Source organism: Mirounga leonina, unplaced genomic scaffold, assembly GCF_011800145.1.
Source record: "Mirounga leonina isolate KUSES-001 unplaced genomic scaffold, KU_Mleo_1.0 Mir_507, whole genome shotgun sequence".
In the NCBI taxonomy this organism is placed as follows: domain Eukaryota; kingdom Metazoa; phylum Chordata; class Mammalia; order Carnivora; family Phocidae; genus Mirounga; species Mirounga leonina.
The window spans coordinates 214186-358364 of record NW_023270789.1 but is presented as its reverse complement, the minus strand read 5'-3'; the positions used below and the strand labels follow the sequence as shown (position 1 = coordinate 358364).

Here is a 144179-nt window from a genome sequence, read left to right as displayed (position 1 = left end):
TTACAAACTAAGAACTGATTTCAGTTTGTTAGATATATAACTGATCCTTAAGATAGAACAGTATGCAGCCTTTAATATTGTTAAAGAACATTTATATATATAGGAAAATGTTCACAGTATTTTAAGTAGTGCAGAAGCAGATGATAAAACTATACATATGCTAAAATCCCAACTGCAGTAATAGACACAGAAAAAAACTGTCTACAATGTATCAAAATATTAACTGTGGGTTTTGGTTGGAGGTGATGGAATTATTGGAGATTTTAATTTTCTTTTATGTTTTCCTGTTTGTTTTTAAATTCTGTTTCCCAGGGCATCTGGGTAGCTCAGTCATTCAGCGTATCAAGCTCCCTGCGCAGCAGCGAGTCTGCTTCTTCCTCTACCACTCCCCCTGCTTGTGTTTCCTCTCTTGCTGTCTCTCTCTCTCTCTGTTAAATAAATAAATAAATAAACTTAAATAAATAAATAAATAAATTCTGTTCCCCATTTTTTTTAAATCACTCTCTTTGACATAGCAATTTTTCTAGCTTAATGAGGAAAAATCCTAATGAGGAATTTTTTTTCTGTATGAAGATGAATATCATTTATATAGAAAAGAAATGGAACCAACTAAATATGCAATCAAACCAAGGAATGGTCAAAACATAGTAACCCTGGGTGCCTGGGTGGCTCAGTCGGTTAAGCGACTGCCTTCGGCTCAGGTCATGATCCTGGAGTCCCGGGATCGAGTCCCGCATCGGGCTCCCTGCTCGGCGGGGAGCCTGCTTCTCCCTCTGACCCTCTCCCATCTCGTGCTCTCTCTCTCTCTCATTCTCTCTCTCAAATAAATAAATAAAATCTTTAAAAAAAAAAAAAACATAGTAACCCTATTAATAAGAATATTGTTGGGGCACCTGGGTGGCATAGTCAGTTAAGCATCCAACTCTTGGTTTCAGCTCACGTCATCATCTCAGGATTGTGAGATCAAGCCCCACATCAGGCTCCACACTCAGTGCAGAGTCTGCTTAAGACTCTCCCTCTCCCTCTCCCTCTGCCCCTCTGCCCCTCTCTAAAATAAATCTTAACAAAAGTCTTAAAAAATAAGAATATTTTAAAAACAATATTATTTAACCAATAAAATTCAATTTATGAAAAGTGCTTAAAAATATGAGAAATATTTATAACCACCAAAGAAACACAGCACAGTAAAGTGTGTATATATTATGAATCAACAACATTTTAAAACTAAAGGTAGAAAAAAAAAGACCAAAAGGTGTATACCAAAATAGTGAGTGGTTTGATTGTGACTATTTTTCTCACACTTTTCTAGATTTTTCAATGTTCTTAACTACTTTTAAAATATAATTACTTTTTAAGTAAACTCCCCCTCCAAAAATATCTTGTAAAGGTGCCAGAGAAAATCAAAAAACTATAAATATAAGTAATTATGTATAAACATGAGGAATAATTATTACTATGTAAACCTACCTTAAAATAATACAATGTTTGTTTTTAGTTACAACCATTTTCCTTATATCTCTTAGGAAGTATATGTCACAGGAGTCATGAAATATTGTCACTTACTTTAAATAGTAACACAGGACCAAGGACTTGAATGATTCATAAGATACGTCTTTCCACTAATAATCCTCATAAAGATTAGAAAGTGCTTTAAATGTTGTAATAAAGTAAATGTCCTTAACATTTCCAATTAAAAAAGATCTAGCAAATAAATAAAGGCATGTTCACAGTAAAGAAAAACATAATAAAAATCATAATCAAAATATACACATCATCAAACTTCAATGAGTCTCAACACTTTCTGGACAGACAAAAAAGCATGTGAAAGCAGAGAATTAAACAACAGTTTCTTGCAGCTTACTACAATTACCATTTAGAGAAGTTAACACATTAACACTGTCTGGTTTCATATTCAGAAACTCAACAGAAGATATTAGTGAGTAAACACTATTCAATTATTCTTATTTGAATGTTAGATAATTGTGCCAGCATAACAACCTGTCCCTCTTAGGGTCTAGTTAAAATACACTATTTAATCTTCAAGGCTTAAAAACTTTCCAGAATCTCCTCACAAGACAAATGAGAGGAAAAAGAGATGAAAAAGAAACAACAACAATTTTAAAATGCACCTGCCTCTGAACAAGGTAGTCTACTTTAGAATGTAACCACAGCTTCTTGTACAGCACTTTATTCAGCAAGCAAAATTGTATTTTAAAGTGATGCTATTTGTTAAAAGACAACATATTATTAAGGAGACGATATCCGACTCCAATCAAAATATTATCATCATGTTTTCCTTCATAAAATACACACATGCTTTCTTCATATGATTAAACATATATAAGGGTGGGGGAGCTACTCTTAACCCAGAAACAGGTTCTGCAACACCCACAGATCCAACCTGTCTTTGTGAAGCGATGAGTCCATCTTGGCATGATGTTTGGCTGATGTATTCAAAGAACCAGAGTCACTGCCCAGGTGCCAATATTCTGAAAGGAACTGACTTGAAGACTAGAAACTGCCTCAGGCAGGCCTCTGGGGAAGGTGCTTCAGTCCAAGGGGAAGAAAGACCAAGGCCCCTCACTGAATGGCCAAAGTCCAAGGGCACCAGAGCTGGACCAAGATAACTGGCCCTCAGTTCAAGAGTGGCAAAGGACAGTAAAATGACCCCCAAGACTTTGTTCAATAATATCTAGTAAAACACAAACTGTGAGGAGCTGGTAGAACAGGGTTTTGCCAAGACAAGCTCAGTGGGTGAGGGAGATGTGAGCATGATTAATCAGTACCACCAGGCAGCAACTCTGGGTGTGTCCATACTGTACCTCAGTCATTGCCTGTCCATGACAAGAAGTTCCTTCAGCTACTGTCACCGAGAACTAGATCTTCCAAAGAAGATGTCTCCGCCTTAACTTGTCCTAGATCAGGCCCCGCATCCAGGACTAAGAACACAGCCCTCTCTCTTGCCACAAACCCACTGATAGACATAATAGATACCACAAGATATGCCAAATTTACATTTAGACCCCCACCAGACAAAGTGGTCTTTATCTTTTCCCCAAGTTAAGTTCTGATACTTCTAAATTACAAAAGAGAGAGGGGAGAATAGCAGACAAGCCTAGCAGGGGTACTCTGGGAGTCCCTATTCTGTAGTAGACCTGCAGCTTACTCCCCTCGACCCTACAGCTCTTAGTCACCCTGACTGCAGGAAACAGCTTTCTGAGACTGTAGATAAGTGACTTAATGGCTTGTATTTCATATTCCTAATTGTGTGCTCATCTGCCTTATCTCCACGATGATGTCAGCTCCTTGGGGGCAGGGCCCTATCTTCTGCTTGGTCAATGATTCCCACACATCTACAAAAGCAGAATACCCTATACTCCCTACCACATGATGCAACACACAAATTAAGGATAACAACACACCACAATCCTCCCTAACACACCACTGGGACAGCAGAGCTACAAAGATAATAAATCTTAGAGCCAATAGCTAGGGCTCCCACCAGTTATATGTAGAAGCTTACATATTTATTCATATAAATAAATTAATACAATAATTACCTCACTTTTCTCCCTCCAAGCTCTGGCTTTTATCATCCCTTCTTCTTGGCTTTACTCTTCTTTTTAAGGTCACAATGTATTTTCTGCCACACAACTGGTATTTGCCTCAAAAAGGAGAGGAAGACAGAAAGCACAGATCTGCAACAAACCTTGTACCACTACAAATGAACACTGCAGTTGTCCCATCCAGAGGCCATGAGCCTATCCTTTCAGATCTGAAGCCACTTTCTAGTTCCTATCGAGGACAGCAACATTAAGTGTCTTTGTTAGAGGAGCACTCCTGGGCCCCTTCTTGCAGAATGCTCTGTTCTGCTCAAGAGACCCTTGATTCCTTCTTTATTCTCCCTTCCTTATTCCGTTTGCTGCAGCAGCCCAGACAGCCCTAAGGCAGGACTGCCTGAAATGAGTGATCTTGATATCTTTTTGCACTAACACATCTGAGGGAAATCCCTGACACCAGATATGTGTTCACGGGTGAACAAAGCAGACATCCTCAAAGGCAGTGTCATCGCAAGGACTAGGACGGAATTCCTCAGTGGACACCAAAAAAACCATGGAACACCTATGTATTCTGGCATCTCAGGTAACATTCTGATGAAGGGATAAGGAGGCTTCCACCATATACAACATATACAACATTTACAACACATACACAGCAGCCCTAAGACTCTGAATAGTTGGCAGACTATTTTTTTAAGACAAAACAAATGACTAGCCTTATGGGGATACCAGAGCAACTTCACCAGCAAGCTAGGCATTTAGCAAGAAGCAAGCACTTTCAAGGGTAAAAAATGACCACAAGACCCAGGCAAAGCAACTATCTCTAGTACTATCAAAGAACAAACAAACAAACAAAAACTAAACCAAAAAATCCTTTGCTTCCCCAGATTCACTCTGCAGTGATTCCAAACTTCCCTAATATATAAATTAACTGGCTATTTCTTAAATATACAAATTCCCAAATACTATTTCAGACCCACTGAATCAGAATCTCCAGGAAAACACCCCAGACAGAATCATCTTTGTGCTCCTCACTAACTCCTTTTATGGAGGGGTAGGTATCAATTCAGTAAAGAGCACCCCTTTGGGTCCTTGTTACTCATGCAGGGCTCAGGACTCTATAAGGCAAATTCTTGAGAAAATGCCAAGGGGCACAAGTCATACGGAGACAGATTACAACTAAATATAAGAAAATCTTTCTAAAATCAGAGTTGTCCAGAGATGAACTAAGCTGGCTCCAAAGGCAGGAAGCTACTACCACAAGAGTTGGTGAAGCACAAAGAAGGTAGGCTACCTCTTGACCAGGATGCTGTAAGAGGAGCAGACCCAGCATGGAAAGGATAGAAGGACTAGATGAATTTTAAAGTTTCTGCCAACACATAAGTCAACAAAGAGGAAAATTTCAGCTACCCATTAAATAATAAAAATAGTATAAAAGTCTGTAGGTGGGGTCAGCTTTCAACTGATCTTTTCTCTTCAAAGGAGAAAGGAGCATAAAGACACACCCCTGACTCACCATCAGCCTCTCCTCCAGAATGTCTCAAAGGTGGGGAGGACAGAGCAGGAGTCACAGGTGCTGTGACAGAGCCGACCTGCTGCTTGGATGACTCTGCATGTTGGGCATAAGCCAAACAAGTTTCATGGACCAGAGAAGGGGTGTGTGTGACACGGTGCCTACCCTCAAGGAGAAAATCTTGTTGTAGAGATAGCTCAGGCACTATATGGTTCTCTCAAAGTTTTATTTATCACATCTCATCTTTAGAGTTGTTTGTGATAGTGGTTTTTAGGGAACTCTCCTGGTAGGAAAAAAACTTTACTAAATGTATATATCCTCTTAGTCTAACACTAGTTTGCAATATCCAGCTCATAATGAAAAAAACTCAAAAAACTCATCAAAACAAACATAAACTTAGTTAATTCTAATTTGGAAAAAAAACATTCCAATAATCCCCCAAATGACCAAATTACAATAGAGTGTGGCAACTCTGAACAAAATAACAGAAATTGCTGGTCTAGTAATATAGTAATACAGGAAACAGTAGAAACAGCTCAAGTGAGAGGCAGGGGGTGGCCAGGGCCTTTGAGGTTAAATTCCAAAGTCAAAGTGACCTTTATGATTTGCAGAAGTGATCAGAAAAAAAATAAAAAAGAGAGAGAACCACACACACACTGAAATTCAAAATGGCAAGTTTAAATAAAACATCTGGGGAAGGGAAAAATTTGGTTTTTCCCCAAATGTAAGGTAAGCAATGACTCTTGCAAATACTATCAAAAAACAAAAAACAAAAACGGTCTTGGATTACCACAGTAGTCTAGAATAAGAAAATAATAAAAGTAATTGTTCAGGGCGCCTGGGTGGCTCAGTTGGTTGGGCAACTGCCTTCGGCTCAGGTCATGATCCTGGAGTCCCGGGATCGAGTCCCGCATCGGGCTCCCTGCTCGGCGGGGAGTCTGCTTCTCCCTCTGACCCTCCTCCCTCTCATGCTCTCTGTCTCTCATTCTCTCTGTCTCAAATAAATAAATAAAATCTTAAAAAAAAAAAAAAGTAATTGTTCAATTGAACAAATATTTATTGAGTGTCTATTAGATGCCAAGGCACTGTGCCAGGTACAGGGTAAGGGTATTAGGAAAAAAAAAAAAAAAACGCATAAATGAAAAAACAATTCTCTTCCTCAAGAAGTATACATGAATAATAAGCACTTGAGGATGTTCTAAGTGTTTTCGGGTACATGAGCTCATTTGTACAAAAGATAGAAGTGGTGTGGAGAGTGGAGGAGGCACTGGACTGAGGACCAAACGAGAGAAATTCTAGTCTTGATTCTAATTGGCTCAGTGACTATGGACAACATACCTGAGCAAATGGAGGACCAAAATCCCTCCCACAAGATTACAATACTAATTAAATACAGACCTGGAGGAGAATGCTGGTCTTCTGGCTCCTAGTCCAGTGATCTTTCCAAAATATTATACATATGGTAGACCAATAAAAAGAGCAGAATAGAAGAAAATAAAACCTTTTGGTTTCAAGTCATTTGCAAAGAAGGGGAAGAAGAGAGGAGAAGGAGAATCAAGAAAAAGTAGGAGGAAAATGAAAGGTTCAAGTTGTGGCATCCAGATAAAGATGTGAAGAAAGAAAGCACTTAAATAATAAGTAGAAACACAATATAAGGATAATGTAAAATCTCTTATTATATTTTCATTCAAATAATGGCTTAGGATTTTTTACTCTAAAGCTACTAAGGACGAATAAAGGGAGTCCAAAATTATATATATGAATGAAGCTTAAGGAAAAAAAGACAACAGAGAAGAAAAGGATCAGGGAGAGGAATTATAATATATCATTCGAATATATGAAGCCCTTCTAAAGAGAAAATGGGAACCTATTGTGTCCAGATGAACAAGAAGAAATGGCATTATACTCAACAGCTTTTATGTTAGCAATTTTAAAAATCTGATAATCAGAGGGCTAAACACTGGAATAGCTGACTAAGGTTAGATTAATTCTGGAAATTATTAAAATTAAGAAGGAAAGATGTTCTTCAGATGTTCTTCAGATGCTAAACTACTGCATTTACACACTATACACACTTCAAGGCAGAATAATGAACTATCAGTGGGTTCCAACAGGTTACTATAAACCTTGAAAAATACAGATTCTCAGACCTACTGTATCAGAATCCCTGGGTGTTGAGTCCGATTTTTGATTATCAGCTGATTTTGATGTAGCCAGGACATGAAGCTTCATTCTATTACAGGGGACGGGGTAAGGAGAGGAAGCACTAGGAATGGCATCAGAGTGGGAACTAGATCAATGCAAATTTTGTGGGCAAAATAGAATTTCTGCGGGTGTGATATTTTTAAAATGTATTGTAAGGCTGCTCTGAAGCATCCAAGCATATCCCACTGAATTTAAACATTTTCTAAAGGTCCTGAAGTCAGCAAATACAATTCAGGTAAACCAAAAGTTACTCCTCTATACCACAGGAAGCCTGTGGAAGAGACAGTAGAGTGGGAATAGGGCAGAAGGATGCGAAGGAGATGTGGGTAAATATTTTTAAAAATCAAAACATCAGGAAAAAGGGGCACCTGGGTGGCTCCGTCGTTAAGCGTCTGCCTTCGGCTCAGGTCATGATCCCAGGGTCCTGGGATCGAGCCCCACATCGGGCTCCCTGCTCGGCAGGAAGCTTGCTTCTCCCTCTCCCACTCCCCCTGCTTGTGTTCCCTCTCTCGCTGTGTCTCTCTCTGTCAAATAAATAAATAAAATCTTTAAAAAAAAAATCAGGAAAAAGAAGAGAGAGACAAGAGATAATCACTCTCCGTCCTCCTCCCTCCATCCCTCCACCCCTGCAAAAGAATAATTATATAGAAAGAACAAGAATAAAGAAAGAGAAAAGGAAAATAGTTTTAGGATAAACTTCATCTTCATCTGAAAGAAAAAAAGAATTGTCTTTGTGATTTTTTTTTTAAAGCAAGAGAAGAATTCAGCTGAGAAATTATCTAGCAGGCTTCAAAACCAGGGAATCACTTCCCATTACAAAGCAAGAGAAAACAAGGAACAAGAGGTGGTCTTGGATAGCTGTTTAAACAATCAGACAGATGGACTGACTGCTTCTTGCCTTAGGAACTCAGTGACCTTTAAATTAACAACTGGCCACAATCCCAAATACAGGAACACTCAAAAATTTGCAAGTGTGTGTACCTTGACAAAAACACAGGAACAGATTAAGAAGATTCAAGAAGCCTTCACTGCTAGACTCTGAAAAGATTTAAGATTTATACCCAAAAATAGGTTTTTAAATCTCTTTTATTGCAGTAGTTTAGCATCTGAAGAACACCTGTCTAAAAATCAAAATAACCATATCTAGTCCTTTGAAGTAACTGACTAACACTCAACTTGTCCACCTAAAAGCTAGCTGGTAATAGCAATACCTCATCAGTACATTAGTATAAAAGAGGATATCATTCTATGTACTGAGGTCCTAGAATGAGAGAAGCCCTATGTGTCAAAGTATCCAACTTCTGACATTGAAATTGTCAGTGTTACTAACAATGTTACTAAATAGCTTACTATTTAACACTTAATTTTGCAAATCACTTTGCAATCCTATTTATTATTCCCTCCAACTCTCTAAAGGAGATTATTTCTTTAGTTTTTTTCATAGGTGAGGAGAATACCTATCATGAAGATTAAGTTATTTACTACAGCAAGTTAATGGTAGAAACCAAGGATTGTAATCCTCAGACTAGCCCGTTGTTTATAATCCTTATCATAAACCTACACTTACAGTCAAGCTTTCACTCAAAAGAAAAAGGAAAGGCAAAAATGCCATGGTGTTTCGTTAAATGCTTCTGAAACAATGATCTCTGGTTCATCATCACAGTCTCCTGGCCCACTTCTGAAATTCTTAGGGTCATAGAGGTGTATGGAATCTGAGCTTTCCAAGAAGGATCTGGTTGATGCTGAACAACTCAGCACTGTGATAAAAAGATTAAAAAAAAAAAAAAAAAAAAAAACTTGTTCTCTTGGCATGCCAACTATCTGTTAACAATGAACAAAGAGCAGATTTTTCTGAAGCTCATCATCTTCTTAACCTTTTCTTTGCAAAAAGACATAGCTCATGTACTAGTTTTTTTGGTAAAGGTAAAATCTTCCCTCAGATTAGGCTAGGAAAAGAAATCCCTATCAGTTTAACAAACATGCACAAGCAGAGTTCATAAAAAATAAAACACAGCCCTGCCCTGAAACGACTTTCTGAATACCTTTTGACTGCCATGGGTTTTAATATACGTTCTCTTAATTAATCCTATTAGCTGGGTAATTTCATTCCCATTTGATTGGTGAGTACAGCGGAGCTGGATTTGAACCCAGGATTACAGAGGGTTCCAAAACCCAAGCTCTTTTCTACTAAACAGTCTGAAGAAATTCGGAATCTAAGACTGTGGGTGGGATGGATAAGACGTGATTCGATTTCCCCTTCCTTGGTCCAACCGTGTTCGGAAAGACTGTGGCTAATATCCAACCATAAAGAGGCTTTCCAAGAAGCACTTTGAATTAACGTATCCACTTTTCCTCACCCGCCCCTGCCCCACCCCCAACCTTGCCAAAAGCGCAGCAAATGCCGCTGCCAGGTTGGAGGAGTTGGTGATCGTCACACCACATTCCTGGGGCTGGACACAGACTCCGAAACAGCGCCCGAGCTCAGCGCCTCGGAAAGAATAACAGCAGTTGAGATTTTTAAATCATGTGGCTCGGCACGCAGCCACACCAGTTTCCCTACTACTCCCGCCTGCACCTTTCAAAGACTCGAGCAAAACACACCGGATTCATCGGGGCCAGGGATTCGGAGCGTCAGGGCTCAGGCGCGCCACGAACCCTGTCCCCATCCACACCAAACCCACCCACCGGACGGTGCGCCTCCCTCGGGCAAAGCGAGTCTGGCAGTGGCGGTATGAGCCGTTGAGCGGCTCGGAGGCCCTGCCCCCGCTGCCTCCACGCCAGAATCTGGCATTCCTTCGCTCGGCCCGTCCGCGGTCCCCGGCCGGCCAGGGTTCGTCTCGGGCAGCCGGCGCTCGGCTCTCGCTCGACCCAGGAAACGCGGAACCAAGGGGCAAAACAGCCCCACTCCCGAACTCAAGCGCCCGGGAAAGCGAGTTTCTGAGGCTCGCGGCCCGGCCCCCCTTCAGCCGAGGAGGCGTGCGGGGGGCCACCCGCCGAGGGGCGTAGGAGGCGGCGGGGAGTGCGGGGGCGGGGTGGGAGGCCCTGACGGTGCCCAGACTTTGGGGAACCGAGGGGCCTCACTCGGAGCCCGGCCTTCTCGCAGAGAGGAGGACGGGGGGGGCGGGGGGGGATGATCGCCCCAGGTGGCCGGCCGGGCCGGGGCGGCAGTGCGCGGGCCCCGGCGCAGGGGACAGCACCCCTCGACCGGATACTCACCACGCGCGGGGGCCGTGCAGCACAGCCAGAGCGCCAGCAGCGTCCACAGCGGAGCGGGGCGCAGGGCGGGCATCTTCTCGGTCTCCTCCTCCGCCGCCGCCGCCTGCGCAGATCCACATGAGGAGGGGGTCCCCACAGAGGGTCCCCCACTCTCTCCTCTCCTCCTGCTTCTGCGGCTCACGGCCTCGCGCTGTGCCCCGAAGCTCAGGCGTAAATGCCCCCACTCGCCGCACCCCAAGTCTGCCGCTCCCGGGCCGCCGCCTCAGCCGCCGCCCGAAGTTTGGCTGAAACTTTCTCGGCTGTGCAGCGAAGCAGCCTCGTGTGTCCTTCCGCCTCGGCCGCCTCCTCCCACCGCAAACCCCGCCCCCCTGTCGCCGCGGCCCGGCCCCGCCGCCTTCGGCACCCAGGGGTTTCCCGCAGGAAGAAGCGCCGGCCCGAGCTGCGCGCGGAGGGATCTACTACGAGTGCCCCGACTGCCCCTCCAGCCTTCTCCAACCCGCGTCGGGTCTCGACGCGCCTGAACTCGGTCGCCGCTGGACTGCCTCGCTGGGCTGGGCCTCTGCTGAAGGCTGGGTGATAGGACCCTGAACTTCAGACGCTAGGGTTGCCGAGATCGTGAACTTGCCGGGAGAGACAGACCTCTTCCAGTGAGATAGGTATCACCCCCACACACCCACACTTAGACACACTCCGGGGCCAGCTGGAGGAATGCGGTAGAGAAGGACCAGCGCTGTCAAAGAAGGAAATGGGGGCTCAGGCACCAAAGCCCATTGAAAAGGAACATGGCCATCAGCAGGGCTGAGCTACACCATTCATTCATTCATTCATTCATTCATTCATTCCTTTAGCAGATATTTCTTTAACTGCCTTTGCGTATCAGTGTGCTCGGCACATGGGATGATACTAAAGACGCAGGATGCACAAGCTACTTTTGAGGAGAATCCTGCAGGATTCAGGGAAGGTTTTGCTAAAGATATTCATTGTAACATTGTGAAAGCCAACAACTGACATATATGACACCGCGAATCCCTGTAAAAGCCAACAATTGGAAACAACCTAAATCCCACCCATGAATAATGGATGGTATATTTATAAAATGAAATGAAATACAGCAATTAAAGAGACTACATTCATATATTCAATAGGGATAACTCAAGAATAAAATGACAGTGAAAAACTCAGGGCAAAAGGAAATATAAAGTGTATCATTTACGTATGTTTAAATTTTTCAAAACAATACTATGTATTATTTATGGATGCATACCGTACAATATATAGTAATAGAATATAACCAGAATAGTGGTTACTTCCAGGGAGGAGAGTGGGGGATATGATCAAGCATGGGTACATGTGGGCTTACTCTTTGTAAAAGAAAACAGCCGAAAACAGAACAAGCAAAAAGTTTTGTGTGGTTGTAACATTCCAAGGGACAGCCACTATAAAAGCAAAGGTACAGATAAGGGAATAAGTAGATGAGTTCTGGCACTGTTTGCAGGGACAGGAGTCAAGGAGGGAAGGGGGGGTGGGACTAGATTGGTAAGATCTTGAAGGACAAGCAGAGAAGGGGGAGAGTAGTTATCTCTCAGATCATAGAAAACCACTGAAGGCTTTTGAACCGAAGTGAGACTCGATGAAAAGGAAAGTTGCTCTGATAATCCTGTGTAAAATTGATTGTCAGGAGCAAAAGGTGAACTGGAACCCAAGGACCAGTCAGGAGTTTGTGAAATACTCCAGGCATGGGGAGATGAAGGCCTGAACTAATGAGGTAAATGTCAGAATGGAAAGGAAGAGATGGATCTGAGACAATCTTGGGCAGGGGAGGGGGCGTGCAAACCTATGTGACTAATTGGATGTGAGAGTTTACAATCCTACTGGGAAGGAAAATCCTACCCACAGAACCTCTCCCTGCCTCTTACAGGATAAAGTCCGAACTTTTAAAAGCAGTAAACACAAGGCCTTTACTTCATTGGGCCCCATCTCTCATCCTCTCCACCCCCATTGTGATCTTTACACAATAACAGTATTGAATGACTTGAGATTCCCCCAAACATATCTTCTTGTTTCAGTCTCTGTACCTTCTGTTCCCTTAGTTTGGAAGGACTCTTGTCATCCCCTTCCCTCCTCCTCTTAGTGAACTTTCTAATCATCATTAGTCCTTCAGTCCTGAGAAGGCTTTGCTGATGCTGTAAAAAAATTCCTCCCCATCACAGACAGTCTTTCCACTGTCCTGCTTCCTTATCTTATTAAAATATCTCTTTTTTACACAGGACTGTTGGTATTTCTGTCTTCTCAACTAATTAGTAGGTCCTAATGGGCAAAGACCATGGCCTTATTGATTCCCAGTGTCTACCACATAATAGATGTTGAACTAGAATATAAAACAACACTACACAAGTACAAGTCGGTATGATTATAGGCTTATGAAGTTCCAAACTGGATTTGAATAAGCATTTTACAATAAATAAGCAAGTACTATTATGGAAAGCAGTCACCTTGGGATGCTAGAAACTCTTTTCAAAAATAACATGATTAGTCAAAATAGCTTTGGAATTTCCCTTGTGCAAATATGTTCAGAGAAAGATAATAACATTACTTTTTAGTTGTTGACCCATAGAGTTACCAGTTAGAGCATTCTCTTAACTCACTAAATATAGTTCACGGTAACTTGGCTCTATACAAATTTTAAATATCACCTGCAAAGACTAGATTTGTCACTATTAAAATATATTCAGAAAAATGTGAAGGTACTCATCCCCAAAGATTGGCTCCAGAAATGACTGGGGCTATGACTAATTAAAACAGGTGTGCAGTTTCCCAAGGTGACTGTTTTAAGAAAAACAATTATTATGTTCACATATAACTTTTGCTGGATTTGTTGTAGTTTTAAACTGACTGTATACATTCCCACAAGGACAAAAGGATAAAGATTAGATGTTATGAATTAAAGTAGGAGAAGTTTATGACCAAAGAGGTGTTTTTAAAGACATGTTTTGAAGGAAGCTATGCATATAAAGTAGTCAAAACAAAACAAAATAGGAGCTGAAAATCAAGGGAAAAACTGAAGTTGGCAAGGACTGAGAGAGGTGAGCAAGTCAGTCTGACCCATCACGTAGCATTTTGGTGAATATTACCATGGGCCAAATCCTATGTGAGTAGCTGAGGAATAAAGACAGACCAGTAACCAACCATGAAAATCCAGTATGACAGGTAGAATGTTGTGGGTTCACAGCTTATGGACTATGAGTCCTGTCCCAGCCTAGGAGTGGTCAGGGAAGGCTTCCGGGAAGACCTCAACAGCTGGACTAAGAATTGAAGAACCAAAAGATTAATCAGGTAAAGAAGAGATTTCTCATGTTTAGAGGTCTAAGGCTTTTTCAGACATAGGGAACAAGTATAGAGGCAGGCAAATAATAAAGACCTGAGCCTGTCCCCTAAAGTGGCAAGATAGGAGCTTGGGCAGGAGCTGCAGGGATGCAGAAAAGATGGACATTGGCTCCTAAGGCTAGAAATTGCTTAGATGAGAGAGGAAATGTAGGTCAAGGAATCAGCAATGACTGCAGTATCTTGGAGCATCATGGGCTATTATCAGATATAGGAAATACAAGAGAAGGTAAAGGAGGTTTGGTAGAGTAGATAAAACTAGCAAGAGATCAATGTAGCTGAAAGGAGGAGAGCTACGTTCAGGTAGAGCAGCCCCACAGCTGTTGATTACTTTAGGACCCTGACTGATTAGCAGGATGGAATTGCACTGAAATATACTTTCTCCTGTTGAGCTCTCCCCAAAGCTAAGCCGAAATTCTACTGTGTGCAGTTAGGTGACTAGTTCCCTAATCCCTGTCAGGAGCCAGGGGGTCATGTGGTAGTGTCTCAAAACTTGAGTAGCAGCCAAGGACATGAAATGCCAGAATCTGCCTGAAGATGTCAGCCCCAAATGTACTCTGCAGTCAATTACTCAACTGGACTGGGGAACGGTCTTCCCCAGGACAGTGCCTCTAATCAAAGCAAATCCTACTTTATATGAAAAATTAGCAGAAAAATATCCAGGTGATCCCATAACTAATTAGCTATTGCTATTTCTTAAAGTTTCATAACTTCACTGAATCAAAGAAAAATGGGATCCCACAAGCTTTCATCTGAAATAAATGAACAAAAGAACCTCAGTCTCTGGGGCCCAATTAAAATCAAAAGACCATTAGCAGTAGAAGAACATGAATAAGGGCTAGCACTAGTTTTCATTTTAGTCAAAACTAAAAATATACAGAGATGTCTTTACTAATTAAAACTCAGGTAAAATTGTCTCCCAAAACAAATGTAGAATTAGGCACTTATTTGTCCTCAAGTCTATTCTCTCAGATCCCATAGGCTACCAAACCCCTCAAAGACAGAGATCCTATGTTGTCCATTTTGCCCCAGCTCCTCACACAGTAGTACACATAAGTGCTCATAATATATGTTTTGATAAATGCTGAATGAGGGGCATATATATCTGTATGAATTGGAGAGAGATGCATAATTGTCTAGGTCTTTTGGAGAATCCTAGGCTGAATCAGTTAAATGCTATAGATGCTGAAGAAGAGATTCTGGTGTATTACCAAGCTTAGGTTGAGCTACTCCACACATCTCACCACATAACCCAGGAACCTGGAGGTGTGTGATAATGTGTTTGTGGAAGCAAGAATTAAAAGGAAGATTTCTTTGCAAAATAATATACTTGTGCAGTGCTTTAGGCTTTTCAGAACACTTTTAAGTATATTATCTCATTTGATACACAAAGCAGTCATGGGAAACAGCCAAACCAGTCATTATTATCCCCCATTTCACAGATGAAGAAACTAAGATAGAGTTTAAGTGCCTTGCCCAAGGTCAAGTAAGTAATTAATGAGAGCTGAGACAAAACTCCTGCTGTTTCTGACTTCTTATTCTACTGTCTCTTCCTGCAACAGTAATGAAGCACATCCAAGACAATCTTTAGTGTGGGCACCTCTGGACAGAGGTCCAAGAGCTTCACCATATTGGTGAAGTCCACCATATTGGTACAAAATGAGCTGACTCATTGTAATTAGGAAGCCCAAGTAAGTGAATACATTCTTTGATTTAAACACATTTTTGGAGAGCCTACCCTCTGCAAAGCGCATCCTTGACTCTGTGGTGATAAGACGTGTATCAGACCTAGCCCCTGTTCTCTGGAGATTACAGTGCATTCAGGAAGGCCGACATACGAATAACATAGCTACAACAGAGATAAAGCATGGGTCTGTGGGAAAGTAGAGAGCATTGTGATTAAATTCTAAGGCTGCTTTCATTTCATCCTCTCCCCAGGCTACAAGATATGAATGAACTGAGATGGCCTATACAAACTGGACTGTAAACAGTGTGAACACAGGAATTGTCTCTCATTCATGTTTGTAAACCCCACAGTAGCTGGTTGTTTGTCTTGCATAGAGCATGGAGTAAGTGCACAATAAAGACCCACATTCTGAGAGGTCCACCAGGTTCAGTCAAACAGAGGACAAGTTCCAGAAGGCAGGAGCTCGTCTTAAGATTCAAACTAGTTCTGAGAATTAGGAGTCAATCAGACTTCTTTAATTGTCTCTGCTCTGACTAAAGGTATAAATAATATAAGAAATTATAATTTGGGCTTCTTGACATATTGTTGTCCTTTTAGGAATGTGACTATTTCAATTTAATTGATGTCAAGGAGAGGAAAATTTAAGATTGTCCTTGTATAATGAACTGTTCCTCATGTGCATGTACTACACAATGAATAGTATCTTAACTAGGAATCCAAAATCCTCTGCCATCTGTGAGGTAAGCAGGAAAGCTAGTACAGGAATGCTCACTTTAGCACTACCTAACTTAAAAATTTCTAAGTATTTTATGCTGCGAGGTGTTACAATTCAATTACTAAATGGATGTATACATTTTATATATAATGACACAAAAAAGGATTGGCTTGTATGCACCAGGACATCTCGCCAGTTCAAAAGCAGCATAAATCCACAACTGTGTAATTATCAAACCACAATATTACTGGATGACTTGCAGTGCTCTAGTCACTAAAATGGTTATGCAACTGTAAATATTTATGCAATGTTAAGGTGTTTTGTTCTCAGAGACTATTCAGGTGTTTCTACCCAACATTCTTATATTCTTCCCTCACAATTAGCCAAGAAATTCTTGAGCAGTGAGGTCCAGGCATACAGAAAGTTTCCACCTTAAAGTATGAAAAAAAATCTTCATACTATCTGAGGACAGATCACATCTAAGTCCCCTGAAGCAGAAGAAAAGGGAACATTTTCTTATTATGTGGAATTCAAAGTGGTTAACTAAGTATGAAGAGAAGGGCATCACAAGTTAGGAAAAGAAATCTCACTTTTAAAAGTAAGCATTAAAAAATCTTCTAAAATAATTCATCAGAGATAATTAATGGCTGGCAATAGGTATTTATAATAGAAGCATACATGGCCTTAACGATAGGGTTTGCTTCTGAAAACATTCTAATTAAAAAGGGAAAGAGTAATTTTATAGGAAAGTACAAATCAGTGGTGTGTATGTGTGCTAATGTGTGCAGAGACAGAGGTGGTAATTGCTGGGCTCAGAGCAGGTATCTGTTGCTGAAGGTAATGACCTTGTAAAATATACAAATAGGGTTTTCAACAAAGCTGAAAGTACATCATTATTATGAATGTGGGAAGAAATGTAAAATTGGAATTCAGACGGTAAGTGGTGGTTGTGCCTGATCTGGATACTAACTTGTTTTTGTTTTTAATCATTCTGATTTTTGTTAAGAATAATGTAATATGGGGGTGCCTGGGTGGCTCAGTCGTTAAGCATCTGCCTTCGGCTCAGGCCATGATCCCAGGGTCCTGGGATCGAGCCCCGCATTGGGCTCCCTGTTCCGCGGGAAGCCTGCTTCTCCCTCTCCCACTCCCCCTGCTTGTGCTACCTCTGTCGCTGTGCCTCTCTCTGTCAAATAAATAAAATCTTTATTAAAAAAAAAGAATAATGTAATATGACTGCTCTGCTCTCTTGCTCAGACCACAGGTCTAAACATTTTTCTTGCAAAACTTCGACTTTTTCCCTTTTATCCCACTTATTAAACGTCTAAGCAAAAAAAGAACAGATGCTAGCAAGACAGAGAATGGTTCCCACATTAAGATCTACATCTGAGTCCAGGAAAATACACCTCATTGCCTAGAAGGGCCCTGTGGACAGTTCACACCTCTGTTGGTTTCTTTTGCAAGATATAGTTACCTCAAAAGAGCTTCCTTACTTGAACTTTTATGGTCTGGAAGACTTGCCTGTCTACAGATGACTATCATTTGAAAGTATTTACTAAAGGCAGTGGTTGGGGGCACAGATCCTTTCTAAGGGGAGGAACGAATAGCAGGAACACAGACTGACTTACGTAAACTCCAACTGCTGCAACTAGCAGAGAGCCTTCAAGTTTCAAAAAGCAAACTCAGAACATGCAAAAAGTAGTGTAGTTCCTTACTCATCCGCTGCTTGGGGTTTTAAGGAGAAAAGGGAAGTAGGAAGAGTTGAAAAGAAGAAAAACAGAACAGAAGAGTGGGAGAGGAAGGTGAAAGCACACTCTGGAGTATTACGCACCTGTTTAGAAGAGGGGAAGTAGCACAAATACAAGCAAAAGAAGAACCAACATGGAGTTCCTCCTTGCACATTTCCCTCTTCCCTCCTGAAGGCCTGGAGTGAACCCATAGCATTGCTCTACAGGTGAGAGAGAAGCACCCTGAGGACACCTCCCTGAATTCCATCTGAAGAATTAAAAGTGCCCCCAGTGCAAATCAGTTCCCTCTATCATAAATATATACGGATAATAATAACATTCATCACGTTAATAATGATAATGGCAGGAAACACTAACGGAGCGCTGTCTGTTAGGCACTAAATTAAGCACTTTGCCTACTTTACTGTTTGTAATGCTCCAACCAGCTTATCAACAGGTATGAGATTCCCACGTCACAGGCAGAAAGTGAAGCCTGAGAAGTTGCCCAAGAGCTCACAGCTGTTAAGCAGTGGCACAGCCCAAGTCCATCTGATCACCTCCAGTGGCACACAAGTGACTTCTGCAAAGTGTGTATGCCTGCCCACAGGTCTCTGTCTCAGAGAGTCGATCCCACCCATTGTTTGGACTACTTGCCTGAGCACACGGGATAAGTTGTCCACTAATCAGTTATTGTAAGCCTGGTTTCCCAAGTTTATTGAAACAAGGGCTTGATCACACACCTCCTTTGTGCCCCCCTACAGTATGATGCCCAATCTCTTGCTTGCCAGCCTCAGGCCCTGAACAACTCAAGAATTTCATGTCCCTGCCTCTGCCACTCAGATGAGAGAAGCTCAAACAATTCTATAGGTTGGGTCCACACTACAACTTTTTATTTTGAAATACTCTCTTCGAAACATACCTAATAAAAGGCAAAGGCAGTAGGGAAATAACCAGTTCTATTTACTTCCATATTTCATTTAAATATATATATAATAAATAAAAGAAACATATATTTATATATATAAATATAATATAAAAATATATACACTTAAAAATTAAAGGAAAATGCCCTATGATACCATTGCTAATAACATTTTGGTATATCTTATTCAGGTGTTCCTTCATATGCACCTTTCAAAGAGTTGTAATCATGACATACATATAGTTTGTATCCTGCTTTCTCAGCTAATTCATATATCATAAATCTTTTCCTTACTTTTTTCCTTATCTTTCCCATAGTTGTCCTATGTAATATTGTTATTGTTTGCATTATATTCCAGCATTGACGATAGGTAGAGCTAGAATGCTTTCTGTGTTGGTATTGGGATCTGTATCCAGAGTCATCGACTGTATTGCAGAGACAGCGTCTGAAGACAGTCCACCCATACTGCTTCCATTGCCAAAGACAGTGGAGTGAACGGTGGGCCCTGCAGCAGCTAAAATGGATCAGCACCAAAGAATACCTCCCACCCCGACTGCTGCTCTCTTACCTCACTACCCCACCCCCTACCTCTAAGGCATGTGCAGGCCTTTACCACTCTCCTTGGGCCTCTTTCCCTCTTTCTGTTCCCTGTTCCCTCCCCAGCAAAAAGCCTCACTTCCCACTTCAATAAAGACATCTCCTAGCTCAAATATCCCCTCCCCTGTAAAACTGTCCCTAGCCTTCCCCGTTTCTGTACTGGCAGACCAACAAAGAGCTCCCCAACCTCTCTCCTTTAACCTCACAACTTAACTCTTATGTTCCCACCTTTCCTTCCTGCCCTTATATCTCAGAGAAAAGTCTTTCCATTAATTCCAATGCTAATCCTTCTGCATTGGCCATTGATTTCATCCCCTTCTGACTTTTCCAAGGCCATCTTTTTTTTTTTTTTAAGATTTTATTTATTATTTGACAGAGAGAGAATGAGAGAGAGCAAGCACATGAGACGGGGGAGGGTCAGAGGGAGAAGCAGACTCCCTGCCGAGCAGGGAGTCTGATGCGGAACTCGATCCCGGGACTCCAGGATCATGACCTGAGCCGAAGGCAGTCGCTTAACCGACTGAGCCACCCAGGCGCCCCTCCAAGGCCATCTTGCTATTCATTATCCACCTGCCCCCACTCTCACAGTCATTCATTTCTTCCCCTCTATAAGCTTAATTTTCTCAGCCAACAATTTTTTCCAGCCTTAATTCACACATGTGTGCACACACACAAGACTTTCTATTGTAGGCTCAAACAAATTTCTCTTTCCTTTCACTCATAAACCTCTTAAAAGAGTAGTTTCTGCCTTGCTGCTCTTACTTCCTCAACCCATTACAGCTTTCTGTTTCTACATTTATTGAGCATCTACTATGCGAAAACAATGGGGAAACAGAGATGAACAAAGCAGTCCCTGCTCCTGAGGAGCTTCTAGCTAGTGGGGAAGACAGTAAACCAAACAACACAACACAATAAAATAAATGCCATAATAGGAATATGTGCAAAAATATCCTGGAGGATATTTGGGAAGGGCTGCCTGGAGGAAATTAGAAAGACTTCCTGGGGAGGTGGCCTTTGAGTTAGGCCTTGAACAATGAGTTCAATATTGCCAGGTAGAGACTATATATGTAAACATACAGAGAGAGATTTGGAAGAGCATACAACTGACAGAGGGGACAACTTACTCAGAGAGCTGGGAGACCATGATATTGATGAGTGTTTAGGGCATCAGCTCAGTTTTGGAAGAACTGGTTCCTGATAAGGACTGCTTAAAGAAGAGATGGAGAAAGACTTGTTCAGGCCAGTAGTTCTCAAACTTTGGCATGCATCAGAATCATCCAGGGGATACTCCACTCCCAGAGTTTTGTGGTGGGGTATGGGATGAGGCTGGGCTGGGTAGTTTGCATTTCTAGCAAGTTCCCAGGTGATGCTGATGCCTTTGGTCTGGAGACAATAGTTTGAGAACCGCTGGCTTAGCAATTTAGTTTCTGCTTAAATTATTCTAGTGAAATTACTTTTAGGTGTCACCAAAGACCTTCAACTGCTGAATGCAATGAACTCCTTCTCAATCTTCATCTTCTTTGACCATTTTCGGCATTTGATGCAATTATGATTTTCTCAACTGACCTCCCAGCTTTCAGTCTCACCTTCCTTTGTACATTCACTATCCTGCAGCCCACAGGACTAACCAAAATATAAATATAATCCTATCATTCTGTACTTAAAACCCACCAGTGGCTCCCATTCCCTGTAGTTAGCACCAAACTCCATAGGCTGACACAGAAAAGTCCTGGCATTCTGGCCACATTTACCTCCTCTCCCTGCCCCAGTGTTGCACAGTCTATGTTCCAAGAACATCAGACTATAGTCCAGTCCCCAGACATGCTGTGGGCTCATGTGCTCTTCAGCACTACACATGCACTTTCCTTTGCCTGGCATGCCCTTCCTCCCTTCTCTCCTCCACCCCGCCTTCCCCTTGATCTGTGGAATCCTAGCTCAAATGTCATCTCCTCTGTGAAGCCTTCTTCAGATTTGTTATGCCTTTCCCTGAGTCCCTCTACCATTGGTTTCTACATATTATACACACCATTTAACAATTAGTTGAACATATGATTGTGATATTGGGACCTTCTTGAGTGTGTGGTCTATTTATTATTTTTGTTATGCTCATACAAGACATTCAATATAGATGTGTTGAATGAAGGTTGAGTACATAGGACACACTCAATAAATAAGCAGTAATTTAGGTAAGCACCCACTGCCTACCCAATGGAACCTAGCAATGGGGTAGGCAGGCAAAGAGGAGGAGGACATAAAGACAAACTTTGGTAATGAGCAAGAGTCAAACGTGCTACCTCACAGCCATCTGACTCTCTGACTGAGAGGTTGAACCACAGGCTTTTATTTCGCATGACTCTCTTTCTTTGATGACACACCAGTTTGTCAGCTCCATGGACTGGGCAGTTATGCAGCTGCCTTTCTTGCTTTCGGCAAAATACTCTCCAAGGGACTTAATCCAGAGCTAAGGATCAACATCTGTGGAGACTGAGCAGGAAACACTTTGGTTGCTTGGCTTGGTGAACATACCACCAGCAGGCAACTATTTAACTTTTATTCCTGTCCTACTGCTAAAGGAATGCTGGAGATTCTCTGCCTTTGGGAAGAACAGATCCTTTCCATGCTTCTCTTGCTCTTGCTCTCCCTCTCCCTTCCTCCCTATCTCTCTCTCTTTCTCCCTCTCTTTCTGCCTTACTGCTGTACATTCTGATTGCTGTGGTGACCAGAAATAAAACAGGCCTGGATTTCTATGTGAGCAGCTTGCATTCTCCTCATTCTCTAATGATACCATCATGGCGCTAGATTCATGCTAGCTGCATCTAGCAGCTAATGAGCTCAGAACCCTCAGGATTTCTGTCACCTAGCCTTTTCCCATATCTGAGTGCAGATATCCCTATGACAGTAGCCATTTTTCGGTGATTTGTATGTGCTAGGTGTTTTGCATACATGATCCCATTAGATCCTCACAACCTTCCTTCAAGGTAGATGCTTTATCTCCACTTAACAAATAAAGATGTAACATAGTGTGTCAACTACACTCAAAAAAATTTTCTCTTAAACTATGCAAATAAAGATACTAAGGCTCAAAGAAGTTAAACAATTTATCCAAGGTCGACAAGCTAATAAGTGGTAGGGGTAGGATGAATAAGTGGCAGAAGCAGATGAATCCATATTGTAATAATTCCAAAGTCTCTATGTTTTCCATTATTTATGCCATCTTGGATAAATGAAAAAACTGCAAGTTATAGAGTCTGCCAATGTCACAGCAGGGATTAAGTTCGGGGTGTCCTGATTTCCAAGGCAGCCTACAAATATCTACTACATTGAAGGAATTGTTCAAATGGTTATGTTTGATGTTCTAAGAATTTACAAAACTTAAAAAATATATTGAGGCTATGATGTGAAAATGACCCAGATCTGGAAAACCTGTCTAATTACCCACCAGTGTTCCTTGTCTCAATTCTCCCTGTAGTCAATGGTCCCTTTCAGTTGCGAGCACCTAAGCAGACCCGCTTCCCTATCCCCTAAAGTCACATTTACCTGCGGTTCAGACTTCCATTTGAAGCAGTGTTTTAAAAATCTTCCCTTCTTATTTTCTTGCTGGAGCACAAAGTATGACCAAAAGGGAGGAATAAGACCTACAGGCACAACTAGTTTGACAAAATATAAATGATTGTTTATTTATAAAACAATGCCAAATTCAATAAAACAATGATGTTTCTTTTTTTCTGTTCAACTTGACACTTAAAGAGTAGGTTTTCCTGAATATTTCCCTGTTCAACTGGTGCTCTTGGCATTGTGAATAAACAGAGCTGATGATAACATCCATCAGAGAGCTAAGCACACAAAGTGGGTGATAAAGTCAACAAGAAGCTGAAAACAAGATTTACCACGGATAAGCTGCCAAGAGTTGGCGCTAGATTCTAAGTGGACACTGCGGCTCATCCATCTTCCCCCGTCAGTTTTCCACCCCGACAGTGTCATCTCTGCTTCAGCATTCATGACAAGAGAAGGAAAGCAGGAGAGGAGAGCTTAGGAGACAAGCGCAGGAGATGAATACATAGCATAGACGATCTGACTAAGATAAAATGCAAAGACTTGGTGATAAATTCTTAATGAATGCTGTAAGAGAACAAAGAAGAGTATTTTAAAAGTCAAAACAATCAACCAAATAAAGGTCATACTCTAGGAGAGCAAGTAGACACAAATGATTGCTGGGCTTCCTTTGAGCAACATTTTGTTTTATGTCCTAGCCTACCTCAAGCCCAGCTAAGGACGTTTTAGAGTGTGTCTATTGTTCAAAGACTTGAAATTGTTTTCCTTGGATTATTCCCAATCCTGTATTTTCCTTGCCTCTCTTTTCAAAAGTAGGTTAAGGATGTTCAGATTTCCCTCAAGCATCTTAATGAGTTAGTCATGATTACAATTGCATCTTTTAAATTGCCCAACCTGTTGAAAGGCTGCCATGAAAGGAGCTTCTACAAACACAAGCTGGACTGTGTTTTTCATTTTCTTATGTTGCAAAATGTGAATGAGGAGTTACCTCCAAGTGTGTGATTAGCATAAAAGGTGCTGAAGCAGAGAGGAGGTAGGTGGGCTACTGTCTCAATGGAAAATGTTGCTGTTGTTCCTGCAAGAAACAGGTACACTGAGACTCAAATAAGGAGAAGCTTTCGGCTAACAAGTGTGAAAGGGTTTCACATAGCTCAGGGCACATAATAAGTGTTCAAAATTTGTTTGCTAGGTTGGAATCGTCCCCAAAATCTACTCAGTCAGGTAATCAACCTTGACTGTCTCTCTTTCCTCACTCTCCACACTGCTTGTTCTTCTTGTAGCTGGAATTTCAAGTTCATTATCTGACATGGTGTTTCTGAACCTTTTTTTTTTTCATGACTGCCCTCCTAAGGAGATTTTTCAGACATTTTTTAATTGCTCTGCCACATGACACTCTAATACCACAGACATATTGTTTTATCAGTTGATGTTCTGTGTTTATATCTGTACTTTATACATTAAAAAGTTAAGTTGTTTTTCATCCCCTAAAAACCATACTTACTCCTGTTGAGAATGCACGACCTGTCAGACCAGAGTAGTTTGCTTTAGGATACAACCGAAGCAGATCACAGAACTAAATGCTAGATGAAATCAATTTGGGAAGAAAACCCAGGAAGATGGCAGGCATAAGAGTGTGTCTAGATTAAGCTGAGCACGGGTCAGGACAGACAGCTGGCCATAAAGTTTAGCCAAATAGGACACTGGTTGGAAAAGGCAGTTTTGGTGGAAAACAGGAGAACATGGTTCAAGGCAGGCAGAAGCAGGAGAATATTGATTGGTCCACTGGGTCAGAGAATGCCTCATACAGAGAAATCCCAATATCCAGAAAAGTTCCATGGAAGGGAAATTCCTCTCAGTCTGTAGCCAGACTAGACATTTGCCTTTAATTCTAAAGTGTCCTTAGACTGCCAAGCTGAATGTGCCCCATTGATGAAAATCTCTGGTTATCGTAGGGGAACATGTCAAGTTGGTCCCCGTATTCCTTGAGAACCACCCACATCTCCCAGTACTTTGATCCCTCTGTATCAGATGAAAGAACCAAGCCTTTCAACCTGACCTGGAACTGTGCTATGGGGTTTATGTCCTCAGGCATTCATCAGGGTGATCGGATAAAAAGTCTGATTTTCCTTTTCCTTAAATCATCTATCTTCTGGAAAGCCTTCCTCTCCTGACCTAAAAGCAGGAGCAGATCCAGGGCCCTGACTGAGCACTCTCAAAGCTGTGCTTCCTAAAGCCCTTAGGATCTCTTAAAGGTCAAGTCCAACAACCTTTCTCATTGATTTCCCAGGTCGGCATCTTGGTGGCATTTGGTACTGTTGCTCACACTCTCCTCTTTAATTAGAGGTCAGTCATTCTGACTCTGGTCTTCATCACACTCTGCTTCCTTGAGTCTTCTGAACATGCTTTACAAGTGTCTTCTCAGTCTCCTCCTCCCTCCTTTCCTTTACTCAAGGGCATCCTTTATCTTTGGTTCGTTTCTATTGTCTTCTATGCCCATCCCCTCCATGCTCATTTGTTCACATGTTCAATTTAAGTTAATAAACATTTGAGCCCTTGTTATGTGCCTAGCACTAGTATAAACAAGATATGGTCCTTGCATACTCTTGTGGAGAACAGATGTGTGTGTGTGTGTATATATATATCTATATATCTCTCTAAGCGAAACACAATGTGAGATATGAAATACAGATATTTACAAAATATTTAAGCAGCCCAATGAGGAGGTGATTAATTCTGTCTTGAAGAGATCACAAAGAGCATCACAGAGGAAATTTTTTTTTTTAATTTGTGCCTTGAAGAATGAATAAGGATTCATAAAACAGAAAAGTTGAAAGAAGAGCATTGCAGATAGATGAGGATGGGAAAGGAATGGCATGATCAAGAGGGTTAGGAAGTCCATGCGACTTGAGGGGAATTAGGGGCAGGTCATCACAATGCCTAGCACATTCGTTTTTTAAAAAAGCACAGAGAGAGAGAGAACACAAGCAGGCAGAGCAGCATGCAGAGGGAGAAGCAGGTTCCCTGTGGAGCAGGGAGCCCAACTCAGGGCTCAATCCCAGGACCCTGGGATCATGACCTGAGCTGAAAGCAGACGCTTAACGACTGAGCCACGCAGGCGCCCCTGCACATTCTTTTTTTTTTTTTTTTAAATAATCATAGCTCATATTTACTATATGTCATGCACTGTGCTAGGTGCTGGCGATACAAAGATAAATAAGCTGCTCCCTCACGAACTCAAAGTATAGTAGAGAGATAGACATGTTCAAAAAAATTAATATATGCAATACAAGCCAATCCATGCAGTGATTGCAGCATGTATAGGACACAAAATAGACAGCGACTGGCTCTGAGTGGAAGGATTAGCAGAGGATGCTTCAGGAAAAAAAAGTGATATCTGAGCTGAGCTTTAAGAGATGAACTAGAGGTTTATGGTATGGTAGGCAGAATAATGGCTCTCCAAAGATGCCTGCATCCTAAACCTATTACTATATTACCTTACTTAGTGACAGGGACTTTGCAGATGTGATTAAATTCAGGGAAGATGAGGGGCGCCTGGGTGGCTCAGTCAGTCAAGCGTCTGCCTTTGGCTCAGGTCTTGACCCTGGGGTCCTGGGATCCAGCCCCGCATTGGGCTCCCTGCTCAGTGGGCAGTCTGCTTCTCCCTCTCCTTCTGCCCCTCCCCTCTGCTTGTACTCTCTCTTTCATGCTCTCTCTCAAATAAATAAATAAAATATTTTTAAAATTTTCAGGGAAGATGGAAAGATTACAGGTTATCCAGGTAAAATCGAAGTAATTATAAGCGTCTTTATATAAAAGAGAAACAGGAGTGTCTGAGGCAGAGGAGATGTGACAACGGGAGCAGGGGTTGGACTGCCATGACCATCAGCCAAAAAATATGGGAAACCTTGAGAAGCTAGAGAAAGCAGATTCTTTCCTAGAACCCCCAGAAGGTATACAGCTCTGCCAACACCTTGGTTTTAGCCTCAGAATACTCATTTCAGACTTCTGATGTCCAAAAGAGTAAAATAATAAGTTTGTGTCATTTTTGTGTTTTTTTGTTTTTTTGTTTTTTTTTTAAGATTTTATTTATTTAAGAGAGAGAGAGCATGAGAAGGGGGAGGGTCAGAGGGAGAAGCAGACTCCCTGCCGAGCAGGGAGCCCGATGCGGGACTCGATCCCGGGTCTCCAGGATCATGACCTGAGCCGAAGACAGTCGCTCAACCGACTGAGCCACCCAGGCGCCCAGTTTGTGTCATTTTTAAGCCACTAAATTTGTGGTAATTTGTTACAACAGTAAAAGGAAACTGTCACAGATGGGGCAGCAGGCAGGGTGTAGGGGCGGAGAGCATCCCAGGCAAAAGGAATGGCAGAAGCAAACACACAGAGGCACCAACTAGCATGGCACACCCTTGGGGCAGGAGTTACAAGTAGTTTAGTGTTGCTCAGGTTCAAGGAGCAGAAGAAAAGGCTGCAGCTTGACACACGTGCCAGACGATATAGGGCCTTGTAAGGTGCTACTCTACCATGGAGCTGAAGCGTTGCTTGTGCTTAGAAGGTAAATCAGGAGACATTCGAGGGTATTAAACCAAAACGTAAAAACACCAGATTTTCCATTTTGAAAGAAAGGGTGAATGGGGAAGAGCCTGGGGCAGGGTGACTATTTAGAAAGCTATTGCAAACATCTTTGGAAAAGTGCCACAATTTGGACTAAAGCAGTGTGAATAAGAGAAGTCAGAATAAAGAGATATTTAAGACTCAGAGAGTGACAGAATACTGGGGACAAAGACCAAGGGAAGAGTCAAAGATAACCCTAGATTTTTGAATTGGGCCTAGGGGATAGCCAGGCTGCCTACTGAGATGGGAAAAACTGGAGTATCCTCTCAATATTTCTTAGATTCATGTTTTCTTTATTCCTGTGTCCAGTAGGCTGATTAGTCCCATCAACCTATATTTAGACTGTCTTTAAATCCTCCTAGTCACATTTCCAATGCTAGTCTTTCTTTTCATCAATTTATTCTGTACACTGTAGTAAGAACAACTAATTCAATACTCAACAGACACTTATTTAGTGCCCATGATGTGCCAGGGACTGTTACAGACCTTGGGGATATTATAATGAACAAAGCAATTTAAAAATAAACTAGCCTACATTCAATCTAGAAGGTCTTTAGAAGGTAACTTTGGACTTTTCTAGCACTAATTCACGTCTTCTACAATGACTTCTAATTTCCTCTGACTTTATATCTAAATTTTTTGGTGTGTGCTCAAGAAGTCAACTGGCTTGTCCCAAGCTAAGTATAAGAAGTCTTACAAATGGGTCGTGACCTAAAGCAGTGCTTCTCATCCTATCTGTGGGTTGTGGGGAGGTGGGGGGGGTTGTTTTGTTTTGGGGGGTGTTTCTTAAACATTTCCCAACTATTGTGGTCTGATACCTGGTCTTCCTGCACATGACTAGTGCACAGGTCATGCATGCCCCATGTGATTCCCTGTGTGAATTCCACCCAAACTCATCTAAACCCTGCTTGGTGACATGAGTCCACTGATGATGCGCTTGTATGTCACAGCATTCTTTCTTTGCTCTGAAAATGTCTAAGCACTTCCTTTTGATTTCTGTACTCTCAATTTCAACACTACCTGCAGACAACCCTTCAAGTCCCCACACATACTAAATCCCTTAGTAAAACAGTTTTGAGGAATTTGGAACAAATTATATGGTGACTGCATTATTTGCTAGCCCACTGAAACCTATATTGGCCATGCTAGCTTACAGTTTTCCTATAAATAGACCCTAGAGTATGTGGAGGTAGGTGAATGAAGAGCTCTGGGACTACTGTTTGGCACATACTTATTTCCTCTTCTTTTTCATGTTTTCTTTTTATTTCTTTCATCAGCTACCTCCTTAATCTACCCCCAACTCATACATATGAAGAAGAAAATGTGAAAGCTCTTCAATTCTTTATCAAGTTCTTGGTGAAGATGGCTCAACCACCTCAATTCCACTAACCCAAAATAGATGAAGCTATTTAGCATAAATCCTATGTTAAGTCAACTTCAGGCTTATGAACTGGATGAGACTAGGAAATAGAAGGAGCCTTTTGTCTCTGATTCACTGGCCCAATTTTGATGCGGCTTATGCTGGACTTCCTCTAGCCACCAACGAGTATGTGTACAGCCTTATATTACAGCTCTTCAAGGACTCTTTTTCAATCCTCAGTATCCTCATCCTTTCTTTGGTTTTGACACCATTAATTCTTTATTCCTTTTGAATAAACTCTCTTTGCCTACGGCTTCCATGACTCCACATTGGATTTGTTCCTACTTCTTGGTCTATTCCAGCTTAGTCCTTAAAATCTCCTTCTCCCTCTCCTCCTTTCCTAAGGACCTCATCCTAGACCTTCCTCCCTCTCATGATCTCCAGATGATCTCATCCTCTCCTTTGGACTCAGTTATCAACTAGATATACTCATGACTTCCTGAGTATAAGACTCATAATTCCAACTGCTTTCTCAACATCTTCATGCAAGTATCTCACATATGTCATGAACTCAACTTAATGTTATTTTCCAAAAACGTCTTCTCCCTGCATTCCATATCAGAACACTGCCATCCATTTAAACATTCAAGATAAGTGCTTGAAAGCATCCTTGACTCTCCCCTTTCCCTCATTCTTCATCTTCAACCAGTCACCACTCACTCTTCCAACACTGCTGTGCTTGCCCAATCATTCTCTTTGTCTCCACCTTGACTGCCTTGCTTCAGGCCCTCTCACTTCTCACCAGGACCATTCTCAGTTCTCCAAACCCCCAGATTAACAATGTCGTACCTGGACTCAAAGATGCCAGTCCCACCCTTTCTAGAGCAACCTCTACTCAGCTGCTGCATTGCCCTTTCTCTTGACAAGCAAATCCAATCATTCATACTCTGGAATATTGACGTTCAGGGATCTTCCTTCTCTAGCTCCTTGTAATACAATAAAAATTCCTTTGTTTAAATGGATTACCAGGACTTTCACACACAGGCCTTGACTGACTTTGTAGACTATTATAGTTTTTTTTTTTAAAGATTTTATTTATTTATTTGACAGAGAGAGACCAGCGAGAGAGGGAACACAGGGGGAGGGTGGGGGAGAGGGAGAAGCAGGCTCCCCGCAGAGCAGGGAGCCCGATGTGGGGCTCGATTCCAGGACCCTGGGATCATGACCTGAGCCGAAGGCAGACGCTTAACGACTGAGCCACCCAGGCGCCCCTAGACTATTATAGTTTAACAGTGAACAAATCACCATGTATCAGATGTGCCACCTTTTCCACCATTTCTCAGGTCTCTGTACCTTTGTGCGTTCTATTCTTGCCACCATGTATGAACCAACCCCTGCCCTCTGCCTTGATGGGGTACTGGATCATCTAAGACTTGGCACCTGTGCTTTCTCTCCTGGGACAACTCCTCCAAGCACGGGCTGCTGCACCTTCCATTGCATCGCCATAGTACGTTGCAAGGCCCTCTATGGCCGGTTCCTTCAGTGGAGTTTTTATGAGCCAGATGCTGGGCTATGTTATAAAGGCACAAAGAAAATGGTCAGACCATCAAAGAGCTTGCCTTCAACTAGTAGAGAAAGACGTAAGCGTAAATAGCAAATACATTATTTATTTTTAAGAAGTCAATGTTACAAATAGTGCAGGTGCTATAGGAGAAGTATAGGCAGCACACAGTGGACAATAACCAAAGACAGGATTGGCAATTCTAATTGTGAGATTAGAGATTGGAGGAGAGTAGCCTAAGGAAATATGCTATAGAGGAGACAACCCGGCCAACCGTCTCAGGTCCCCTCCCTTTTTGGGAGCTTTGTACTATCGCTCAATAAACTTTGCTTTGCTGCCCACGATAATAATAATAATTAGTAATAAATAAAGGAGACAACCCTCCTAGAGGATGATGAGCAAAGGCCTGGCAGGACAAAACAGCACGTGCTGTTTAGGGAAAAGCAATTGGTCCTCTATGGCTGATCTTGGGCATCAGCATAGATTCACTTAGACAGGAGACTGGAGAACAAGGAAGAGGATTTTCCTTATAGGCAAAGAGGAGCAACTGCAGGGACAGACAAAAGGTTCCAATTCGTATTTTTAGAAAGATCAGTCCAGCAACAGAGTGCAATATTGTATAGAGCGCAACATAATGCTTTTCTTTTCCTATTAGATTTGAGCTCCTTGATGTCAAGTACTAAGTCTCTTTCATTTTTATCTTCCCAGTGCCAAACGCACTCACTCGCCAAGCAATGCAAGAGAAGCCACATGGTGTTGGTGGTGCAGCGCGGGTCTGAGAGTCAAGGGACCTGAGCTCTGGGTCAGGCTCAATGAGACATCAGCAAGTCACTGTGTGCTTCAGTTTCCTCATCCATAAAATGGTGGCTTACTCAAGATCATCTTTCAGTTCTCTTTTGCTCTAATATTCTGTAATGCTATAAGGGAGGTTCCTTTTTTTTAAGTTTGCAGTCAATATTTGGCAATACAAATAACAAATCTGTCTCCAGTTTATAAAGGTGAGTGTCGAGAACTTAGCGCACCATGAAGCACAAGTTGAGCCAAAGGTTATATAAACCACTCTCTGAACAGTGGGCAATGATTCCGGTTAAATTGTTCACACGGTAAAAGTGTAGGTTCTTCCTGTTGTAGAGGGACAAAATTGTGTCCTCAAATGTATATTCCTTTTTTAAGGAAAAGAATCAGGACTTAAATTATTATTACTGTAAGCCTTTAAGTGATAAGATAAACATATTTTGAAAACATTAAAAGCTTGAGGGTAACCCAGTGGTTTTATCTACCTTAAATTAGTTAGTTCTTTATTTATCAGCCCAGCAGAATACACAGAGCTCTATCAGACTCTCCATGTCCCTTTCATAATTTTTGTATCTCTTTGACTTAGTAGAATATGCTCTGCCTTTTCTGATTCATCAGTGTAATACTGATTTCCATAATTTAAAATTCAGGATCCTAGCAACAGAGTCAATTTCTATTGATGAAAAAACAACAACAACAAAGCACAAAGGCTTCTTTTAGTCTTCATATTCTTTGATCTTTATCTTGATGAGACTATAGCCTTCAACTCTCTTATAAAATATTTTTTCTTTGCTGATATAATTTTACTATCATTTACCCAGAAGGTTTTTTTTTTTTTTTTAATTAAAAAACAAATTTCCTTGGGTGCCTGGATGGCTCAGATGGTTAAGTGTCTGCCTTCGGCTCAGGTCATGATCCCAGGGTCTGGGATCGAGTCCTGCACTGGGCTCCCTGCTCAGCGGGGAGCCTGCCTCTCTCTCTCTCTCTCTCTCTCTCTCTCTGTCTCTTATGAATAAATAAATAAAATCTTTAAAAAATCCCAAAAAAACAAAAAAAACAAATTTCCTTAATGTATTCCCCTACCTTGAACTTTGGAATTCTCCACCTTTGATATTGGAATATAATTATTTAAATTTAATTTATTAGAGATTTTGTTTTTTAATTTTAAAGTTTAATGTCTTACTAGCTTATTCCTAAGAAATAATGTACTATCTAGTATTAGGCTCAAATACATAAATTATCCAATTTCCTAATACACTATCTATTCATAAACAGAAAAAAAAAACTCTCACTTTGACCATATTCTCATAATAAGCAGTGTCCCTGAGTTTCTTTCTACTGTAAAACATAGCTGATAAATCTATGCCTGGGCATTATTTTATAGAGCGGCTTGTAAACCAGCCGCAGTAATGTGAAGCCACAGATGCTTCAGCTGAGGTGCACCTCCTTTATAACAAGCCTTTAGAAGAGGAAAAGAGGCGTGTTTATGAGTTTGGTGGACACAAAGTGGTGGCACCACCCTTCCCTTCTTCTCTCACAGACACTCTCATGCTCAGGTGGGCGGGTGAAGCCTGTGATGCCAGTAACCCCGGGGGCTTTGACTTAGCTAAGCATGGACTCTGTTTTCAGTTGCTTGGCTTGTTCTTAGAGAATAAGCTAACAAGGTGGATTGGGGTCTCAGGATCTCATCTAAACAAACAAGATGTGTAGTGTAGCAATTCCACCTCTTGACTCAGCCTTCTGAAGCGCTCCTTTCTGCCCCCCCTCAGCCCACCCGTCCCTAACTGGTCCATCTCTCTGAAGCTGTCATTTAAAAAGGGGCTTATTCCATCAGGGAAATTCAAATCAAAACCACATTGAGATACCACCTTACACCAGTTAGAATGGCAAAAATTAACAAGTCAGGAAACGACAGATGTTGGCGAGGATGCGGAGAGAGGGGAACCCTCCTACACTGTTGGTGGGAATGCAAGCTGGTGCAGCCACTCTGGAAAACAGTATAGAGGTTCCTCAAAAAGTTAAAAGTAGAACTACCCTATGACCCAGCAATTGCACTCCTGGGTATTTACCCCAAAGACACAGATGTAGTGAAAAGAAGGGCCACATGCACCCCAATGTTCATAGCAGCAATGTCCGTAATTGCCAAATGTGAAAAGAGCCAAGATGCCCGGCAACAGATGAATGGATAAAGAAGATGTGGTCCATATATACAATGGAATATTACTCAGCCATCAGAAAGGATGAATACCCACCATTTGCATCGACATGGTTGGAACTAGAGGGGATTATGCTAAGTGAAATAAGTCAATCAGACAAATACAATTATCATATGGTTTCATTCATATGTGGAACATAAGGAATAGCATGGGGGACATTATGGGAAGGAAGGGAAAACTGAAGGGGGGGAAATCAGAGGGTGAGACAAAACATGAGAGACTCTGGGAAACAATCTGAGGGCTTCAGAGGAGAGGGGGGTGGGGGGGATAGGGTTAGCCCAGTGATGGGTATTAAGGAGGGCACATGTAATGAGCACTGGCTGTTACATGCAAATAATGAATCATGGATCACTACATCAAAAACTAATGATGTGCTATATGGACTAACATAACATAATAAAAATAAATAGATAAATAAATAAATATAAATTAAAAGGGGCTTATTCTCATTGGCTCATTTACCCCTAAACCCATTAAGAGCATCTAATTTTCATTTGTTGAGCTGCATATGAAATATATTTGGGGACATAAAATTAATAATCTTTAAGAATCAAAAATCTTCTGGCCAGGTCACTGTGACCCAACAGAAAGTTCTAAAATTCATAGCAAATTTCGAACCAAAATATACTACCTAAAATTTAAACAGAGTATAATTTATGTCATGAAGAAAGTCAAAATAACATTCTTTAGGAAAATTCCCAATATACAGGCTGAACTTGCTGTCCCTTTCCTTACCTCCAGGGCGAGATGAATAAAAAAAAAAAAAAATGTTTAGTACCCTATGCAAGAAATAATAATGAGAAGAAGAAACGTCTCTGGAAATGAGTTTCTCCTCCTGATCATAGACCCAGAAGCTGGAGAAAAGAGCATGATAAGAGTTACTGCAATGATAAAATAGCATAAATTATTAAATAATGCCTGAATGCTTTCCCATCCACTTCTTTTTCCCAGTTTTTCCTAAGGGTATCAAATGTGTAAAGGCTAGTGTTACATCAAACTTGGAAGACATGAGAGGGAATTATGTACTGATGAGAAAAATGGCAGATAAGGAAAATGAAAGAGGGGCGCCTGCGTGGCTCAGTCAGTTAAGCAGCTGCCTTCGGCTCAGGTCATGATCTCAGGGTCCTGGGATTGAGGCTCAGGTCATGATCCCAGGGTCCTGGGATTGAGCCCCGCATCGGGCTCCCTGCTCAGTGGGGAGCCTGCTTCTCCCTCTCCCTCTGCAGCTCCCCCTGCTTGTGCTCTCTCCCTCCCTCTCTCTCCCTCTCTCTTTCTCTGTCAAATAAATAAATTAAATCTTTTTTAAACATCTTTAAAAAAAAAAAGAAAAAAGGAAGAAAAATGAAAGATACCATTTGTCATATAAGAAGATTTTAGTGCACAGAAATAAATTTTATCTTTTTTTCATTGGTGTATAGGTTGCCTTCTCATCTGGCAACTGATACGTGTTGAGAACAAGGTAGTGCAAGGCTGGCCCAGCTTATGTGAAAATGGTCCTGCACCATTTGTCCTCACAAAAGTAACTCTACACTTATATTGTTTCTGAAAAGGTTACTACCCAAGTGACCATGTCTTGTGGGAAAGAGGGCAGAAAAAGATTTTTCCAACTAAGCTTGTCATTTTTAGAAACAAAGTTAACAACTTTCAGTGAATAATAGGTAATCGTCCACAACAAGGGTACCAAACCTTTAACCATCTAAGAGTTGTTTTAACAAACCAGTCACTTGGAGATGCGTAGCAGTGGGATGACTAACTCTGCAGAGCCAACGTAGCCTGGTGGCTACAAGAAGAGCCTCCAGAGTCAGACTGTCCGGGCACGAATTCTGTGCAGGAACTAGCTGTGAGTCTCGGACACGCTACTTACGCTCTGCCTCGATTCCTCATCTGTAAAATGGAAATAACAATGACATCTACCTCTTAGAGTTTTAAGAGGTATATATTGAATGGGTTAGGACGTGTAAAATGATTAGAAAAGTGCCTGGCATAAAGTAAGCAAATAATAAACGTTAAGATTGAATTACACTGATGGGTTCTGCTTTAAAATTCTTTATAGCAATGACTGACCTACATTTTGAATGGGAGATAGGATTGAGGCTGAATTAATACAGACCACAGATCTAGAAACTTTTAAAAGCGACTCCTAAGATCTTCTGTCTCCTGGAATCCTCATTGTTGACATCAAAGCAGAGACTGATATCTTTTCAGCTAGAACCCACACCTATAATCATAGAGCCAAAATTAAAACCAGTTTAAAAGTGAACTTTCATTTGGGCCCCTCCTCTTGTTTATTCTCCTACTCTTGTCCCCTTTTTCTACTGGTGTTAACATTTTCTTCAATTAATATAATTTGAGTTCCACTTATAGTAAAGATGCTGGCCTAGGTGCTACATGGAAGTCAACTATACACTCTGAATACCGAGTAGTATTCAGTCTCTCTAACTCTGAATACATCAGAGTTAGAGAGAGTATTACAGAAATCTTCTAATTGTGCCCAACATTGTTACTAGGGAAAACACATTCCACAAAGGCAAAAAATTTGAGTATTCAGCTCCATTCTATTAAATAAGTAAAGGGCCTAGGATTGTTGATGACACCACTTCTGTTTCTTCATTTCTGTTCCAGTAACTGAAAGGAATACTCTTACCTGGGAAAACAGGGCTGATGTGGTAGGCCTACTTGCAGGCTGAGTGAAATGGGGCCTGCACCCCAACTTGGGAAGTTTATTGCCAGCTTGCCCTTAGGAGTTAAGTGGTTACCAAGTGTTGTGTCTTAAAGGGTTATGGGTGAGATCATCTCTCCAGACATCTGCACACTGACCTCTACTCTTGCAGTGATTTAAAATCCTTACATTATACTGTGGCTTCCCGGCTGTGATTCATAGTTTAGCCTTATAATACAGGAGAGATGGATCATGCCCTCTCCCGCCCTTTGCTGCTTCTACTGATGATTTGAAATGCCCTTGTTTTAGGTGATTGTCAAGGCCAGCAATTTAGGCACACTGTTGCTTTTAGGACTGGAAATCAAAAGCCCTCTCCTGCACCCAATGCCATAACTGTATATCTAGAAATTACTTATAAGAAAACATAAAGTAGTTGATTTGCTTATCAAATATAAGTAAACAGCACCAAGACAAGCATAGAAAATGAACACAAAGTCCTAGTACAATATAAGTATCATATCGGCCAGGCCATGCTGTCCCCAATCTGACCCCTCTGCCCAAGCAGATGTCTGCCTCTTGCAGATGCAGCCCTGCCCAATCCTTGTGCCAGTGAGAACCAGATGTTATTCCAGTTCTTTCTCCAAAAGAGAGGGGAGAAATCAGGAAATAGTTTATTGATACCTCAATTCCCAGCACCTAGTCCATTGCCTGGCACAGTGCCCTGCACATAAAGAACACTCAGTAAATACTGCTTGAATGAACAAATAGGCTGCCACCCCCATAACCAGTATCTAGTGACTTGGGATGGACCTATCCTCCTGAGGCTTCTTGTATTCATTAATCTTCAGGTTCCTTACCCGCCTCTCACCATGTGTGACTGACCATCCTGGCTGGCCCTTCTGATCCAGTCATCTGACCCTGGTTCCCCTCCCAAAGTCCCTGGGAGGATCACAGCATAGCTTGCAACACCAGCTGATGGGCCAGGGGTGAGAGGGATGGTGGAGGTGGCCAGACCTTCTTTACCTGTGTCCTACAACTCCTTCTCCCTAAACCAAAGCCTGTTTCTAGGGTCTCTTATATTGCCCAGGAACCTCCTGATTAACAACCCTGAGTCCTAACATTGAATATCTCCTCTCCCCAAGGCTTTGCACTGCTTCCTGACTCATTCCTTGGACAAAATGGCCACAGTCTTCTCCGTGTCATGACTCAACTTTGACCCTTTTTCCATAAGTCATCTTACTCTCATCTGTTTTGCAGTTAAAATCCAAATAGGAAATCCGCATTAAGATAATTTTGTGGTGGTGCCTGGGTGGCTCAGATGATTAGGCGTCTGCCTTCAGCTCCGGTTGTGATGCCGGGGTCCTGGGATTGAGTCCCGCATCGGTCTCAGCAGGGAGCCTGCTTCTCCCTCTCCCTCTGCCTCTCCCCCTGATCATGCTCTCTCTCTCTCTGTATCTCTCGGTCTCAAGTGAATAAATAAAATCTTAAAAAAAAAAAAAAGATAATTTTGTCATGGATTTGCTCAAAACTGCAAGGACTTGACTTTACCTGGTCTGTTTCTTTCTTGTTTTTCAACTAGACAATCTTCTCTTTCTGAAAGAAATTGAAGTTACTTCCCTCTTCAAAGAATTTTCCCGTCCTCATCTGATTTTTATGGGCTCCTTCCAGTAGGGTATTAAATACTCTCTCCCATGCTTCTTACCAATCTGCACAGTTTCTTTCCTTTCCATCCTTTGTTTTCCAATCCTTTTTCTACCATATCGATTAAGGCTTTCGTTAACTCTTGCTTCAGCTATAGGAGGACCTCCTGTATGGTCTTCTTACTTGTTATCCCAGTTAATAATAGGCCCTTGCCCTCATTATCTATGGGGTCTGGGCAAGTTGCTTTTGCTCTAATTTGTTCTTCATCTGTAAAATAGGCTTATTATAGTATACACATTACAAGGTTACTATAAATGTAAGCAAATATCCCAAGTTCTCCCAGGCTATAAATCCAGATGCTAATTAAAAATCTTAAAATAGTTCTCATCCTCCCCCAAATATTTTTGGGAAACCCACATAATGGACCAGCTCAATGCATATTTTATTAAATATTCTGTGCCAGTCACTGATCTAGGCTCTGGGGGACACAGTAATAAACACATGGATACTACTTTCATGGAGTTTACATCCTAAAGTAGGAAAGGGGACAATTTCTTTTAAAAGGAGAAGAGGGAGGGGCGCCTGGGTGGCTCAGTTGGTTAAGCACCAACTCTTGATTTCAGCTCAGAGCATGATTTCAGGGTCCTGAGATTGAGGCGCTCATAGGGTTCTGTGCTTAGCGCAGAGTCTGCTTGAGATTCTCGCTCTCCTCTGCCCCTCCCCCATGCTCACTCTCTCAAAAAAAAGGAGAAGAAGACGGAAGAAGAAGAAAAAGAAGAAGAAGAAGAAGAAGAAGAAGAGGAAGAGGAAGAGGAAGAGGAAGAGGAAGAAGAAGAAGAAGAAGAAGAAGAAGAAGAAGAAGAAGAAGAAGAAGAAGAAGAAGAAGAAGAAGAAGAAGAAAAAGGAGGAGGAGGAGGAGAAGAAGAAATAAGAAAAATTATGGTATGTGAAATGGTGATGAGTGCTATGGAGAGAAGATCGGGGTGGGTGGTTCTAGGGGGTGGGACAGCAGGAGTAGGGGGTGTTCAGTTTTATACAGAGTGGTCTCATTGAGAAGGTGTTGTTTGTGCAAAGACATTGAGTGAGTCATTAGTGTGCAGATGTTACCTGTGTTCTCGAATCATTTATTGTCACAGCTAGCTTAGCCAGACGCCATGATGCTGGCTCTGGCAGCCACGGTGAGCTAGAAGCCCACAGCAGTGCCTCATTCAGAGCCCTGCATTGTTCCCCTAGTCAATGATGCTTTGAAAAACAGGAAGTAAGAGAGTCCATTTTTTTCAGCATAATTAACGTTCAACGTAAAGTGTTCCTGAGCTAACAGAGGTCAGGTACTGTTACCTTACTGACAAAAACTTTTCTGCCACCACGATTGGCCCCATGATGCTAGTTTTGTGGGAAACTTAGGGCTGGATAGCCCCTGTGATGCCTGTCAACATCTTCTTTCAAAGTGAGAAAGGAAAAGCTCTCTTCCTGGAGATGCTACACCCAGTTACCCACAGGGTGATAGGCCCTGGGGCATTACGGAGCTTCACTAAATAACTCTTTCTATTACACAGAGGCCCTTCTTTGTTTTATTCTGGGAAGACACATACAGGGAAGCTGAATTAGGCCCTACCCCATGACAGCCAGACTGGCCATGACCTTCCAGGACTAAGCCCAGCCTTATCATTGCAGACTCCTGCCTCAACAGGCCGTGCTCTCCCTGGGGGCCCCACTATACCTGCCAGTAATCTGCCTACCTCTGGAACTCCCCCTGGACATGTCCATGCATGACTAAAACTCTACTGAAGGATTTGAGTTTTTCCCTCAGCAAACTTCTCAGCCCTCTCATAAATCAATGGATACCAATCATTGCTTGAGGGGAAAGGATATTGTCTTACTTGGCATCACAGACATATTTGTCTTAATTCTGGCCCAGCTGGGACTTTGTATTACACAGTAAATAGAAACACTATTCCCAAAGTGACTAACAGAATTCCTCAATTTAGTAGGTGCTCAAAAATGAATAACTATCATAATTGTGTAGGTAGTTAAATTATGGGGGATTATAAATTTATTCTTTATAATTTTAATTTTTCATTTTACAAAATCATGTATTATATAATCAGAAGCAAATTCTTAAAATAATAATAATAAAAAAAACCCTCTTGACACCTGTTCTCTTCCCCTCCTTATCATCTAAACTTCTCAGAAGAGTAGTCATATACTCACTATTTCCACTTCCTCAACTTGCTGTGTCTGATTTCTGCCCCAACCATTCCTCTAAAATCGCTCTCACTGAAGCCACCAACTATTTCTTAATGTCATTCCCTCAGGAATATGTGGGTGGGCTGGGAAGGGAAGGCACCCTCAGGTAAATGACAACTTCGAGTACAGTGGGCTTGGGTAGAAGGAAGGGGGCAAGGGAAGAAGAAGCGAGGCAATTCACATCCAAGCTAAAAGCATGATCCAGAACCAAAGTTGAATCTAAACACTCACCATATCCAAGAGTCAAGCAGTCTAGTTGGAAGCCAACTCACCTAAGTAGAAGAAAGAGTCCAGAAACAAGCCAACTCCAAACAGGTAATAAGCTGACAAACCAAGGTAGTTCCAGAAGGAAGAGTGCAAGGAGGTAGCAGGACAAGAACTCCAAACTCAGCAAGTCACCAGCTGCATTTAGCTGGGCTTTCCTGGGAGTGTCTGATGAAAAGTCCTAACTTACAAAGTCACTTTTCAGAGATGAGAGATGGGCTCCCAGGAGCACTCCTATACTGGATATGTCAACAAAGTGCCTGCCACACCCAACTTCCTCTTCAAGATGAAACTGCCCCACCCACAGCCCCCTGCTCTGAGAAGCAGAGCTAGGTTGTTCTTTACCCAGGGATGGCTCCTGATTGGACCAGGGATTGGCCCCTGACATTAGGGCTGCCCCTCCAAAAATCAGGGCTCACATGGAAAAGATGAACTGGGTGTATTAGATTCTCTTCTTCTAGGATTTGAATTGGGAAACATGGAAATAATGAGGGCAGTTAGCCATGGAAACTGAAGTTGAAAGGATGTCATACAATGGAGTAAGGGCAATGGAGGGTCATACAAACCAAATCTATGAGGAAGGAGAACAGTATGATAAGAAAGCAGAATTTATGAATAAGCAGCAATTATGCAGTAGAAAAAAATACATGAACAGTAAACAGAATTTGTTCGTTGGAATAGAAAAGAAGAAAGCAAACCTGCAGAGTAGCTCAGAAATGGTGCACAAATGTTATAAAAATCCTGTCATCTGGCTCACCTAAAAGCCACTTTTCTGCCACCTAGATTTACTAAGGCTCCTGTGTTCTTCATCAGGCAACCCCAACTTCCTGGATTCCCTTGCTAAAGCTTGTTGGGCACCTACTATTAGCTAGGCATGGTTCTAGGTGTTTGGGATCCAACAGCGAACAAAACAGGAAAGTAGTTATAACAAACACCTTATTACTTCAGATAGGGTCTCTGTTTCCAAGGACCAAATTAAAACAATTCCTCATGCCCTCACTTCTTCCCATGGTCCAGCTGGTGAGCTCAGTCATGGTATCATAATGAGTCTACTCCCTCTTGGGAATACAATTCATCTTTATCCCCCCTTGTCATTGGGGTAGTGGCTGGAGAATTAGGAGAGAAAAGAATTGAAGAAGCTGGGAGACTGGGCATGGGGGAAGTCAGCTGATGCTGACATATGACAATGACAGCAGAGCGGCTGAATGCCCAGGCTTTCAGTTAACTGGGATTGGAAATTTGGCTCTACCACTTACCCATTTGGTAAGGCCAATGGTCTCAGCTATAGATTGGAGGTAAAACATTATCCTCCTTATTGCATTATTGTGAGGATTAAGTCAGAAAATATATGCAAAGCATTTAGCACAGTACGTGGCCCAGAGTGAGTGCTCAGTAACTGATAGTGTTGTTGCTGGCGTTCTTACTATTAGCAGTCCTCTAGCTTTCACATTCGGTAGATAGGATGAATATGCTAGGGGAAAACTAGCATATTTGCCTATAGCATGTCCTATAGGCAAACCTTCTCTTGAAGTCTGCTGCCGGCCAGAACTTCGTATGCTCATTGAGGTTCCTTCAAGTCGGTACACCCCTTCCCGGGTTCTCACTAGTGTGAGGGAAAAAGGGCACAAGAAAAGGATAAGGATGAAAACTATTGTTGCACAGAAATGCAGTTCTGGAAGGAGGGAAACGGGAAATTCTGAAAGCAAAGTCTGCAGCAGTGACAACAACAGCTGCTCTTTGGGAAGCCCAGCTTCTCTCCAGGTGTCATCATGGTAGCGTACCAGAACACACATCGGACAGGGCCACAGGTTGTGTTTTAGTAGCAGAACGGATAAATGGCCAAGCTAATACTGTATTCAGGCCTTCCCGTGGGATGTGCACCACCTTAGTCTTACAGAGGCCTCCCTAGTATCTTACACCTCTGTGAGTTGCTCCCAAGAGGCCCTGGATGTGGATTAGGACCATATGTGGATGTCTGAAAGACAGTTTGGACTGGCTGACTGAAATACTCAAGCCAGAATCTTCCAAGGTTGAGTCCCTCTGCTGCTCCCTTGTACCCAGGCTTACAACACAGACCATCTGCTCTGTGGTTCTGTTGCTGTATGTGTTGCTTGAGGGAGCCCCCAAGGCTCCTAAGATAAGGCAAGCCACCCTGCATAGCATGAGCTGAGCTTCTAGGTTTGTACTGGCTGTTCCAGGATACTGTGGACTGAGTTCTATGTGGACTATCATGCATTAGGCCCTCGAGGCCTTGAAGACATCTTAACAGCAAGCCATTCTCCTTCCCAAATGAGGGTAACAGAGGACAGGCTACGGTTCCTCCTCAGCAGGATGGCCCCCTCCACCGTGTTGGCAGCACTGGTCCCAACAGGGTAAGGTTGAACTCGAGTTGGCTGGCTAGAGTTGCCACACGGGTTAGGAGGACAGACTCTGGATCTATATTGCCCACATTCAAACCTTGGCTTCTACTTCTGAGCCACATTTTTATCTGTGTGACCTTAGAGGAATTACTCTCTCTCTGTCTCAGTTTCCTCAACTCTAAAACAGCAAAAAATAACAGCACATGCCTCTGTAGGGTTATTATTTAATTTGTTTATTTGTGCATTAAATTTGTGCATTGTATTTGTTAATACAAGTAAAGTCCTTAGACGAATATCTGGCACATAGTAAGTGCCTGCTGGTGCTGTAATGCAGCAGAGGTAAAGGGTGTCTTGAGTTGTCCAAAAAATAGTGTCAAGCTCAGCACATCAGGCCAACTTCCTTCTCTCTCTTTAGGAGGTCATTACTAGGTCAGTTGCACAGAAAAGAACAAAATGCTATCAAGAATGTTTTGGAATGTCTAGATGTCCTCAAGTAACCAGGGGATTTCTTACTCCAGAATCACAGACACCTGGCTACATCAAACTGGAATAGTCTGGAGACTGTTTTGGAGGTGCTGATGCTTTAGGTAACGCAGTATTGCTGGACTACAGGATTATATGAGGCACGGTTGGGCAGGGTTTGTGTGGAGGTGTTTGAGGATATATTAGGACTTGTCCAGGAAGTGCAAAAACCTCCCCCAGAAAGTCATGCAGGATACTGATCATTTGGTGCTGCCATAGGTCAAGGAGCATCATGATCTCTCCAAACTGTCTGGACGCTTCTAGAAAGCCATCTTCCAAATGTAGCTGATAAAAGTCAAACAAGGTTATAGGCACTCAGAATGTCTAATTTCATGGACCCTAGAGCTGGCCCAGGAGCATGAGGGGACCAGACAGTTTCAGGACCCCAGTAGTCCTAGCAGAGACCTATTTCCTGTTTTTCTTTTTTCACAAAGTGCCCCAGTGCCCTCTTGAGAGAAGTGGAGGTCCATTGGATCCCAAGCCTATGAATTCCTATTGCATCTCAGGTTATGGATGTTGTGGTGCCCATGGGGTTGCCAGGTAAAATACAGGACACCTAGTTAAATTTGAATTTCCAATAAACAATGAATCATTTCTTAGTATAAGTATGCCCCAAATGTTGTGTGGTTATACTTATACTAAAAATGTATTTGTTGTTTATCTGAAATTCAAATTTAACTGGGTATCCCGTATTTTTGTTTAATAAATCTGATAACACTTGCTGGGGGGGTGTGGTCACAGATGGGTGATGGACATGTGCAACCTCCAACTGACCACAAAGAGCAAAGATGCTAGAGGATTCTGGTGCCCTCACCTCAGAGCAGTTCATTCAGTTCAAGTCTCTGAGAATGAGGCAGTTTTGGAAACTTACCCACTCTAATGTTGTAGTTGGCTTACTCCATGAACATCGAGGGCAAGAGCCACTCTATGGACACCACTGGGACTTTCTCACAGCCACAGTTGGACAGCATCCTGCTTTCCAAGCAGAAATGAGAAATCTCATTTAATAAGTGTCCTCTTGTGGCCACATATAAATCTTATATCTCCATAAACAGCTGGGGCTGGATTAAAAACATGGCAGCTGGGAGACTCACCTGAAGACAGAAAGTCTGCTCTGAGAGGCAACCCTGTCAGGTCCCCTCCCTCTTTGGGAGCTTTGAACTATCACTCAATAAACTTTGCTTTGCTGCCCACCAAAAAAAAAAAAAAAAAAAAATCTGCTCTGACAACAGGCATTGCAAGTTTTGGCAAAGTCTGACCAGCAACCTATGATCTCAAAGCCGGCAGCCCCATTGTCAGTAATCTGCCACATCTACAGAGCAGATACATGGACACCATCTGAGACCACAAGTCCTCCTTTCCTCTCTGGAAGCCGCATTTCAGAAAATTAGTAGGAGACACAGACTTATGAATTGAGGGACAGTGTTCAACCTCACTCCGTCAAGATGGGAGTAGATAGTAACCAAGATTAGGGAAGTGGTGTAAGGTTGGGTTTTCTAAGCTGAGAGAATAGTCCAGAACCTCAGACAAGTACACAAAAGTACAGAGTGTAAAATTCAGGTCACCAAGACCCAGAAACAAAGAACTACCCAAACAGGTCAAAAAGTCAAGGCAGTCTCTGGCGGCTGAGTTCAAAAAGAGTGAGCCAGCAACAGGTTGGTGTTTCCAAAGTCAGCATGTGACTAGCCAACAGTGGTTCATTTTTCATTCCTGGCATTCCAAGTGGGGAATACAGCTGGTAACAGATACTTCCGTGAGGTTAGACATATTGTCAGGGACTAGGCCTAATTGTCAACATCAGTGGACCTTTCCCAGTCCAGCTCTTCAAGTATTCAGCTGTCCCTGGCTGTTAGAAACTCTGTTTGGTGTCACTCTACACATTTGGTTTCTGAGGCCTTGTAATCTTCTGATCTCCTCCTACCTGCTCCTTCTCTGCCTTCTTCAAGGGCTCCTCTTCTTTCTGATCCTTAAATATTCATATTCCTCAGGGTCCTGGCCTTGACCCACTGCCCTTCTCTTCCTTTTCTTTCATAGTGCCTGGATGTTCTCCTTTGCCATCATTGTTCCAGCTAAGCATAACTGGTTGAAATGTAGGTTGTGAAGACAAAGCACCTGGGTCCTTTTTTCCTAGCTGTGAGACTTGAGTGAAGTTTTTGGGGTTTTTTAAGCTTCTTTAGATTTAATATCCTTACCTACGTAATGAGGATAAATAACACCAAATAGCTTGTAGGACTGTTATGAGAATTAAATAAGAAAACGTATGTAAGTTGCTTTGCACGGTGCCTGACGTAGTGTAGTAAGTGCTCAATAAACATAATCATAATAGCTATTATTTATTAATATGTATATACTGCTCAATCTTAGATCTTTGTTGGTAGCTCAGTACTCTCTCAGGAACCATTTCCATATATTCATCTGTCTACTATAGATTTCTCCATGGTTGTTCCAAAGACACCTCATGTTCATTGGGTCAAAACCAAAACTGGGCTTTTCTCCTTCTAAACCTTCTCTCCAGGGGCACCTGTGTGGCTCAGTTGGTTAAGCATCTGCCTTCGGCTCAGGTCATGATCCCAGGATCCTGGGATCAAGCCCCGCATCGGGCTCCCTGCTCAGTGGGGAGCCTGCTTCTCCCTCTCCCTCTGCTGCTCCCCTTGCTTGTGCTCTCTTGCTCTCTATCAAATAAATACATAAAATCTTTAAAAAAATAAACCAGGTGATGGGTAATAAGGAGGGCACGTGTTGTGATGAGCACTGGGTGTTATAAGCAACTAATGAATCGTTGAACACTACATCAAAAACTAATGATGTATTATATGATCTCACTGATATGAGGAATTCTTAATCTCAAGAAACAAACAGGGTTGCTGGAGTGGTGGGGGGTGGGAGGGATGGGGTGGCTGGGTGATGGACATTGGGAGGGTATGTGCTATGGTGAGTGCTATGAATTGTGTAAAACTGTTGAATCACAGACCTGTACCTCTGAAACAAATAATACATTATATGTTAAAAAAAAAAAAAAGAAGAAGAAGATAGCAGGAAGGGGAAAATGAAGGGGGGGAAATTGGAGGGGGAGACGAACCATGAGAGACTATGGACTCTGAGAAACAAACTGAGGGTTGTAGAAGGGACGGGCATGGGGGGATGGGTTAGTCTGGTGATGGGTATTAAAGAGGGCACATACTGAATGGAGCATTGGGTGTTATACGCAAACAATGAATCATGGAACACTACATTAAAAACTAATGATGTAATGTACGGTGATTAACATAATAAAATTAAATTAAAAAAACTTTAAAAACTAATGATGAACTATATGTTGGCTAACTGAACATAATAATAAAATTTAAAAAATAAATTAACCTTCTCTATTCTCAATTGTTGGCACTATTACTCATCAGTCACCCAAGCTGGAATCCTAGAAGTCATTTTTGACTACTATCTTTCCTTAAGATTTACCATCTACCTCTGATCCTCATCAAATCAGTCATTATAATCTGGTATTTTACCTCAACTCTTTTGCTGTATATTCTTCCCCCACTTATTGAATAAAAACGTCTTGAAAAGGTAGTGATTCAAGGCCAAGACCTTGAAGACCTCTGAAGAAGTTCATAACTTTGGTGGCAAAGACAGACTCCTGTGGTAGATGATATTATTGTTGAGAATATTCGCTGCCCCTGCCTATGAAGCCTATGGGAGGAAAATACATTTCTGCCCCTTTGACATCTGGCTTGGCAGCTGACTTGCGCTGGCCAGTAGAATGTAAAAATATATGACATATGCCGGTTCTGAGTAGTTGTAAGCAATTGTGAGTGGAAGCTGTAAAAGTCATCATATGGTTCCACCATTACTTTTTCCCCCTGCTGTGACACCACCATGTCCCAAATAGGGCCTGCTCCTTTAGCCTAAATCATGAATGAAAAAGATGAAACAGGGCAGCAGTCAATTTATGATGTATAGGCAATATGAACAAGAAATAAATCTTTTTTGTTGTTAGGATATTGGGATCATTTGTTACTGCATCATAACCTAGCGTAAACTAACTGAAATAACCCCTTCCAGGATTATTCATTGAATCTTTGAAGCTAATGTACGAAGATATGGAAAGGAGCGAGTCATAATGATGTGAGGCACAGTGTTCTCCAGCAAAGTAAGAGAGCTAGATGTGCTGCCAAGCATCACAGATACTTCATACATGCATAAGGTACCGAGAATCTTCTTTTGGTCAAAGTTCTGATTGGTAAAGTAAATTGTTACCATTTTGAAGATGTCAGTAGCTAAAGGAGTTTCCAAAAAAGCTTTCCAAAAGTTCCAAAGTTTAAAAAAAAATCTTACATAATGGGGGCGGGGGGGGGGCAAGACAAGAGCTGACTGAACCAAGAGATAGCAAGAATTAATAGAGTTGCATGCCGAAAGGAAATGGTATTGTTGTGAGCTTATTTATGACCTACTTCAACATATTGGAAGAAATGTCAGCATTTGGGGGTTGGTGACATCGCTTGACAGAAAAAAAACTTCAATTTTCTAACTCTACCACAAGGCCCAAACCAGCCTATTTCTAGGGCACATCTGCTTTGCTTGGCAACAACAACAGTAACGATAACAAGCGGTAATAACAAATGACTGCATATTCTGGACTCTGTTAATGTATTAATAGATGTTAAACAGAGCATTATTTTGCTATTCTATGTGACAAATGCGTGTATTAACAGGGTCCTTCAAGACTACTGTAGTCGATAATAAAGCAGTTTCTAAAGCTCAGCATATTGACATTTTGGAACAGACCATTCTTTGTTGTAGGGACCGTCCTGTGCATTGTAGGATGTTCAGCCGCATCCCTCGCCTTACCCATGAGATGCCAGCAGCAGTCCCACAGTTATGACAACCAAAAATGTCTCCCAACATCGCCAAAACGTCCCTGAGGTGTCTTTCTGCCATAAAGGGAGACTCTAGTGGTGGGACTAGACTGAAGACTGGTGGGACTTTAGTGGCAGACTAAACTGAAGATATTTTTAAGTGGACAGGCCTTTTGATTTACCTAATTCGTTCAGGTAGTTAGCACTACGCTCTGCTTACAAATCAAGCCAATCCTGCCCTAATTCCTAGTAACAGCTATTGATTGTGTACCTACCGTAGATGGTAAATACAATTGGCATGGTCAGTATAACATGGAGATTAAGCACTTTGCTCTGGCTCGGGACAGCCTGGGTTGGAATCCTGGCTCCGCTATTTGTTTGCTGTGTGACCCAGAGTAGGTTTCTTTACTTCTCTGCCATTGAGTCCTTATCTATAAAATGAAATAACATACCATATATGAAATAACATAGGGTCGTTTGAGAATTCAGTAAGCCAATGCACACAAGGTGTTTAGAACTGAGCCTAGGGTATAGAAAACAGTTGGTGTTTACTGTTATTCTCAGCTCTGCAACTTAAGACGACTTCATCACCATTTTATGCGTGTGCAAGCGAGGATTCAGGGAAATCAAGTTCAAAATCACACAGCTCCTAAGGCACGTGGCTGGCAAGGAAGAGGAATCAAGGTTCAGAGCTCCCAAGACCAAAGCGTTTCTCACTGCACCCCAGCCTGAGCGGAAGACGGATTAAAGCCAGGTGAAACCTGGGAGGAAGAGCTCTCTTCCAGGGATGAAAACTGGAACTTGTCCGCCTGGCTGCTCGTGTTTGCGTGGAGCAACAGGAAGACGGCTGAACAGGAGGTGGCAAAACGGCCTTTACCACTGACTAGCTGTGAGAACTTGGGCAAGTCTGTCGAACATCCTGAGGCTGTTTACTCATCTGCAAAATGGACACAAAAACACCTGCTCCGCGTTCTTCACGGGTGGTGGTCAGAGCGACGTGAGAAAACAGACGCAGCCGCAGAGCCCCGTGAAGCTAGGCAGCGCTCGACGAACGGCAGGGGGGCGACGAGCAAACAGCTCGGGGCGGTGTGGAGGCACGTCCGAGCCCTCTTCGCTCCTCGGTCGTGTCCGGCGGGCGGGGCCTGGGTGCTCCCCCGCAGCAGCCGGCCCCGCAGGCCCCGGGCGGGCGGCGCGCGGGGCTCTCCTCCCGCCCGGCTCCGGGGCGGGCGGCCGGGCGCGGTGACCCCAACACAGAGGCGGCAGCTGCTGCCTATCTGCAGTCCGTCAGCGACCCAGACAGATGAGGTGTCCGCAGCGACCTTCCTGCCTCCCTGAGTGTGGGAACTCGGGGCTTCCCAGGGCTGCGGGTGGGAACGTAAACAACACGGCCCTTGCTGAAGCTGGGCCCCGCGCGCTCCCTCCCGCGCTGCCCTCGCCCCGAGGAGGCGCGGGAGCTCGTCCGAACGCGGCGGCTGAGAGCGCGCAGGACCCCGGGCGGCCGGGCGGGCTCTACCTGCCGGCGGATTCGGACGCCCCCAGGGCGGGACACTTCCTGCCGAAAGTCCCGCCGCCGCCGCGTTTCGCTGTCGACACGACGGAAATGTATCCACCGGTGCGAGCGCTCCTTCCCTCCCTGTTGCCCGCGGCAGGTCTATCACTGCCCTCCCTGGCCTGCTCCCCGGGGAGGCGTCGGTGAAGAGCGGGCATTCCTGAGCTCTCTCTAGAGGCAGGATCGGAGGCGGTTTGGGAGAAGCGGCCCCGTGTCAGCCCCCTGTCCCCGGTCGCGGGAAGGCTCGGCCTAGCAATGGGCTCTACGGCACGAACACCTGCGTGGGTTACTCTTCACAGTGATCTGCGGCCTCACGCCTTTCTTGTGTGTTGGAGTCTGTCTTCTTTTTGTTTTTTTTTTTTAATTTTTTTATTCTTATGTTAATCCCCTTACATTACAACATTAGTTTTAGATGAAGTGTTCCATGATTCATTGTTTGTGCACAACACCCAGTGCTCCATGCAGAATGTGCCCTCCTCAATACCCACCACCAGGCTAACCCATCCTCCCACCCCCCTCCCCTCCAGAACCCTGTTTGTTTTTCAGAGTCCATCGTCTCTCATGGTTCGTCTACCCCTCCGATTTCCCCCGCTTCATTCTTCCCCTCCCGCTACCTTCTTCTTCTTCTTCTTCTTCTTTTTTTTCTTAACATATATTGCATTATTTGTTTCAGAGGTACAGATCTGAGGTTCAACAGTCTTGCACAATTCACAGCGCTTACCAGAGCACATACACTCCCCAGTGTGGAGTCTGTCTTCTTAATTCCCTCCAGTTGGCTGCTCTGCATTTCCTGGCTCCACCCAAGAACACCCCTCAGCGTGATTCTGTGGCAAGGATGGAGAAGCATTTTAAGCTCATGTTCATGTCTTCCCACTTTTTTCTTAGTCGTCTTCTGCATCTTAATGCTGGCCAGCATCTGGTCTGCATTTAACAAACGGGCTGGACACCGTAAAGATGCTGAGGATACATCAGAAGATAAAGCTGATGACTTCTCGTTGCTTACATTCTAGATATTAGACAAGTATTCCTAAAAGTCGGGGGTGTTGGGGGGCTGTGGGGGCCTGTATCAGTAGGTACAAACCCAGACGAGGCTCAAGAAAGCCTCCTTGAGGGCGCCTGGGTGGCTCAGTTGGTTAAGTGACTGCCTTCGGCTCAGGTCATGATCCTGGAGTCCCGGGATCGAGTCCCGCATCGGGCTCCCTGCTCGGCAGGGAGTCTGCTTCTCCCTCTGACCCTCCCCCCTCTCATGTGCTCTCTCTCATTCTCTCTCTCACAAATAAATAAATAAAATCTTAAAAAAAAAAGAAAGCCTCCTTGAAAAGATGTTTGGGTTGAGCTTGGACACGTGAGCATTGTTCAGGTGAAGGGTTGAGAAGAGGGGAAGGAGAACCATGCATGTGAGGGCCCTGAGACAAGACAGCATTTGTGGAAGCAAAAATGAATTGTACAGCTGCTTGTGGTCTGTGACTTGGGCCTCCCCCTCCCCCTTAAGCAGTGTTTTGTCCCTAAACACTTCTGCCTACTCACCAACCATAAAACCTGTCATGTAAGCTCTTTGAGGCTCTGCTTTCTTCCTTGCATGATTGCAATCTCAACCGATAATTTCCTAAAATGGCCTTAGAGCTTGGAGATTTCGATTTTTAACTGAATTCTACCATTTAACTCTACCTACTTAACCTGAGCAACCGACTTAGCTTTCCTGAGCTGTGGTTCCTCATCAGTAATATGGGCCAGTAATACTTAACCGGGTCTGTAGGGATGCTAATAGTAACATTTAATAATGTTTACTCTGTGCCAGCCCCCGGTGCTAAGTGCTTTTTGCAGCCGGTTGCATTTAACCCTCACAAACATCATGAGGTAGGTAATATTTTTATCCCAAAGGATTCTTGGGAAGTCTGAGTGTGATCCAGATTGTGAATGTGCTCTGTAACCATGAAGGGTTAATGCAAAAATGAAATAGTATCACCGCGGTGTTCAATAAGTGCATATGTAATAAATAAATAAATTCATTTGTACCTGTCTCCTGAGCAAACCAAACAAAAAGCAGTGGCCAGAATGAAGCCTTGTCATCATGAAATTGCTAAGTGCGTGTAATGCCAAACCTCTGAAGGGAGAATTCCATAGAAGTGACCCTGAGCCTCCCAAGTTTACAGTCTGATGACCACCACTGCCTGGAGCACAATACACAGCTATCTGAGTGAAAGCTCACAATCAGTTTGTGTAAGAGACACTGACATCGTGTCAAACTTACCGCCCACCAAGAGTAAGGGTCTTCCAGGGGCCTGAATGTGCCGGGAGAAATTCATAAGCTTATTGCAGAATCCAGGGTTGGCACTGAAGCCAATGGGTCTGAGTCCCTGGAGATTCTCCTTAGTACATGTGTCTCCACTTTCTATCACTTTATCCCGGCATTTTCTCACTCCAAACCTCAACTCTGGGAAATTATTTATTCCTGGTGTATGCACTGACATCGTAATGAGGGATTCTTAAACTGTCCGTTTCTGAAACCCACGATAACACGATAACATGTGGATAACACCCTAACATGACTCTGTACGTGTGCGCGCCTGTGTGTGTGTTTATGTGTGTGGGTCTTTGTGTACATGCTTGTGAGAGTGTAAGGGTGGCTTCCGACACTTACACTCCCCCACTTGGCAAGAAGGGGTGCTGGCTTCCTCCTCAGTGCAGCCAGTGTGGAAGGAGACCTGACACCAAAACAAATGAGGTGAAAGAGGATAAGTGTGGTTTGATGCTCTCAGATCAGATGAGAAGCAATGAATAAGAAAGTCAATGAGCTGAAAATGACTTGAATACAGGCACCGCCCCCGGGATTATGTCCCCTGTAATGATTGTAATAAACATTTGTTTCAACTGCATGAAAGTGCCATGAGCTTTTAGTATCCATTTCCCCTCCCCCATATGGGCAGTCTGTCTTGGAGGTTAAAAGGACGTTCTGGGTTCAATATCCAACTCTATCGGATTCTGCCTCTCACTAGCTGAATGATAACTGGGCAAATCGCAATACCTCTACGGCTCTCTTTGTTCACCTCTGATGTGGAGAGAGTACTAGCTACCTCGCGGCATTCTTGTAAGGACAAAGGAAAATGAAATGTGGTCATTGTTCTGCTTTCAGTACTTGATGGCATTTTACAGGTGACAGTGCGGATGCCCAGAGAAGTTAGCTTCCTCCTCTGGGTCCCCCTAGCTAGTTAGTGGTAGTGCCAGGGGACCCGGGCATCCCATCCCTGGCCCAAGGCTCTTTCTGTTCAAGCACGTGGAGCGCCAATCCCGCACTGACATAATTTGCAGGTTACAAATGATTTTTCATGCATAACTACTTTAATTTGCACTTCTTGCCAAATCCACACATTAGCAAGCTCAGAACTCTGAAGAAAAGGTTTACATAGGACCTTCTGAAAACTAGTCCAGATCTAAGGTGGCCTGAAGGAGACGCAAAGCATTATGTGGGTGAGGGAAAAAAAGACACTCTCTCACACACACCCTTCCTTCGTGGACATGTGGATTATTTACTTTGTGGATTAATGTAACACAATCTTTAACCCCACGTTGGTTATGCTCTGCCACTTCCCTTCACCATGTGGGGTGTGTGCTCAAGCAATGTAAACTCAGCGAAGTAAATCTGCTTTTTACACCTCTCACCCCGCCTTCTTTGTAAAAATTTCATCCCCCTCCAGCTTTAGAAAACCAGAGATAAATGTGTTTTCAATTATCTTTGCTCAACTCCCACTATGAAAACAATCGAAAGACAGCTACTCGAGAAGTCAGGAAACCAGGGGCTTTCGTCCAGGTATGGCACTTGTTAATCGTGGGCCCTCAGGCAACTTAGGTCAGTGCTTCAGCCTTTGGTTTTTAATCTGTAAAATGAAAAGAAGAAAGGAGCATTTACAGAGTGTCCACTCTGTGCCAAGGGCCTTCGATTATTCGATTATGTCACTTTGTTTAGTCCTTTAAAAAAAAAAAAACTCTACTCAATAGGAATTTTTATCTGTGTTATGAAAATGAGAAAATAAAGTGACAGGGAAGCTAAAAGCTATATAAATTGCCGTAGGCTCAGGTGGCAAAGAGAAACCTGAGCTGAAATTTGAACACCTAGGACCATCTGATTCCAAACTTTACACTTGTAATCCAATACAGTCTATCATGCTCCTTTTTATTCTAATATTATACTCTTCTGTAAGCACAGTTAATCAATAGTTGGCTGAGTTCGTTACAGTGAGTCATTTCTTGGGGTCTCATTCTGAGGAGTCAGAGGCCCTGAGGAGATTCACTACATCCCTTATTTGGTCACCATTACATTAGCTAGCCCTCCTAACATTCTAAGAAGTAGTTTTATTGCCATCAGGAGAAATCTGATACTTGCCTTCATCTTACACGCCTGTTCCAATAAGAAAAACATTTCCTTGGAGGCCCTCCACTTATCCTTCCTTGGAAACTTAATGTTTACATAATTGACTTTACCTTCAATTACTGAAGACTGTTCATCAACAAAGCAAAGATATTTCACTTTGCATATTTGAAAGATTCTAACCCATATAGAGTCAGGAAGTAGTATGAGAGGTACTTGCTTGCTGAGAAGAGAGATGATGACAATATTGGAGAGAAAGGAGCAGAGGGCATGGGGTACCCAGCTACTCGTTATTGTAGTGGAGATTGGTCCTTCTCCCTCCTGTTCCCCTGAGGTGCCCCTGGAGTCTGACTCAAATAAGAATCTAACATGCCTCAACTGTAAGTTCACTGTATAATGGCTGGGAGAGGGATTACGGTGGCGTGCACCCCAATCTATGGTAGGAGAGACAGGAACATGAAGTTTTACCTATTCCTTTTGTAGTCAGACACGTATATCATTGAGCCTCTGGTCCGTTTACATTGTAGTCATGCTCTCAAAGATGAGAGTGATGTTTGTTTTATTTATTGTTGCATCCTAAGACTAGCCCGGTGCCTAGGGCATAGTCAGTGCTCGATAAATATGTGTTAAATTAATGAACGCGGGGCACCTGGGTGGCTCAGTCCGTTAAGCGTCTGCCTTCGGCTCAGGTCATGATCCCAGGGTCCTGGGATCGAACCCCGCATCAGGCTCCCTGCTCCGTGGGGAACCTGCTTCTCCCTCCCCCACCCCCTTGCTTCTGTTCCCTCTCTTGCTGTGTCTCTCTCAGTCAAATAAATAAATAAAAATCTTTAAATAAATAAATAAATAAATAAATAAATAAATAAATAAATAAATGAACGGGACAAGGCAGGCCAATATGGAAGATAATTAGGGGAACCCAGGCCATCACTGGATTAAATGTTAGTTAGCAAAGCCACCCAAATCATGTGATATCAGCTCCTTGAGAGCAGTAACTGTGTTTTACTCATCTTTGTGTTCCCTAGGATTTAGGCTTATGGAGAAGGGGCTCAAACATTTCTCTGGAATCGAATCAGCTTTAGGGACCTTTATGATCATGTAGTAAAAACATCCTAGAGAACGATATTGTGGAGGGATGAAAAAGAGGCTGATTTGAAGTTGCGAGTGAAAAGAACAATAACAGGGATCACATAATCAAACTTGGTAGTGATGGGAGGCAAGGAGACTCATGGGAAGGAATGACACTAGAGCTGGTGACAAAGTTGTCCAGGGAGGGGCCGTGGTGGCTGGGTCCATGCGGGCCAAAGTAGAGTCCATTCGCTTTGGCACTTTAGCAAAAGTGACTCCCCCACACAACACTCGGCTCGGCAGTGCCCCATCAGCTTCCAATGGCTCAAAATATCAGAACCCTCGCTAATCAGGTTATGTGTTCTTTTTCCCATATGCAGCCACTTCCCGACTACATGAGCACTAGGAGGAATTCCAGTGTCTGCCTCTTGGACCCAGTACCATGTCCCTCCTCCTCTCCAGGGACAACTTCTCACCAAAGGGATGGGGCGGGGGGGGGGGGGGGGGGGGTTTCACTATGCCCATGACTCCTGAAGACGGCCATGCTCAGTGATTCCAAGGTGATTCCCTGTTCTACACTATGACTGCCATGGCTGACAACTTCATCTGCTTTTTAATCCAGCATGCTTTTTAATCTTTAGTGGGGCCCCTCCCCTGTTAAGAGAGCATCTGGTTATGTAAGAAGCCCAAGAGGGGGAGAACAGAGGACTTAGTGATGCTTCATAGGTTTCTGGCTGGGGGGTCAACTTAGAGATTGACTCAAAGTTGGCAGGAATAGGAATAAATTAACGGCGTTTGTGGGGGGTGAGTAAGGCTGGTTTAAAGCCCAGTGGGAGCAGTGAACTACGTAGATGAACAAGAGACACAGGAAAAATTCTTGAATGGAGCAACAACGTGGGAAACATTTGGATGAGAAAACTGAGACAAAATGAAGGAATGCAGAGAGCTTTTAGGTCCATACTGAAGGTTTGCGGCCATAATAAGAGCAAACATGAACCACCAGACCTAAAGAGCTATGGGTGAGGGAAAAAATGTATATCCTGTCACACCCCCTCCAATTATTCAGTCTGTGAATTGATGTGACACAATCTTTAATCCCGTGTTGTTGTTTTTTTTACACGTATCCTTCCCACAAAATATTTGTATCTACACACTCTAAGTGTGTGTATATGGTGTGGTATTTATGCACTCCTATGTAATTTACCATCAGTCTTCAAGATCGTGCCTCATTCTTACCTCTAGTTTTTAGCATGGTTTCCATTCGCTATTCCTGAGAGGAAATGAGCCACTCCTTCCAGTTTGCAGACGGTGAAAGTGGTTTGGAGGAAGTCCTTGGCTTGAGCAAGGTCACAGGTCAAGTTAGCGGCATTTGCCTTAAATCAGGATCAATGCCCTCTGTCTCTGCAGCCTGATCCTGAGAGGGTCTGCCCGTCCTGGGACCTGGGCCACATTCCAAATTGGGCAATCCGGCGCATGCAGCCTGTCTGAAATTCCCCTTGTGGTTTTGCTCACATCTGGTGTTTTTCACTTCTCTTTCCAAACACGTGCTTTGATCCTGTTGCTGCTGCAGCAGGAAGATGTCCATGGTTCCAAGGAGCATAGTTAATCTAGTGAGAGGTGAAAGATACTCCTCTCAACAGGACTTCTAAAAATAAACAGTATCAGAGCCTCACTATGTCATGCTTGAAGCGCTTCCCGGAAACCCCCACGTTTTGTAAAGTCTACAGTCTCCCTACAGCTCCCAAACCTCTAATGTGCCTGGACTCCTAGCCCCTCCCCCAGGCCTCCTCAAAGGCCCAACAGGTTTGAAATCTCATGCTGTTCTTCCTTCCGGTCATTCTCGGCGTAGACAAGGGTGACGTGGCTAAATGTCTTCCATGAGCGTTCTGTGGCCATATTTCTCCATCAGTTAACAACACATGTTGGGCTAAGAGCTATGTATATTTACTTCCAGGAAATCTTATCTACAACTAGATTACTTGTTTTATTTATTGTATCAAACTTTGTTACTCATTCTGCCTCTTACCTTATTTTAGTAAGTCTCTTTCTCAATTATAAAAGTATTTTTCCATTTCATGAAAATGTTTAGGGAAATAAAGAATATGAAAAAAAATCCAAAATCCTGGTACTTGTAATATAACCATTATTAATTTATTAATTATTTGGGGTTTTTTTTTTTCTTCCATGCTATTTTTTTTGTGTTTTGGGTATTTTCTGTTTATTTGTTTTTACATAGCCAGAATCATAATTTACATGCAATTCTTGTGTTCTCTTCTTTTCACTATCTAATATTATATTAAATGTTGCTACATAACTAGCAAGTATAAAATGAAAGGAAACATGTAGATTTTGGCAAGGGGAGAGAGCCAAAAGCCATCCGTGACCTCCCATAAAGGAATGATTGTGAATATTGTTTGTGGGGACAGAATTCTTCCCCAAGTTGCTGAGGTTTAAAGTGGGAATAGAGAACGCATAGCCAACCACAAAGAAGCAAAACAGCCCAGAATTTTTGGAGATGAAGGATTAATTTGAAGTCACAATGGCCAGATTCAAGATTCAAGACAACCCTTCTGCTGAGATAAGTCAGAGGCAAGGCTAAATGTTTTGGGAACACCTGCCTGGACAGTCTCCAGAAAAGAACACCTCATCACAGATATGGCCAGAAAGAGGGATGTTTGGGGAACACCGCTCCTTGGGGAAGAACATTTTCCCATGGGCTGTGGAAAGTTATAGTAAGTAAGTTACATTACCCTCTCCATTCCTGGAGGGTTTTCAGAGGAGAAATGAAGAGGCAGGGCATTCTTTATTCCTACTGGAGGGAATTCTTTGGCTTCCTGGCTGTGTTTTCTACTTTCTCATGGTTCCTCTTTCCTTTTCAGTTGCCCCATCAGACCCTCCCCACCCCAAACTAAGAAATGTTACCCCAAACAGATTAAGCTGTCCTCATTTAACCAATCTTTCCCCAATCAACCTTCCAACCTCTCTTGCTTTCCTTCGCTGACCCTCCCAAACCCAAGGTGTCCAGCCAGCTCTCCTGTGCCAATTCACTCTCCACATCCACCCCTGCCACATACAGAGACCGGTGCCAAGCCGCGTCCACGTGCCCTGCTTAGCAGCCATGGTGAAGCCTTCTCGTAAGAACGGAGCCCTCCCCTAATGAGAGGTAGGAGAACACAGCTATTATGCCCGGCTTTACTTCTTTGGAGCTGCTCTCCCTCCTCTAGGGACACCAACTGACCAGCAGCCAGGCACGTCGGGCACCTTATGCCTCACGACAATGCTGGGTGACTGGTATGGCTATTCTCTCTCTCTCTCTTTTTAAGAATTTATTTATTTACTTGACAGAGAGAGAGATAGCGAGAGCAGGAACACAAGCAGGGGGAGCGGGAGAGGGAGAAGCAGGCTTCCCGCTGAGCAGGGAGCCCGATGCAGGGCTCGATCCCAGGATCCCAGGATCACGACCCGAGCCGAAGGCAGATGCTTAACGACTGAGCCACCCAGGCGCCCCTGGTATGGCTATTCTCAAACTACAGATAAGGAAACAAGCCCAAAGATGTCTCTATGTAATAATATATAATATTGTAGGGATGTAAGGGAACTGAGGAAAAACCCAAAGGTGCAGAGAAAGGCACAAAGCAAAATTACCCATCACCCACTCTTCCCATAGAGCCACTGTTCACTTCTTTATATACTTCCTTTCACTGTGTGTGTGTGCACGCACGTGAGAGAGAGAGAGAATAATCCATGACATATATAGGGTTTGTTTTGTTTTACAAAATTGGGATGAAACTCCTTTTATTAGTTTGCTAGGGCTGCCACAACACAATAATGTACCACAAACTGAGGGCTTAAACAACAGAAATCGATTCTCTCCAGTTCTGGCGGCTGGAAGTCTGAGATCAAGGTGTCTGCTGGATTGGTTCTCCCGAGGGCTGTGAGGGAGAATGTGTTCCAGGCCCCTCCCCTAGCTTCGGGTGGTTTTTCTGGCCATCGTTGCTATTCCTTGGCTTCTGCGGCATCGGGGCCATCTCTGCCTTCACCTCCACCTGCTCTTCTGTCTGCATGCATGCCTGGCTCTCCACATGACAGTATTTCTATAAGGATAACAGTTGCATTGGATTAGGGACCCACCCAACTCCACCATGACCTCATCTTCACTTGAATAATTACATTTACAGTGACCTGATTTCTAAATAAGGTTGCATTCTGGGGTCTGGGGGTTAGGACTCCAACATATCAGTTGAGGTGGGTTGAACACAGCTCAACCCATAACAACTATTCACACAATATTTCAACTCTATTTATTTCCACTTACTGTTCTACTGTGATCATTTTCTGAGACAGGTACATTTTTGTCAGAGAAATGGACTGAAAGTTGCCCAGGGCATATGTGGGCAGGGTGGAAGGCCTGAGTGGGGCATCACCCTGGGGAGCAACCCAAAGCCATGGCGGGGAAGGCAGGAAATGGAAAGAACATATAGAAAGGGCAGGAGAGGGCGCCTGGGTGGCTCAGATGGTTAAGCGTCTGCCTTCGGCTCAGGTCATGATCTCAGGGTCCTGGGATCGAGTCCCGCATCGGGCTCCCTGCTCCTTGGGAGCCTGCTTCTCCCTCTGCCTCTCTCTCTCTCTGTCTCTCATGAATAAATAAAAAAAAGAAAGGGCAGGAGAGTTACGAGAGCATTGATTGTCATCATGGTTTGCCTACCTCACGGGTTTTCTGAGTACTTCCCAGAAACAGGTGCTAGAAAAGGAGAACGGCCAAGGACCTCCCAGCCCCTCCAGGGCCAGCTCCCCGCCCGTACCCTCATCCTGCCTGGGAAAGCTGCAGAGACGCAGACAAGAGGGAAGGGGTGTGCGGGAAGTCTGGGAAGGTGAGTGTAGACGATCTGTCAGCTAGGAAGCACTACACTATGGTCCTCAGGAAGTCCCACACAGACTCAGAGAAATGTATTTTCAAATTCCAGCTCTGACTCCCCTTGTTTCTGTAAGATCTCGGGCATTATTACTCGGTCTCTCTAAGTTGCAGTTTCCTTGGCCCAAGATGGACCCGGTTAGAGTACCTACTCACAGGGTTGCCGTGAGAGTAAAAGCGAGGTGGTACGTGGGAAGGGCTTGCTGTGGTGCGGGCAGGACGAAAGCACTTCACTCCCGCTCGCCACGGACACCCCCCATCTGCTGTCCCCAGGGCTGCGTTGACACTAAGGACACAGTGGGAAACAGAGCTGACGTGGCTCCCGTCCTCACGCGGCTTCCATCCTGGATTGAAAGGTAGATATTTAAGGAAAGAAACACACCCCTGAAGCCTCTCATTAGAAACTAAATAAATGATTTAGTTTAGAAGAAAAAAAAATTATTTCTGAGAGAGAAGACTGGGGAAATGGATTTAGTTTGGTGGGGATGGGAAGGGAGGCGCTGCATTCTGAGGAAACGACAGTGGGTTGAGACCTGAAAGTCAGGTTGGAAACAGCTGGATGGAGGGCAGGGGTGTGGGGCGGGGAAGAGGGCCCCAGGTAGAGGGATAGGCCTGAAGGCCACAAGAGCTGGGTGCCTTAGAGGAACCCAATGGATCCTGAGTGTCATGGGAGTGGAGGGAGCAAGCCGGACAGGCCACAGGTGAGGCTGGGGACCTGGGCAGATGCCAGAGCTTATAGGGAGTCAGTCAGGGGATCTCTGGGGATTCCTGTCCTGCTGAGGGGGTCCCAGGAGAGAGGCCGGGGTAGGAGGGGTAGAAGCACCAGGAAAGAAGAGTGACAGGGCCAAGATGGGGAGGGGGAATTCAGAGAGAAGGATGAGGTCTAAACAGGACCCAAGGATTTGACAGCGAGAAGTCCTCTGGGGCCTCTGTGCCGGTCAGAGGGAAAGCTAGCTAGCACGGGGTCAAGAAGCAGCGTGTGGGGAGGAAGTAAAGGAAGAGGAGGAAGTTAGCATGTATTCTTTCCAGAAGCATTATGATGAAGGAGAAGAGAAAATGGGGGTGATAGCTAAAAGGAGAATGGCTTTGTTTATTTTTCTTTTAGATGGGGGCATTTTTGAGCATTTTTCTCGGCCTAGGAGAGGGATCCAGTGGACAGACCTCCAACATAGGAAGAGAAAGGAGGACTAAGTCAGTTTTCAGGAGGCCTCATTCCCGTGGCTGTCTTGCCTGCGATCAGAAAGTGGTAGACTCTGGTGTCTTGATAGGGCCACAGACCTAAAACAGTGCAATTTTCAATTAGAGATAGGATTAGCCAAAAACTCTGTACAAAGCATTTCCATGGTTTTTTTTTTTCTAAATTAAAACTATATATTAAAATAGTCATATTTTTAAAATCTAGATTTTAAGGCAATAGGCATTTGAAGTAAAATATCAAGAAATTCATATCCAGACACAATTAAGAATTTATTCCAATAACACTTTAGTGCAATTCATGGTCCCCTTAATGTAATCCTGGTTTTGGTTTTTAATTTGACAGAATCCTTTCTTTGCATTTACCTTGGATCGCTTCCTTGGGTCAGAACCCTCCTAGGGCAGCCCCAGATTTTAGGTCAGTTTGGCACCAACAGCTCTTTTCAATATTTTAAGTCTTAATTTCCCAGTTGCTCAGAATTTCTCTTCCTGCCTAAACGGGAGATGGAAAGAGAATGGCCCTGCTGGATTGACGGACCCAAGGAACAAAAGAGTTTCACTCTACCTTCCCAGGTTCTTATCAGCTAGGAAGGATCCGCATTCTCTGTCTCACCTCCTCCCTTTCTCAGGCAGCAGAAGAAAAAAGACAAATTACTGATTTTAATTTATATCGAAAATAAACATGCACATAGTTGAAAGAATCAAATAGTTCCATATTAATAACTGGCAGTTCCCCACTCCACCCTTTCACCACATCCTGGGGATTCCCTTCATCTCTTATGTCAAATATTCTGGTTCCTAAATTCTGTCTCTTCCTCTTTCTTGATTCACTCCATTGTTTTGGTGGAGTGCATCCTCCAGTTGTTTCCTAAGAAAGAAAGCAGGGAAGATAGAACACGCCATGAGTGTCCCGCCCATATTCTCCTGGCCCCTGCCCCATCCGCGCAGTCTAAATTACCAGTACAGGGACGCCTGGGTGGCTCAATCCATTGAGCACCTTTCTTCGGCTCAGGTCATGATCCCAGGGCCCTGGGATCGAGCCCTGCATCTGGGCTCTCTGCTCAGCAGGGACCCTGCTTCTCCCTCTCCCTCTGCCTGCCGCTCCCCCACTTGTACTCTCTCTGTCAAATAAATAAACAAACAAACAAAATCTTTTTTAAAAATTACCAGTACAAATGTCTCTTTGCCTGAGGGCTTCTTCTGGATACCAAAGGTTTGCTCATGAAGAGTTGGGGGTAATTAACCCCCTCCTCCTAGGGAGCAGCTCTTAACCAATGAGCAATGAGAGTTAGCAGAATAAATAGCTCAGCTCGCTCAGCCCTGAGTGGGGATAACTTTGAGCCGTGATTTCCACACTGGTCTCGCAGAGTCTCCCCAAGGAATCAAGTTCCAGTTATTCATAGTATCTTGCTGGATACAGTAGCTTCCTGGTTTCACTTCCCCACATGCTATAGGTGGATCATCTCCCAAATAAACTGCTTTTGCCCTTATATCTTCTATTTTCCATGTCTTATTTTTTGCTGTACTTTCTAGTTTCCACCTCTTCTGGTGAGTTTTTTTTTTTTTTTTCTGGGATCATATTTAAATTTCTGAGATCTTTTTTTGTTCTCTAACTGTTCCTTTTTAAAAATAGCATTTAATCCATTCATCTGTCAATGGACATCTGGGCTCTTTCCATATTTTGGCTATTGTGGACGTTGCTGCTATAAACATTGGGGTGCATGTGCCCCTTCGAATCACTATTCTTGTATCCTTTGGATAAAGAAGATGTGATATATATAAGATGTGAGATACACACACACACACACACACACACACGATGGAATATTACTCAGCCATCAAAAAGAAGAAAATCTTGCCATTTCCAATGACGTAGATGGAAATAGAGGGTATCACGCTAAGTGAAATAGGTCAGTCAGAGAAAGACAAATACCATATGTTTACTCATATGTGGTATTTAAGAAACAAAACAGAGGAAAAGAGGGAAGGGAAGGAAAAATAAAATGATAAAAACAGAGAGGGAAACAAACCATAAGAAACTCTTTTTTTTTAAGATTTTATTTATTTATTTGAGAGAGAGAGAGAGCACATGAGAGGGGGGAGGGTCTGAGGGAGAAGCAGACTCCCTGCCGAGCAGGGAGCCCGATGCGGGACTCGATCCTGGGACTCCAGGATCATGACCTGAGCCGAAGGCAGTCACTTAACCAACTGAGCCACCCAGGCGACCAAACCATAAGAAACTCTTAACTCTAGGAAACAAACTGAGGGTTGCTGGAGGGGAGGTGCGTGGGGAGATGTGGTAACCGGGTGATGGACATTAAGGAGGGCACTTGATGGAATGAGCCCTGGGTGTTATATGCAACTGATGAATCACTAAGTTCTAGCCCTGAAACTAATAATATACTATATGTTAACTAACTTGAATTTAAATTAAAAATTTTTCAAAATAAAAAAATAAAATTTAAGCAAATAAAATTAAATTCAAAATGGCATATAAAAATACATATAAATATAAAAAATATTTTAAAAAATAGACTATCCTGTCTTATCTCTCTGAGGATATGGATAATTTTTTGCTTTCTTTTTCTGTCAGAGATGCTGCCACTTCCAAATGATCTTTAGGGAATTTCTCTCCAGGGTGTCGTGTTCTCAGAAAATCTCCAGGCTGGATGTTAGGGTTACAATCTATGTAAAGGAAGAAGGCAGGGGGTCTGTAAGTAATTTCCTTTTTTCTTCAGTATATTATCCTTCTCACAACTGTGCCTGGTCCTTGCTCTGTCTTACTGTCCCAAAGAATGGAAAAAGCTCCATTTTTTGGCCACTGTGGGGAAGGGGCAGTCCACTTGACAGATGCAAGTGGAAAGGGGGGGGCGGGGCTGGAGACCTCTTTGCTTTTTTTTTTTATTTTATTTTATTTATTCATTTGAGACACAGAGATACAGAGAGAGAGCATGAGCAGGGGAGAGGCAGAGGGAGAGGGAGAAGCAGGCTCCCCGCTGAGCCAGGAGCCCGATGTGGGGCTCGATCCCAGGACCCTGGGATCATGACCTGAGCTGAAGGCAGATGCTTAACCATCTGAGCCACCCAGGCGCCCCTCTCTTTGCTTCTTGAATTGACTTTCAACTCATCTTACTCCTCTTAGCCACAGCTTTATTCACAAAATATCAAAGTACCTGGTGCCACAAACTGCTGAGCACGTGGAGGATTCTGAAGTGTAAAGCAAGTGACATTAGCTTTCTCATCTGCTAGCTTAGAATTCACCTTACTTGGGTCTCTTGGTTCAGTTACCACACATTCATCTACATTCCATCTTTTAAAATTAGCCTGCTGCTATCCTTTTCATATTCTCTTTGTCCTTGTAGGTTTAGACTTAAAAAAAAAAATTATTTAAATTCTTGTTTGCTTACTTATGCATAAAGAAATTCTGGAAAGGGGCGCCTGGGTGGCTCAGTTGGTTAGGCGTCTGCCTTCTGCTCAGGTCATGATTCCAGGTTCTGGGATCGAGCACCACATCGGGCTCCCTGCTCAACGGGAAGCCTGCTTCTCCTTCTCCCTCTGCCGTTCCCCCTGCTTGTGTTGTCTCTGTCAAATAAGTAAATAAAATCTAAAAAAAAAAAAGAAAAGAAAAGAAATTCTGGAGACTGGGGCACCTGGGTGGCTCAGTCGGTTAAGCGTCTGCCTTCAGCTCAGCTCACGATCCCAGGGTCACAGGACAAGTCCTGGGTGTTAACATCGAGCCCCGCGTTGGGCTCCTTGCTCAGCAGTGGGAAGCCTGCTTCTCCCTCTCCCACTCCCCCTGCTTGTGCTCTCTCTCGCTCTCTCTCTTGTTCTCTGTCAAATAAATAAAATCTTTATTTTTTTTTTAGATTTCATTTATTTATTTGACAGAGAGTAAGAGAGACACAGCGAGAGAGAGAACACAAGCAGGAGGAGTGGAAGAGGGAGAAGCAGGCTTCCCGAGGAGCAGGGACCCTGATGTGAGACTTGAGCCCAGGACCCCGAGATCATGACCTGAGCCGAAGGCAGACGCTTAACGACTAAGCCACCCAGGCATCCCATAAATAAAATCTTTGAAGAGAAATTCTGGAGACACACACATAACAAATTAGTAACTAAGCTTACAATGGACAGGAATACAGTGGGACCCAGGCCAATGGGAGACATGGATGAGGGAAACTTTTTTGCTCTGTGCCTTTTTACCCTTTTTTGGTTTTAGAACCATGTGAATATATTACTTCATCAAACCTTAACTTTGGGTTAAGTTCTAGGAGGGAATGGAGCACAATATGTGTCTAATCTGTTCTCTTTAACCAGAAGTCTCAAATGTTGTTTTTCTAAATTAGCATCTTCAGGGTTGAGACCATGCAAAGCTTCCCACCAAAGGCCATTCTAAGCAAATTCAGAAGCTATACACAAAAATATGGACAAATTTGACTCTGTGAAATTTAAAGATTTCTGCAAGGCCCAAAACAAAATCAAATGAAATAATGTCAGAAGACCAAAAACAAATCAGGAAAAAAATCTTTTCAACAAATATGAAAAAGGTACAGTTTTCTTAAAATATGGAGTTCTTACAAAAGAATTAAAAACAGATCAAAATCCAATTGAGAACAATAGACAAAGTAAATATATAGAATACACAGGTATTGACAAATAGCTTTTAAGTATATGAAAAAGGCTCCACCCCACTCATGGTTTAATGAATTAACATTAAAACGAGAAACCAGGGGGCGCCTGGGTGGCTCAGTCGGTTAAGCATCTGCCTTCCACTCAGGTCATGATCCTAGGGTCCTGGGATCCAGTCCCACATGGGGCTCCCTGCTCAGCAGAGATCCTGCTTCTCCCTCCCCCTCTGCTGCTCCCCCTGCTGTGCTCTCTCACGTTCTCTCTGTTAAATAAAATCTTAAAACGAGAAACCATTTTTCACCTACCAGAATGGTAACATTATAAAAATCTCATTATACACATTGATGAAGTGAGGATATGGAAAACAGGGAGACTAAGACATTTTTAGTAGGATTAGAAGTTGGTGCAGCCTCTTCGTAGTACAGTTGGGTACAATATGTCCAAAGTTTAAAAGTTATACCCTCTGGGCCAGCAACTTCACTATCAGAAATTTGTCCTATGAATATGCTTGCACTGGTCATTAAGACATATCGAAGGCATATTTACAGGGATATTCATTACAGTCTTATTCGTAGTCGTAAAAACCATAAGCAATCCAAATGTTCACAATAGAAGACTGGCTACATAGATTATAGAATCTTCATTCAGTGGAATACTAAGCAGCCATTCAAAAGAATGAGGCACCTTTATATTTATGGAAACGTCTCCAACATACATTGAGTTTAAAAGCAGAATAAGGAACTATGTGCATAGAATGACCCCACTGGTCTGCGTGATGGTTTTTAGAAAGTATTTTTTTTTAAGATTTTATTTATTTATTTGAGAGAGAGAGAGAGACAGCATGAGCAGGGAGGAGAGGGAGAAGCAGGCTCCCTGACGAGCAGGGAGCCCGTCACAGGACTCAATCCCAGGACCCTGGGATCATGACCTGAGCTGAAGGCAGATGCTTAACTGACTGAGCCACCCAGGTGCCCCATAAAGTATTTTTTCTTAGAGACATGGATAGGTTTACATACACAGGGAATATTATCTGGAGGAATATGTAAGAAACTAGCAACTGTGGCTACCTCTCGAGAAGGAAAGTGGTACAGTAAGAGGCTGAGAAAGGGAAGGAGATGTTGTTTCTGTCTTAAATGTTTTCAACTTTCAAACTTTTTCAACCAAGTGCATGTTTTAGAAAGATAATGGATGCATTGGTCAGGGGTTTGGGTTGCAAGCAACAGAAACAAACTGATTAATTTAAGCAGAAGATGAATTTATGAAGGGATATTGGGTGGTTCACAGGCGCTGCAGGAGGGCTGGAGACCCAGGTGCAGAGGCGAGCCAGAAACGACTTCTGGAGTTAATGCTGCAGAACAATGGCATGAAGACACTGCATGGGTGATGCTGCTGGGACAGGGGACACCCCGAGTCCGGATGCCCATCCCTGCTGCTAGAACCTCCAGCACTGAAAACTACCAACTTCATCTATATTCAGGGCCGCTTCAAAGCATGAAGAGACCTCCAAAATCATCTAGTCCAACCTCATTTGTAAGTCAAGAATGATTTCCCTGGGGCGGGGGGGGGGGGGGGCGGCGGCGGGGAAGCAGGTGGTTAGAGGCTTCACCCAAGATCACCAAGCCAGGAGAGTAATAGAGCTGGTACTTCTCTCTCATTGCATCGTGTTGCTTTCTGCAACTTTAAGAGGAAGAGGGAGGACAGTGCTCATTTTGTAAACACTCAGATGTTCAGATCATACTTGATTTCTCAGCCAGAAGTGCTGATGCTCCATGCCGGACTTGCTGCGTGAGTTCTGCCGTGAGGTTTTACTCTTGCCTGCTGCATGCCTTTCTATCCTCCTTTAACATTTTTTTAAATTTTTTTTTAAAGATTTTATTTATTTATTTGAGAGAGAGAGAATGAGAGACAGAGAGCATGAGAGGGAGGAGGGTCAGAGGGAGAAGCAGACTCCCTGCCGAGCAGGGAGCCCGATGTGGGACTCGATCCAGGGACTCCAGGACCATGACCTGAGCCGAAGGCAGTCGCTTAACCAACTGAGCCACCCAGGCGCCCAACATTTTTTTTAAATTTTAATTCCAGTGTAGTTAACGGTGTTATACTAGTTTTAGGCGTACAATATAGTGATTCAACAGTTCAATATATTAGTGGAGGGGCAGAGGGAGATGGAGAGAGAGACAATCAAAGCAGGCTCCATGCCCAGCACAGAGCCCAACGCGGAGCTGGATCTCACAACCCTGAAATCATGACCTGAGCTGAAAAGAGTCAGAGACATAACCAACTGAGCCACCCAGTCCCCCAAGAGACTGTTTTATGGTTGCTCTCTTTTTTTTTTCCTTTGTTCATTTGTTTTGTTTCTTAAATTCCTCATATGAGTGAAATCATATGGTATTTGTCTTTCTCTGACTGACTTATTTCACTTAGCATTATACTCTCTAGCTTCATCCATGTTGTTGCAAATGGCAAGATTGCATTCTTTTTATGGCTCAGTAATATTCCATTAACTCTTTTTGGGGACTATCAGTCTTGCACTTCCCAATCTTCTCATGGCAATTTGTACTCTTTACTTCTCAAACATGGCTTTATTACTTGCTCATGTCTTGGCAAAGTATCAAACAAGACATAGTATTAGATGGATGACAAAAGGAGCAGAAGAAACAAAGACAAGTTCATATAGATGCCAAATTCATTTATTTGGGGAATGGTCATTCAATGCTAAATAATGAGGATGAGGGCGAGATACAAATCAGATCAGAACTAGGTATATTTCTTGCCCTCTAGAAGCTTACTTTCTAGAACAGTTGCTCTAAACCCTTTTCATCATGCCACTCAATCAAAAAAAAAAAAAAATCAAACACACATTCCCCACAACCGCACATTATAAATTATATAAGCTCTACTGTACTGATTTTTAAATATAGGTAAACCTTAATTTTCTTAGTATCTTAAAGAATAATAAAAACAAATGTTCACAGGGGGCGCCTGGGTGGCTCAGTTGGTTAAGCAACTGCCTTCGGCTCAGGTCATGATCCTGGAGTCCTGGGATCGAGTCCCGCATCGGGCTCCCTGCTCAGCGAGGAGCCTGCTTCTCCCTCTGACCCTCCCCTCTCTCATGTACTCTCTCTCATTCTCGCTCTTTCAAATAAATAAATAAATCTTAAAAAAACAAAAAAACAAAACAAAAAAAACCAAATGTTCACGTATTTTCTTCCCACACCTCGGTATATCATCTTTGGCACCCCCTTGGGCATGGTTCCAACGGATATCCATCCGATACCCCTGTTGGAACCATGGGGTATCCATCTGATACCCCAAAATACTATACCACGAAAGAGTGTGAAGAAGGCTGTCATATCAGAGTGAGCAGAGTATTCTTAGAGCATCGTGGAAGCACTGCAAAAAGAAAGGAAAGCTGAGAATATTCAAGGGCTTCTGACCTAGCTCCTGAGCCCAGTTTGGGCCAGGGATTAATCCGGGCTTCAGTTCCTTGGCTAGTATTTGTGCAAAGATTGCTTGATAATAAGGCTGCACATGAGAGCCTCCATCACCTCTGAAGCATCCATTTCCCAGCATCTCAGGCATGTGAGGGCTTAATGAAAACATGTCATCCCATGATGGAGGGACAGACATGTCTGACACTTGGCCCAGAACTACCTTCGACCGTCTACACTATCAATAGTGGAGCGGCAAGTGCCCTGGATGCGGAGCCAGGACACTGAGCTGGATCCTGGCTCTCTTACTAACTAATGGTATGACTACAGTCCCTCAGCTTCTCTGAGCCTCAATTTTCTCCTCTGTAAAATGGAATAATAAATGCCCTCTAGGATAGGATCACCTGGGTGGCTCAGTTGGTTAAGCGTCTGCTTTCGGCTCAGGTCACGGTCCCGGGTCCGGGGATCGAGCCCCACATCGGGCTCCCTGCTCGGCGGGGAGCCTGCTTCTCCCTCTGCCACTCCCCTCTGCTCGTGCTAGATCTCTCTTGCTCTCTCTCAAATAAATAAAATCTTTTAAAAAATGTCTTCTAGGATATTAACAATTTCTAACATGTGTTGGGTTTTTCATTGTGCATTACATGTATAATCTCATGAAATCCTCATGACAACATGATGAAGCAGATGCTATGATCATTCCCATTTTGCAGGCATGGAAACTAAGCCCATACCCTACGCCCTCCGCTCACTGCTGATCTCACAGGTAACGCGAACTCGGGTACACACAAGGTACTGTTACACATCGTGCAAGACGTAGTCCTTGTCCTCAAGTCTAAATTCAAAATATGCTTTTCAACATAGCCCTGAAATTCAACAAAGTAGGATTTGGTTGGAAAGAAAAGGAGGAGAAATAAAACGTTAAAGTTAGCCTCGCTATTTTGGGTGCATGAATCTGGAGAGAGCCCCAGGTGAAGAATAAGGAGACCAGCTCTGCCCCGCACTTACACTCAGAATCTGGACACATCATTTGAGCTGAGGTTCCCTGTCTCTTAGGGATCCTAATAAATGAGCTCCACAGGGTCTTCTTGTTGACTCTTCCCAAAACCCGCTGCAGCCTGGACTCTCCCTGCTGTCCGGGGCAAGCGGCGGAGCAGGGCAGCAGCCCCGGGAGGCACCGCCCAGGTCGGCTGGGGGCTCCTCGGTCAAGGCCGCGTGGGGGCCCCAGCGATGGTGGATGGGGACTCGGGCCAGAGCTCTGGCGGGCCGGGCGGCAATTACAAGGAAACATTGCAGAGACATTTCTGTTGTGGTTGTTCCCTCTGTTGACTTTGGGCAGTTCTGTCATTTTTAAACTGACCCTTCCCAGATGAGATCGTCCGTTTTCAGCTGGGTAAAGCCAGAGCCTTGCAGCTGATGGGGTATTTGAATCCGCTGTGGCTCGGTTGTTGGAGGAAGGCCAGGGCAGCTGACCCCCCCCCCCACCCCCCAGCTTCAGGGAAGTGAGGCCAGGGCTGCAAACCCAAACATCCTCCTCTCCTCCGCTTCAGGGGGCCAACCCGAAGAAAAGCAAACCGCTCGCCTTCCAGAGCAGGGAGCCGCCAGCCATGCCCCCTCCCTGGGCTCACAGCCACGCAGGGACAAGGTTACAGTTACAAGTTGAGAACTGCTGACATCTCCGTTTTGGTTGTTGCTTAAAAAAAAAGAAAGAAAGAAAGAAAAACCCAAAAAAACAAAAAAACAAAACCACCCGAGCACTCCTTCATGGCTTAAAGATTCACATAGTTGACTCAAACCCAAAGGTGTGTATTGGCTCTGCTTTGCTTTTCTTGTTTTGTTTGTTTGTTTGTTTTGTTTTTTTTAAGTTTGAACAGTATAAATGCAGCCGTTTAGAAGTCGGAGAGAAGGAAATCTCATCTGCTTAGAACTTTTCCTAAACTTTCCATTTTCTTTTGGCCTCTGAAAGCCGAAGAATGGAGTCTTTTATGCTTAAGATTAGAAACATCTGGCCATCACATTGGAGCAAGCCTGGGCTGAAGTAGGGCAGAGCCAGGTGGAACGGGCTGCCTAGTTGAACTATGGAATTTTCAGCATCGAGAGCATTAAAAGTTACTAAATTCAACCGCTTCGTCTTATAGATAAGGAATCAGGCCCAGAGAGGTTAGGACTTGCCTAATGTCACATATCTTGTAAGTGTCAGAGGTGAAGCCAGAATTCGGGAGATAAATGGAGGAAACACTCCCACCTACCACTCTTGACATTTACCCATGCATAGGGAAGAAATGAAAACAAAGAAAATGCTTATAAAATATTCTTTTTTTAACATTTTTATTTATTTGTCAGAGAGAGAGAGAGCACAAGCAGGGGGAGCAGCAGAGACAGAGCGAGAAGCAGGCTTCCCGCTGAGCAAGGAGCCCCATGCAGGACTGGATCCCAGGACCCTGGGATCATGACCTGAGCTGAAGGCAGACACTTAACTGACTGGGCCACCCAGGCGTCCCATGTTTATAAATATTCTTAAGCACTCTATTTAACTATTTCCACTTGTGCACACTTCCACTCAGGTCTCATTCACTGGATATATATGCTTCCTCAGGAGAAGAGAGGGTTCCCAGAGCACCTACTATGTGGCAGGTGTTCGCTACATTTTTGTTGTTGAATTTTCACAATACTACGAGGGAGGCATCATTATACCTGTTTCACAGAGGATGAAAGATTAAGCACACTTGACCAAAGTCACACGACTCAGAAGTGGTGCAGTCACGATTCGAATCTAGATTTCTCCAACTGCAGCCTCCAGACGCCGTGCTCATGGCGCACGTCACAGTTTATACCTTTATACTTTCTCACTTTCGAAATCACAACCTCATTTTCATAAGTATTACCTTTGTGGACATATTCATTCATGCAACAAGTATTTATTAAACAGCTTCTCCACGCCAGGCACAATCCAGATGTCAAGGCTACAGCCACGATCAACATATATGGGTCCCCGCTCTCGGAGAGCACAGCTTCTACAGGGGGACGCAGACTTAACCCAAATCAATAATTCAGGTTCTGGTGACAGGTGCAAAGGCGGCAGGGTGGGGCTGGGGGAGACTCAAACAAGGCGGGGGAATAGGAAACGCTGGGAGCTGGGGGTTGGGAGAGAGAGCAGTTTTAAATGGGATGGTCAGAGAAGGCAAGTATCCATTTGAGCAGATCTGAAGGTGCTGAGGGAACAAGCCAAATGGGTATCTGGGAGACGAGTGAAGGGCGAGTTCAAAGTCACTGAGGCAGGAGAAGGCCTGGTGCGTTCAAAAACAGTTAGGAAGCCTTAGGGCCAGAGTGGAATATGCATGAGGTCAAGTAGTATCAGATGAAGTCAGAGAGTAATGGGGGCCAAGTGAGCCAGGGCCTGGGACCAACAAAAACATCAGCTTTGCTCCTGAATCAGAAGGCAGCCGTGGAAGCTTTTGAGTAGAGGATCGACACGTTTCCCTTTCCAAAAGGGTCCCTCTGACTACGGCGTTGAGAGTAGACCAGGGGGTGGGGAGCAAGGCGAAAGCAGAAAGACAGGCTGAGCGGCCGTTGCAGTAACTCAGGTGAGAGACGATGTGACGATGGGACGATGTGACTGGGCCCCAGGGGAAGTAGAGGACGCAGTGAGGAGGGAGGCGACTCAGGGTGTATGTTGACGGCGGGGCCAGTGTGATAACCTACTGTCTGACGTGCCATGGTGTCGTACAGCATTTATTGTGGAGATCTAGGTTGTCCCAACAGGCACTATTACAGATAATCTTATTAACATTGCCACTCACACTTTTTGCATGTTTTCTTTCCTTAGGATGAACGACCGGAGTTGGTTCACTGAGTCAAAGAAGGGGGTCATCCTTGTTCCTCTTGCTCCGTATCATCTCTTCCTTAGTAGATTTCACCAGCAGGACCTGAAAGATCCTTCATTTTAAAAGCTCCAGAATTCCGGGGCCCCTGGGTGGCTCAGTCGGTCAAGTGTCCTGGGATTGAGCCCCACATCGGGCTCCCTGCTCACTGGGAAGCCTGCTTCTCCCTCTCCCACTCCCCTTGCTTGTGTTCCCTCTCTCACTGTCTCCCTCTCTCTCTCTCTCTCTGTGTGTGTCAAATAAATAAATAAAAAATCTTTAAAAGCTCTGGAATTCCTCTCCTATCCCCAGCATCTCTCACCCTCTCTCCCACTAGGGTTTTCTTCTTTTTCTCCCTCTCCTTTTGGGGAACTTATAAAGGGGAAGGGTAACAAAGACAAAGTTTAGTGCTGGCCACAGACAGAGGTAAGAAAAGACCACGAGGGATTTCTTCATTTTTTTTCTTCATTTTTTTTCCTCAGGGTCTTACAGCCCTGAGAAAGGGCCAGCGGCTTCCCTTAGTTAGATGAGAATCTTCTTCTGTAAGAATCAACAAACTAACAATACTGCTGACTTAGAGACCCCCCTTTTTTTTTCTTCTGGGGAGATCAATGGACTTAACAATTTCAATTATCTTTCACAAAGTCCCCTGGTGCTAGATCAACTGCCTCCCCCCCTGCCCAACAAACATTCCTCTCACCAGGGTGGGAAGTTCACAAACTCTGTGACTCCTTTATTCCCCTCCCCCCATCCGTTTGGTTCCCCTGTCAAAGGATCCCCTTGCTTTCTACCACTCCGAAGCGTCCTTGGTCCGTCCTCCTTACCCAATTTCATTCTAAGTATGGAAGAAATTGTTTTCATTATTTATTAAGGGCAGAGGCATTCTTACGGATTTTAGGACCAGTTTGTCAATTTCTGCTGAACCTAAATTTCATACGGAAATGCAAGAAACTCAGAATAGCCAGACAATCTTGGAAATGGACACAGATGGTAGACTCATGCTGAAAGACTACAGTAATCAAGACAGTGCTGTACTGACATAAGGGTAAACATTGGGATCGATGGAAAGATTTAAGAATCCACAAGTAAACCCTAACAATTACAGTCAGTTGATTTTTGACAAAGAGGCCGAGAAAATTCAATAGGAAAAGAACAGCCTTTTCAACAAATGGTGCTGGGACAACTGAATATCCACATGCAAACAAACTAATCTGGACCTCTAACAAATATCATACACAAAAATTAACTCAAAATGGATCATAGACCTCAATGTAGAGGCTAAAACTATAAGACTTTTATTTTTTTTTTAAGATTATTTATTTGAGAGAGAGAGCACACGCATGAGCAGGGGTGAGGGGTAGAGGCAGAGGGAGAAGCAGACTCCCTGCTGAGCAAGGAGCCCTGCACGGGACTCGATCCCAGGACCCTGGGATTATGACCTGAGCCAAAGGCAGACACTTAAACTGACTGAACCAGCCAGGCACCCCAAAACTATAAGATTTTTAAAAGAAATCTTCAGAGTAAGTCTTTGTGACCTTGGATTGGGCAATGATTTCTTAGATAAAACACCGATAGGAAAGATTAACGTGTTGAACTTCATCAAAATTACAAGTTATTGTGTTCAGAGGACACCATGAGGAAAGCTGAAAGGACAGCCCAGAGAATGAGAGAAAATATTTGCAAATCATAAATCTGATAAGGGACTTGTATCTAGAATATTTAAAACTCTTACAATTCAATAATAAAAAGACAACCTGATTTAAAAATGGGCAGTTACAAGAGACATTTTTCCAAAGAAAATATACAAATGGCTAATAAGCACACAAAAAGTCATTAGGGAAATACAATTTCACCCACTAGAATGGTTAAATAAAAAAAGGCAGACAATAACAATTTTTGGTGAGGATGTGGAGAAATTGAAATCCTCATACACTGCTGATGGGAAAGTAAAATGGTGTAGCCACTTTGGAAAATGGTTTGGCAGTCCCTCTAAATGCTAAAAATAGAGTTACCATATGACCTAGCAATTCCAATCCTCGATATCTACCGAAGAGAAATGAAACCATATGTCCACCCAAAAACTTGTACGTGAATGTTCATAGCAGCTTTATGCGCATAATGAAAAAAAAAGGAAGCAACCCAAATGTACACCAGCCAGTGAATGGATAAACAAGATGTGATATAGCCATACGGTGGAATACTCTCCGGTAATAAAAAGCAATGAAGTACAGAAACATGCTACAGTATGGTGGAACCTCAAAAACATTTTGCTAGGTGAAAGCAGCCAGTCACAAAAGACCACCTGTTGTGTGATCTCACCTATATAAAATGTTTAGTGCAGGCAAATCCATAGAAACAGAAAGTAGATTAGCGGTCGCCTAGAATTAGGGAGAGCGAAGGGGGGAGGGGTGGGGGAGCGGAAATGGTGAGTGAGGTTACAGGTACTAACCAGTACAGGTTTCTTTTTGGGAGAATGAAAAGGTTCTAACATTAATCAAGGTGATGGATGCACAACACGACATACTAAAACCCATTGAACGGTATACTTTAAAGGTGTGAGCTTTACAGTATATACATTTTATCTCAGTACAGCTATTTCTAGAAAGTGGCTGCTTGCTCTTGGAAAATGACACCACACTGTTCTGTTCAGTGCCCTCAAAAAAATGAGTTCGTGTAATGCATGAAGGAACATGCTGTGGGATTGGCCTACAGGGTTGCTAGTAATAAAAGCTGGAGCCAGAGAGGGGCCAGGGGAAGAGGAGGACAGAATAAGGGATGGGGGAGGGATGGTAAGGAATAGGCAAGAGATACAGCCAGAAATGAAGACATAAATCGTCTGAAGGTTGGAAAGCCAGGTGGGAAAGGGAGAGGAAATGTGAGGAAATGTGGGAGTGGAATTTGCAGGGTATCTTTACACGATCGGCATGGATGTAGGATGGTTCAAAGCGAAAACTGCAAAGCGAATAATTAAGAGAATAAAGACTTCACTGATTCGCTGTGTGTATCATGCTGTGTAGAGCTCCCGTGCACCATGGGAATCCAGCTTACTCATCTGTACAGATAAAGTGCGGACCCTTCTTAACAAAGCTGTGGGTTAACATGAGGTAACTTTTAGGAAACTGCTTCTTTGTCTAAGCAGAAATCCACGTTGAGAATCCTATTTGTACATCTCTTGCATCTCAAGAAGGGCATTTTTAATTTCTAAAAATGTTTTCCCTAAGAAATCGGAGGGGTAGACGAACCATGAGAGACGATGGACTCTGGAAAACAAACTGAGGGTTCTAGAGGGGAGGGGGGTGGGAGGATGGGTTAGCCTGGTGATGGGTATTAAAGAGGGCACGTTCTGCATGGAGCACTGGGTGTTATGCACAAACAATGAATCATGGAACACTACATCTAAAACTAATGATGTAATGTATAGGGATTAACATAAGAATAAAAAAAAAATGTTTTCCCTAAAGTAAAGCTTTTTCGACAGAATCCGGGGCAAGGTAGAGAATACAATGGCAACTCGTTGTATCTAGTAAGACACACATGGGTAGCAGACACACACCATCTCCCCAAAGTTCAAAGCATGGCGAGATCCGGGTCACACCACGATTAGCCTGTCCCTGGTAGGTCTTGGCCCTGCCTAGTCAAGAGCCCATGTCCTCCTCACAGCCCGTCATATGGGGTAGAAGAGCCTGAGACAGAGCAGCTGTGACCAGGGCTTACTCATCTGTACAGATGCTAGATGATGACACTTATAATTAGCATGTGTAAAGGGCTTTGCGGTGTAAATGCCACCACCGTGCATTTGATTTTCATTTAATTTTAAACTTCATAGAAACCTCTCCTTTTTTTCCCCCCAGAGGAGAGAATCAAAACTTAGGAATGAAGTGAGATCTCCCCTTAAGTATGTAAACATACCCAAACCTCTCCTGGTCTAAAAAAATGAAATCCATTCTTTACTTCATGTGCCCTCCAGCCAACTTCTGTCTCTTCTTCCTAAGTAAGCGTTTTCAAAAGCAGCTCGCTCTCACCGTCTCCCCCTTCTTTGCACTCATTTTGTTCATTTTCCCTGTTTCAGCAATGTAATGTAGCAGGGCAGGTCACCAGCTGACAGATGGCACCTGGGGAGTCAGCCCGCTCTTTACAGCTTGGATCATGCCTGGTTATCAAACACGACTCGAGGGTTTAACAAGAGGAATGTCCTTGACCACTCAAGACAGCGGGCACACTCTGGGCAGGCAGCCTGGCTTGGGAAGCTTGTAGCATCCCTCTGAGCTTCGAGGACCTTCCCATTCTCTGGCTACTTCCCCCTCCTTCCTCTCTGAAAGGGAGGAAGAAAGGAAAGGAGGGAAGGAGGGAGGGAGGCAAGGGTAGTTTCAAAACAAAACCATCTGACTACAAACTCCATTCCTTTTTTACTTTATTAGGATCCATTCTGACTCACTGCTGTTGGGGCTGCTAAAACAGAGGCCACATTTTTGCCACGTGTAGATCTGGCCTTGTAAGAGAAGAGCTGTTTCCCTCACCTCCTATCAAAGTACCTATCATTCCTCCACTGGAACTTCATTAATGATCTAGATCTTGGAAGATTTTCTGGGATGAAAGAGAACCCAAAAGTGGAGCATCTTTGGAGAGGTGAGCCGGCAGGAGGGAAAGGGGTTGGCCCGAAGGCGTGCTTCACCTGCTCCCCAGCGCTCCCGGGACTCAGTCCTGGTCACTTACAGGAGAGGAAAATGCGGTGAAAGGCAGCCACAAGTGAGTTCACGGCCTTGGTACACAGTGAGTTCTCTCTCCCCTCCCAGCTGCACTAACCGTATTTCCTGTCTGCTACGTGAAGTGTGAGTCTGGCCCTTTATGAAGACACAGTGCCCACTTTCAGCCAAGCAAAGCGGCCTTTCCTCCGGACCCAGATGGCTGCGCCTCTTCTCGGTGCCCTGCTTCTCCAGCTGCAAAAGTGGGGCCCGGGTCCCACCTCCCCAGATCCAGAGGTAATGAGCCCCTGCGAGACTCTAGACCCCACGCAGTTCCCCACCTTACCAGCGTTTCAAATCTAAACACAGCTACTACCCATTTCCCCACACTTCCCACCCCTTTCCCCATAATTCAGGCCGCTGAAGAATTAGTATCTCCTTTGACAACAAAGGGGACAAGTGTGAAAAGGCAGGGGAGGCCAGGGGCAAAATCAGAAAGTAGGTGGAACGCATCTTTGGTGTGCCATCTCGTTCCTTTCTCCTGCTCCCACTACTGAAGTCAGGAAAGAATCTGAAAATGCTCATGTGTACATTAATGTGAATTTGAAGTTCTTGAATTGTATCGCGTAGGGACTTGATCTTTGCTTATAAAATAAAAAAAGTTTCAGCCACCACGAGAAACAGCTTGTCAGGCAGGTAGCCAAAGGACTTTTAGGGAACACGGGTCCCTTCATCTGGGGATCATGCCACTCAGAGAGCTGCTTACAACCACGCACAGAGCTGGACCAGGGGGAGTGTCTGAGACCGATGGTCCCCAGTCATTCATTTCCGGGAATTTCCCCCAGCCTCTGAGTCTCTGGTGGCTTTGCTGTCATCACCCACCTTCTTAGGCCAGACCTGGGGACACTCGTGGGTGACCCAGGAAGGCTGGCTCAGGGGAAGTGGAAGACAGCCTGTGCTGATGATTTATTAAACTCTGTGGCTTCTTACTCCTCCACAAGGCTCCTCATCAGAGGGTGCGGCTTGGGTCACACTGGGCACTCAGCAGCTTTGTGGTGGGTATCGGTTTGTGCTTCCTCCCCTTTGCTTTCGATTCAGTGCTTTCCTGTTGCAGTCTGAGCAGTTCTATTTAACCACAGCTTCACGGCAACTATATCACTGCGTGCAAACTGGGTCCATCGAGGGGCGAGCACAGGGCAACCCAAGGCGAAAGAAGGGCTGAGAGGTGAGAAAGGAGAGTGGTAGAAGCCAGCGGGAAATGAAGAAAAAAATTCCAAAGATAGAATGTCATGATGAATAACAATCCAGAAAACATTCCAGTAATTTAAAAAATATGTTCCAGCTCATATTTGGCTATGGCAAAAGTCAATCCTGATCTAGATTAATTAGCTCAAATATATTTTCATTTGAACATACCCTCGGAGGTATTTTTCAAAGAACTAAGAAATCTATAGGTGAGAGAAGGTGCACTGGGTTCTAATTCAAGAATTAATTAAAAATTAAGTGTCCAAATTCAGTTCTGACTCAGGAATAACATAAATGACAATTTGGGGGTAGAATTTAGATTAGACATGTTTGAGGTCCAGGCAGAGGAACAAGCATTCGTGAAGGCCTAGAAGCAAGAGAAGGCCGGGTGTGTGTTTGCACCACGGGAATCCAGCATGAGTGGAGTGCAGGCTGATGACAGGTAGGCAGGTTGCTGATGGTGGGGAGCTTATGAGCCATGCTAAGACATTTGGACTCTGGCCTAAGGATAGTGGGAAGCAACTAAATTACTTTAAATGGAGGAGGTGAATTTACCAGAAGTGCATTTATTAAAAAAAAAAACAAAAAACTTTCTGGTAGCTGGAGGAAAATGATCCAAGGGGAGAAAAACTAGAGGTGGGAAACTAGCAAAGACTTGCAAAAGTCCAGAGGTGATTGCTTAGGCCAGGTAAGGATGAGAATAAGTGGGTAGATTCAAAGAAGTAGATTTTACTAGACTTGGTTATTGATTGAATGGAGAGAGTGAGCAAAAGAGAAATCAAAGATGAATCTCAGGGTTTCTGACTAGAGCAACTGGGTGGATGTTGTGGCATATATTAGGAAAAGGAACACCAGAAGAGGAATAGCCTGAGGAAATGAGTTGATTAATACGGCTTCAGGAACATCCAATCAGAGAGGTTCTAGAAGGTAGCTGTTATATTAGTCTGGAGTTCAGGGGAGGTGGGGATTTGGGAGTCACTGGCATATAAATCTCATAAAGCCATGGAAGAGAGATTTCTCAGAGAATGTGTACAGGGAAGACAGGCTGACATAGGACAGGGTCCTGAGGAAAACCAACACCTAAGGAGTTGGTAGAGAAAGAAGAGCTTGCAAAGGATGCCTAAGATCCACAAGGAAGTAGGAAAAAAAAATAATAGTGTGTGGAAACCACAGGAAGACAGTGAGTCTATCAAGGAGATTAAGGGTGTCAGTTTCTGCTCAGTGTCAGGTAAGATAAAGACTGATATATCCACCAGATTTAGTAATGGGGGGCATTCCTGTCCTTAATGAAAGCCCCTTCCATACAGTGGAAGTCAATGCCAGATTAGTCTGTGTTGAAGAGAGGGAGGAGGGAAGAATTAGAAACAGCAAGGTGTGCAGACTATTCTCTCTCCCTCAAATGCCCTTCCACACTTTACCTACTTGGTAAAATCTTCCTCAGTCCAGGGCATTTATAAGCAAGCAAACAAAAATCCAAGGAATATTTTCTTTTCCAGAGGCAAATTCATCCAGAGCGGGAAGTCAGGAAGTGGGTGACTTACTCCATGCTCACCAGACAAGAACTTTCAACCAATAAAGAAGGTCTGTACACTCCCTGGTGCCAGTGTGGGGTTGTTGGCCTGCATTAAGCCAAGAATGCGGTGCAATTCTTAAGAACAGGAAGAGGTTTAGCTGGGATGGGACGAGGACTCTGACTCGAGGGTGGTGGTAGAGGGAATGGAGTGGGAAACAGAGCAGCTTTTTTTTTTTTTTTTTTTTTTTTTTCAAAAAAGCAGAGCTAGAAATGAGCTGACAAAAGCAGAAGGGATTGAAAAACTATACCTGAAAGCCTTTCTACTCCATCTCTAATTCTAGTAAAGCACACAGAAAAAGGATCAGATTCAGAATTGGCCCTCGCACTACCTATTAGGGGAGAGAAAATACCCACCTCAGGACACTCTTGCCACAAGGGGCCTCCGCCTGCACTTTTCTCTTCAAGCAAAGAACAGCTGTTCTAATCACAGATGAGAAAATTTATCGGTAAGATGGGGATAGTGGCGATCAACATACATGAAAACATGTGAAAGCCCCGTACATGCTATTTAAGAACAGTTCATGGGCGCCTAGGTGGCTCAGTCCATTAAGCATCTGACTCTTGATTTTGGCTCCAGTCATGATCTCAGGGTCCTGGGATGGAGCCCCACGTCGGGCTCTGTGCTGAGCATGGAGCCTGCTTGTGATTCTTTCTCTCCCTCTCCTCTGTCCCTCCCCTCGCTCACATTCTCTCTCTAAAAATTTTTTTAAAAAGAACAGTTCAAATGTTAGCTGCTGATGTTCTTACAAACAATAAAAGCACAAGGATATTTTTAAACAAATTTGAAAAATAAAAGAATGAGAAATATTAGATACAGATGACGTTTGCTCCTAATGACACAGATGCACGTTATGACAGACATATTTAGACACTGTTGGGAGTCATTCTTTGGACTCAGCCAGGCATCTTAAATGGAAAAAATCAGGCCTGAACAACTTTCTTCTTGTTTAAAAAAAATTATTTAAGAACTGGTGCTATTATGTGAGATCTAAAAATCTGGGGTTAAATGGAAAAACACCGCTAAAGGTTTTTGGTTGTACACGTCAAATCATTAAACTGAGATTAAAGAAATAGCCCAAATTATTTTCCTCAGAGGACAGAGAAAAGGCAAAAAATTATTTAAAATGAGTCAATTTTTGTTATGGCATTTATTTATAGCAATGAGATTTGACTTGTCTGTCACGTAAAGACCATCTTTTTTTGTGTGTGTGTGTGTGTGTGTTTTTAAAGATTTTATTTATTTATTTGACAGAGAGAGACACAGTGAGAGAGGGAACACAAGCAGGGGGAGCGGGAGAGGGAGAAGCAGGCTTCCCGCTGAGCAGGGAGCCTGATGTGGGGCTCGATTCCAGGACCCTGGGATCATGACCTGAGCCGAAGGCAGACGCTTAATGACTGAGCCACCCAGGCACCCCTAGACCATCGTTTTTTAAAGGCTCTTCTCTTTACAGTATAGTTGTTTTCCTCTCAAGGAAATTCTAGGGTACACTTGGAGGAAGTCTTCAGATTGGAGTTTTGCTGCCCTCTTCTGGGAACATGAAATCATGACCCGAGAAATGGACCCTGATAAGGGTTCCTAAATACTGCAACACAACCAGACCAGGCAGGAAACTGCCCCGTCAGTACTAAAATTATTACACAACAAGGTCGTTAGTTTCCAGAGGAACACCAGTGCTTCCCTTGAACAGTTAGAATAGTAATGATAATAGTGATACAGTGCAGTACTTATAGGTCATTTCATGGTTCATAAAATCTTCATGACAATTACTGCGTTTTTGCCTCCTTTTATCCTCAAATACAGATGACGTTTGCTCCTAATGACACAGATGCACGTTATGACAGACAGTCCACGTGAAGTAGGTGAAGCAGGTATCATTCCCATTTTCCAACCATGGCAAACTGAGGCACAGGGTGCCTAAGTAACCTGAAGTCTCACAGCTACAGACTGGCAAGCTGGGTTTAGAAACCAAGTCTCGGGGCTCTCTGTTCAGTATTTTCTAACCTTCTCCCCCCTCCACTGCTGTATGTGATGGCAGCAGTTTGTCTCTGTTGCAGTTTCATATAAATCTCTATCCTTCTTCAGTAATGTCCGTTTTACACTACATTGTTTACCTAACTGATGAAAATAAATATACTGTTCTGTATATAATTCTACACTGTTACTGTAGCCACAACAACAAACGTATCTACATAAACCCCACAAGCAAGCCGATAGGCTATAGCAGAACGTCTTAAACTTTTGCTCAAAAGTCCTTAGCATTTTTTTTTTTTTTAAGAATCTTTAGCAAGCAGACTTTTTTTAAAAATTTTTTTATAGGGGCACCTGGGTGGCTCAGCTGGTTAAGTGACTGCCTTCAGCTCAGGTCATGATCCAGAGTCCTGGGATCGAGCCCCACATCAGGCTTCCTGCTCGGCAGGGAATCTGCTTCTCCTTCTCACCCTACCCCCTCTTGTGCTCTCTCTCTCTGTCTCAAATAAAATAAAATCTTCAAAAAATAAATACATAAATAATTATTTTTATAATGGTAGGTCCCAACTCTGCTATAGGGGAAAACTGAGTTTTGAGAAAGATGAAAGAAAATGTAAAGATGAAAAAAAAAGATGAAAACAATCAAGAAAAACCAGCTTCAGAGTCAAAGTACTTTTATTCTAAAGTTCTAAGTGTGCAAATAACATGCTTTCCATATTAATGTAAATGGCCAAACAAAAGGCATACAAATAAATATGCTCTTCAGTCCTTACTTTTATAGGTCTTACTATCTGCCTCTGCATGCCCAGCCCAACAAACCTCACTGCTTACCCACACTACTTGCAAGGGAATCACTAGGAGAAGTTCGCAAACTGCCATCAGTTGGTCACAACTAAGCCTTAAACCAGTTTCTCTTTTTAAGGTTATTTTTAAGATTTTATTTATTTATTTATTTATTTATTTATTTATTTATTTATTTATTTATTTAGAGAGCACACGCAAGTGGGGGGAGGGGCAGAGGGAGAGAATCGCAGGCTTCGCACTGAGCGCAGAGGCCCACACGGGGCTCAGTCTCACGACCAAGATCATAACCTGAGCTGAAATCAAGAGTTGGACACTTAACTGACCGAGTGACCCAGGCGCCCCAAACCAGTTTCTTAACTCTAGCGTGGTAAAATACGTCTTACTTTATATGGCATGGTGGTCAAGGTATTTATCTTGGAGTCACTTTTTCAGATGACAATTTGGCAAGGGGTTAAGTGACATGAAAAAGCTCGCTTAATAATATCCACACAACATACAAGCATGATGCCTGTGGCCAACTGAAAACATTTCCAGACTGAGATCTGCCAGTCTATTTGACTTTTGTACTTTCTCTTCAAGTCAAATTTGTCTCCACATCTTCATTTCTTCTCCCTCTTCACCTTACCTTCCAATTGTTTCTGCCCTAAAGAATCAATTTCATTTGCCGAATTACCTCTCCTCCTTTTCTCCAATGTGTTCACCATATATTGCTAGAATCTTCCTGTTGTTCCTTTCTTTTTCATTTGCCTTTTCCCCTTCCCATCCCTTATTTGGGGGGGGGGGCAGGGCAGACGGAGAGGGAGAGAATCTCAAGCGGGCTCCACACCTATCGCCGAGTAAGATGCGGGGCTCGTTGCGGGGCTTGATATCACAACACTGAGATCATGACCTAACTGACTGAGCCACCCAGGAGCTCCTCTTTCCATCCCTTATTAAGCCGACACTACTTTATCCTACTTTGGCTTTCTCCTTTCATTCAAAATATGTGTATATCCGTGACTTAACAGAGCAGCCCATTTCCAGGAAACTTGTGCATAAATTTTTTAGGTCAGTTAGTCATTCTGCAAATATTTGCCTAGTACCTCCATGTCTGCCGTTGCATCAAGTGCCAAGGATTTAAATACACATGAACAACAACTGGTATCTCCCTCAGGGACCTCACGAAGTATACAGCGGAGACAAGAGCACACTGTATTTTAAGTTTGTAGGTTCTACACTAGAAATATGAACAAGTTGCTCTGAGAGGATGAATCCATAGCTTCTCCCAGGTTGGTGGGAGGGAGGATGTGAAAATGTTAGGAAGGATCTACAAAGGAGACTACAGAGCTGGGTCTTTGAAAGATGAGCAGAACTTTAGTAGACTGAAAGTGAAAAGGATAGGTAAGGTACACACACACACACACACACACACAAAGTCTGGGGAGAAGGCATGAATGAGCCGGGGCAAAGATAAAGTGCTTGACTGTTTAGAGAAGGCTAGATAAATTCACTGGGACTGAAACAAGAGGTGATGGGGAATGGCAAGAGAGTCTGGAATGATACAGTGGGGCCAGACTATGAAAGTAAACTGGTGGTATTACCAAAGGAAATGGGGGTACGATGAGTTCTTTAAGAAAATTTCTGGTATTAACATGGTAGTACTGAGTTAAAGAGGGACGTGTATTAAGTAGTAAGGAGTCCACTGCAAGAGCCCAATTAAAGCTAATGAGAGTTTGAATCTAAGGCCAAAAGGAAAGAAAGTCATAGATGAGAAATATTTCGGCGGTTATGAGAACTAGATTTTGGTTAACAGTGGAGAGGTGAAAGGAGAAAACAGAAGAGACAAATGCGATTCATGACTTGTAGGGGTGGCAGGTGAGGTCTAAAAATTAGAACTACAGTAGGAAGCAGAGGTCAGGTTTTACTTTGAGAGTAATGGAAGTAATGTTTTAGATGCACTGAAGAATTTATGGGCTATTCAAATGCACTGAAGAATTTATGGGCTATTCAAATACAGATACCCAATAAGCAGCAAAAAAGTTGGGGCCTGGACCTCAAGTTTGAGGACAGACAGGTATTTTTGGAGTTACCAGTAATACAATGATAGTTGAAGCCCTAAATACAGGAGACAAACTAGAGGAGCTTGTTCTTGAATTCTTGAAATGTTTGAGGTTTTTTATAAAGGGGTATCTCAAAGCAGAGGCATAGCTGTATTAACTGGTAAGACAATACTGTGTATTATAAAATCACTAAAAGGTAAAATAAACTAAGATCTAAAAACAGAGTGAATATAAGTTGATTCTGAAGTTCTCGATTACAGAAGTAAAGTCGTAGCCTTACATTAACTCCTGAGCAAAAACAGCACCTAGGGAAATGAACTAAAATGGAAAAGGATAAAGAAGTGAGGGGAAACAATGGGGAGGCAGAGAAAAAGGCAAAAGGACATAGAAAAAAAGGAAAAAAAAAATAAAATCTAATCTAAAATATGGATTCAGGTTCAGCACTTGAAATAAACTTAACTAGAACTGAGTGATTAAATTCAGATAAATGTATTTAGTAGTTTGAGTAGTTGCTCTGTAAAAATTTAAATCTAACTACACAGCTAAACATTTTCCATTTTATTACTCTCCTTAAAAAATTTACTTCTCTGTCATTTCTCCCTTTGTACCTTTTTAATATTTTTGGCTCTTGAGTTCTTGTTTGCTCTTTTTCATCCTTGTTTTTTATTCATCTTAGTTTATTTGGTCCTTTACGTTTTCACTTGATCTCAATGTTAATTCAACATTTTTCTACATCTGATTCACTTAAAGTTAAGCAAAATGATTTTCAAAAAACAAACCCCTTCTCTTACCACATTCCTTCCCAAAGTAAATTAGGTGTCCTTTCTTAATGTGCCCCCAATAACATTAGACAGTATTTATCACATTCTATTTTAGATGCCTGGTTGGCTGCGGATACTTTTCATCTGCTCGGATCCTCCCACTACCTCCAATGAAGAACGGAAGTGGGAGCCACATCACAACAGTCTTGTTCTCTCATTTTTCTACCGTCGTAACATTAAACCACTTTCTCATTCCTTTCTTCATCATTCTGCCCCCGTTCTCATTTTTTAATTAACCCAATGAGTTTGGTAGAAATGTACCCAGAAAACTATGTGCACATAAGATAACTAGATAATAAAACTTCACACTGAAGGGAACATTCTAGAAGTATTTATTTCATTGCTGGCCACTTGGTTGCTGCATGCAACTCTCAACAACGAGCTGCCACTCTCCACTCCTATAGAAGAACCAAATGTTATGGTACCACTAAGGTTTTCAGACTTTCAGGCTTTTATTACCAATATCATTACTCTAGGGACAAGCCTTTTAGGGACTTAAAAGCACTTATTCTCTATAAAAAGTAACTTCATATTTCATGCACATACTCCAATTGGCAGACTTAGGTCCAAAATGGAAAGAAAAAAAATTTATTCTAGTTCTGTAATTTATCAGGAACAAAATAAGCCACTTCTCCTTGCTTTGTTATTAGGAAATAGGATTTTTTTTCTCTATCAGGAATCAGGACAGTACCTTTGATGATCCCTTAGTTATAAAATTGTTTACTAGTTAAAGTTCTCTCCAAAGATGTTAAGAAGTAAGAAGCTGGCTCATTTTCCTATAGGACTTAAAGAAATATTTGCAGTATGTGTAAATTCTAGTTTATATTGTAGTTCCTTGTGATAATATTTAAGAGGTCTAGTCTCCCCATTTAAAAAATTCTACCTCAGAAGGTAAAAGGAAATCCCCATCATCCCTGAGCAAAAAAGGGAAAAATCACAGGTACTTTTATTTGTTAATAGAAGCCACTTAAATGAGTTATCTAAATCTAGAACATTCTCAGAGAATTTACATAAACTGAAGTAGGTACAAGGTGTTCTCAGAGACTTATTCAGATAAATGTATTTAGTAGTTTGAGTAGTTGCTCTGTAAAAATTTAAATCTAACTACACAGCTAAACATTTTCCATTTTGAAATTCAAGAATATCCTGAGAGGATGCTTATGGACATGAAACTACTGGGTGCAGAGAAGTTTTACAATTTCAGCAGGAGGAAAAGAGAGTGGGCAAAACTACAGTGGAGAAAGTAAGAAGGGGCAGGACAAAGCTGTAGTGATGGGCTGGGCCTTTCTTCCCATTAAGTCAGGGGACTCTGGCTATCTGTATGCTATACTTACTCTTCTATTAATACAAACTGGATGCTGAAAGATAAAATTAAGAATGTCCCAAACTAAATTTAAGTCTTTTAAGGAGAAAATGACAGAAAACACTTTAGCTTCTTAATCAAGGAGTGCTATAATATAATTTCAAGGCATCTTAATATAATTCATTTAACCCTAAAGCAGTTGTGCAATAAGCAAAATATCATAAAATGAAAACAACAAAGGTCAACTTCCTACAGGGGCCAACAGACAACATCTTTACAGCACAGCAATTAACCTTCACATAGTGGAGTCTTGTTTACAAGGCCATCAAAAACTGAAAAGCACAAATGTCACCAACAAAAGGAATGTTGACTAGAGTGAAAAAACTTCCCAACGGGCTGCCTTCTCTGAAGCAATTTCAGACTGTTGCTAGCACAGGTTGGCTAAGCCAGATCTCACTGATGGCTCCATTAGAGAAAGGAAATGCCCCACTCAGTGCTGTTTTAAAAATGTAAAAACACTGGGAGGGAAAAAAACAAAATAAAACAATCTACTGTTCCCTAACGTATACAGCTCAGCACCCAGAGAAAGCCTCTGCCCCCAAAAGAGACTTTCTACAAAGGCGTAAGCTTCATCAAATGAGGTGTAACATTTCATTTTCAGGATATGTCTTTCCTTGCAAGGTCTTTAGAAGCAGAAGTTCCACTTGGAACTCTAATACACATCTCTGTGAGCTCAGTTTCCTGAAAACATACACCTGCCGAGCTCTAGGTTCACCCTTGCCAGTGACTGGATTCACTACTTCACAGCCACCAGAATCGCACATACACTATTAACATGATGAAAAACACAGCAACCGCTGCAAGTTTGGCGTAAGTGGAACGCATGTTCAAGTACTTCGCGTCCTGGCGGTATTTCTTGGACAGACTGGACAGATTGTTAGCCTTTGAATCCAATGCTGTCAAAGAGGAAAAAAGGAAAACAGTAATTAGTCCCTGAAGTATTCTGTCTAATGTATTAAGCATAAAAATAACGCAAATGAGTGGGACCATACCAAACAACCATGAAGCTTAAATTATCATTTTTATTTTAAGGGTTAGGGTGCATACACTGATTAACCCATGATCCTGATGCACTATAAAATCTACACTGCATTTTAAAGTTACCAGACTAAATTATGTTCAAATTCTTGAGGCTGTACCGTGAGGTGGTTAAGAGTGCTGGCTCTGGTCTCAGAGTCTTTGTAAATTTTAATCTCAGCTGCACCAGCCATGTGACATTGGTCAATTCACTTAGTCTCTCTACTAAGACCCAGTTTCATCATCTATAAAATGAGGATAATAACACTAACTGTATCACAGGATTACAGGTACATGAGAATGCCTGTAAAGTGAACACAATCCTTGCATATGATAAGCCTCTGAGAAATGCTAGGTGATAATAATCGTCATCATCTTTTAATGGTCTAAATCATATTCTCTCATATCTTGAAAAATGATTATCCATGCAAGATAAGACTCAGGTAACCGGAAAATTCAATGAGTCAGAAACTGAGTATTGAGCTATATCTTAATGGTGACTGCTACCGAATTCCCAAGATTCTCCACATGGTAAAAACCATTATGATGCTACCAGAAATTATATTTCAACAGACACAGGAAAGTTGTCTTGTAACTAAAATATAATCACAGGTGCTGGAAAACCACCAATACCTACTAAATTAACCTTTTTAGAATCTTTTGCAAAGTTTTGTTTTTCTTTTTTTTTTAAAGATTTTTATTTATTTGAGAGAGAGCACATGAGAGGGGGGAGGGTCAGAGGGAGAAGCAGACTCCCCGCTGAGCAGGGAGCCCGATGCGGGACTCGATCCAGGGACTCCAGGATCATGACCTGAGCCGAAGGAAGTCGCTTAACCAACTGAGCCACCCAGGCGCCCCAAGCAAAGTTTTGTTTTTCTAAAAGGACATTTGTAATGTCGCTGCCTTCTATAACTGTTAACTGAGCACTTAGAGAAGCAACCAGAGAGACACAAGCTAGACCGGACTAAAATACATGACATAATTTAATAATAAAAACAAATTCTCAGTGTGACATAAATGAATTTTGATCACTTTACTTCTTTAAATTTTTGAAAAACACTGTTTTGCAATATGAATTTGTTCTTCCTTAGGGAATACTTTTGGAATATTTGGAGTTGCTTAATAGAGACTGAGTTGATTGAGAAATGTGGTATTACTTAACGACAAAAGAATGACAGCCGCTTCTAAATTACCAATTTGTCCTGTAAGAAAAACACTTAGTCACATAAGAAAAGTTAGGAGATGAGAAATAACCATGACAATGCTGTGATGAATCTTTCCAGCCAGTCTACTAAAATGGACACTCCACTGGATAGAACTTTTTAACCAATGTCTATTGCTATATCCCCAGTGCCCAGAACAGAGTCTGGTAATAGTCAGTGATAAAAAAAAAAAAAATTGCTAAATGAAATCTAAATCTGCTGAGACTAACTGGGCAGCAGAACAAATATTAGGTCATACGAAATAAGCAATAGTTAAGAGAATTCCTTTACACAGGAACATTTGGAAACACATGATATCGTAAAGACAAAGCCACTACTAGAAGTCACTGAGCAAATATTTATGTTATAAGCACCATGCAAAGTGCCAAAAGATACAATGATGATCACAACATACACAACCCCTCTATTTGGGGAACTTATAGTCTTGTAGGGTGACACCTCTGAATGAAACAACAAAACCCATGGCTTAAAAGAAACAGCTATTTTAGGCAGTAAAAACGGGCGCAATTTCATATTGCTGAAAGAACCCACTGGGAACTACTCTTAGGTCTTAAATGCAAGGCAGACTAGCTCTAAAACTAAAAATTAGAGAGGGGTTCCTGGGTGGTACAGGTGGTTAGGGGTCCAACTCTTGGTTCGACTCAGGTCGTGAGATCAAGCCCCACGTTGGGCTCCATGCTCAGTGGGGGGGTCTGCTTAAGACTCTCGTTCCCCAGGCGCCTGGGTGGCTCAGTCGTTAAGCATCTGCCTTCAGCTCAGGTCATGATCCCAGGGTCCTGGGATCAAGCCCCACATCGGGCCCCCTGCTCCGCAGGAAGCCTGCTTCTCCCTCGACCACTCCCCCTGCTTGTGTTCCCTCTCTTGCTGTGTCTCTCTCTGTCAAATAAATAAAATCTTTAAAAAAAAAAAAAAGTCTCTCCCTCTCCCTCTACCCCTCCTCCCTGCTCACTCTCTCTCTCTCTAAAATAAATAAATCTTAAAAAAAAAAAATTAGAGGGGGAGGCTGGGTGGCTCAGTCGTTAAGCGTCTGCCTTCGGCTCAGGTCATGATCCCAGGGTCCTGGGATTGAGTCCTGCATCAGGCTCCCTGCTCAGCAGGAAGCCTGCTTCTCCCTCTCCCACACCCACTGCTTGTGTTCCCTCTCTTGCTGTGTCTCTCTCTGTCAAATAAATAAATAAAATATTAAAAAAAAAAAAATTAGAGGGGCACCTGGGTGGCACAGCTGTTTGGGTGACCAACTCTTGGTCTCAGCTAAGGTCGTGATCTCAGGGTCCTGGGATCAAGCCCCGCAGCAGGCTCTGCACTCAGCACAGAGTCCACTGGAGACTCCCTTTCCCTCTCTCCCTCTGCCCCTCCCCATCACGTGCCCTCTCTCTCCCTCTTTCAAATAAACAAATAAATCTTTAAAAAAACTAGAAAGAGAAAGAAGGCATAAAAGATGGCTTCTTATTATGAAGAAGCTTAAAGAAGAAGAAAACATTTTTTGAGGTAGGCTGATCTTTTCACTATCCTTCAGATATGCTCTGTTCAGATACGCTTTTTCTTCCTCCCTCTTAAAATACCACTCTTCACTTCTTCCTGATCTATCAAAATTCAAGAAATCTTCCCTGTTCACTTCACATTATCTATTTCCTGCTACATTTTACAGCTCTTATTGTTTATATATCCATTTAAAACTATCACACACTGAAGATGGACAAGGACCTGCAGAGACCAATGAATTCTGCCAGGCACTAGCAGTGTGACTAAAAGCAAGCTACCTAACTTTTCTGAGTCTGCTTCTTTATCTGTAAAACTTGTTTGATACCACCCAATTCACAAGGGATTACTCTAAAGCATAAATAAGATATATATAAAGTCCCCCTGGGGTGCTGGGGTGGCTCAGTGGGTTAAGCATCTGACTCTTGATTTTGGCTCAGGTTATGATCTCAGGGTCGTGTGATGGAGCCTCACGTCAGGCTCTGTGCTCAGCGTGGAGTCTGCTTGAGATTCTCTCTCTCCCTCTCCAGCTGCCCCTCCCCCACGCTCTCTTTCTCTCTCAAATAAATAAATAAAATCTTAAAAAAAATAAAGTCCCATGGGATGCCTAGGTGGCTCAGTCAGTTAAGCGTCTGCCTCCAGCTCTGGTCATGACCCCAGGTCCTGGGATGGAGTCCCGCACTGGGCTCCCTGCTCAGCAGGGAACCTGCTTCTCCCTCTGCCTGTTCTCCCTGCCGCTCCCCCCCGCTTGTGCTCTCTCTCTGTCTCTGACAAATAAATAAACTCTTTTAAGAAAATAAAAAAAAAAAGTCCCCCTACCATATTGCCTAACACAAAGTGTTCAATTGATGTCTGTTCCCTTATACTATCTATAAAGTACTCTGTGACAATGACCTTGTTTCTTATCTTCCCAATTAGATGAAGTTATTATGATTAGAAAAGTACAGGTGACTCTTAAACAACATGGGTTTGAACTGTGCTCATTCTGCTTATACACAGATTTTTTTTTTACAGAATACCGTAGATTTATTTTTTCTTCCTTATGATTTTAAAAACATTTTCTTTTCTCTTACTTTACTGTAAGAATACAGTATATAATATGTGTAACATACAAAATAGCATGTTAATTGATTGTTTACATTCCAATCAACAGTTGGCTATTAGTAGTTAAGTTTTTGGGAAGTCAAAAGTTACATGTGGAGCCCCTGACCCCCACGCTGTTCAAAGGTCAACTGTCTTCTTTTCCAATCAGCACAGCACTAGAAGAGAATCCTTTAACACTTTTGATAAACTGACCAGATATACATTTTAGATTTAAGAAAAATTCCTGTTCTGGTCTATTTTATCCCAGGTAGAAACAGTAAGGCTGTTATGATGAAAATTTATAGACTCACTCATCCAAAATTTGATGTTTAAAGAGTGTGAAGCTATTTGCTGGAACAACTGATGACTACTAACATAAAGGTTACAATCTGCAGTTCATAATGAAGGAAAACCCATTTACTCATGAATAATGTCACAAGGTTGAGTTCATGAAATACTCATTAAGGCATCTATCTGTAATCATTACTGTGAGAGAAATAAAGCAAGTATATGAAATAAATATGAAATACATAAATACTACATTTAAAGAGTACGTTAAACACTTAGGTAATATTTAAACATTAGGTAAATATATATACTTTAAGGCAAATTAGGTAAGTATACATACACACACATGCACACACACCCATTATGTGCTTAAAAAACCATTACATAGCTAAGTGTCTTAACAGTTTAAAAGACAAAACAGATTAATGTGATGTGGGCTATTAGAATCAGGGAAGGCTTCTTGGGAGAGGTAGTTCTTATCTGGATCTTAAAGAACAGGTCCGAGATGGTGAGGAAGCTGACCTGGCTGAGGCAGAACGTTTGTGAACTAGAGAGCATGAAAGAAGTTTGCAATTTCCTTATCTTCCATTACAGAGAACACAATGCCTTACACATTACAAACATGCAGTAAGAATGAAAAGTTGAGACCAGACTAGATCTTATCTTGTAGTCACAGATTTTTAAAGTTTTTCAGCAGAGGAATGCCTTGATAAAAATGGCATTTTATGACATTTGATCTGGCAGCAATAAAGTCTCCCAAAGTGGCTAGTCAGGAAACCACTACAATAAATCTTTGACAGTTTCCTCTCATTCTTCTTTTCATTTCCCTTATGTGTTTCTGTAAATATTTACTTAACATTGTAAATATCTTGGAAGCAGTAATTGCTTCTGATATGGAATGAGACCTTCACACCGTTCCAACTCAACAAAAACTAATCATGCTAGGAAGAAAAACATATTGGAAGTTTTGTAATGTAATCTATCTCTAAGAGGTGAATTCTTAACAGTGCTAGACAGAATCTGACAGCAAAAAAAAAAAGTATCCCAAAATAAGCTATCCTTGCCTATATAGGACTCTTAATTCTTTACATACCTGAGAGTGCTTCTCCCCGTTGTAACACTTCTTCGATATTGGCCACCATGATCCTCTGCACATCTTGCAATTCAGTGTTGATGGAGCCTAGGTTTCTCCGAGCACGGCTGTCAATGTAGAGCTTCTTGGTTTTCTGAATGTAGGTGTCTAGAATAATGAAGAAAAATGACCATGAACAACTTTGTCCATCAAAGTACTGTAGGGAATAGGAAGTTCTGAGTTTAGTCCTGGATCGGCAATTGTCCATGGCTAAGCAAGCTCTTGAGTGAGCATCAAAATTTGAGTTTTGATTTCTTCATTTGTAAAATGTAGATAGATGACCATTCAAGAGAAATGTCCTCTGCATACCTTCAAATGAGAAGTCTCTGCTCTCAGGGTCCTTAGAGAAATTAAGACCCACTGTAATAAGCCTTTCCTGAAAGCAGAGATTTTCAAAACATGTTCCGAGGATCCTTAGGGTTTCACTACTTAATTCTTTACACTCCCTGAAAAGAATCCTGGCAACAATCTAGCATCACTACAAGTTAACACGGCAAGAGTTATTCTAGCATCAAAAGGGGTAAAAACATTGTCTTAAAATATTTTAACATACATTCCTAATTTCACTCTGTTCTTAAACTTCAGGTAAAGCAAAATCCCACTATAAAACTGCAGTCTTATTCATGGTTAGCCCATGTCTGTATTTCTCAAAACTGTAAAAAGAATGACTTATTATTAAAAATTATATTTTCAACTTTTGGCAAAAATCTTAAGTTATATGTGGTGGATACCTCTCATTTGCCTTTTTAGACCTCCTCTCTACCTTTCTGCACCACGCTTTTTGCCTCAGGAAGCTGACCCGCATGGACTACATCGTGAGCTCCTTGCCCTGGAGCTTCCAGTTAGGTTCAGCCAATGAGGGAACCCCAAGAGTAAGGCATGAAAGCAGATAGTGATGTTAGGGTATTTATTCCCAACCTCTCCCTGAGAAGTCACCCTGGCCTGGCAGTATCCCTCCAACTAGAAGTTACTGCTCCTCTCAAGTTGGCTTTCTCTATAAATTTTCTCCTTTGCAGTTCCAGAAAGTGCTCCTTTCTCTTATCCCTTCAGGCCTAGGGATGAAAATAATTACTGTGTTACTGATCTCAGGTTACTGTACTTTGTGGTTCACCTATAACCCATTCATCTTTGTATATAATCCTTTAAGCTAATCTGAGTGTACCAAATATTTCCTGTGTGATCTTGATACAGTATTCTTTTTTTCTTGGGTTTACTGGACCTTTATTATCTTCAAAAACAAAATTTGAAAACCAGACATTATAAAAATTAGCACTTAGAGAGTTTGTAGTTATGAAACACTGGAGTGTTTTGCTAAATTTTCTTTATTTTTAAGAGTAAGATGACCATTTAGCAAACTGGAAACACTTCAGAAATTCGGAAACAGTAAAACCAATTTCTTTTTTAACTAAAAATATCAGTAATGTAATCTTTTTTTTTTTTTTCTTAAAAGATTTCTATCTATTTGTTTAACACAGAGAGAGAGAGCACAAGTAGGCAGAGCAGCAGAGAGAGGGAGAAGCAGGCTCTCCGCCAAGCAGGGAGACTGGAGCCTGATGCGGGGCTCGATCCCAGGACCCTGGGACCACAACCTGAGCCGAAGGCAGCCGCTTAACGACTGAGCCACCCGGGCGCCCCATCAGTAATGTAATCTAATCATACTTATTCTCACTTCCTCTAATTAGGGTACTCAAGACATTTCCTTTGATTTACTGCCATCAGATACTTTACTGGTGATGAAGCTTTCTGTAATTACTATACATGGACACCCATACTATTTCTGCATGTAATAAATGTTATCTCTCCCCAATATCATACCTCTTCCAGTATTTTTTTTTTTAACTAGAGGATCTGAAAGAAACAAAATACCTTCTTTCTGATTTCCAAATTCTGATCTACAGAAAATGAACCTTACTGGGTTCAAACCAAATCACAAAAAGGGCAAAAGGCAACAAGTTCTAAGAAAAAGATCAAAAGACCAGGGAAATTACTTATGAGAAGTCTCATTCACTCAGAAGGACAAAAAGAGATGGAATGGAGGGCGCCTGGGTGGCTCAGTTGGTTAAGCGACTGCCTTCGGCTCAGGTCATGATCCTGGAGTCCCTGGATCGAGTCCTGCGTCGGGCTCCCTGCTCCCCTGCTCGGCAGGGAGTCTGCTTCTCCCTCTGACCCTCCCCCCTCTCATGTGCTCGCTCTCTCTCATATAAATAAATAAAATCTTAAAAAAAAAAAAAAAGAGATGGAATGGAAAAGACAGAATTCAAAACTTCAGTAAGTAAACATCAAATAAAAATGTGTCAAAATTATTATCAATGTAACAAACAGCTTCTCCATATTGTTTGCTCTCTTGATATAGAGATGAAGAGCAAAAACTTACCAAACTCAATAAAGGAATAGGGCCTAGACACAGTGGGCACCTTCTTCCCATGCTGTTCATCAAACTCTGAGTGCAAATCTTCTAGGTAGGCAAAAGCCAGTTTCTTAGGGAAGGCAGCTTCACACAAAACCAAGTAACAAACTCCCTGCTCAATAATGTAGCTGGAGAGACAAAAAAACAACAACAAAAAAACAAGAAAAAGTTGTCTGTAGAATAACAATACACCCAACAACCTGAAACAGACTCTCAGTGCCTTACAAACTTTTGAAAATATTCTAGCCTAAGTCCTTTGAGGCTAGCTAAATCAGAAAATCAATTTCAAACCATAAATCCTTAGAATCAGAAAGCAAACACCATCCCATTATTAGAATTATATTCCAAAAGGAATATTTAAACATGTTTATTATAATTGTTTGTTTATTATATAATTCAGCTAAAATATCTTAATACCGAGGACTTTTTCTTGAAAACTCAGAGTTGTGACTCCATCCACCTTTTGATTATGTATGGAAACGAGTATACACATATTTAAATTCCTTCCAGTTACAAGAAGCACAGTGGAATGGAAATTTTTGTGGATACTTAGAAGTTGGAAGTTAATGCCACAATGTTTACTGGATACAGATAATGACCTTAGGACAAATAATATCCCCTAATTCCCAGGATAGAACTCTGTATCAACTATCCAGTATCAGAAACTATCCAATAACAGAACTAACTTCCTCTTAGCTCCCTGGCACTCTGGAAGGAGCTATATGACTACCTGTCTGAGATGTCTTGGAAAGAGGTTAGGTTACTCAGTGATTTCTTTTTAGCCACAGTACTCTTTATTTCAGCAATAATTATATTCAGAAGACCAATATGTACATCAAACAAATTCAGAAGGCCATTAGTTTAAGTAGGAGTATAAGGGCACAAAGTATTATATATACCCCTTACTATGTGGCTCCTAATGCATCCTAGGACTTCACAGAGGAGCTTACAATATACCATATGATCTCTCAGGCCCCTTAAAATGATGATAATAATGATGATGATGATGATACTGTTGTCCTATCTCTTGCTTGGGCATCTGAATCAACTGCTTTCCTTGCCTTCAATCTAGACCATCTTCTAAACTACCAGTTTTATTCCTAAAGAGTAAATATGATCATATTACCCTGCTTAAAAACTCTCAGGGTTCCCGAATACTTATAAAATAAAATCATACTCTTTGATATAATACTTATGGCTCCAAAACAGGTGTAGGCTGTATTCCATCATGCTATTCTCCAAACAGGTTCTTTTACAGCCTCCCGGATTTCTGCTTATATATATATATATATATTTCTAATTGTAATACTCTTTTATGTACCTGGAGAAACCTTGTTCATTTTCCTATGCTCGATTCTACTATAATTTTTTCCATGAAATTTCTCTGTATTCTTCCTCTCTATCCCCTTTCCTCAAACTTACTCCCTACAAATGGGAATTTATTACTTCCTTTTCTCTAGTCCCAAAGCATTTCATTTATAACCAAATTACAGCATTTCTTGCCCTAAGGTATCATAGTTTAGTTGTCTGCATATATGTTTCTCTCTGCTAATAAAATAAGCTCATAAAAGCTATGGACATTGGGTGCCTGGGTGGCTCAGTTGGTTAAGTGACTGCCTTCGGCTCAGGTCATGATCCTGGAGTCCCTGGATCCAGTTCCGCATCAGGCTCCCTGCTCGGCAGGGAGTCTGCTTCTCCCTCTGACCCTCCCCCCTCTCATGTGCTCTCTCTCATTCTCTCTCTCTCAAATAAATAAAATCTTTAAAAAAAAAAAAAAGCTATGGACATCAAAGGCAGAACTTAACATATGGTCTGGCAAAGAATAATCTTTAATAAATAGCTCTTAGATGGAAATAATGGATGAGAAGAGATTATAAAGTTCTTAAAGGAACCATACAGAAGAAAAAAATTTCTTTGCAATTCCATTAGAACTTGCCTAGGTTTTTTGTTCCTAATCCATGGTAGAGATAAAGATACTATATATAATTAGGTGCTGATATTTATTTTTTTATGTTGAAAATTGGATTTATAGAAGATATTTCATATACTACACAAATTAATACCTATAAAACTTAATATCCAGGCAAACCTTTGGGGTCCCCTCCTTCTTTGGGAGCTTCATACTCTATCATTCAATGAACTTTACTATCACTCAGTAAACCTTGCTTTGCTGCCCACCAAAAAATAAATAAATAAATAAAATTTAAAAATTAAAAAAAAATTAAAAAAAATAAAACTTAATATCCACTACTTTCTTAACCAATAAACCAGGGTTTTGTTTTGATTTTGGTTTTGTATAATTGTTTGTTTCTGATGGGTGGAGATCTTTTTTTCCCCCTTTCAAGTTAAACACAGCAAGTCCCTCCCAGGTCTATATTATCTTAGCCTTTGAGTTCCTAAAATAGCAAGGATTATTTAGCTAATCCTATTTTATTTTCCTTTGATCTTTTTGTCCTCTTTTTTTTTAATCCTTCCTATTTTTATCACCCTCAAACTTGACATGTATTAAACATTTAATAACCAATTATTTGTAGAAAATTTGAAATCCAATAAAGTCCTTTTGATCCCTCTCTCGGCTATATGCATTGTCTATAACCACTGATTGAGATGCTCTTAAATTACCCTCACAAAACTATGACCATTTTCCCTATTTTATAGAGGTAACGGAGGCCTAGAGAAGTATGTGAGTTGTTCAAGGTTGTGTTGTTGTTAGTAAGTGTTTGAGCAAGAGTACTAATCTACATATATCTGGCTCTAAGAAGCTCCTAAAGCAAAAATTTATCTATTATTGCATGATAGGTACAGCATTTATTAGACACGGGATAACAAGTTAATTTATTGTATGCAAATTGAATAAACAAACCAAGATTTCTGTTTTACAGAACTGGAGCCAGGAAGTTGCTTCCATGAAAAGACTATATTTTTAAAATTTTCTTTACTTTTTAAAAAACTGTTACCATTCTTATCAGGTGTTACTTATATCTACTGTATCTCATACTTAAATGACCACAAAAAAATAGGATTATACTCACTGGAAAGTCATGGCACCAGCTTCCAAAGTACATCTAGTAGGGGACTGTTCATTCAACTTGCGAAAGAGTTGCTTAGCCTGACTCTGGTACTGTTGAAGATCCCGGCCAGACTGAAAGAAGACACCTTCATTTAAGAATTTTCTACACACAAAAAACGCCTTAACAATTAATGAGCAGCATCATACTATGAGGACACTATGTAAATATGGTCTTTCATTAAAGATTAGTAAGATTCATTTTAACAAAAGAAAAATGGTCTACTGGGGTGCCTGGGTGGCTCAGTCGTTAAGTGTCTGCCTTTGGCTCAGGTCATGATCCCAGGGTCCTGGGATCGAGCCCTGCATCGGGCTCCCTGCTCGGCCAGGAGCCTGCTTCTCCCTCTCCCACTCCGCCTGCTTGTGTTCCCTCTCTAGCTGTCTGTCTCTCTCTCTCTGTCAAATAAATAAAATAAAATCTTTAAAAAAAAAAGAAAAGAAAAGAAAAATGGTCTACTTTTAGAGCAAAAAGGAAGACCAAACCCCTAGTTGTTCAAGAAAATCACATTATTTGCTAAGAAGCAAATCGTATTTCTTAACTGCCTTTAAGGCACTCTTAACTTTTAATCTGGTGTTCTTTCCACCATTAGGTCAGTGGTCTCCTCCTAACTCATTTCACTTGCACACTTACTGGCACATAACTGCACAACATGTTCTATACTCAGGGGAAAACCCTGGGAACAAAAGACTGATGAATCTCATTTTTATCCTGGAATATCAAGCAAAATCTTCCACAAAGTGTTACAATATTGAACATTTAAGCAAAACTAAATGTATGCACCCATAACTGCAAATTACCAGGAACACTATAATGCAAATGGGTAAAAATGAGCAAGAGTAGGACCAAGATTAAAAAGTCAAATATTCTTTACTGAATAAATCTATTTGGTTTCTGAGTTTGGATAGCAAGGGACATATGCATACAAAATGAAAATAACAATATTCAGATGATAGAATTACAGGCAATATTTTCTTGAACAATTTCTAAATAGTTTAATGATTAAAAAAAAAAAGGAAAAGAGCCTACTGAGGAAAATAGCAGTGTCATCTCAAAAGGAGAACATCAATCACCAATTAGATCCAAATGGGAAAGAACGGAATGGAAAGCAAATATACATTATTTATGCATCCACATACAGCATACGGGGGGGGGGGGAGGTGGGCAGCGGCACTTTTGCCATTTGATAGAAAGGAATTATTTTATTTTGGATTATTTATTATTTTTTTAAAGATTTTAATCTATTTATTTGACAGAGAGAGAGAGAGCGAGAGTGGGAACACAAGCAGGGGGAGTGGGAGAGGAAGAAGCAGGCTTCCTGCTGAGCAGGGAGCCCGATGTGGGGCTCAATCCCAGGACCCTGGGATCATGACCTGAGCCGAAGGCAGACGTTTAACAACTGAGCCACCCAGGCGCCCATGAATTATTTATTTTGAATTCAACAAAAGAACACAGCATCTCCTTGATAGATGTTTAATAACTAAATGTTTACCTTAAAAACTCATTTATTTGAGGTTCTCCTTCAAGAGATCTGTGGACTGGATCTGAGGTCTAACTTTTAGAAAATACAAAGTGAAACCTAAAAATTCTAGATAGTGAACCACTCAGCTAAGAGTAAAAACAAGGAGCAATGATAAAATTATGAAAGTGGCAGATAAATGTACAAGTACTGGATTCTAAGCTATATTTAAAATGATGAACTAGGGACACCTAGGTGGCTCAGTCGGTTAAGCGTCTGCCTTCAGCTCAGGTCATGATCTCAGGGTCCTGGGATCGAGCTCCACATCCAGCTCCCTGCTCAGTCGGGAGTCTGCCTCTCCCCCCCCACTCATGCTCTGCCCCCTCCTGTGCTCTCTCATACATGCTCCCTCTCTCAAATAAATAAATAAAATCTAAAATAAAATAAAATAAAATGATGAACTGGAAATTTCAGTATGAATAAGAAGGTAAATAAGCATGAAGTGAACCAGGAGAGTTAGAGAGACACCACTAGAAGTATCAATTTGTAGATTTATCTTGTTTAGTACTGCCCCTATGGCAATGATTTGTTATAATATTCTTCACTTGAGAAACAGTTCTATATTAACATATATTTGTATATATGTATGTGTATGTTTATATATTAACAATACTTTACAATAATTAACATTATAATATATATTAGCATTATTATATTAACCTGTACTGCATATATTTTTTTTTCTCATGACTGGTCAGCTAGTAAAGGAGAGTGAATACTATCACATGCTTTGAACTAGTGCACAATATCCTACATTCCTAAATTTAAACAGTACTTGCCAATTTGTTTGCTTCATCAATGCCATTATATATGTGGCATTTGGAAGAGATCTGACCCCACAACATTAGACACAAAGGGATGCAAATAAAGCTGGAAATATTACTAACGTGCCAAGAAATAATACCAACATTGATCAATGATTTTTCAACCTTGGCTTTACACTAAAATCACCTGCGTGCTGTACAAAAACTAATCAAGCCCTATCTCCTCCTACCCCAAACCAATTAAATCAGTATCTCAGAGGTGGAACTCAGAAATTGGTATTTTAAAAATAACTACAACCGGGGGCACCTGGGTGGCTCAGCCAGTTAAGTGTCTGCCTTTGGTTCAGGTCATGATCCCGGAGTCCTGGGATCAAGCCCAACGTCGGGCTCCCTGCTCAGTGGGGAGCCTGCTTCTCCCTCTCCCACTCTCCCTGCTTGTACACTCTCTCTCTGTCAAATAAATAATAATAATAAAAAATAACCACAAACACAGATGTTAAGTAAAACTGTTTTTGACAGCTAAAGGCAGGTGAGCACCTTAAAGGAACTAGTTGAAGAAATAAATAGCAAAAAAAAATTGTCAAATAAAGACTGGTAAAATCCTTTGACTTTATAAGAAGCACTGTAAACATTACTGCAACTTAAGAGGAAGAGACTAATAACTGTATCGACTACAAGAAACTATGTCCAAAAGCATGCTACAGTTTCAGGGATTTATAACGAACAAAGCAGTGACTGTCAATGCACCACACGGAGATGGCACAGAGATTATGGCACGCCAACCAACATTTCACAGTACTGGTTCCATTAGCATCACCATCGCTGAGAACGCAATGCTGGCACAATCTTTCTGATAGTCATTTTTGTAATATGTACTGGAAATTATAAAAATCTTACATTATTGTTGTATCCAGCAATTCTGTATCTTTGAAAATATACATACACAGCATATGTTAAAAAAATAACTACAGGGGCGACTGGGTGGCTCAGTCGGTCAAGCGTCTGCCTTTGGCTCAGGTCATGATCCCAGGGTCCTGGAATCGAGCCCCGCATCGGGCTCCCTGCTCAGCGGGAAGCCTGCTTCTCCCTCTCCCACTCCCCCTGCTTGTGTTCCCTCTCTTGTGTGTCTCTCTCTGTCAAATAAATTTAAATAAATAAACTCTTTAAAAACAATAAAATAAAATAACTACAAATGCATATAAAAATAAAAAACAAATGTTCAGTAATAGGATAGAAAATTGGTTAAATAACATATGGTATATTTATATACTGGAATACTACACAGCCATTAAAATGTTGTATAATATTTAACGATATGAGAACAAACTCACTACACACTAAGTGAAAAAAATAGGTAAACAGTCTTATAGTATTACCCATTATTTAATTTTATACACACACACACACACACACAAAGATTAAGGTTATACATTAAAATGGATATAATTTAAGTAGGGATTTTGGTAATAATCACCATTAACATTTTGGTTCTTTTGTTTATACATATTTACTGAATTTTTTACAATAAGCACAGACTAGTTTTGTAATGGGGAAATTATTCATTTACCCATTCCTGTTTATTGCATATTTGTACCCACAAATATGTACGGTTCTAATGTGAACTTTCAGAAAGGCAAAATGAAACCAGAAAAGATTTTTCAGAAATAGGCAAATTAATAAAATTAAATGAAAGCACTCACTTTCTGCCAACCACTGTTCTAAACACTTTACATAATTTAAATAATCTTTACAACTACCCTATGAGGTGATTAGAACTATTATGCCCATTTTCTGCATGAGAAGTAAAACGTGCCCAAGGACTAGGGGCCAATAAGGAGAGGGGCAAGAATTTGAACCCAAGCAATCTAGCATGCTATACCACCTCTACAATTAAAATTGCTTTGGTGATAGCAGATCCACCTTCTGGGTGACCTTACTATTTGATATTAAATCTAATTCACAGGAAACGATCAAGAAACTGTGTGGCAGCTCTGATCTAGATCTCACAAAACAATATATTCACTGCTGTACAGACAGAACCTCAGTGTGCTTTTAAGATTAAAGTCACAAAGGGCCCACAGTCACTAGACTACCTAAAACAGATTAGATGTCCTCATTCTGTTTTCCACTTCATCCAGAACAAACTTGATGAACCTTGTATACAGTATAATGGAAAGATGTGTTAGCAATCCAATAATGAATTGGATGTGAATGTCCAGACAAATCCTGAAACTAATTTGAGGTCATCCAATATCATATTTAGGATTTGGTTCCATATATATTATGAAAGGTACAGGGTAGATATTTACCGCACAACTATAATATTTTTATTGCTATCACCTAGGACTGCTGAACAATTAATTATATCAAATGCCACCTTTTGTCTTTACAAGAATGTTTAGCTAAGCTCATATCATTTTTAAATTCCTGTTGAACTCAGCTGGTCAAAGGCCAGAAGCACCAAGAACCAACCATTTTCTTCTAAAAACAATTACAGTAAGATGACTAATGAACCCTCAATCATCAGGAGAGTGTGGCAGTTTAAATGTACAAGAGACCATCCGCTTTTTTGATGCTCAGTGCTGAATACTTCGTTAGATCAAACACCTTCTTCAAGTCCACAGAGCTGGTGGCCAAATGGAAGAGTACACCCTTCATTTTGAGGTAGAACAGAAAGGTAGATGAAGAAATTGCTAACATCCAAAAAGAAGAAACATACCAGAAAGGTACAAGAAAGGAAATAGAATATCAGAATCTAGGTTTGAAAAGTTCATCTCTCTACCACCACTTCTAGTTGAGCACAGAGGAAACAGTGCATGAGATACTCTGCCTACATCATTTTTTAAATTTTAATCTGTACTGTATTATCTGAATAATTGTTCATCTCCAGTAATAAAGCAGTTTGCACAGGTTTAGCACCTAGTAACCACCTAACGTATGAGATCTATGATCAGTGTAAATAATTGAAAAAGTACATTGAATTATTTGGACTGAACAATTAAGGTACTTAACTATAAAACCTATTTGGTTGAAATATCCATTTCTTAATTTAAGATTTTATTTATTCATTCATGAGAGACAGAGAGAGAGTGGGGCAGAGGGAGAAGCAGGCTCCCCACGGAGCAGGGAGCCCGATGCGGGACTCGATCCCAGGACCCTGAAATCATGACCTGAGCCGAAGGCAGACGCTTAACCATCTGAGCCACCCAGGCGCCCTCAAAGTCCAAATTCCTAAAGGAAATAACTATGGTTCCAATTTTAGTATATGTGCTGCCGAAGTGAGCACCCTAAAGGAAATAACTATGGAATTGCCATCACAAAAATATTTTTGTGGAAAATTTTTTTCCTTGTCAATTAAACAAAGTAACCCATCTTGGTAGACCAACACCTAATTCGGAATCAAATTAAGAAACACACAATAGGGGTGCCTGGATGGCTCAGTCATTTGAGCGACGGACTCCTGATTTTGGCTGGGGTGGTGATCTCGGGGTTGTGGGATGGAGTCCCGAGCCCCATGCGGAGTTGGCTTGGGATTCTCTCCTTCTGCCCCTCCCCCCACTTGCGAGTGCACCCACACGCAGTCTCTAATAAATAAAATCTTTAAAAAGATAAAATAAATAAAAGAGGACGCCTGGGTGGCTCAGTCGGTTGAGCGTCTGCCTTCGGCTCAGGTCATGATCCCAGGGTTCTGGGATCGCGTCCCACACTGGGCTCCCTGCTCAGTGGGGAGCCTGCTTCTCCCTCTGCCTGCCGCTCCCCCTGCTTGTGCACTCTTTCTCTCTCTGACAAATAAATAAATAAAATCTTTTTTAAAAATTTCAAATTTAAAAAATTAAAAAAAAAAGAAATACCCAATAATATCTCAATTATTTTTTCAGTAAGGTATCAAGACAGAGAGTAAGAACTACTAATATTAAATAGACTTTCAAATTCACTTTGTATTCTTTACCCACATTGAAATCCAATGCAATAAACCGACCAGACTTCTCCCTGGGGAAAACCATTTCCCAAACTACATATATATCCTTCAAGGAGAATTTTCCCACACTATCTCCCTTGTCAAGTCATGTTCTTGCATTTATTTTAATAATTTCACTCCTTCTGTAGAGTGGTCCTAGAAAATTCTTAAACTGGGAGAAAAGTATTTCACAATTGAAAATTAAGGGCACACTATATTTTTCACAGTTTATATCAATGATTAGACTTTGTTTTGTGCAATGAATAGAAAATATTTCACTGAGCATGACCTGCAACTTCATGATCTGTATCACTATTCTCCTAAGTGTGAAAATAAACATATTTCCAAGTCAAACCTAAAAAGGCATATAACCAAATAGAAGCTTTCCTTATTACTAGATAATACTGTCAGCTTAGATGTCATTTCTTCTGGGAAGGACTTTTCCTGGTCTCCCAAAACTAACTTAGATACCTTTTCTGTAAGGTAAAAGAGTAAAGTAAAGGGCCTTTTATCTTTATCTTTCCGTAAATAAAGCAGCCACAGAGCCTTCTTCTTCCATAGTAGTTGTCCTATATTATAACTGCTCGTTAGTTTTCTGGCTTTCCCACTAAACTGTAGGCTCCATGAAAGTAGGGACTGTGTCCTCTAACCTCCTGTATTATCACCATGCTTGACACAATTGATGAGTTTAATAAGGGTTTTTTTTTTTTTCAAGAATATATGAATGAAAAGCCTAAGAGATATGTGCAAAAGAATTTTTTCTAGAGCTCATCTTTTTTTTAGGCCTTGAGTTTTGTTGTTGTTGTTGTTTTTAACTACTTAGGGTGTATGAGAAAGTAAAAGAAAATTGTTCACTTTAAATAAGTTACATAATTTTCATTCTCAGCCTCCCTTCTTCAGAGACCGCCCAACCTTGCTCCAGAAACCTGTCTCACACCAGAAATTTCCCTTGTGATTCTAAGGCACAAAGCAGCTTCTCTTCAAGATATTTGGGGCTGTTGTTTTTTCATCAATTCAATACACTTTTGAGCACCTATGCTAGCATAAAACTGCTGCTGTAAAAGCTATAAGAAACACAAAGATGACTAAGATCTGCCTACTGCCTCCTAGGAAATTCAGATTATTGAAAGACAAAAAAACATAGTAAAATAAAAGTACAAGGCATTACAGGAATATAACACAGGAGTTATAATTTCAACAGTAGAAATTTAGTAAGGTTTATTGGAGGAGGTGGGAACTGGGCATAACCTTGAAAGAAAGTACTGTAGTGAACTTCAAACAGGTGTCTATATGTGGCAGTATTATCTCACCCACTTTCAAAAGATGTCATCAAGATAGGTCAAGGATCAAGTGCCACAGTAGAAGAGGCTGAAGAACTTGGGAGCTGATTTTTCCCAGGACCTGTTAGTCAGCCTTAACAGCAGCAGAAAATTAGAAATCCCGAATTTTAACAAAGTCTCTAAGAGTGACACAACACTGGGTGATCACAATCGGCCGAACCTACCCCTACGCCGGAGCGTCTTCCCGTAGAGAAACAGGTAAGGCAAAAATATACCTCCTCCGTCAGGATCTCTTTTCACAAGTCATCCCTCCACTGCCAACGGATGAAAAAGCAATTCAGAGGGGTCGAGAGTGCATGGGAGGTCGCAAGGGCCCCCTGGGTTCTACGAAGAAATCCGGTACTGACAGCAGAGCTCAGACAGGGACTTGGGGTCGCGGGGATCTAGGAGCTCACCTGTTCGTCCTCCTGCATCGAGGCGGCCAGCGGGAGCCCGTCCGCCACACGGGCGATCATCGTAAGCAACACCATCTTCACAGGCTACAGGGACCCAACACTGGCCGGGATGGCCGAAGACGTCCTCCTGACTTCCTCTGCCGCGACAACAGTCACACCTCTTAGTTCCCCAAGAGCCAGCTGCTCGCGTCTGCGCTTCCCGCTGAGGTGGCCGGAAACTAGCTTTGGAGCCTTCCACTACCGGTCCTCAGAATTAGCTTCCCACCGAGAACCACAACTACCAGAACAATAGTTCCGCGGTCTCTCCTTCCACCTTCGGAAACTGCCAAGGTCCCGCCCACTTTTCTGGATTGGGAGCTTCGAATAAACCTTCAGCCTTGAGGGGTGTGGCATTCAAACTGAAAACAGGATTTTCTAGTTCCCAATACTGTAAATGTGAGGAGAGGGCTGGGAGGGGTGGTGGGAATTAATGGATACATAGATGGAAAGTATGTGAAAAAACTGAAAATCAAGCTATATGTTTTCATATTTTTCTATTTTATGTATTATATATTTTATACATAATACTTTATATATTCGTATATTTCTAGGCAGGGATTTTTGTCTGCTTAAGATTTTTTGGTTTGGTTGGTTTTTGCTTGTTTGTTTATGCTGTATCCCCAGATCCTTGAACAGTTTCCAGTAAAAAACAAGTATCTATTGTGTGTGTGAAAAAATGACCAAGTACAGACCTCAGAAATCACCAAATCAGGTACCCTTCCAAAAGCTGGGATCTCTGCTACATCCCTTTTCATAGGTAGCAGGGTAGCTTTGTTAGAACTTCCAGTAACTGGGCATTCACTCCCTATTGGAAAGACCTCGACATAATCCTACTTGAGGAAGTGTTACCATCTCTCTTTACTTTGATGTCCCTATTTCTAAAATGGGGATATTATCCACCTCTCAGGATTTTTGTGAATATTAGGTGAGAAAATGTAGGTGAACATGTTTTGTAAACCAAAAAAAAAAAAAGTTATACAAGTGTTGTATTTATTATTACTTATATTAGTAACTACTCTTTATTAAGCATTTATGATTGGCATTTGCATTAATAGAAATAGAAAGTGCTTTATGGATACTAGTTATTTAACCAAACAACCCAGTAAGGTTGCTTAATATTAGGTTCCCCTTTGCAGTTGGAGAAAAAGCCTCAAAGAGTAATTTTTCCAAGGTGCCAGAGCTAATAAAGTTGGGAACAAGATTTGAGCTGAGGTTGAACTCCAAAGCCTCTGCTTTTAATTGTGATGCAACTCTATCTTAATATTTATCTGTAGGTTAAAGAGCTCATGCTTTCATTACCTTTTCTACAGCTCCACAAGTATTAGGAGAAAACTAGTATTATTTCTTGAGAGGCTTTTGGGAGGTATATCCAATAAGACCTATTGATTGACTTCACACAAAAGATGAAGGACTGGGATATAGATAAGACAAAGAAATCAATGTTACTATAAACAGAGACAGTGAGAAAGTGAAATGCAAGGCAATCCTTGTGTATATGGGAGCCTAAACTGATAAAATCATAGTATCTTACATTTAGAATAGCCCATATATATAACTTAATCTAACTTCCCTTCCACTCAACAAGGACATGCCTTCTGCCATAATCTCAAAAGAAAGTAATTCAGCCTCTGCTGGAATAATTCCAGTAATGAGGAATTCATAAATCAAATATTTTAACAAAGGGTACGTTGTGGAGGAGAGAAGTAGAAAGTGAAGAATATAGCAGGCATGCAGAGGGAAGCAGATTTGGAGCAAGAGTCCCAGCTTCTTTCTTGTTCCCGGCTTTAGGCTTTTCCCAAGGCCCATAACCATTCCTGCTCATGGAGTCTATAAGTCACCATTGTTTCTTTATACTAAATTCCCCGTCCTTTTTTATTGCTTAGTTTCTATTACTTATAACAAAAAAAACAAAAACAAAAACAAAAAAATAATTAACTAATAGAGGAACACAGAATCATCCCGGGGCAACCTGTTCTTGAAACAACATTCATACTCACACCTTTTACTTTTTTCTTCTTAGACACACTAAAATTATAATTCCAGAGAGAGGACAGTGGTCTTCTTAGCTCACTGATGAGCTATCAGAAGGCCAGAGTTTGTCTCTGTATGAAACTGCCCAACACTTAGACCTCAGGAACTCTGGAATATGAGTGACTTTTGCTTCTAACTTGATCAGCATCATGTTATTTACACACAGGCATTACCTTTGAGCTCCTGCCCTTTGGTCCTTTGAGCAATACAGGACTGTATAATAATGGTGAACACTGTGATCAGTACATGGAAGGTAGTCAACTCTTTCACAACGAATGCAAAAGGGGTATCAAGAAACATTGGTTTACAACTTTAAAATTTATAAAGCTTATTCTTTGCCTGAAACCTGATGACACTGTGAAATGGTAAAAGTACAAGAATCTTGGAGCCTGTAAACATTGTACTAAAAGGAAAAAAGTAAACAGAAGCCTTGAATATCATGAGTTGCTAGCAAATTCTTAAAACTTATTGAAGAAACCAAGTAATGCAATATCTAAACTTAAATCAAGCTGCAGATACAGGATGAGATTTTCCCCTAAAGGGTCAGAAGGTTGCAGAGATTTTACAAACGACATCAGAGGAAGCAATAGCTAGGGGCTTGAATCCATTTATTCTTAAACAATTATTGAGTGCCTAATTAGATGCCAGATACAAGTTAGGTAAAGAAGATGAGTAAAAAAAAAAAAACCAGTCTTAGCAACCTTTGCCCCGCGTCTACCCACAGACTATGGTGCTTAGAAGAGGTCTGCCAGTAAATACCAGCTCCTGTTTGAATTGAATGATTGCATAAATTAAAAAGCATTTCTCAGGAGGTGAGGCTCTTGGCAGACAAAAGAATAGAAAGCCACTATATCTGGCCTGATATCCAGTCATATGCACTAGTACAGCCGAACTGGTGATTTTAAAAATTGAAATCCTGGGCGCCTAGGTGGCTCAGTCGTTAACCGTTAAGTCTGCCTTCCGCTCAGGTCATGATCCCAGGGTCCTGGGATCGAGCCGGGCGTCGCGCTCCCTGCTCCGCGGGAAGCCTGCTTCTCCCTCTCCCACTCCCCCTGCTTGTGTTCCTGCTCTCTCTGTGTCTGTCTCTGTCAAATAAATAAATAAAATCTTTAAAAAATAATAAAAATAAAAAATAAAAATAAAAATTGAAATGCCTTCCTACATATTAGTAAACAGCTGCTGCCCTGGGCTCCCGCCCTCATCTCCTACTCCGTAGCACCAGAGCTCTTATAGAGCTCCCTCGGCAGGTCATCCAGATTCGTTCCTGATTGGTCAGTTTCCATGCCAGTCAGTTCGAAAGCTCCGCCTCCCAGGTGGCCATTGGCTACCTCCAGGGAATCCAGAACGGTCCCGCCTTCCACCCTGGCCCGCACCCTGGTGCCCGCCCTTTGGATACGGCTCCCGGTGAGATCTCTGGCCGGCCCGGAAAGCGTTCCTGCCTGCGTCTGTGCGGGTGGTTATTTTGAGTTATCATCCCTGACTAAACCTTACAGTGCGAGCTTTGTGGAGGCAGGAATTTGTCTTTTTATCCTTGAATTCGTTCACAGACCTTATCTGTGTCATTCACGCAGACGGTCCAGACGTTGAAAGTACAGATCTGGGGGGAGGAAGGTGGAGAAAAGAACAAAGTGTGCAGGGACGCCTGGGTGGCTCAGTCGGTTAAGCGGCTGCCTTGGGCCCAGGTCATGATCCCAGGGTCCTGGGATCGAGTCCCATATCCGGCTCCTTGCTCAGTAGGGAACCTGCTTCTCCCTCTCTCTCCCTCTGCTTGTGCTCTGTCAAATAAATAAAATCTTTAAAAAAAAAAAAGAACAAAGTGTGCATTGTAAGTAACGTGAAGGCTTCTATTTAAATAAGATTACTTTAGATAGCCTGCTTCAAATATGAAAGCCCCTGCCTTCTAGAAGCTACCTCATGAAATGACTTCTTTCTTCACGTCTCTGTGGTTTCCCTACTTTGTCAGGAAAGCCATCTGTGGTTTCCCTACTTTGTCAGGAAAGCCAGGCCGACAGCAGGCCAAGGTGGTCCATCCCTTGGAGTTTGAGATTGGTGGGGTTGGGATGGGGGAGAGGGGGTGAGAGGGGAGGAGCGAGCGGAATGAGGATAGGGTAGTTTTGATAGCATCTAAAATATGTTATGCAATTTAAAAAAAAATTTAACAGATTTCTTCCTTCCCCTACCAGCCTCTAAATCAAATCCTTTCAGGTCAGAAAAAGTAGTCATGTGTTATTCCCCAGAGTCTAGTATCCCATACCTGGAACCTAGCAAATGCTCGATTAATATTTATTGAATAAATGACCAAATGAATGGCATGCTCATAGATTGGGACAACACTGCATTGGTTATATATAGCACAATTCAGGGTTGGTACTCTTAAAATGAAGACATATCTGTCAACCATTCCCTTCATTTATCCAGTTAGTTATTTAAAAATATTTATTGTTGGGGCACCCGGGTGGCTCAGTTGGTTAAGTGTCTGCCTTCGGCTCAGATCATGATCCCAGGGTCCTGGGATTGAGTCCCCTATTGGGCCCCTGCTCAGTGAGGAGCCTGCTTCTCCCTCTCCCTCTGCCCCTCTGCCTGCTTATACTCTTTTCTCTCTAATAAATAAATAAAATCATTTAAAAAATATTTATTGTTCAATCACTATGGGCTAGGAATAGCAGGTGCTGGTTTATACAAAAGCAAACAAAAGAAACATGAAGTTTGTTGGTAGAGGTTACATTCCACCTGGCTCAGTCTCTCTCCCATTACCCCCAACCCAGCTCTACCCCAATTTCTTCTCACCCCAGTCTAGAATGATAAAAGCCTTCGGTGGTGATTTTTTTTTTTTTAACCCTGAGTGTCCACCTAGATTGTCCCTCAGAACTGCAGCCCTACTCCCCTTCTGTGGAGTCCAAGTGGATTGAGTTTTCTTAGCAGCCATTACAAGTTCCTGATTTTAGCTGCTGTTGTCTCAACCACTGCCACTGTTGCTTGGCTTCCCCCTCATATTCCTCCGGCTCCTTCTTTTCTGGACCCATCTTTTCTACTCACACTGGTGTTCCAGAAATTAGTGAATAACTTTCTCACTGAGTGATTTTTCTTTACAATCATAAGGGTCAGATATTTCAGTTATTACTTGTCTTTGTTATCCTTCCTTGTTTAAAAAAAAAAAAAGAAAGAAATTATTAGCCTGACTCATTCAGCCCTACCTCGTTTCAGTGCCTCATTTCAGTGCCTGAAAACTGAATCCACTGTGACATTCAATGTAATGAAAGGGGGCACAACTTGCTGTTAATCCTTTCTTGTGATGAATTCCCTGTCTTCCAAAGACACAATTTTTGTTAATCAGTCCCTTCTGATTGTCCTTTCCCTGCTCCTTTCCCTGCTCCACCCTCTCATTCCATTACTATCTGATGTGGGACCTTTTCCTCCCCACTTTGTTTGGGAGTATGATCCTCTGGTTCTGGAAATCTGACAGTCAAACCCAAATTTCAATGTGCCTACCTCAGAGCCCTTAGGTGAATGAGAACCAAATCCCAGAAGCATTGTCCCTTTTTTATTCACTATTTATGCAGCACTATTATGGCAGCTTTGAACTGGGGCTTCAGGAGATCACAACAACAATCCTTTCTTCCTCTTCTAAACTGAGATCAAACTAGGAAGTAGAGAAATGATACTACTACTTTTATTACTGGTCAAACTAAATGGGGAACACGGATTTAGATCTTTAATGACCCAAAGGTCTTGCTAACATTCTATCCCAGAATTAGGCAGACTTACCCAACGAACTAGGAAACAGCAGACCTTCCCCCACGGAAGCAGCAGGCACATGGCAGAGAACAAACCAGGGTGTACCTGCACTGAGACCAGAATTTTCTCAAAAATACTCACCTATCTTTGGATACGGCCCTACACCAAGAGGGACCAAGGCCCTACGATGATCTTAGCACCTTTGTTTCCTTCCAGTTACGTGGCCGTGATGATCTCATAGACTTCTAGCTGTTAGCTTTCTACCAGCCTTTAGCTGGGGAGAGGTTGTATCACAATATGCTTTTGTGGAGGATGTGACTTTTGTAAATTATGTATGATACACTGCCTTTCTTATTAGTCTCCTCATTGTGACTGTGTTGTACTTCCGTTTATGGCAAAGTATTGCTACAAAAGTAAAATTTTTAGATTTTTATATTACTCTGGGAATAGGATGTGTATTTATGTTGGCATCCATCATTTTTGTTGCCACAGATGGCAAAACCTCAGCTTAAATTACTGAATGTGTTTGGGTTTTGAACAAGTTTTACATTACTACTTGCTTTTCTTCAATATGCTCTATGAAAAAAGATAGAAAATGCTGCTGAGAAAATCTGAAAATACCAATAATATAAAAAGCCCTAATTGAACCTCTAAAATGCTTTAAGACTCTGGTAAACAGACATTATGTATTAGGTGCTATCAGATGCTTTTATAACATTTGTATAACTTTATTTTTTTTAAGATTTTATTTATTTGTCAGAGAAAGAGAGAGAGAGAGAGCATAAGCAGGGGGAGCAGCAGGCAGAGGGAGAAGCAGGCTCCCCGCTGAGCAACAAGCCCGCACAGACTGACCCCAGGACCCTGGGATCATGACCTGAGCCAAAGGCAGACAGCAGATGCTTAACAACTGAGCCACCCAGGTGTCCCTAAAATTTGTATAATTTTTTTAAATATTTTATTTATCTATTTATTTGACAAAGAGAGAGAGCATGCACAAGCAGGGGGAGCAGCAGGCAGAGGGAGAGGGAGAAGCAGCCTCCCTGCTGAGCAAGGAGCCCGATGCGGGGCTCGGTCCCAGGACCCTGGGATCATGACCTGAGCTGAAGGCAGACGCTTAATGACTGAGCCACCCAGGTGCCCCAAATTTGTATAATTTGAAACCACTTTTTGGAAGAGTAAGGAAAAAGGTCAAGAAGATAGTTTATATCCAAGGGATCAAACCATTCTGAACACCTACGAACTCAACAGGAGATCGAAGAAAAGAATAGCAACAACTCTGTGAACAGAAAAGCGACCACTTTCTGGAAGGTAGGACATGCGGAGAAGTGAATCCGAGGCGATATTCGGGAGGATAGACGGCGGGGGAGGGGGCCTCCGTCCGCCGCTTCTGGAAAGTGATAGAGCGGCAGAGCACAAAATCGGGACTTTTAGAAGTCGGCTCCGCCGAGGGACGTCACTCTGGTGGCTAAGTGGGGGGTGGAACCCTCGCGGGACAGTGTGGTCTCAGGACTCTCGGGGTCACAGAAAGCCTGGGGGTGCATGAGTGCGGCAGAGCTCCCAGGTAACGGAGCAGGGAAGCCGGCTGCAGAGACGGAGCCAAGGCGCGGGCTCTCAGCTCGGGGTGGCCATAGACCGTGATCGCGGCACAGTCGGGCCCCTGCTCCTCCAGCAGGGACCCAACAAGCGGCAGATCCGGGGAGACTCCCTTTCCTCCCCCGGGAGGAGCAGCGCGGGAGTGCACCGCAGGGATCTGCTGGGTTTGGAGACTCCACCCGGGGTCGGGTGCCAGAGGTAGAAACGCGCGGTCATAGGCCGGGTGAGCACGGAGTGCGGCCAGAGACCGGGGAGACGGGAGTGACTGGCGGCTTTTCTCTGGGGGCTCACTGAGGAGCGGGGCCCCGAGTTCTCGGCTCCTCTGGGGCGGAGATTGGGAGGCCGCCATTTTCACTCTCCGCCTCCAAAGCTGTACGGAAAGCTTGCAGGGAACAAAAGCTCCCGAGAGCAAACCCGAGCAGATGACTTAGCCCGGACCGGGCAAGGGTGGGGCAATTCTGCCTCCAGCAAAGACATTTGGGAACCACGGCAACAGGCCCCTCCCCCAGAAGATCAGCGAGAACAGCCAGCCAAGACCAAGTTTACCTATCAATGAGAACGGCAGAACTCCAGTGCTAGGGGAATACTGCACATAGATTTCATGGCTTTTTCCCCATGACTCTTTAGTCTTTCAAAGTTAATTTTTTTTAAACAGTCTTTTTTTTTTTTTTTTAATTTTTCTTTTTCCCTTTTTCAACCAACATCCTATCAACCACTTTTTAAAAAAATATTTTTATTTTTCATTTTTAGAGTCATATTCTATTCCTTCATAGTAGTTATCCTTATTTTTGGCATATATATATAAGTTGTTCTCTCTTTAAAATTCTGAGATACAGTTTCTTCTAACAGATCAAAATATACCCTAAATCTCTAGTGTATGGCTTTGTTCTAGTCTCCTGCCTGATCACATTCTCTCCCTTTTTTTTTTAAATCCTCTATTTTCTTTTTTCAAGCAACTTCTTATCAATTCCTTTTATAAAATCTTTTATAATTTTCATCTTTACAGTCATATTTCATCCCTTCATCGTATTAACCCTTATTTTTGTACATATATAAGTTTTTCTTTCTTTAAAATTTTGGGAGGCAGTTTCTTCTAACAGACCAAAATACGCCCAAAATCTAGTGTGTGGCACTGATCTCTGCACCAGCCTGATCATATTTGATCATATTCTGGTTTTTTTGTTTTGTTTTGTTTTTGTTTGTTTTTATCTTTATCTTTTTCTCTTTTTCCCCCTTTTTCTTTTTTCTTTCTTTCCCTTTCTTTTCCCCCCATTTCAGGTCACTTCTGATTGTTTAGTGTATATTTTCTGGGGACATTGTTACGCTGTTAGCATTTTGTTCTCTCATTCATCTATTCTCCTCTGGACAAAATGACAAGACGGAAAAAATCACCTCAACAAAAAGAACAAGAGGCAGTACCAACTGCCAGGGACCTAATCAATACAGACATTAGTAAGATTTCAGAACTAGAGTTCAGAATGATGATTTTAAAGATACTAGCTGGGCTTGAAAAAATCATGGAAGTTATTAGAGAAACACTTTCTGGAGAAATAAAATAACTAAAATCTAACCAAGTCAAAATCAAAAAGGCTATTAATGAGGTGCAATCCAAAATGGAGGCTCTAACTGCTAGGATAAATGAGGCAGATGAGAGAATCAGTGATATAGAAGACCAAATGATGGAAAATAGAGAAGCTGAGAAAAAGAGAGATAAACAACTACTGGATCACGAGGGCAGAATTCGAGAGATAAGTGACACCGAAGACGACACATACATTAGATGGAACAACATTAGAATAATTGGGATCCCAGAAGAAGAAGAAAGAGAGAGAGGGGCAGAAGGTATATTGGAGCAAATTACAGCAGAGAACTTCCCTAATTTGGGGAAGGAAATAGGCATCAAAATCCAGGAGGCACAGAGAACCCCCTCAAAATCAGTAAAAATAGGTCAACACCCTGACATCTAATAGTAAAACTTAAAAGTCTCAGAGACAAAGAGAAAATCCTGAAAGCAGCTCAGGAGAAGAGATCTGTAACCTACAATGGTAGAAACATTAGATTGGCAACAGACCTATCCACACAGACCTGGCAGGCCAGAAAGGACTGGCATGATATATCCAGAGCACTAAATGAGAAAAATATGTAGCCAAGAATACTATATCCAGCTAGGCTGTCATTGAAAATTGAAGGAGAGATAAAAAGCTTCCAGGACAAACAAAAACTAAAGGAATTTGCAAACACAAAACCAGCCCTACAAGAAATCTTGAAAGGGGTCCTCTAAGCAAAGAGAGAGCCTAAAAGCAACATAGACCAGAAAGGAACAGAGACAATATACAGTAACAGTCACCTTACAGGCAATACAATGGCACTAAATTCGTATCTTTCAATAGTTACCCTGAATGTAAATGGGCTCAATGCCCCAATCAAAGGACACAGGCTATCAGATTGGATTAAAAAACAAGACCCATCGATATGCTGTCTGCAAGAGACTCATTTTAGACCCAAAGACACCCCCAGATTGAAAGTGAAGGGGTGGAAAACAATTTACCATGCTAATGGACACCAAAAGAAAGCTGGGGTGGCAATCCTTATATCAGACAAATTAGATTTTAAACCAAAGACTATAATAAGACATGAGGAAGGACACTATATCCTACTTAAAGGGTCTATCCAACAAGAAGATCTAACAATTGTAAATATCTATGCCCCTAACATGGGGGCAGCCAATTATATAAGGCAATTAATAACAAAAGCAAAGAAACACATTGACAACAATACAATAATAGTGGGGGACTTTAACACCCCCCTCACTGAGATGGACAGATCATCTAAGCAAAAGATCAACAAGGAAATAAAGACTTTAAATGACACACTGGACCAAATGGACTTCACAGACCTATTAAGAACATTCCATCCCAAAGCAACAGAATACACATTCTTCTCTAGTGCCCATGGAACATTCTCCAGAATAGATCACATCCTAGGTCACAAATCAGGTCTCAACCGGTACCAAAAGATTGGGATCATTCCCTGCATATTTTCGGACCACAGTGCTTTGAAACTAGAACTCAATCACAAGAGGAAAGTCGGAAAGAACTCAAATACATGGAGGCTAAAGAACATCCTACTAAAGAATGAATGCGTCAACCAGGAAATTAAAGAAGAATTTACAAAATTCATGGAAACAAATGAAAATGAAAACATAATTGTTCAAAATCGTTGGGATACAGCAAAGGCAATTCTAAGAGGAAAGTATATAGCAATACAAGCCTTTCTCAAGAAATAAGAAAGGTCTCAAATACACAACCTAACCCTGCATCTAAAGGAGCTAGAGAAAGAACAGCAAATAAAGCCTAAACCCAGAAGGAGAAGAGAAATAATAAAGATCAGAGCAGAAATCAGAGCAAAATAAGTCAAACAGAGAAAGACATGTATCATATGATCTCACTGATATGAGGAATTCTTAATCTCAGGAAACAAACTGAGGGTTGCTGGAGTGGGGGGTGGGGTGGGAGGGATGGGGTGACTGGGTGATAGACACTGGGGAGGGTATGTGCTCTGGTAAGCACTGTGAATTGTGCAAGACTGTTGAATCTCAGATCTGTAGCTCTGAAACAAATAATGCAATATATGTTAAGAAAAAAAAAAAAGAAGATAGCAGAATGAAGGGGGGGAAATCAGAGGGCAAGATGAACCATGAGAGATGATGGACTCTGAAAAACAAACTGAGGGTTCTAGAGGGGAGGGGGGTGGGAGGATGCGTTAGCCTGATGATGGGTATTAAAGAGGGCACGTTCTGCATGGAGCACTTGGTGTTATGCACAAACAATGAATCATGGAACACTACATCTAAAAGTAATGATGTAATGTATGGTGATCAACATAACAATAAAAAAATTAAAAAAAAAAAGATCAGAGCAGAAATCAATGAAATAGAAACCAAAAGAACAGTAGAACAGATCAACGAAACTAGGAGCTGGTTCTTTGAAAGAATTAACAAGATTGATAAACCCCTGGCCAGACTTATCAAAAAGAAAAGAGAAATGACCCAAATCAACAAAATCATGAATGAAAGAGGAGAGATCACAACCAACACCAAAGAAATACAATTATAAGAACATATTATGAGCAACTATATGCCAGCAAATTAGACAATCTGGAAGAAATGGATGCATTCCTAGAGATGTATCAACTACCAAAACTGAACCAGGAAGAAATAGAAAACCTGAACAGACCTATAACCACTAAGGAAATTGAAGCAGTCATCAAAAATCTCCCAACAAACAAAAGCCCAGGGCCAGATGGCTTCCCAGGGGAATTCTATCAAACATTTCAAGAAGAATTAATACCTATTCTTCTGAAACTGTTCCAAAAAATAGAAATGGAAGGAAAACTCCCAAACTCATTTTATGAGGCCACCATTACCTTGATCCCCAAACCAGACAAAGACCCCATCCAAAAGGAGAATTACAGACCAATATCCTTGATGAACATGGATGCAAAAATTCTCACCAAAATACTAGCCAGTAGGATCCAACAGTACATTAAAAGGATTATTCACCACAACCAAGTGGGATTTATCCCTGGGCTGCGAGGTTGGTTCAACATCCGCAAATCAATCAATGTGATACAATACATTGATAAAAGAAAGAACAAGAACCATATGATCCTCTCAATAGATGCAGAAAAAGCATTTGACAAAGTACAGCATCCTTCCTTGATCAAAACTCTTCAGAGTATAGGGATAGAGGGTACATACTTTAATATCATAAAAGCCATCTATGAAAAACCTACAGCGAATATCATTCTCAATGGGGAAAAACTGAGAGCTTTCCCCCTAAGGTCAGGAATGCGGCAGGGATGTCCACTATCACCACTGCTATTCAACATAGCATTCGAAGTCCTAGCCACAGCAATCAGACAACAAAAAGAAATAAAAGCCATCCAAATCGGCAAAGAAGAAGTCAAACTCTCACTCTTTGCAGATGATATGATACTTTATGTGGAAAACCCAAAAGACTCCTCCCCAAAACTGCTAGAACTCATACAGGAATTCAGTAAAGTGGCAGGATATAAAATCAATGCACAGAAATCAGTGGCATTCCTCTACACCAACAACAAGACAGAAGAAAGAGAAATTAAGGAGTCGATCCCATTTACAATCGCACCCCAAACCATAAGATACCTAGGAATAAATCTAACCAAAGAGGCAAAGGATTTGTACTCAGAAAACTATAAAATACTCATGAAAGAAATTGAGGAAGACACAAAGAAATGGAAAAATGTTCCATGCTCATGGATTGGAAGAACAAATATTGTGAAGATGTCAATGCTACCTAGAGCAATCTACACATTCAATGCAATCCCCATCAAAATACCACCCACTTTTTTCAAAGAAATGGAACAAATAATCCTAAAATTTGTATGGAACCAGAAAAGACCCTGCATAGCCAGAGGAATGTTGAAAAAGAAAAGCAAAGCTGGCAGCATCACAATTCCGGACTTCCAGCTCTATTACAAAGCTGTCATCAAGACAGTATGGTACTGGCACAGAAACAGACACACAGATCAATGGAACAGAATAGAGAGCCCAGAAATGGACCCTCAACTCTATGGTCAACTAATCTTCGAACAAGCAGGAAAGAATGTCCAATGGGAAAAAGACAGTCTCTTCAACAAATGGTGTTGGGAAAATTGGGTACCCACATGCAGAAGAATGAAACTGGACCATTTCCTTACACCACACACAAAAATGGACTCAAAATGTTTGAAAGACCTAAATGTGAGACAGGAGTCCATCAAAATCCTAAAAAAGAACACAGGCAGTACCCTCTTCGACCTCAGCCGCAGCAACTTCTTCCTAGAAACATCACCAAAGGCAAGAGAAGCAAGGGCAAAAATGAACTATTGGGACCTCATCAAGATAAAAAGCTTTTGCACAGCAAAAGAAGCAGTTCACAAAACCAAAAGACAACGGACAGAATGGGAGAAGATATTTGCAAATGACATATCAGATAAAGGGCTAGTATCCAAAATCTATAAAGAACTTCTTAAACTCAACACCCAAAGAACAAATGATCCAATCAAGAAATGGGCAGAAGACATGAACAGACATTTTTCCAAAGAAGACATCCAAATGGCCAACAGACACATGAAAAGTGCTCAACATCACTTAGCATCAGGGAAATCCAAATCAAAACCTCAATGAGATATCACCTCACACCAGTCAGAATGGCTAAAATTAACAAGTCAGGAAATGATAGATGTTGGCAGGGATGCAGAGAAAGGGGAACCCTCCTACACTGTTGGTGGGAATGCAAGCTGGTGTAACCACTCTGGAAAACAGTATGGAGGTTCCTCAAAAAGTTGAAAATAGAGCTACCATACAATCCTGCAATTGCACTACTGGGTATTTACCCCAAAGATACAAATGTAGGGATCTGAAGGGGTACGTGCAACCCGATGTTGATTGCAGCAATGTCCACAATAGCAATGTGGAAAGAGCCAAGATGTGCATCGACAGATGAATGGATAAAGAAGATGTGGTATATATATACAATGGAATTTTATGCAGCCATCAAAAGGAATGAAATCTTGCCATTTGCAATGACGTGGATGGAACTGGAGGGTGTTATGCTGAGTGAAATAAGTCAATCAGAGAAAGACATGTATCATATGACCTCACTGATATGAGGAATTCTTAATCTCAGGAAACAAACTGAGAGTTGCTGGAGTGGTGGGGGGTGGGAGGGATGGGGTGGCTGAGTGATAGACATTGGGGAGGGTATGTGCTATGGTGAGCGCTGTGAAGTGTGCAAGACTGTTGAATCACAGATCTGTACCTCTGAAACAAAGAATACGTTATATGTTAAAAAAAAAAAAAGATAGCAGGAGGGGAAGAATGAAGGGGGAAATCGGAGGGGGAGATGAACCGTGAGAGACGATGGACTCTGAAAAACTGAGGGTTCTAGAGGGGAGGGAGGTGTGAGGATGGGTTAGCCTGGTGATGGGTATTAAAGAGGGCATGTTCTGCATGGAGCACTGGGTGTTATATGCAGACAATGAATCATGGAACACTACATCAAAAACTAATGATGTGGGCGCCTGGGTGGCTCAGTTGGTTAAGCGAATGCCTTCGGCTCAGGTCATGATCCTGGAGTCCCTGGATCGAGTCCCGCATCGGGCTCCCTACTTGGCAGGGAGTCTGCTTCTCCCTCTGACCCTCCCCCCTCTCATGTGCTCTCTCTCATTCTCTCTCAAATAAATAAATAAAATCTTTAAAAAAAAAACTAATGATGTGATGTATGGTGATTAACATAACATAATAATAATAATTTAAAAAAGAAGATAGTTTATATCCAGGTTAGACTGGATACAAATACCATTTACCACACATTGCAACAGAGGCTTTTTATGGTTTTTTTTTTTTTTAAGATTTTATTTATTTGACAGAGAGAGACACAGTGAGAGAGGGAGCACAAGCAGGGGGGAGCGGGAGAGGGAGAAGCAGGTTCCTGGCTGAACAGGGAGCCCGATGAGGGGCTCAATCCCAGGACCCTGGGATCATGACCTGAGCCGAAGGCAGACGCTTAACCGACTGAGCCACCCAGGCACCCCAAGAGGCATTTTATGTTCTGTTTGTTTTTTTTAAGTTGATCTTTGTAACTGTTGTAGCTTTGTAATTGAAATTTGTCTCAAATGGAATTTTATGGAGGTTTGGGGGTTTTGCGGGGAGGATGCTGGTGTGGAGATGAATTTTTATTTAACATATTACAAATGAATAAGGGGATATTACTACTAATCCATAGAAATAAAAAGGATTATGAGGAAATACAATTAATAATTGTATACCAACAAATTAGATAAACTGGATGAAATGGACAAATTCTGGGGCAGCTGGGTGGCTCAGTCGTTAAGTGTCTGCTTTTGGCTCAGGCAGTGATCCCAGGGTCCTGGGGTGAAGCCCCAGATCTGGCTCCCTGTTCAGCGGGAAGCCTGCTTCTCCATCTCTCCCACTCTCCCTGCTTGTGTTTCCTCTCTTGCTGTCTCTCTATCTGTCAAATAAATAAATAAAAATCTTAAAAAAAAAAAAAAAAAACAGAAATGGACAAATTCTGAGAAAGACACAAGCTACCTGAATTGATTCAAGAAGAAATAGAAAACCTGACTAGACCTATAACAAGTAAAGAGAATGAATTAATAATAATGGTAATGATGATGATAATGATAATGATAATACCTCCCACAAGGAAAAGTCCAGGTCTGGAGAGCTTAATTTGTGAATTCCAGAAAATGTTTAAAGAACACTAATGCTGGGATGCCTGGGTGTCTGTCAGCAGGGAGCCTGATCTCTCTCTGCCTGCCACTCTCCCTGCTTGTGAGCTCTCTCTTTCTCTGACAAATAAATAAATAAAATCTTAAAAAACAAAACAAAACACTAATGCTTTGCAAACTCTTCCAAAAAATATAGAAGAGAACTGCTCCCAACTCATTCTATGAGACCAATATTACTCTGCCACCAAAACAAAGCAAGGACTTCACAAGAAATGAAAACGACAGGGTGCCTGGGTGGCTCAGTTGGTTAAGCGACTGCCTTTGGCTCAGGTCATGATCCTGGAGTCCCAGGATCGAGTCCCGCATCGGGCTCCCTGCTCAGCAGGGAGTCTGCTTCTCCCTCTGACCCTCCCCCCTCTTGTGCTCTCTCTCTTTCATTCTATCTCTCAAATAAATAAATAAAATCTTTAAAAAAAAAATGAAAATGACAGACCAATATACCTTATAGTAGTGAACTTTTCCCAGCAACACATTAAAAGGATTATACATCATGACCAAGTGGAATTTATCCGAAGAATGCAAGATTGATTCACTCTATGAAAATCAATAAATGTAATATACCATATTAATAGAATAAAAGACAAAACTCGCATGATTATCTCAATGAATGCAGAAAAAGCATTCAAGAATATCTAACATTTTTTCCTGTTAAAAACAGTCAGGCAACTAGGAATAGAAGAGATCTTCCTTGGCGCTAGCCAAGCTACTCATGCTGTTTGACAAAGTCCAAGTATGGGGGAACGATCCTGAAAACAGGAGACTCCACAGCTGGCTCCTGCTATTCTCTTTCATTTTGTTTATGGCAATCTTTATAATTGTGGGAATATTTCTGGGGTTTCATGATAAAGTGACTACTCAGCTTAGTTACGTCTATCTAAGCAATCATAATGAAACTACTTCCACGAGGCCTCCTAGGCGCCTCAGAAGCGGCAAGATTCTAAGAAAGGAACAGCTCAGGCTGTTCCACAGTTCACTATATTTCCTGGGCTATAGAACAAAATAGCAAGATGGTCATGCTCTGTCTAGCACCTTTCTCTTTGCGTATTGTTTTTTAGTTTTAGCGAAAGTCAATAAGCGGAAATCAATAAAGATCATGTTAATCATTACAAAGGAAAAATAAAAGAAGGCTATGTCTGTAATAAAAAAAAATGATCTAAGATTATCTCAATCAATTGTGAAAAAACATAATCACATGTTACGAAAGTATGGAAAAACAAAAAAATCCTAACATATAAATAAAGTTCCTCCAAGGCTGTCAGGAGGAGATGCTTGCAACCTGATCCTGTGTCTGTGTCTCCTCATTCGCCGACGCCGCCCTTTCCTACGAGAGACCCACCTCGGCTGGAGCTGGACTCCGGCACTTCCTCAACCTGATAAATGACATCTATGAAAAACTCACAACTAATATTGTACTTAAAAGTGAAACATTGAAAGCTCTTCCTCTAAGATTGGAAACAGTACAAAGATGTCCACTCTCACCACTTCTACTCAACCTTATATGTGAAGTTGAAGTCAGGGCAATCAGGCAAGAAAAAGAAATACAGGCACTGAAATTGGAAAGAAAGAAGTAACACTAAATCTATTTGCTGATGACTTGATCTTGTATATAGAAAATTCTAGGGGCGCCTGGGTGGCGCAGTTGGTTAAGTGGCCTACTCTTGGTTTTGGCTCAGGTTGTGATCTCAGGGTGCTAGGACTGAACCCCATGTCAGGCTCCACATTGAGCATGGAGTCTGCTTAAGACTCTCTCTCTCCCTCTCCCTCTGCTCCTCCCCTGCTCATGCTCTCTCTCTCTAAAACAAATAAATCTTTTGAAAAAAAAATTCTAAAGAATCCACAAAAAATAGAATAAGTGAATTTATCAAAGTTATAGGATACAAGATCAATATGTAAAAATCAATTGTATTTCTATGCACTAAAAATGAACAATCCAAAATAAAATTAGGAACGCAATTCCATTTACAACAGCAGAAAAATAAATGAAATATTTAGGTAATTCTAACAAAAGGAGTATAAGATTTATAGACTGAGAACTATAAAACACTGTTGAAAGAAATTAAAGAAAACCTAAATAAGTGGAAAGACATCCCATGTTCATGGATTGAAAGATTTAATGTGGTTAAAAGAACAATAATTCCAGGGAGTGCCTGGGTGGCTCAGTCGTTAAGTGTCTGCCTTCAGCTCAGGTCATGATCCCAGGGTCCTGGAATTGAGTCCCACATTGGGCTCCCTGCTCAGCGGGAAGCCTGCTTCTCCCTCTCTCATCCCCCCTGCTTGTGTTCCCTCTCTCTGTCAAAATAAATAAATAAAATCTTAAAAAAAAATAACAATAATTCCCAAATAACTGTTAAAATAACAATAATTTCATGTTCATTACAATCCATATCACAATCCCAGCTGGGTTTTGTTTGTTTGTTTGTTTTTTAGAGAGGGGGAGAGAGAGGGGCTAAGGGCAGAGGGAGAGGGAGAGAATCTTAAGCAGGCTCCATGCCCAGTGCAGAGTCCAACATTAGATAATTGCAAAATATAATGAAAATAAGATACCATCATAAACCTATTAGAATGGCCATCTACAAGCTAGAAATCCAGAATAGCTGGTACTATAGCTCCAGTCAGTCTGAAGGCCTAAGAACTACTATTTCCTATTCCATTTACCAAACTAAATTATTAACCTGTTGTTATCTAACATAGTACACTAAAAATCATGTCGTGAAATAAAATGTCAAGAGAAACACACTAAAATTATACAATAGCAGAAGATACTTCAAATTTGGATATTAACCTTTTTTCATTACCAAGTTTCCCAGAGAAAAATTAAGAGATTAAATCCCCTCCCATTTATAAATTAAACCCCATAGAAAATCCAGACTCCTTACCACTCACAGAAATTATAATGCAAAAAGGTTATTCTGAAATTATTTATTCTACTCAGTCTCAGCCAGCAGAATTCTTTTTTAATTTTTTTAAGCTTATTTATGTATTTAAGTAATCTCTACACCCAATATGGGGCTTGAACTCATGACCCCGAGTTCAAGAGTTCCATGCTCTTCTGACTGAGTCAGCCAGGTACCCCCAGAATTCTCTTTTTAAATTTTTATTTATTTTAATTTGTTTTATTATTTCTTTATTTAATTACAGTATACTTAACATACAGTGTTATATTAGTTTCAGCTGTACAATATTGTGATTCAACAATTGTACACATTACTCAGTGCTCATCATGATAAGGGTACTCTTAGTCCCTTTCACCTATTTCATATCCCCCACCCACCTCCCCTCTGGCAGCCATCAGTCTATTCTCCATATTTAAGGCTGTTTTATATTGAAGTCTGACATTTTTCTATGTCTCTTTTATTTCTGTTTGTTTTGTTTCTTTTTCTTTTTTTAAGATTTTTTAAAGATTTATTTATTTGAGAGAGAGTGAGCTCACGAGTGGGGGGAGGGGCAGAGGGAGAGACTCTCAAGCAGACTCCCTGCTGAGCATGAGCCCGATATGGGGCTCTATCCCATGACCCATGAGATCATGACCTGAGCCAAAACCAATAGTCAGATACTCAACCAACTGAGCCACCCAGGTGCCCTGTGTTTGTTTTTTCTTAAATTCCATATATGAGTGAAATTATATGGTATTTGTCTTTCTCTAACTGACTTATATCACTTAACATTATATGCTCTAGATCCATCCATGTTGTTGTAAATGGCAAGATTTCATTCTTTTTTATGGTTGAGTAATGTTCCATGGTATGTGTGTATATGTGTGTGTGTGTATATCTATATACCACATCTTCTTTACCCATTCATTTATTGATGGACACTTGGGTTGCTTCCATATTTTGTCAGCCAGCAGAATTCTTAATCAGGTGCCTGGGTAGAATCAGGATTCTTTCATCGGCTATAGCATCAGCTGTTTTTACTAGATATTTTCTGTAGTGTCATTAGGCTGGATTGATTCAATCAAAATTTCTGATGTCTCTCACTTTCAAACAACACAAAATGTAATAGGACACTTAAAATTAACAAAGCAAAAAAAAATTTTTAAGTCAATTCCAAGGCCGTAGAGCTACCCAAACAAAATTATATCAGAACCCAGTTTAGGGATGCCTGGGTGGCTCAGTCGTTTAAGCAGCTGCCTTCATCCTGGGTCATGATCCCAGGGTCCTGGGACCAAGTCCCACATCGGGCTCCTTGCTCAGCAGGGAGCCTGCTTCTCCCTCTCTCCCTCTGCTTGTGCTCTCTCTGTCAAATAAATAAAATCTTAAAAAAAAAAAAAAGAACCCAGCTTAATTCTTGGGATAACTCAGAACCACATAGCTGTTTCCAAACATCATAGCAGAAATTCAATGTTGGGTAGAGAAAGAAAACCTTTTCAGTTTAAGCCTCTCTGGCTTACCAATCATTTTATGCCAGTTATCTGAACCTGTGACTTGTAAACGTAGTTTCAATTGTTTACGGTACTGTGTTTAATATGTGGCAGGTGGAGGTGGAAATCCCCTTTAGAAATCATTTCCTCTTTTGGTGTAGGACACTTGAGATCTTCCTGCCTTGTTACACAAAATTTAGAAATTTACAGGTTGGCAGTCTCAGTTTAGTTACTAACTACAGTTTAATGAGCTTATTGATTTTCCACCAACAAATCAATCTATTCATTTTCATTTCCCCCTTTCCACTCCTTTTTCTGACATCCAAGGGCTGATTTGAGTATAAACTCTGTTTAGTGACATAATTTCCATCCTTTCTTGTGTGTATTTCTTTTCAGCCCCTGCACAATGACTCCTGCCACTGTATAAAAGCTATGGAGTTGATTAGGTCTATGAGAACTGCCTCCTGGTCAAGATTTTCCCCTTTGTTTCAATGGCAGAATTACCTTCATCAAATTTCTAAATTGCAACTGCTTCTATTATTTCTGAGATATATTGGTGATTTATTCTACTTGCTGTTTGCTAACCTTCTGGAACCTGACAAGGCAATGTCTTTTATCAGTTTTAGAAAATTCTTGGTCTTTATCTCCTCAAGTATTGCTTCTAGCCCATTCTCTGTCTCGTCTCTCTGAAGGACTACAATTACACATATAATATACATTCTGACTGTATTCCAATGTAATTACAGTGGAGCTGTAAAGCTCCACTGTAATGCTCTGCTCTTCCCTCCCCCTTTTTCTGTCCTTCATTTTGGAATTTTTTATTGACCTATCTTCCACTTCATGGATGCCGATTTCTGCTGCATTCAAACTACTGTTGAACACACCAATGGATCTTACTTACAGTTATTGTATTTTTATTTTTTTAAGATTTTATTTATTGATTTGACAGAGAGAGACACAGCGAGAGGGGGAACACAAGTAGGGGGAGTGGGAGAGGGAGAAGCAGGCTTCCCGCGGAGCAGGGAGCCCGATGCGGGGCTCGATCCCAGGACCCTGGGATCATGACCCGAGCTGAAGGCAGACGCCCAACCGACTGAGCCACCCAGGCGCCCCTAGTTGAAGGCAGACGCCCAACCGACTGAGCCACCCAGGCGCCCCTAGTTATTGTATTTTTATATTTAGAATGTCCATCTAGGGGCGCCTGGGTGGCTCAGTCGGTTGGGCGTCTGCCTTCGGCTCTGGTCATGATCCCAGGGTCCTGGGATCGAGTGCTGCATCGGGCTCCCTGCTCAGGGGGGAGTCTGCTTCTCCCTCTCCCTCTCCCCTCTGCTTGTGCTCCCATGTGCTCTCTCTCTCTCTCAAATAAATAAATAAATAAAATCTTTAAAAAAACAACTTTTCTCCTCATGTTTAGTCATTTGGATTTGGATTTAGCATGCCTCTTAATTTTATGTAAGATTTTTGACATTGTGGAGCAAAAAACTGTAGAGGTTGTGGATGATGTTATCTACCTCCATAGAGTTAAGTTTTGTTCTGGTAGGCATAAAGAATACCAATGGATCACTTTGATTCTGTAAAGACTTGGCTTTAAGCTTTGTTAGATCGATTCTTATTTCAGTACTGTATTGCCCTTACTCTAAGAGTGCAACATTTTTGAGTCTCAACTGAAAGCCCTGGATGTCTCTTTACCTTGGAGAGGTTTGAAGTCCAAGTTGTATTAGTGTTACAGGATTTTTTTGTCTGTGTTGGTGCCCACAGTTCTTGGTCATGCTGCTTCAAAGAATGAAGTAGTAGACTGGACAGAGTGGTGGGCAGGAAAGGAAGGTTTATTGAGGGATAGCAAAATGATAGTACAAAGCTCCCAACAACATGAGGCTTGCCACTGGAGTTTCTAAATATCGGGGTTTTTTGGGCTTGTTGGTGGGCCATTTTATTTATTTATTTTTTTATTATGTTATGTTAATCACCATACATTACAATATCATTGGTTTTTGATGTAGAGTTCCATGATTCATTGTTTGCGTATAACACCCAGTGCTCCATGCAGAACATGCCCTCTTTAATACCCATCACCAGGCTAACCCATCCTCCCAACCCTCTCCCCTCTAGAACCCTCAGTTTGTTTCTCAGAGTCCATAGTCTCTCATGGTTCATCTCCCCCTCCGATTTCCCCCCCTTCATTCTTCCCCTCCTGCTATCTTCTTCTTCTTCTTTTTAACATATGATGTATTATTTATTTCAGAGGTACAGATCCATGATTCAACAGTCTTGCACAATTCACAGCGCTCACCATAGCACATACCCTCCCCAATGTCTATCACTCAGCCACCCCAACCCTCCCACCCCCTACCACTCCAGCAACTCTGTTTGTTTCCTGAGATTAAGAATTCCTCATATCAGTGAGGTCATATGATACATGTCTTTCTCTGATTGACTTATTTCACTCAGCATAACACCTTCCAGTTCCATCCACGTCATTGCAAATGGCAAGATTTCATTCCTTTTGATGGCTGCATAATATTCCATTATATATAGCTACCACATCTTTCTTTATCCATTCATCTATGGATGGACATCTTGGCTCTTTCCAGTTTGGCTATTGTGGACATTGCTGCTATAAACATCTGGTGGGCCGTTTTAATATGACTAACCCTCCATGCGCCTACCATCCAATCAGGTTTTTGTCTTCTATCTATCACATGGGAAAGGGTGGAGGGCTCCTTCCAGGGTGGTGTAAAATCCTTTTAAGGGGGAGTTCCTCTTAGGGCGGGGGCCCCTTGTCCCTGCCTGTCTACCTTCCAACTATCCTTCGTCATTAGGTGCTGAAATCTCTACTTGGCTCATTAGCCTCTAAACTGCTGTTTTCTGGTGTGTGTATGTGTCTAATCTTGCTTTGTGCATGTTGGGCTTTACAACTGGACACTACCCTGAGGAGAATTTGCACTAGATTTTTTTAAAAGATTTTATTTATTTGTCAGAGACAGAGAGCGAGCACAAGCAGGGGGAGAGGCAGACAGAGGGAGCCCAATGCGGGGCTTGATTCCAGGACCCTGGGATCATGATCTGAGCCACAGGCAGACGCTTAACCAACTGAGCCACTCGGGTGTCCTTGCACTAGATTATTGAACTACATCTTTGCCATTCTTCTTTCTCTGGGAGTGCTCCCTCAAGTCCCAGCCACTTTAGCAGCTCTGAACTTTGACCTTTGACTCTTCAGCCCAGTAATACTGCCAGCTTTTACTTGGACTTTATATTTTAGGACTTGATTGGAAAATTCCCTCAGGAGAAAAATTTTAGGGTGAATATGGAGCCCACTTCATGTTCTTCTCCTCTTTCAGGATCATAGATTCAAGCCCTGACTGCTTTGGTTACTCTTTCATTTCTTCAAAGAGTTGTTTTGATGTTTTTCTATATTTATAAACATTTATATATTCTATTCTATCCTACCCCCCACCCAGAGGGGAAGTTAGTCTGATGCATGCTCTTTCATCCTAAATGGAACTGGAAGTTTCAGCACTTCTTACCTCTTGAGTTTGCAGTACTTTCACTGACCTATTTATTTGCCTGAACCAATGAAGATGGCATATTCTCTTTAAATTAAGGAACCTCGGGCGCCTGGGTGGCTCAGTCAGTTAAGCGTCTGCCTTCGGCTCAGGTCATGATCCCAGCATCCTGGGATCAAGTCCCGTGTCAGGCTCCCTGCTTATCAGGGAGCCTGCTTCTCCCTCTCCCACTCCCCCTGCTTGTGCTCTCTCTCTCTCTCTGTCAAATAAATAAATAAAATCTTAAAAAAATAAATTAAGGAACCTCAAAAAATTAATTAAGGAACCTCATTCCTTTTATTTTGTATATTAGATCAAATCTTCTGTCTGTAGGCAAAGCCAAAGTCAGACTGCTAAGACACCAGCTTCAGCTAAGTAATAGGATAAGAAGCCTGACTGCAGAGAATGACATGGTAAAGAATGCATGGAGGGGGTTGGGCGTCTGCCTTCCACTCAGGTCATGATCCTACAGTACTGGGATCGAGCCCCGCATCGGGCTCCTTGCTCATCGGGGAGCCAGATTCTCCCTCTACCTCAGCCTGCCTCTCCCCCTACTTGTGCTCTTTCTCTTTGTCAAATAAATAAAATCTTTAAAAAAAAAAAAAAAGAATGAATGGAGGGGCACCTGGGTGGCTTGGTCAGTTAAGCATCTGCCTTAGGCTCAGATCCTGATCCCAGGGTCTTGGAATGGAGCCCTGCCTCGCCTTGGGCTGCCAGCTCAGTGGGAAGCCTGCTTCTCCCTCTCTCTCTCTGCCCCGCCCCGTGCTTGTGCTCTCTCGCACTCTCTCTCTCTCTCTCTCAAATAAATAAATAAAATCTAAAAAAAAATGAATGGAAGTCAGGAAGTATAGCTATCAAATGCATACAGTGTGTTTAAGCAAGTTGGTTAATGAAGGGAAGCCAGAGATATGGTAGTTAGAGGTGGGAGGACCTTATTTTCGAGATGACGAGACTTGAGCATGTTTATAAGAGTGGGGGTGGACCATGGGGTGCCGGGGTGGCTCAGTCGGTTAAGTGCCTGCCTTAGGCTCAGGTCATAATCCCAGGGTCCTGGGATTGAGCCCACATCTGGCTCCCTCCTCAGTGGAGAGCCTGCTTCTCCCTCTCCCTCCTGCCCCTCCCCACTGCTCATGCTCTCTCTCTCTCACTCTTGCTCTTTCTCTAATAAATAAATAAAATCTTAAAAAAAGAGGGGGTGGACCTAAAGGAGAAGGTAAAGCCAAAGATACAAAGACAACGAAAGATAATTAAGAGATAATTAAGAATTCTAGAAGAGATGGGAGTGGTAAGGTAAATTGCCCAGGTAAAATATATTGGGGAGCAAACAGAGGTAAAGATACAGATTAAAGTTTGAAAGAGAGAATGAGATACCTGATAGTGTCATTTTCTGGAGACATTTGGAATCATGATAAGAGGCAGCACTTAAGATAAACAGTAAAGAAGTAGAATTAAAGACTGGATGAGGTGAAAGAGTGAGAGAGATAAGTCTCTGACCACTCCCAGGTTTGGGGCTTGGGCAACTGGGTGGATGATACTGTTGGGTTAAAAAAAAAAAAAAAAAAAAAGCAGAGGCCTGAACAGCAGACTTGGGAGGAAAAGGTGTTAAGGTAAGTTTCTTTGTTTACACTGAATCCATCAATAGTCCATATTGACTTTTGTCTATAAACTTTGGGGCCCATAGTGCCTACTCCAAAGATGAACCCCTGTTGCAAGTCTTGTTTATATACTGTAGCAAGAAGCATTCTGCTTTGCTGGATCCTGACTAGCTTCTGTTCTTAAAGGACACTGGAATATAAAAAAAGGCTTTTCAGAACGAACATTAAGTGGAGGATTTATTTGACCTATGAACTGTTTTTTAACCATGAATTCATCCCCTTTATGGATACCAAGCTATATATACTTTACTATGAATTCTTCACGAAAAATGGAAATCAGAAAGTCTCAACGGAGAGGAAAACTGAGGTTATTTAGGAGAAGGGTTTTTGTTTTGTTGTTTAACAACAACTAAAGGGAAAGTTGAGAGGGGGGAAAAAAGATTTTAAGAGAGAAAGAGGGAGAAACGGGGTTAGCCAACAGCCCGGAGAAGTAGTGATTCTGAGCAAAGAATAATGTAAAATGGAAGAGGCTGGCTGAGTTGGAGGGAGGAGGAAGACACTACCTAGGAAAATATGGGGAGAGGGAGTGAGAAAAGGAGAAACTTTTAAGGTTGGAAATTGAGGACGGTGACAATGGAGCGGATAGAAGACAAAAAAGAGTGCCATCCGGGAATGAAAAGGTTTCCAGGTTGAGGTAGCGGGTGGAGAGAGAATGGGCTGATGAGAGGGTGAAGAGGCAGCGGCGGGTGTTTGTGCGCCAGGGACAGAAGCAATCTGGGCGGAGCAGGTGACAGAGGCAGCCGCGGAGGAGGCCTGGTCCTTCCAGGTTTCCGCCACCATCCATGCCCGGAGGATGCTCCCTGGCAGTGCGGGAAGACCGTAGGAAACGCAAGCAGGGACGGCAACCCGGACTGGAGCGGCCGGGCCCAGGAAACCCATGAAGAGGACCGAGAGCGGGTCCTGCTGCCACCGCCCCTGCGACTGCAGCTGCTGCTGCCGCGCGTCCCGCCGGGCGCACCGCGCGCCTTACTGCTCCGGGGACGCCGCGCGAGCCCCACAGCCCTCGCCGCAGTCTCCCGGCCGGGAGCGACGGCAGCCCGGGCCGGCCGGGAGCTGGGCAGCGGCGGCCGAGGAGGAAGAGGCAGCGGCGGCGGCCGCACCCTGGATGAGGTGAGAGCACCGCAGGAGCTCTGCGGGAGCCCGGGAGCCCGCGGTCTGCGCGGGGATTGGCGGCGCGCGGGGCGCTGGGCAGGAGCACGGCGCCCGGGGCTGGCACCTAGGGCGGCTGGAGATCCCGGCGCCTACGAGGGGTGGGCGCCGAGTGACCTCAGCTTGGAGAGGGTTGGGGGGCCCCGGGGAGAGGGGCTGCGGGGGCTGAAGCGGCTGGTGGCCGGGGAGAGAGGGGAAGAGCCAGTGGGGGAGTTGCCTAGAAATAAAGGTGTGGCGCAGGATCGTACCGGACTGAGGCTTGGGAAACGCGTCTCGCTCCCGAGGTCTTCGCTTGATGTGTGTAGACACCCGCTTTGTTGGTGCAGATGAGGTCGAGGCCATGCCTGCTGGGTCGAGTCGAAGGAGAGATGAACACATGATGCAGAAGGCCGTGCCTGGGTGGAAGCATTAGGGATAGCAAAAGAAGACAGAGGATCAGGAAATGCGCGCGGGTGTTCAATTGAAAGAGTACCCACTGCTTTATCTAACACCCCCCCTTTTTTTTTATACATATACTTTTTATTTATCTAAGATACAGACAGCAGGGTGGAGGTTGGTGATGGTTCTTTCTTTCTAGGCTAGGTCTCTTCCCCTACAGAGCTGGAGCCATGCCTGTTGGCCGGATGAGGCTGTGCAGGACAAGCTCCATTTAAACTCAGCCCCTTCCTTTGCGTTGAGATGGAAGACAGGACAGATGAGGCCTACATTTTCGTCATGTAGCATCAGCCCGACAAAAATCTGCCATGCATATGATTTTTCGGAGAAGAGACAGATTGTGCTACTGCCTTTTTTGAAATAAGCATTTCTTGGCTTAGCATTTTTAGCTTACTCTTTTATGAGAACCCAGTACTCATAATTCATACTACAAGGCAATCGCGTCTTCAGTCTCTAAGCTGCCATTAACTAACTGGGATATGAAAAAAGGAACTTCATTTCTCTAGGCCTCAGTTTCCCGTGTATAAAAATCACAATCTTTTGAGGATTAATTACAGAACTAAATATTAATGAAAACTGTTCTCCGTGTTTAGGACTGTGTTTATTTGTAAACTAGGAAACTAGTTTATTCACACTTAATTGTATTTATTCATCACACTGTCCACTGTGAGAAAACAGAGTCAAAGACATTCAGTTAACAGTGCTTAAAGGAATCACATTTCTATTAAGAAACCCATAAAAAAATGACTGCTTTTAAGGAGTTGAGGCAACACCCCAAACTAATATAACATTGTCTGTTAACTAACCAGAATTAAAATAAAAACTTTAAGAAAAGGGGGGGTGCCTGGGTAGCTCAGTTGGTTAAGTGTCTGCCTTCTGCTCAGGTCCTGATCCCAGGGTCCTGGGTTGGAGGCCCATGTTAAGCTCCCTGCTCAGCAGGGAGTCTGCTTATCTCTCTCCCTCTTCCCCTTCCCCATGTTCATGCTCAGGCTCTCTCTCTCAAATAAATAAATAAAATCTTAAAAAAAAAAAAAAACAAAAACTGGGGCACCTGGGTGGCTCGGTTAAGCATTGGACTCAAGATTTTGGTTCAGGTCAAGATCTCAGGGTCCTGGATATAGCCCTGTGTCCGCTCCGCCCTGTATCCATTTGTTTGTTTGTTTGTCTATTTTTAAGTAGGCTCCACGCCCACTTAAAGTGGTGCTTGAGATCAAGAGTGCATGCTCTACCGACTGATCTAGGAGGGCACTCCTTTACTTTCAAAACCATACCTGTCTTATCTATATAGTATTAGAGGTTTATGAGTATTAGAGGCTTGTACTTGGGTAGGGGTGTTTTTGGTGTCCAATTTTCCAACTATCAAATCACCTATAAAATGGAAGAAAACACCTTTGCACAGTATCGGGATTCAATTTAATTCTGTTATTTATTGAGCAACAATGGTGGAGGCCAGTACAAAACTAGATGCAAAACTACCCTCAAGTAGGTCAGAATCTATGGTTTGTAAACTATGCTCATCTAACTATAGTATGAAGTGCGGTAGCAGAAAGATGAACTGTGGAAAGGATAAATAAACAAACAAATAAATGAAAGGAAAGCAGACTTCAGGGAAAGCAGACTGTGTCCCAAAAGGTCATACAAAGTGACGTTATCTTGGAAAATATATTAGAATCTGGTCTTTACCTTGTTGAGTCTGTTTCTCAGGCTGGTATTAAATCCACAAGACTACTATATAAACCCAGAAAGGCAAATTATTATAATGAGGATTTATTATCAAAAATTAAAATGAGGATTCTCACATCTCAGGGAACTAGACCCTCTTCTGTTGCTTAGTGAGGTCTCTTGGCATACTCGCTGTATTTGAAAAACAAATTATAAGCAAAAGGTTTTTTGTAAAATGAATTTAGAACAAGGGAAAATAATCAGTGCATTCCAGATTTTTAAAAAATTTAAAGCTTTAAACAGAGTTAACAGAGGTGCCTGGGTGGCTCAGATGGTTGAGCATCTGCCTTCTGCTCAGGTCGTGATCCTGGGGTCCTGGGATCGAGCCCCACATGGGGCTTCTGGCTCGGCGGGGAGCCTGTTTCTCCATCTCCCTCTCCCCCTGTCCCCAGCTCATGCTTTCTCTCTCTCTGTATCTCTGTCAAATGAATAAATTAAAAAAAAAAATCTTAAAAAAAAATAAAGAGAGTTAACAGGGGATACAAGTGGGTTCTTTTTTCCTGAATGGTGCGTGTCATTAATGATCAACCTCTCTTCTTATGTACTTCTTCTTTTTTTCTATTTCTGACATGCTAATATTTTCAATTAGGTAATAATCTGTTTGGCCTGGGAATCCTTGTGTCCGTTTCGAGTGTTGGCACATCTTTTCTCTGAACCAGTTTGTCTTCACTGTGAAGTTTACATTTCAGACATCAAAGCTCACTTTCCTTTAGGTAAAATTCATGATAGGGGCAGGGAAGTGGGGTGGGGCTTGTTATAACCCCTACATGCTGGCAATATGAGCCAGGTGATTAATGGCTACTGAATGTGATGCTAAGAAGCAGAGGACCAGAGAGGGCTTTGCACATACATAAGAGGTGAATTCTGTCTGGCCTACTAACAAAATAATGAAGCCAGGGTTGGATGGGAGGCAAATTTTAGCAGAGCAATAAAACAAATGTATGGCCCTGGGAAAATGCTTTCTTGAAATGAGACCCATGCTGTGATAGAACTTTTCAATGAGGATTTAATTCAAAAGTGAGCTTCTTTCAAGTGTGCAATTGTTTAAAAGGAGGAATTAAGTGAGTTGCCAGCTGGTGGCAATCTGCCTCAGGGTACAGTTTTGAACCCTAGCTGACTGCATGTTCTAGGTGGATAGCCTGGAACCTACAGAAAACTGTGGGGCGGAATGTCAGAGAAGGTTATATTTCTAACATCAGACTTCAACCCGTATGTCTCTTTAGCCATCTCTCTTTTTGTAATTATTATTTTGTTACTGCTTTATTGAGATATAGTTGACATAAAACAAACTGGGCATATTTATAGTGTACAATTTGAAAAGTTTTGACATATGTCTGTATCTGTGAAATTATCACATGCTCATCATCCCAAAAAGTTTCCTTCTTCCCTTTTATGATCCTCCCTCCTGGCTCTTCTTGCCCCCACTAACACACAGGCAATCAACCACTGATCTGCTTTCTGTCACTATATGTTAGTTTGCATTTTCTAGAAATTTATATAAATGGAATGATATGGTAGGTACTCTTTGTTTTTGTCTGGCTTCTTTCACTCAGTATAATTATTTTGAGATTTATCCATGATGTCGTGGGTATCAATATTTCATTTTCTTTTGTTGCTGAGTAGTATTCCCTTGTATGGATATGCCACAGTTTATTAATTCACCAGCTATCTTGTTTCAGTTTTGGGCTATGACAAATAACACTGCTATGAACATTCATGTACAAGTCTTCGTGTGGACATAGGCCTTCATTTCTCTTAGGTAAATTTCTTTTCTTTTTTTTTTTTAATGATTATTTATTTAATTATTTATTTGAGAGAGAGAGCACAAGCAGGGGGCTGAGGCAGAGGGAGAGGGAGAAACAGACTCCCCACTGAGCAGGGAGCCTGACATGAGGCTCGATCCCAGGACCCTGGGATCATGACCTGAGCCGAAGGCAGACACTTAACTGACTGAGCCACCCAGGCACCCCCATTTCTCCACATTCTTGTCAACACTTACTATTGTCTTTTTTATTAGAGCCATTCTAGTGTGTGCAAAATGGTATCTTATGATTTTGATTTGTGTTGCCCTCGTGACTACTGATGTTGAACATCTTTTTATGTGCTTAATTACCATCTATATTTTTGGTGAAGTGTCTGTTGAAATCTTTCGCCCATTTTTTATTGAGTTGTTTGCTTTTTTATGGTTAAATTTGGGAGTTCCTTATGTATTTGAAATATAAGTCTTTATTATAGTGGTACTTTTGCACACATGTTCTCTCAATCTATATCTTGTCTTTCCATTTTAATAAGGATCTTTTGAAGACCAGAAAAATTTAAATTTAAATTTTGCCAAAGTAAGTACAAACTACCAATGTGTTTGGTACACACACACTCCTATGTGTTCTTCTAGAAATGTTAGAGTTTTACATTTATGTTTGATCTATGATTCATTTTGAGTTAACTTTTGTATGTGGTACAAGGTTCATTTTATGCATATGGATATCCACTTGTTCAAGCACTATTTGTTGAGAATTCTGTTCTTTCTCCATTTAATTGCCTTAGCACTTTCATTGAAATCTACTGATCAAATATATGTGGGTCTATGTCAGAATTTTCTATTCTGTTCCATTGATCTATTTGTCTATTTTAAGACCAATACCATACTGTTTTGTTTTTTGAAAGCCCCTGACTTTATTGATTTAAAAACACTTTACAAGGATACTGCCTGTTCTGCCAAAAAAGGAGCCAAATAGCGTAAGACAGACCAGAGATGGAAGTGGGGGTGAGGGAAGGGCCAGGAATCCACTTGGAAAAGCTGATAATTGTTGACTTGAAACTGACTTGAAGCTGATAATTGTTGACTTGAAGCTGATAATTGTTGACTTGAAACTGATAATTGTTGACTTGAAACTAGGAGAAGGGAAATGCATGAGAGTGAGAATTCAAAAAAAAAAAAAAAAAAAGCAAAGCAAAATTGAAATGGTGAGGGGGAGAACTCCCAAAGACCTTGGAGTACATCATAGGTGATATGACAACGGCAATCTCTTCCTTTGTAGAGGACAGGGGAGGAGTCCCCATGCGCTGCAAACTCTGGAGACTCAGTGCTGGGGCTGGGTTTGGGGGCCCATCCAGAGAGCCTCACAAGAAGGCCTTTTGCAGCACTCTCAAAGGCCTCCGAAGCAGTCCCAGGGTTGCTTGGCATTGGCACCACATGTGTCCTTCAGCCATTCCCGGAAGAGATTTTCATCTTTCTTTAGCATCAGAAACTGACCAAGGACAACAGTCTTTATCAAAGCCCCTTTCCTCCAGCTTCTTGCCCAGAACTTCACCAATCCTGGCCAGGCTCCCACTGGCTTTTCCCTGGTGGGCTCTCCCACCAAGTCTCAGTGCTTCGGGGAGGTTGTTATCTTGATCAGCTTAATTGGCAGCTCCCCATCCTGCATGGCTCCTCCTGCCACCCGACCACTCCCACTGATGCCTCATCCCACTCCATACTGTCTTGATCACAGCAGTTCTTTTTTTTTTTTTTTAAAGATTTTATTTATTTGAGAGAGAGAGAGAGCACATGAGAGTGGGGAGGGTCAGAGGGAGAAGCAGGCTCCCCGCTGAGCTGGGAGCCCGATATGGGACTCGATCCTGGGACTCCAGGATCACGACCTGAGCCGAAGGCAGTCGCTTAACCAACTGAGCCACCCAGGCGCCCTTGATCACAGCAGTTCTTTTTAAGTTTTAAGATCATGTAGTGTAAGTCCTCCAATTTTGTCCTTCTTATTTAAAATCATTTTGGCTATTCTAGGTCCTTTGTATTCTCATATACATTTTAGAATCCACTCATCAATACAGACAAAAATCCTGCTGGTGGTTTGAGTGGGATCGTATTGAGCCTATAGATTAATTTGGAGAGAATTGATATTTTAACAATTTGAGTCTCCTGATCCATAAACATAGTGCATATCTCCATTTATTAGGTTAGTGGTTCTCAACTGTGTCTCACAGTATCTGGACACATTTTTGTTTATCATAACTCAGGGCAAGGGTGATATGGGCATCTAGCAGATGGAGGTAAGGAATGCTGGTAAACATTCTACAATGCACAGAACAGTCCCTGCAATGAAGAATTATCCAATCCAAAATAATAATAACAATAATGTCTTTAATTTCTCTCACCAGTGTTTTATGTTTTTAGTGTACACTATTTATGTATCTTAGAGACACTTATGCCTAAATTCTTCATATCTTTAATTCTATTATAAATGATAACATCTTAAAAATTTCCATTTCTGATTGTTCATTGCTACTTTATATTGATCTTTGTATATTGATTTTGTATCCTTCCGCTTTGCTAAATTCACTGTTTAGTTCTAATAGATTTTTTTATAGATTCCATAGAATTTTCTACATGATGATGTCATCCCCCAAAAAAGAGAGATGAAATCTTACTCCTCTTTCCAATCTCAGTGTCTATCTGTCATTTATTTATTTATTTATTTATTTGTTTGTTTGTTTATTTATTTTTGCTTTATCACACTAGCTAGAGCCTCCAGTACAAAGTTAAATTGAAATAGTGAGAGCAAACATCTTTGCCTTGTTCCAGATCTTAGGAGGAAGGCATTCAGTCTTTTATCATTATGTATGATGTTACCTGAAGGTTTTTCATAGGTACTTTTTATCAGGCTGAGGAAGTTCCCTTCTATTCTTAGTTTTCTGAGAGTTTTCATTAGGAATGGATGTCTAATTATACATCTATTGAGATTACTGTATCATTTTTCTTTTTTTATATTGTTAATTTGGTGAATTACACTGATTGATTTAAGAATTAAAATCAACATTGGGCGCCTGGGATAAATCTCACTTAGTAATGATATGTTATACTTTCTATATATCGTTGGATTAGATCTGCCACAATTTTGTTAAGAGTTTTTGCATCTGTGTTCATGAGGGATATTGGTTTGTATTCTTCATTTATAATACCTTTGTCTGAATTTTGTATAAGGATAATGTTGGCCTCCAAAAATGAGTTGGGAAGTATTCCCATCCCTTCAATACTGGGAGAGAGTTTAGGTGGAAATTGCATTATTTCTTCCTTAAATATTTGATTATATTCACTAGTAAAGAATTTTAAGACTAGTTTTTCTGTGTGCGAAGGTTTTTAACTACAAATTCAATTTCCTTTTTATTGATTTGCTTATCTATTTGTCAGAGAGAGAGAGCACAAGCAGGGGGAGTGGCAGGCAGAGGGAGAAGCAGGCTCCCTGCTGAGCAAGGAGCCCGATGTGGGGCTCGATCCCAGGACCGTGGGATCATGACCTGAGCCGAAGGCAGATGCTTAACCAACTGAGTCACCCAGGCATCCCCAAATTCAATTTCCTTAATAAATATAGGACTATTTGGTTTATCTGTTTTTTTCTGGAGAAAGTTTTGTTAATTTGTGTAGTCCAAGAAATTTGTTCATTTTTTTAAAAAAAGATTTATTTATTTGTTTTAGAGAGAAAGAGTACATGAGTGGGGTGAGGGGCAAAGGGAGAGAGAGGGAGGAAGCAGACTCCCTGCTGAGCATGGAGCCCAACTTGGGGCTCAATCCCAGGACCCTGAGAGCATGACCTGAGCTGAAACCAAGAGTTGTATGCTTAACCAACTGAGCCACCAAGGTACCCTGAAATTTGTTCATTTTATCTAAGTTGTCAACTTTATTACCATAAACTTTTCAGTTTTGAAAATTGAAATATGATTTTATGTGTTTTTTTTTAAGATTTTATTTATTTATTTGAGAGAAATCAAAAGACAGAGCACAAGTGGAGGGGGAGGGACAGAGGAAGAGGGAGAAGCAGACTCCCTGCTGAGCATGGAGCCCCATGTCAAGGGGACTTGTTCCCAGGACCTTGGGATCATGACCTGAGCAGAAGGCAGACATTTAACCAACTGAGCCACCCAGGCACCCCAGAAATACAATTTTCTTATTAGTCCTTTGATATTTGTAGAGTCTGTAGTGATATCATCTTTCTCATGTTTATTTGTGTTTGTGTATTATTGTGTTTATTTGTCTCTTCCCTTTTTGTTTTGATAAACTTGACTAGAATTTTATCAGTTTTATTTACCTTTTCAGAAAACCGGCTTTGGCTTTATTAATTTTCTCTATTGTTTTTCTCTTTTCAATTTATTTCCTTTACCTTTGATCCTTATTGTTTCCTTTCTTCTGCTTACCTTGAATTTCATTTGCTGCTCCTTTTCCAGTTTCTTAAAGTGGATGCTTAGATCATTGATTTAAGAACTTTCTTTTCTAATACAAGTGTTTCAGTGCCATAAATTTCATTCCAAGTACTGCATTAACTCTGTCCCACAAATTTTGATATCTCATGAATTCATCTTCATTCAGTTTAAAATATTTTCCCATTTCACTTTTAGTTTATTCTTTGCTCTGTGGGTTATATAGAAGAGTGTGTTTAGTTTTAAGACATTTGAGGATTTTTCAGACTTCTTTCTGCTGTTGATTTCTAATTTAATTCTATTATAGTCTTGATGATTTGAATTCTTTTAAATTTGTTGAGAATTGTTTTATGGCCCAGATTATGATCTGTCTTGGTCAATGTTCCTTGTGCACTGGAAAAGAATATGTATCCTGCTGTTGTTGAGGGGTGTGTTTTATAAAGATCAGTTAGATCGAGTTGATTCATTATGTTGTTCAAGTTTTCCATATCATGTGTCTACTTTTTTAATCAATTATTGAGAGAGGTATATTGAAATTCATTAATATAAATTTTGAATTTATTTCTCTTTGATTCATGTCTTTTGCTTCTTGTATAAAGTGAGCGTTACTAGGTACATAGCTTCTCAGTGAGTTACCATTCTCCTTTTTTATTTTAATTTTTTTCTTTAAAATGCTAAACTCAATGGCTTTATCTTAAGTTGTGTGAAATATTAGTATTCAAGAATGCTGAAACTTGTTGCTTACAGGCAACCCTGTAGGGACCCCTCTCACTCGAAAGCTTTTTCTGTATCGTCATTTAATAAGCTTCTGTCGCTTTACTCACACACACACACAAAAATGCTGAAACAGTTTTTATGTCACTCAAATGTTAATCAAAACATCTGAAAGGAATTGCTTTTATAAAAACATTAACATATTAATTGTTATAGAGCAAATAGATTTTTGTTTGTTAGCCTATTATATTTCCATTTTGAAATTAAAATACATCCACATCCTCTTGTGGATGTATTTTAATTTCAAGTAGGTTGTTTTGGCATTTCTGAAGCACAAAAAGTTTTTTATTTTATTTATTTATTTTAAAAAAGATTTTATTTATTTATTTGACAGAGACACAGTGAGAGAGGGAACACAAGCAGGGGGAATGGGAGAGGGAGAAGCAGGCTTCCCGCTGAGCAGGGAGCCCGATGTGGGGCTCCATCCCAGGACCCCGGGATCATGACCCGAGCCGAAGGCAGACACTTAATGACTGAGCCACCCAGGTGCCAGCACAAAAAGTTTTTTAATAAATGCATCCCAATACTGTGCTAAAGGCAGAGTTAGATTAGCTGGTCTCCTTGTTATACATTGTGGCAAACAACTAGAGCACCACCCACTGTTCTGGATTTCAGTCTGTAGTACTACATTCTTCCAGAAGGTTGGCTCCTAGAACTGGTGATGGTAAGAAAAGAAGTAGCGGCATGAACAATTGGAGGACTAAGCCTTGGGAAGATTAGCAATGAGATAATAATACTTTTCTAAATTGGATCAGCATCATTTGACCTGCCGTGGACATGAGTTTAAAGTGTCTTTTTTGGCCCCCTTCCCTACGATGTGGAGACTCCATTTATCCCTTACCAAATGCAGCTACCACGGGTCATATCTCCAGTGCCCATTGTGCTTTATAAATCCTAATGTTTTCATTAATCTGAAAGGAGAGTCTTTTAACTTTGAAGGATACCCAAGAGAGCTTTATTACACTTTAGAATTTGAAAGTGCCCTGAAATTTGTCCTTTAAAAAAATTCTCTGTACTTATTTTTGTGCTGTAAGATTCCTACAGGTGTTATTCTGTGATTAAATATTAAATCTCCAGCTTAATAGAAACGATACCTAAATTTTAAAGAACCAGTTCTAGTTATACCAATATGACCTTAAGGAAAAGTGAAGATATAAGCTTTTTATTTGCCTATTTGTTGGTGTGAAGAAAGATAGAAAGTAGGGGCGCCTGGGTGGCTCAGTTGGTTAAGCGACTGCTTTGGCTCAGGTCATGATCCTGGAGTCCCTGGATCGAGTCCCTGGATCGAGTCCCG

At 41.9% G+C, this 144179-nt stretch overlaps 3 protein-coding genes and 1 long non-coding RNA gene across 8 annotated transcripts in view; 1 reads left to right on the top strand and 3 right to left on the bottom strand.

The window, feature by feature from the left end:
• Window positions 1–10781, bottom strand: part of NOTCH2 (notch receptor 2) — a 171631-nt gene extending 160850 nt beyond the window's left edge. The window contains exon 1 of the mRNA XM_034990168.1: window positions 10495–10781. Within this exon, the coding sequence (XP_034846059.1) occupies window positions 10495–10567 (73 nt within the window). The 5' untranslated portion in view covers window positions 10568–10781. The remainder of the gene's footprint in view (window positions 1–10494) is intronic.
• A 48134-nt stretch (window positions 10782–58915) lies between these two features.
• Window positions 58916–73324, bottom strand: LOC118000452. Of its 5 annotated transcripts, none has more exons than XR_004676465.1 (5): window positions 73105–73324; window positions 61620–62121; window positions 61221–61337; window positions 60216–60403; window positions 58916–59241 (listed from the first exon to the last, which is right to left on the bottom strand). It is a non-coding gene; the product is annotated as an uncharacterized LOC118000452 (long non-coding RNA). The 5 variants fall into 5 exon arrangements; XR_004676466.1 differs by lacking the exon at window positions 73105–73324 and adding an exon at window positions 70313–70909; XR_004676464.1 differs by lacking the exon at window positions 73105–73324 and adding an exon at window positions 64661–64751.
• A 9966-nt stretch (window positions 73325–83290) lies between these two features.
• On the bottom strand, window positions 83291–107553 carry SEC22B (SEC22 homolog B, vesicle trafficking protein). The gene is made up of 5 exons (XM_034990167.1): window positions 107331–107553; window positions 99322–99431; window positions 96257–96417; window positions 93844–93990; window positions 83291–88556 (listed from the first exon to the last, which is right to left on the bottom strand). The coding sequence occupies exons 1-5, from the start codon at window positions 107403–107405 to the stop codon at window positions 88402–88404; spliced, it is 648 nt and encodes a 215-aa protein (XP_034846058.1). The 5' UTR covers window positions 107406–107553; the 3' UTR covers window positions 83291–88401.
• Window positions 107554–133496: 25943 nt separating this feature from the next.
• PDE4DIP (phosphodiesterase 4D interacting protein) overlaps window positions 133497–144179 on the top strand; it is a 206436-nt gene continuing 195753 nt past the window's right edge. The window contains exon 1 of the mRNA XM_034990164.1: window positions 133497–133729. Within this exon, the coding sequence (XP_034846055.1) occupies window positions 133497–133729 (233 nt within the window). The remainder of the gene's footprint in view (window positions 133730–144179) is intronic.

Bases quoted from the DNA above. Each gene is read 5' to 3' on its own strand.
- SEC22B (XM_034990167.1), bottom strand. From the start codon at position 107,405: ATGGTGTTGCTTACGATGATCGCCCGTGTGGCGGACGGGCTCCCGCTG. The intron at 99,432-107,330 runs GTGAGCTCCTAG...GTCTTCTTTCAG, and splicing joins CGATGCAGGAGGACGAACAG to TCTGGCCGGGATCTTCAACA. The intron at 88,557-93,843 runs GTATGTAAAGAA...CCTCTTTGACAG, and splicing joins ACGGGGAGAAGCACTCTCAG to CATTGGATTCAAAGGCTAAC.